A 135,933-nucleotide genomic window follows, 5' to 3' on the forward strand; every position below is an offset into this window, starting at 1 on the left:
ATGTTTTCGCTTGCAAATCAATGTTCACAGTCGTGCAATGATTTTGGCCGTATCTCGGCGAAAGAAACATGTCAAAAGTCTTAGCACGGAAAAATGGAAGTCAGAAGAATACAGATCATGTTTATTTTGCGTTAACATGAAGCTGCAGTTTCACAATACATGAATTACACTTACGAATAACAGTAAAATGCTGCAAATATTTTTTTCTTACACTTGAAAGGCAATTTACACCTTTACAAAACTATCTTGCGCATACAAATTTAATTTACGCTTGCAATCTTATGTACACTTTCACAAATCTTACCCTGCACTTGGGATTCTTTAAGGCATCAATTTACCTTCATAAGAGGAGCTTTTCATTTTCTTTAAAAGACAGAGAAGAAGGTTTTGGGTGCACCCAGTCTTAAAGAACAGAGAGTCTGAAGCTAATCTTGTACAGGAGCTAAAACTTTATCATGGCCGGTTCCACACTTACTTCAAATGTCCGTGTGACAATTTGTGGAGCTCGAGAGAGACAGTAGCAGCGCATCTGACGAGACAAACACACAACCAATCGATCCGGAGCAGCTGTTTCCAGTTGAGTCACAATGTAAACATTTAAGTGCCACAATCATACTGATGGAAACACATTCACTTTCTATAGTCGCGGACACAATTAGGTTAGAAAAAAATCAACAAGTTTTAACTCAAAAGGTGATGTTATTGTTGTCTGGTGCCTTCAGTGGGCAAACAGCTGCAGCTGCACAGCTGTAATGTCATGAGAAATACAATACCTGGCAATGGTTAATGTTGATTGAATACGTTCTCAGTGGAATAAATCATATATTGTTATTGACGATTGTTGTTTTTGCAAACACGACGATTTGAAAACTCATTCAAATTGATTAATTTATTAATTTATTCATATTTGATGAATTAGGTAAATGTCCAATATAATATACAAATGGCATACTTGTAATGCAATTATCTGGAAAGTTATCTGGAGACCAGTGGACGTCGCTACAACGTTCTCCGTGGAATAAACCAAATAAACGCACAACGTCTTTTGAGGACGTGCCAAAAAACGTTTCTGGAACGTTAGCCAAGATTCTAAAAAAATGGAATTTTACCACGACGTCCTCACAACGTTCTCCGTGGAATAAACCGTATAAACGCACAACGTCTTTTGAGGACGTGCCAACAACGTTTCTGGAACGTTAGCCAAGATTCTAAAAAAATTGAACTTTACCACGACGTCCTCACAACGTTCTCCGTGGGATAAACTAGCGACGTCTTTTGAGGACGTGCCCACGACGTTTCTGGAACGTTAGCCAAGATTCTAAAAAATTGAAATTTACCACGACGTCCTCACAAGTTGTCATAAAATAATGTCACGCTGACCAAATGATGACTAAATGACAACGTCGTCACAACGTACTGTGTTTGCTGGGTTATTATTAGTGGATTATTATCAGGACCCAACAAATATTTCCCCATTTCATTATTCAACATTATATTCAACATTATATATAGTTGTTTAAAGGTCCTGTTCTTCGTGATCCCATTTTTCAAACTTTAGTTAGTGTGTAATGTTGCTGTTAGAGCATATATAATACCTGTAAAATTATAAAGCTCAAAGTTCAATGCCAAGCGAGATATTTTATTTGACAGAAGTTCCCTTTCAAAGCCTACAGCGAACAGCCGGTTTAGACTACATCCTGGTATTTCCTGCTTTAATTACGTCAGTAGAGCAGTTTGTCGACTAACCTCCGCCCACAAGAATATGCGAAAAAGGGGGCGTGGTCTTGTTGCTCCCTCGTGGAGAAGAGGAAGCGTTGCGTTCGGTTCGGTTGCATTTGTCGCGTTCAGACGCTGTTATTTTCATCCCGGAGTCAAATCACCTTTGTTTTGCCTTAAGCGGCTGTAGTTTGAGCGCGTTCATCTCCCCGTTATGGTAAGACCTTTCCGGGCAACGTGAGCTAAGCTGCTGTCGAATCACAACACGGGAATCGCTGGCACAATCAGAACTCGTTACGTATTTCTGAAGGAGGGACTTCATAGAACGAGGAAATTCTCAGGCCGTTTTGAGGACAGTGAAAACAGCAGTATACAGATAAGTAAATTGTGTGAAAAATACTGTTTTTTTACACATGAAACATGAACATATGTTATATTGCACACTGTAAACAGAATCAAAGCTTAAAAAAAACACGAAAAACGGGACCTTTAATGTAATAATGTCACTGAAACTCTGTGAACTTTAATTCTTTTCCTCAAGCATTACTTGCGCTCAGAGCCGGCTCTCCCTATAAGCGATCTAAGCGGCTGCTTAGAGCTCCGCCGCCACTAGGGGGCCGCCTAACTACAGATTGTACTCGCCCGGCATCGCCGCAGTCAACCAACCGTCACCGTGTAAAATCGTTGTCTGTCTTCCCTGAACTTGGAAATTTGACCTAAAAAATTTAACGAATCTATCCATCGGGTGCAGAAAAACAGAAAAAGAAGAAGGATGACGATGAGGAGACAAGTGCAAGGTAAATTAATTTTTTAATAACGTAATTTAAGTTAAAGGGTTAGTTCACCCAAAAATGAAAATTCTGTAATTAATTCCTCACCCTCATGTCGTTCGACACCCGTAAGACCTCCGTTCATCAACACAAATGAAGATATTTTAGTTGAAATCTGATGGCTGAGAAAGGCTTCAGATAGGCCTCCATTGGCATTCAGTACATTCACACTTCCAAGACCCATAAAAGGCACTTAAAACGTTGTTACAAAGTCCATCTCACCACAGTGACTCTACAATAATTTTACGATGCGGCGACAATTGATCCCTTTCGTTCAGTCACTACGACGTAACGTTAGTGACTAACGAATGGGGGTTTCGCTTAGAAGCCTATCATCTTAGAGAAAACGCCCAATGGCGTGCCAATGCCATAGGGCATGCGGAATTTGCATACGTAACTCCGCCTCACAGCGTGAGTATATAAGGAAGTACGTGGCAATATCGCATTATGTTTCTGCTTTCGGAGCCAAGAGAACCAACCTCTTCACTCCTACAGCCTTCTGAGACTCTGTCAGCTTCTTCGAGACGAGCAGCTTTCCAGTCGGTGTTGGTGTAACGGCGCGTTCCAGTGATCGCATACTTCCTGCCTGCTGATCTGCGCAGTGGTCCGTTTGACAGCTGGTGTGTGTTTCCCTGGGCGCTTCGGCATCGACTGCGAGGCTTTCCTCTAACAAAAAGAGCTTGCGCGTGGCACGTCTTTTTCAAGACGGCTCGCCCGTGCACTTCCGGGTGCGATCGATTTCCGCTGCTGTCTATGGACGCATTCACTGCTCGAGCGTGTTTGGGCTTCAGCACGTTCGGGCAGTGTTTGCGGATGTGTCACGTTTCCATTGCGGGAACGTGACCATCGCGATGTCGCGGTCGAGACTCAATGATCTCCGTGAGGAGAGAGAGTCCCCTCTACCACACCCCAATCTACCGTCCCCGAGTGAGATGGTACTTTGGCTGGTGGCCAGGGTGACCTGAGGGCGATGCTGTGGTATTAAGAACCCCGACGATCATTCCTCGGGCCACGCCCCCCTCTTGCACATCGCTTCCCGCGAGTGTTGGACTGAATCAACGGCCCGTCTCTGACGCCTCGTTCGTTCAGTTCACGCTCCGGATAGCAGTGAGATGTCGATCGCCACATCCCAAGGTGGGCTGGAGTCCTTTGGGGATGACAATTAGGTTGTGCTCCGCCTCCGGGTGTGTCAGCACTGCCTGATCCGACCTAAAGTTGACAGCCATGTTATCTCGGGCAGCGGCGAGTCTCGCGCTGGTGTGGAACTCCGCCCAGTCGCGGGTGCTCGTGGTTGCGTGATTGGTTTTTGGGGGCGGCACCCGACAGCTGTTGGGCCCCGCCCCCAATGCCTTTCGCTCCCGGGGTGCATGAGGAGGTCACGCGGTCCCGGAAGTCCCCGTGCTTCCCGCGACCGTTTGGTGGCCTCTTCCGCCTTCTCTGCCCTTGATGGGGCCGCGGCCTAGGGTACCCCCCCCCCCCCCCCACTGTTGAACTCTCTGTTGCGCACTACGGTGTCCACAGAGGGCTTTGACATGGCGTGGTGTGGCTGTCCTAAGCACCCTCCCAAAGCCTGTGGGCTCGTCTACTTCGGTGGCGTGGTCCTGCAGAGCTACGGGCAGGCCGCCGCCCCTTTGCACATGCACAAGGGTGGAGCCGACCCAGGGCTCTTCAATGAGCTGCGTGCCGCAACTGATCCCGCCCCCGGGCGGTGAAGGTGGCCACACGCTCCCTGGGTCGGGCGATGTCCACAGCTGTGGTCCGGGAGAACACCTGGCCTTACCTGGTGATGTGGAGGACGTTGAGCGGGCCCGCCTGCTCAACTCACCCATATCCCAGGCTGGCCTCATCGGCGGCGCGGCTGAGAACTGCGCCCAACAGTTCTCGGCCGCCCCAGAGCAGACTGAGGCTGTAACACGTACTTCCCCGGCGGGCGCCCTCCCTCTTCCCGCCCGGCCCCAGCAGCAGCCTTCACCTGGGCCGCGCCGTGGAGGTGGTTGAGGATGTCGCCCAGTCCGCTCCCCAGACTGGTTAAACGCCAAGCTGGAGGTGGACAACTCAGAGATGGGTTCCAGTTCTTCCCAGGGGATAGCAGGTAGCAGGGCCTCTCCTTCCCCCGGTGGAGGGCCGGGGGAAAATCCTTCCGCTGCTGGCCCCCAGGCTAGCAGCGCTTGGGAAGAACTCATGTTCCTGTCTCTGAGGACCCAGAGACCGGTGATGATGGTGTGCGCCACCCACGGGTCCCGCCACTCGCATCCCTCTCTGTCGCCAGCCCCCTGGCAGAGCAGACCCCAGTGGAACGTGCGTCCTTCCCTGGTCTCCTCTGTCAGGACGCAGCCGTTAACCGCACCCCCACACCGGGACGCCCAACAGCCTCCCTTGTCCGGGTCGGTAACGCTGCCCCACCCTGGGTACGTCTGCCGTCCGTGTGACCCCGTTGGTACAGTCGCTGGAAGCCTGGCTTCAGCTTCCGGGGTTGGCCCGCGCGGACCGTCAGGCTCGCCTACGCGATTCAGTTCGTACAGGCTCCTCCCCGCTACAGGGGAGTCCGCCAGACCGTGATCGGGGCCAACGCCCCTGTCATGCGTGCGGAGATTGCCACCCTGCTGGCGAAGGGTGCGATCGAACCTGTCCCTCCGGCCGAAATGAAGTCGGGGTTCTACAGCCCCTACTTCATTGTACCCAATAAGACCGGTGGGTTAAGACCAATCCTGGACCTGCGCATCTTGAACCGTTACCTACACAGGTTTCCGTTCAAGATGTTGACAGCCAACGCCTTTTCGAATGCGTTCGTCCGGTCGATTGGTTGCAGCGATCGACCTGAAGGACGCCTACTTCCATGTCTCCTCCTACCTCGACCCAGACCGTTCCTACGGTTTGCTTTCGAGGGGCGGGCATGTCAGTACGCGGTCCTCCCATTCGGGCTATCTCTGTCCCCTCGCGTCTTTACGAAGATTGTCGAGGCAGCCCTTGCGCCCCTCCGGCAGCACGGGGTTCGCATCCTGAGTTCCTTGACGACTGGCTCTTATTGAGTCACTCTCGAGAGCAGGTTCGCGGACACAGAGATCTGGTTCTCCACCACTTAGCCCGTCTGGGCCTTCGGGTCAACTGGGAAAAGAGCAAACTTTGCCCCGTGCAGAGGATCTCTTTTCTCGGGTTGGAGATCGACTCGGTCGCCATGTGCGCGCAGCTTACGAGCGAGCACGCGCAGTCTCTTGCTGACTTGCCTCCGTCAAATCGAGAGCAAGAGTGCGGTTCCACTGAACTATTCAGAGGCTCCTGGGGCATATGGCATCTGCAGCCGCGGTGACACTGCTCGGATTGCTTAATATGAGACCGCTTCAGCACTGGCTTCGCGATTGAGTCCCGAGATGGGCATGGCAGTCTGGCACGCTCCGGGTCCAAGTGACTCGGGCCTGCTTACAGGCGCTCACCCCGTGGTCGAACCTCAGTTTTCTACGGGCCGGTGTGTCCTTAGAACGAGTTTCCAGGCTTGTTGTTGTATCAACGGATGCCTCTGCCACGGGCTGGGGTGCCATGTGCAATGGATAAGCAGCCGCGGGCTCCTGGACAGGACCCCAGCGCCTCCTGCATGTCAATTGCCTTGAGTTGCTGGCAGTACGGTTCGCCCTGCACCGCTTCCGAGCGTTGCTGATGGGTCAACATGTGCTTGTCCGGACAGACAACACGGCCGTAGTAGCATACATCAACCACCAGGGCGGTCTACGCTCCCGCCGTATGTCTCACCTCGCCCGCCATCTTGTTCTATGGAGTCAAAAGCGCCTTAGGTCCCTTCGTGCTGTCCATATTCCGGGAGTCCTGAACCACGCAGCCGACGAGCTCTCGCGGTTTTCAGCCTCTCCCGGGAGAATGGAGACTCCATCCCCAGACGGTCCAGCTGATTTGGGAACAGTTCGGGGACGCGCAGGTAGATCTGTTTGCCTCCCATGACTCTTCCCACTGCAGCCTGTTCTATTCCCTGACCGAGGGCACGCTCGGCTCGGATGCACTGGCGCACAGCTGGCCCCTGGGCCTACGCAATTATACGTTCCCCCCAGTGAGCCTACTCGCACAGCTCTTGTGCAAGATCAGGGAGGACAAGGAGCAGGTCCTTTTGGTCGCCCAGTACTGGCACGGCCGGACCTGGTTCCCCGAACTCATACTCCTTGCGACAGCCCCTCCCTGGCCTATTCCTCTGAGACCGGACCTCCTCACTCAGAGACGGGTTACCCTATGGCACCCGCGTCCCGACCTGTGGAAGCTCCACGTGAGGCTCCCGGACGGGACGCGGCAGGTTTGAGTGGCCTGCCACCTACGGTAGTCGCCACCATCACTTCCGCTAGGGCAGAGTCCACTCGGCATGCCTATGCGTTGAAGTGGTACCTCTTCGTCACCTGGTGCTCTTCCCGCAAGAAGACCCCTGGAAATGCCCGATCGGGTCCGTGCTCTCGTTCCTCCAAGAGGGGTTGGAGCGAAGGCTGTCTCCCTCCTCCCTCAAAGTTTATGTGGCCGCAATATCTGCCCACCACGATCTCTTGGAGAACAAAAAGGTAAGTCAGCACGACCTGATCATCAGGTTCCTGAGGGGAGCGAGGAGACTGAATCCTCCTCGCTCTCCTCTCGTACCCTCTTGGGACCTCTCAGTAGTCCTAAGTGCTCTGCAGAGGCCTCCCTTGAGCCTTTGCGGTCGGTCGATATTAAGTTCCTGTCGATGAAGACGGCTCTGCTGACCGCATTGGCCTCCCTTAAGAGGGTCGGGGACCTGCAGGCATTTTCGGTTGACGAAGCGTGCCTGGCATTCGGGCCGGCTAACTCTCACGTGATCCTGAGACCCCGGCCTGGATATGTGCCCAAGGTTCCTACCACTCCCTTCAGAGATCAGGTAGTGAACCTGCAAGCGCTGCCTTTGGAGGAGGCAGACCCAGCCTTGGCACTGCCTTGGCACGCCCTCCGCGCCTACGTAGACATGACGCAGTGTTTCAGGACCTCAGACCAGCTCTTTGTCTGTTATGGTGGAGAGCAGAAGGGAAGTGCTCTCTCAAAGCAAAGGCTGTCTCACTGGATAGTGGACACCATTGTTTTGGCTTACCAGCAGCAAGGTCGACCAGGTCGACTCATTTTTACGTTATTTTACCGTTTTGAATTTAAAATATCATTTACACAATTCATGTGTGACGAAACATTTAGCATTATACAAATAAGAGTGAATGTGTGCATATTTAAAAAATATATATTATTTGCAAATAGTTAACTTCATAACTACAATCCCTTTAGTAATTAAATTCCTTTAAGTAAACCAATAATATGAGGATGAGTGAGATGGCCAATCAAATCAAAGAAGGCGGGACTTGTGGTGTGTGCACAGCAAAACGAAGCGATTATTCGCATTGCGTTACTCGTTGACTCATTACGCGTCATGCTAATTTTTCAATTTGCGTGGAAGACACGTTTGAGACGATTATCGCACGTTCGCGGGCAAACAAGTCGCCCACTTTCCGTCCTTCGCGTTGAGTTTGAATGCAATCTACTCGCACAAACAATTAAATTTGCGTTTGGTGTGAACGCATTATTACTGTTAGTGCAACGCTTTAGTTTTAGCAGTGAAAGTGTGTATCGTAAGATAATAATTGACAACCGTTTTACGACGGAAACGTTCAGCGACTGACCGTTATATCCAGTGACGCAAACTACTAATTTTTACGATATTTTACCCTTTTGAATTGAAACTGTCATTATTAACACGATTCATGTAAATCAAAACTGAATTTGATGTGACGAAACATTTAGCATTATACAAATAAGAGTGAATGTGTGCATATTTAAAAAACATATATTATTTGCAACTTCATAACTACAATACTTTACGTCCTTAAATCCCGTTAGTAATTAAATTCCTTTAAATAAACCAATAATACCAACGGGTTTTGCGCTCGACTGTGTGTTTTGAATGTAAATGCGCGCCTCTAGACCGTTACGTCAATAGCTAAAATAACTTTAACCTTATTTTTCCTTCCACTGCCCCGCGCCTCAGAATGATTGGCCGGTCTGCCGTTTACTCGTCTGTGATTGGTCCGCTGTTTATTAGGGTGGAGCCCACGGAGGCGGGAGACTATCAGATCTGCTTCGACAACACCTTCAGCAGGTTCTCAGAGAAGATGGTCTTCTTCGAGGTCATCCTGGACAGCCCGTCCAATGACGTGGGGGCGGACGACGAGTGGGCGGGGCTAGGAGAGCCAGAGAACTTATTAGAGTACAAGCTGGACGGCATAAAAGTGAGTGTCACACGATTATATAGTGTTGATTTATAAAGGATTATTTCGCTCCATGGGCAACATCTAATACCGTTTGTTGAAGTTAAATGTACGCGGAACCCCAGTATTTCTGTTAAAGCACTTTTTCACAAAACGAGAAATGTTTATTTGGCGTTATTAACGCTAAACAGTGTTATTTTAGTATAATTTATATACTACTATAATACTTATTATTTGAGTAATTTTGTAATTTGTATTCTTATTTCTCTTTAGCTTTATTTTATCTTCAGTTTTAATCATTTTAGTAGTTCAATTCATTTTATTTCAAATTTGTTTAAGTTCTAAATGTTTCACCTTTAATATTTATTTCAATTACTGTAAACAAGTTGTTAAGTTTTTGTTTTTGTTAACTAGAAAATCTCGTTAAATTTAGAGAAAAAATTTGAATTAAAATTGAGAATAAAGTTGTTTCGAGAGAAAGATTGAGAATCAAATGTTTTTCAAATTAAGTTTTTTTCCCCCTTTAATATTTATGTTTTATTTAAATTACCATAAACAAATTAACAGTTTTAGTTTAACAAGAATGAGAAGAATCTCGTTAAATTTAGAGGAAAAAGCAGAATTAAAATGTTGAGAATAAACTCATTAAATTGAGAATAATGTTTCAAGAGAAAGAAATGTTTATTTTAAATTTGTTCAAATTCTACTTTTTTTCCTCTTTAATATTTATTAAGTTTTATTTCAATTACCGTGAACTATTTTTAACAGTTTCAGCTTTTGTTAACAATAAGCCTTGACTTTAAGCAAAAAAAAAACAAAACGATAATATGGCCTGGACATGTGTTCATCATCGACAAGATTGTTTTCTTTAATTGTATTTAACTATATAAGCTTGTTTCTGCTACCGAATACACAAATATGAAAGGTAATTGTGACTTTTTCTCAGAATTGCGAGATTTAAACTCTCAATCTATAATAATCAACTTCGAGGAAAGTCAGAATTGTGAGAGTCACAGTATTTATTTTACCCAGAACATGAAATGGTAGAATCCATAGTTGAATAACTTGTTTTTCCTCCCCTTTTCTGTGGCAGGCATTATTAACTTGAACTTTTATTTTAGTATTATTTATATACTAGTGTAATTACTTATTATTTTAATTTAGTTTCAGTAATTTAGTTTTGTGCTTTTGTCATTTTTATTACTTTTTATTTAAGTTTAGCTTTATTTAAATTTTAGTAATTCAGCTCATTTTATTTCTAATTTTTGTTTTAAATTCTATGTTTTTTCCCCTTTAATATTTATTTCAATGACCGTAAACAATTTTTTAATAGTTTTTGTTTTTAACAATAACAGCATTGATTTGAAGTAAAATTGAATTTCTTTTAATGTTTTATTTTGGGTGAAATATGGCTTGGACATTGTTTTCTTTGATATTTCATAGATCTTCTTGAATTTAACCATTCATGCCACCGGATACAAAAATATGAAAGGTAATGCGACTTCTCATCTCATAATTCTGACTTTTTTTCTCAGAGAAATGTTTATTTGATCATCTTTCTGAGGTGTAACTCGATTATTAGTGTTTAATATCACAATGTGAGGCGAGTAAATGATCCCCAGACAGGCGTTATTAACGTTAAACAAGTTATTTTAGTATTGCTTATATACTAGTGTAATACTTAACAAAATTACTAAATTCAAATAACGTTACCTTTTATTTCTGGTTAGCTTTATTTACATTTTTAGTAATTCAGCTAATTTGAATAAATGTACGTTTTTTTTACCCTTTAATATTCATATTTTATTAGTTTTATTTAAATTACCGTAGACAATTTTTAATAGTTTTTGTTAACAATAACAGCCTTCTTGTTAACAACTAAAACTAATAAAATAAAATTTTAACTTTAGAACTTAAATATGAATTACTAAAAATTATTAACTGAAATTAAAATAAAGCTAAAATAAAAAGTAATACAACTTTCTCAGAATTGCGAGTTTATATCAGATTTTGTCGGACTCTCAGAATTTCTCTCACTTCAACTTTTGACTTTTTTCTCACAATTTCTCAGAATTGAAAAGGTATAGTTTTCATAGGTATAGTCAAAATCTGATAAACTCAAACGTTTCGTTTTTCTTAATTGTACTTTTGTCATTTGTATTACTTTTTATTTCTGTTTAGCTTTATTTACATGTTTAGTAATTCAGCTCATTTTATTTAAAGTTTTTTTCAAGTTTCTTTTCCCTCCCTTTAATATTCATATTTTATTAGTTTTAAACAATTTTTAATAGTTTTTGTTAACAATAACTAAGAAACTACAACTGTTAAAAATGGTTTACAGCAATTGAAATAAAACTAATAAAATACATCAAAGGGGCAAAATTTCAACTTTTGAACAAAAAAATTTGAATTACTAAAATTAAGTGAAATTAAAATAAAGCTAAACATAAATACAAAGTAATACAAATGACAAAAGCACAATTACGAAAAACTAAACGTTTGAGTTTATCAGATTTTGTCGGACTCTCAGAATTTCTTTTTTTTCTCACAATTTAAACTATTTCTCAGAATTGAAAAGGTATAGTTTTTATTTAGGTATAGTCAAAATCTGATAAACGCAAACGTTTCGTTTTTCTTAATTGTACTTTTGTCATTTGTATTACTTTTTATTTCTGTTTAGCTTTATTTACATTTTTAGTAATTCAGCTCATTTTATTTAAAGTTTTTTTCAAGTTTCTTTTCCCTCCCTTTAATATTCATATTTTATTAGTTTAAGAAAATTAACAGTTTTTAACTGTTAAAAAAATGGTGTACAGCAATTGAAATAAAACTAATAAAATATATCAAAGGGGCAAAATTTCAACTTTAGAACTTAAAAATTTGAATTACTAAAAATGTACTGAAATTAAAATAAAGCTAAACAGAAATAAAAAGTAATACAACTTTCTCAGAATTGCGAGGTTTATATCAGATTTTGTCGGACTCTCAGAATTTCTCTCACTTTAACTTTAGACGTTTTTCTCACAATTTCTCAGAATTGAAAAGGTAGTTTTCATAGGTATAGTCAAAATCTGATAAACTCAAACGTTTCGTTTTTCTTAATTGTAGCTACTTTTGTCATTTGTATTACTTTTTATTTCTGTTTAGCTTTATTTACATTTTTAGTAATTCAGCTCATTTTATTGAAAGTTTTTTTCAAGTTTCTTTTCCCTCCCTTTTAATATTTTATTAGTTTAAAAAAAAATTACAGTTAAAAATGGTGTACAGCAATTGAAATAAAACTAATAAAATATATCAAAGGGGCAAAATTTCAACTTTTGAACTTAAAAATTTGAATTACTAAAATGAAGTGAAATTATAATAAAGCATTCCATTGAAAATAAAGTCGTGTTGAGAAACTCGTTAAATTTCAAGAAAAGTCGAATTAAGATGTTTTTGTTTTGTTTTGAGAAAAACTTGTTAAATTTAGAGAAATTCTAAATAAAATGTTGAGAAACTTGTTAAATTGAGAAAAAAGTAGAATTAAATTGATAATAAAGTTTTGTTTTGAGAAAAAACTCGCTAAATTTAGGAGAAAAAAGTAAAAATAAAATGCTGAGAATGAACATAAAATTGAGAATAAAAAAAGTCGTATTTCAAGAAAAAACTATTTAGAAACATTCTAAATAAAATGTTAAGAATTAATTCATAAAATTGAGAATAACGATTTGTTTTGAGAAAGTCGGATTAAAATGTTTAGAATAAACTCATTAAATTGAGAATAAAGTCGTGTTGAGAAACTCGTTACATTTCAAGAAAAAAGTTGAATTAAAATTAGAAACATTCTAAATAAAATGTTGAGAATAAATGTATTCAATTTTGAGAATAAAGTCGTTGTGTTTTGAGGAAAAAACTCTAAATTTTGGGAAAAGTCCAATTAAAATGTTGCGAATTAACATTCAATTTGGAGAATACCGTTGTCGAAACAACTTTATCCTCTATTTAGCGATTCTCTAAAAGTAGCTGTTTTTCGTGTCATTATAATGAGTTTACTCTGCAGACGTGTGATCGTTGCTTGACCCTAATCTCCTGCCGTAGGCTGTGATGAATAAATCCAACAGTAGAGTATCAGATGCCCTTTTATTGATAATCATCACTCGTGCTTTTGTTCGCAGTCCATGCGAAACGTCATGAAAGAGAGAGAAAATACATGAAGGAGTGAAGGGTTTCCACTTCCTGTTAGTCACACGGTATAAAAGCCTTGGGTTTCCAGCTCAAGCCGAGTGAGACTCGTGTGGACTGAACCTCAGAGGAGTTCAGAGGATGTGTTAGTGCTAGTCTTCGCCTGTGCTTGAGATGCTCAGAGGAGGCATTAGGGCGGACCCTCAGGAGGAACAGGAAGTGGGTAAAGACGTCTGTAAACGCAGGTGTGACGGCACACATTTAAAGTGTTGCTCGACCTCCCAACACCTTCCCTGAAGTTATAGAAAACTATAAACTAGAGATGCTCCGATCAGCATTTTTGGGGCCGATCACCCATTACCGATCACCAAGATCATGATCTGCCGATTGCCGATCACAGAATGGCAGGGGAATGGCAATCTTTTATCTACAATCTTGCAGAGTTTGCACCATCTGTAGAAATGAAACTAACTCTAAATTAACTGAGTCAAGATCTTGAAGAACCACCAAGTGTTTATTTTAGAAAATGAGATAACTTAAGGCTACTGTAGGCCATCTTTCCCAAATAAATGTATATAATAAATGTATATAATTATCTCACCTAAATATTTGATCATGCAGTACATTTTTGTTTTTAAAAACTAATTTTCAGGTAGATCTAACATTAGTATTGAGGTAAGATATACTAAAGACATTTAATAAGAAATCAAATGTAAATTAATATTGGTCTTCCCTGAATAAATTAAATTAGATTAATCCTTACACTTAAGGTTGCAAAAGTTAGTAATTCAAGAGCAGTGAGTGTAATAAAGGTGCATCAAACAACACAAGACAAAGAGAAACTCAGAGACAGCAGCAGTTTATTCCACAGCTGTCACTTTAAGAGCGAACACGGATACGGTTACAGTTGCACAAACGTTCACTCGCGAGTCACCACGGGGTTTACGTGCATACTCGTCAAGACGGTACTTTAGTACATACATTTGTGTGTATCTGACCATTTCACCGCAATTTGTACTCGCAAGCTTTTTGTGAGATGGCCTGTGTGTGTGTGTGTGTGTGTGTGTGTGTGTGTGTGTGTGTGTGTGTGTGTGTGTGTGTGTGTGTGTGTGTGTGTGTGTGTGTGTGTGTGTGTGTCTCCAGACCATGCGCGCGAGTGCTGAGCGGTTTGAACACTGGCAAGACTTAAAAATAAATGCAAATGATAAACTTTAGTGACGATGCGACACTGCCTCGATTGTGCAAAGTGGCAAATCCTGTGTCAACTGTGCAGCTGGATTTTAGTGCAGATGCGATGATATGAAGCCATTTGAGCATTCTGAAAGGGAGAGAGAGAGCGCGCGCACGCGGTGATTCACGCGCGCTGTTTGTGAACTTAAGTTACGTCCCACAGAAAGTTTTCAAATGACTGCGTAAGTTATTTAATATAGAAATATGAATTGTACCTCACCTTCAGCATTATAATTATTTTACCCGTGCTGGAAAGAGAATGAGACGGTGTCGCTGCATATCATGCCCTAGCTCTCACGGCATTTTATGTGTCGTCAGCATGCGATCGGTTCATGAGATCGGCCTTTTTGGAGACCGCCGATCAATCATCCCAAAGCGATTATCGACCGATCGGAGCACCCCTACTATAAACGTATTACTACAAGTGCTACTATTTGAAGTGTATCAAAAATCATGTGTCACTCAAACTTTGAGTTGACGCCCTTATTTGCACGTTTGTGTGTGTGTGTGTGTGTGTGTGTGTGTGTGTGTGTGAGATGTTGGTTCCTTTGGTTGTTGAAAGTCTCAGTCCAGTAGAGACGGCTCTGATGGTCTGATGATAGTGGGCCGGTTTGGAGGTCTCCTGCTACACACACACACACACACACACACACACACACACACACACCAGGGCATTATAGTACTGTGAAATCGGTTTCGCCTTTTCCAAAAAACACTTACTTTTAATCATTAATTCCATTTTTTCAAATGGAAAAATTAGAATTTCAAATGGTTAATTGTATAAATCAATAAGCATGTCTAATAAACTCAAATTAACATTTTATTAAAACTTGACAGAAAAGACAGAAAATACCCTTTTAATAATAATAATAATGCCCTGTGAAATAAGTTTGATAATTTCCCCCCAAATTCATTTTTTTTTCCATTTTCAGGTTTTATTTTCTTCAGGATTCAGTTTTAATGGTCAAGTGAAGTTTTAGTAATCAATAAGCCTAAAGAATGAAATTATGACATTTAGACAATTTAACAACAATTTATTAGAAGTTTAACAAAAATGACATTTTTAGGGCCCTTATTCATTTTAATTCATTGAAATTTAGACATTTCAAGATTCAACAACAGTTTATGAAATGTTTAATATTTTTTTCCAAATTCTCTTTTTTCCATTTTGTTTTTCCACATTTCTGCTTTAATGATCAAACTAAATTATAGTAAATAAAAAAGCACGTCTGATGAATTGAAATGTACACATTTCATGATATAAGTTTAAGAAACATGACACTTTTAGGCCCTATGACATCAGTTTTATTATAATGGTTTTGTCAAGTAAAATAAATATGAAACATTTTATTTTTTCATAAGTTTCTCTGGATTTATGATTTAATATAAATGTATTATCAGAAACGAAGGCATAAAACATTAACAACTCAATTCATCTTTTAAAATGTAAGCGAATGAAAATCCAGCAACAGACGCATGGATGAATAATGAAGGGATTCCTTGAAACAAATATTTAGAATGATAACATTTTAATAATTTTGTTATTATTATTATTATATACTAAAGCAAATAACTATTAGTCACAACTAATATCAGTAAATCATGAAATATTTGACTGACTTGAAGAATCATGAATATTAATTACCTTCAGCCAGTGGGAATAAATGATTGGTTGAAAGGCAGCCAATTAGAGAATCTTACTACGAATAATCTGTGGCTCATGAATATTTAATTTGTTATGGGACTTGACATGTGATCTAATTAATATTCACGAGGCTGTGTAGGAAGAGTCGTACCTGGGTATGCCGGGTGGCAGAGCGGGCGGCACGCGGGCGGGGCGAGACGGCACCTGAGGGGGCGGAGCCTCCAGAGCGCCACTCCCAAACACATTAGCGCTGACTGGAGGTGGGCCGGGCCTGGATGGCACAGGCGGGACTCCAAACGCAGGGGAGGGGTTCAGAGGAGGCGCGGCCGGCGGGCCGGGGGTGGGGCCTCGCACTGCAGGGGGCCGGCCCGGGGGCGGAGCCGTGCCGGAGGACGGCTTGCGCTGAGATGGAGGACTGACACACACACGTTTGGCTTTAAATGCGCTTCCGTTATCACCAGAGCCGTGATTTATTAGAGGAGCAGTACCTGGGGTCGGTGTGGATCCAGGTGTCGTCCACCGGAGGCGGGACGGGCGCGGATATGGTGCTGGTGCTGATGTCACCGATGATGTGCAGCGCCTCCTTGAGCGCGTGGTACATGCGCAGCATCTCGTCGCGCCGCTGGGCCTGGTCCGCAGACTCCTCCATCAGACTGGTCTGATCGCCGGACGAGTACAGGAACGCCAGCAGCTCCGAGTGGATGAACTCCTTCGCCTGAGACACACACACACACACACACACACACACACACACACACACACACACACACACACACACACACAGACACACACACACACACACACACACACACACACACACACACACACACACACACACACACAGACACACAGACACACACACACACAGACACACACACACACAGACACACACACACACAGACACACACACACACACACACACACACACACACACACACACACACACACACACACACACACACACACACACACACACACACAGACACACAGACACACACAGACACAGAGACACACACACACACACACACACACACACACACACACACACACACACACACACACACACACACACACACACACACACACACACACACACACACACACACACACACACACACACACACACACACACACACACACACACACACACACAGACACACAGACACACACACACACACACACACACACACAGAACAAACCCCGCATGAACTCGCTGACGACACTTCCAGGTGGAGACTAGAGATGTTCCGATACCCTTTTTCCCTTCCCGATACCGATTCCGATACCTGGGTGTGTATCTGTATATACATCTGTATACACAACTAGCCCTGTATGAATTGCTAGAATTATTTTATGGTGTGCTTCAGACTTATCCCTTAATAAAACATGAACAAATACATACAGTGAACTACATTCATTACAGTATTTTCATTATCTGACATGCATTTGACAGTAATATTATTTATTTTATTATATTTTTTTAATTAAATCTAACACTGCAAACTGAAAAAGGTATTTTAGTTGTACAATATAACTGTATAAAAAACAGTGCAAGAAATAAATGTAGGAATATAAAAAAATATATATATATATTTATCAGAAAATAATCTCTTTACAACAAAACAAGTGAAAAATAAGCAACCATCTAGGCATTATTATTAGTAGTAGAGACGTATTATTGTTACATAGAGACGTAGCTAAATCTACTGTACAGCAGTAGCCTAAAATATTCTGTCAATTTAAAATGTTTTAAACCGAACTTTTATTTTGAAGGGTAGCCGTGAAGATATTTCAGTGTCTGTGTTCCTTATATGAAAGTTTTCCCAAAATGAAACGGTAAATTCTCATGAAGTGACAGTTTATGCGTTTGTGTCCTCATATAGAGACCATAGACTGTGAATATGGACGTAGAGAAACTGGTGGAGTTTGCCGCTTGAGTGACACACGGCAGAGATTACAAAGACAGTGGGCGAGTGTCACGCGCGTGTGTGTGTGTGCGCGCTAGGGATGGGCGATATGGACTTAAAAATGTATCCCGATATTTTCTAGTATTTATTGCGATAACGATATCAATGACGATAAATGTAGTATCATTCCCCATGTTTTTGGATACAAGTGAGAGCTCAGAAAAACAAACAATGATCTAAAGTAAAAAGTACATGTCATAAAATAGGCTCCTATAATACATCAAAAAAAAAAAAAAAAAAAAAAAAATTACATACATACATACATACATACATACATACATACATACATACATACATACATACATACATACATACATACATACATACATACATACATACATACATACATACATACATACATACATACATACATACATACATACATACATACATACATACATATATACAGGGAGTGCAGAATTATTAGGCTCGTTGATTTTCTGATCAGATTTTTTTTCCAGGCACATTTGACCAATTCCAAACCACAGTAATCCTAATAACTACTATTGATTTAGTATTTAATAATGTATAAGTGATATATAATTGTTCATGAAGGCTGGAAATGAAAATCACCTTATATTCAGGTGTGCAGAATTATTAGGCATGTTTTCTTTTACAGATAAATTGAGCCAAAAAAGAGATTTAACTCAGACTGAAAAGTCAAAAAGTATTAAATGCCCATGAGAAGGATGCAATACTAATGCAATACTAGACATTGCAGTTAAGGCGTGACCATTGGACAGTGAAATGCTCGTTGGGTCAGCAGGATCTGACAAAAACATGTGGCGGAGAAAAGACACCTGTTAACTGCAAAAGAATGAAGAATTAAGGTGAAGAATTAAGGGTGAAACCATCAGGAACCCTTTAGTCTCCAGCGCCACCATTTTCCAAAGCTGCAACCTACCTGGAGTCTCCAGAAGTGCAAGGTGTCAGGATCTCAGAGACTTCAGTTAGGTAAAGAATCCTAAAAAATGACCCCCACTAGATAAGAATCACAAGCTGAAGTGTTGTAAAATACATGAAGAAGGATTTTTTATAGGCTTTATGGACAGATAGGTTGAGAGTGACTCTTGAAGGACCAGCACCACATCCTCTTGCACCACTGTTTGAAGAATTCATCTTCCAGAATCTGGCAGTACGTTTTGGGAGTTCATTTTTAGTCCATCTCTGCAAAACGGACTTCAGGGTGGACTAAAATGAACTCCCAAAACGTACTGCCAGATTCTGGAAGATGAATTCTTCAAACAGTGGTACTAGAGGATGTGGTGCTGGTCCTTCAAGAGTCACTCTCAACCTATCTGTCCATAAAGCCTATAAAAAAACCTTCTTCATGTATTTTACAACACTTCAGCTTGTAATTCTTATCTAGTGGGGGTCATTTTTTAGGATTCTTTACCTAACTGAAGTCTCTGAGATCCTGACACCTTCACTTCTGGAGACTCCAGGTAGGTTGCAGCTCTGGAAAATGGTGGCGCTGGAGACTAAAGGGTTCCTGATGGTTTCACCCTTAATTCTTCACCTTAATTCTTCATTCTTTTGCAGTTAACAGGTGTCTTTTCTCCGCCACATGTTTTTGTCAGATCCTGCTGACCCAACGAGCATTTCACTGTCCAATGGTCATGCCTTAACTGCAATGTCTAGTATTGCATTAGTATTGCATCCTTCTCATGGGCATTTAATACTTTTTGACTTTTCAGTCTGAGTTAAATCTCTTTTTTGGCTCAATTTATCTGTAAAAGAAAACATGCCTAATAATTCTGCACACCTGAATATAAGGTGATTTTCATTTCCAGCCTTCATGAACAATTATATATCACTTATACATTATTAAATACTAAATCAATAGTAGTTATTAGGATTACTGTGGTTTGGAATTGGTCAAATGTGCCTGGAAAAAAAATATGGTCAGAAAATCAACGTGCCTAATAATTCTGCACACCCTGTATATATATATATATATATATAATTATTTTTTTTATGTGAAATTCCTCACCAGCCTTTTCAGAAATGGAAAAGTTGCAGATATAATTGTCTTCTGTAAAAGTGCAGGTAATGTTTAAATAGTGCAACTGTGCTAAAAAACAATACACAATACAAACAAAAATAATTTTGAAATCAATGACAAGTTTAAAATGTAAACCGATTCTGTATTTATTCATACATGGTGCAAACAGTGGTAAAAATAGCAGAGATAGCAAAAGTAATTATCCCAAAAATGTCTTCAGATTACAAAAAAGTTTACAATAATTATTTAATGATAGAACTTCAGTAATTTGAGTTAGGATAATAATACCACGAATTCTTCTACTAATAAAAATAAACTGCACTAAGGAATAATGAGCTTCTGGGTTCATGAATATTAATCACGTTGTTAGCGCTCATTTAAACTGATTTGTTGAAATCAAAACACATAGGTGCACGCCAGCCAATGAGATTCCCGGTTGTGCATTCGTTTCTTCCTGTTCATGAAAGGCTGAATAATTCCAAATAAACGCCATTATTTTACAGGAAAATACAACAAAGGATATTGTTTACATGTAGCACGTCAATTCTGTGTGGTATAAGACTCTCTCGCTCTCTCTTTGAGTGTGTGTGAAACACTGGGAACTCTCAGTCGCGCGCCTCACACTAGTGTTTACTGCGCGTCAAATACACTGCGCATTCATTGAGATGAACTTAAATAGTTTGCTTTACCGATCGATTGAGACAGAGCGAATCTCTTAAACGCTCAGTCCAAGTGCTCAGCGAGTGAAAATACATCTGTATTTACAGGTTCAGATTGCCCTCAGGTAGCCCCTCATTTAGCTATGAACTCTTCCGCCATAGTTGTTTTCGCTCTGCACGTGAGATGCGGATTCAGTGCCGCCGCTCCCATTGCGCTGCGCTTAGGGCACCGAGTGCTGCGGGGGCACCACAAGAAAATCTCTCTACAACCCCCATTCAGCTATACAAATTGACAGATGCAACCACTGCGGCCATCATAAAGAAATAACGGCCAGCAGCGGCACTATGCGGATGGGTCGCGCTATCAACTAGGCTTTATCGTTATTATCGCGGGAAGACAAATTCTTATCGTGGGGAGAATTTTTACCGGTATATCGCAAACGATAAGATATCGCCCATCCCTAGTGCGCGCGCGCCATCCACACAGAGACGAAATACTGCTAAACAGCCAGTAAACAGCGGACATAGCCTACTGCTAACGCGTTTTCATTTCTTCTTCGCTGCTCTAAACAGTGGTTCCTTGTGGCAAAACAGCACAACATCCTGTGTTTGCAATGCATTCTGAGCACCGAGGAAGAACCGCGCAGTGGTTAGGCAAAGCTCGCGGTCATAACTAGGTCTTGTTTAAGAAAATGGTATCGGATCGGCACATGGGTTCAAGTACTCGCCGATACCGATGCCAGATTTTTTGTGGTATCGGTGATATTTCCGATACTAGTATCGGAATCGGAACAACTCTAGTGGAGACCGCAGAAATCCAATTAAATAAAACCCAACGCAAAATAAATAAAAATAAAAATAAAAATAAATGTAATAAAAAATATTAATAAATAAACCCCAAAAATCCTTTAAAAAAAGTATTAAATAAATAATAATACAAAAAATAAATACACCCTAAAACTCCTTAACAATAATTAAAAAAATCGTATAAATCATCACCATCACAAAAACATAAATAAAATAAAAATGATACATAAAAAAAGGAAAACATAAAATAAACCTCAAAACATAAATAAGAGAATGAATGAATGACAAAAAACTAGGGCTGTCAAAAGATTAATCGCGATTAATCGCATCCAAAATAAAAGTTTGTGTTTACATAATATATGCGTGTGTACTCTGTTAATTATTATTTATATAAAAATACACACACATTCATGTATATATTTAAGAAATATTTGCATGTATATACTGTATATACATTTATATAATCTATAATATATATAAATATAAATGTTTCATATATAAAAATAATATTTTTTTCTTAAATATATACATGCTTGTGTGTGTATTTATATATAAATAATAATTAACAGAGTACACACGCATATATTATGTAAACACAAACTTTTATTTTGGATGCGATTAATCTTTTGACAGCCCTACAAAAAACATAAATAAATAAAGCAACCCAAATAAAATAAATAAAAACAAAAAATCCATAAGAAATTAAAACATAAAAATAAATAAATAAAATTTATTAATTAAATAAAATAAACAATAAATTAACAGATAAATCAACCTAAACACCCCCCCCCCACAAATAAAACATAAATAAATGAAAAAGAAAACCCTGAAACAGCTAAAAATAAAAAAATATTAAATCAAACAAATAAAATAAAATCAAACCCTTAAACTCCAAATGTACAAGCCCCGCCCCCCCTCTGTGATGACACCTGACTAATGCCCCGCCCCCCTGACTAACGCCCCGCCCCCCCTCTGTGATGACACCTGACTAACGCCCCGCCCCCCTGACTAACGCCCCGCCCCCCCTCTGTGATGACACCTGACTAATGCCCCGCCCACACTCACGCTGTTGATCATGAGGTGCATGATGGCCTTGGGCATGATGTTGCGGATGCTCTTGTTGACGATGCCGATGTAGGAGTCCACCAGGTTCCGGATGGTCTCCACCTGCCTCTCCAGCTGAGGGTCCATGGAGAGAGAGTCGGCCGGGCCCCCGTCATCGTTCTCCGGGTGGTCCTTCTCGGGATAGACCCCGGCCCGCAGGAACGAGGCTTTCCAGCTGTCCACGTCCTCCTGAGAGTCGCAGGCCAGCTCGATCTGACGCAGGTCTTTATACACGTTCCTGCATCAGCAAACACAGAGTTATGAGTTATGAGTCTGCAGGAGTTATGGATCTGCACTTCAGATGATGTGAAACATGAACAAAGCTCCAGGTCTGCACAGTTTGGACAAACATTTGATCATTATGAATCAGTATCGCTAGAAAATAATACGTTTCAATTATTGCTGTATTTATTTATATATATATATATATATATATATATATGCAGGTCTGAATGACAGGAAAGGATGCATATTTACAAATGACATGAAGTTGACCAGACAAAACATGAAATATTTTGTGTTCATATTGTCTGCAATGAAATACAAGTCAAAGTAAATTTAGAAATCAAAAAAAGTATTTAGTCAGCCACCAATTGTGCAAGTTCTCCCACTTAACAAGATGAGAGAGGCCTGTAATTTTCATCATAGGTACACTTCAACTATGAGACAGAATGAGAAAAAATCCAGAAAATCACATTGTCTGTTTTTTAAAGAATTTATTTGTAATAAGTATTTGGTCACCTACAAAAAAGCAAGATTTCTGGCTCTCACAGACCTGTAACTTCTTTAAGAGGCTCCTCTGTCCTCCACTCGTTACCTGTATTAATGGCCCCTCTTTGAACTCGTTATCAGTATAAAAGACACCTGTCCACAACCTCGAACAGTCAGACTCCAAACTCCACTATGGCCAAGACCAAAGAGCTTTCAAAGCACACCAGAAACAAAATTGAAGACCTGCACCAGGCTGGGAAGACTGAATCTGCAATAGGTAAGCAGCTCTGCGTGAAGAAATCAACTGTGGGAGCAACTATTAGAAAATGGAAGACATACAAGACCACTGATAATCTCCCTCGATCTGGGGCTCCACGCAAGATCTCACCCCGTGGGGTCAAAATGATCACAAGAACGGCGAGCAAAAATCCCAGAACCACACGGGGGGACCTAGTGAATGACCTGCAGAGAGCTGGGACCACAGTAACAAAGGCTACCATCAGTAACACACTCCGCAGCCAGAGACCCGAATCCTGCAGTGCCAGACGTGTCCCCCTGCTTAAGCCAGTACATGTCCGGCCCGTCTGAAGTTTGCTAGAGAGCATTTGGATGATCCAGAAGAGGATTGGGAGAATGTCATATGGTCAGATGAAACCAAAATAGAACTTTTTGGTAAAAACTCAACTTGTCGTGTTTGGAGGAGAAAGAATGCTGAGTTGCATCCAAAGAACACCACACCTACTGTGAAGCATGGGGGGGGGGGGGGCATCATGCTTTAGGGCTGTTTTTCTGCAAAGGGACCAGGACGACTGATCCGTGTAAAGGAAAGAATGAATGGGGCCTTGAGTAAAAACCTCCTTCCATCAGCAAGGGCATTGAAGATGAAACGTGGCTGGGTCTTTCAGCATGACTATGATCCCAAACACACCGCCCGGGCGATGAAGGAGTGGCTTCCTAAGAAGCATTTCAAGGTCCTGGAGTGGCCTAGCCAGTCTCCAGATCTCAACCCCATAGAACATCTTTGGAGGGAGTTGAAAATCTGTGTTGCCCAGCGACAGGCCCAAAGCATCACTGCTCTAGAGGAGATCTGCATGAGGAATGGGCCAAACTACCAGCAATAGTGTGGAAAAACCTTGTGGAGACTTACAGAAAACATTTGACCTCTTTCATTGCCAACAAAGGGTATATAACACAGTATTGAGATGAACTTTTGTTATTGACCAAATACTTATTTTACACCATAATTCGCAAATACATTTTTAAAAAATCAGACAATGTGATTTTCAGGATTTTTTCTGATTCGGTCTTATAGTTGAAGTGTACCTTTGATGAAAATTACAGGCCTCTCTCATCTATTTAAGTGGGAGAACTTGCACAATTGGTGGCTGACTAATAGGGATGGGCGATATGGACTTAAAAATGTATCCCGATATTTTCTAGTATTTATTGCGATAACGATATCAATGACGATAAATGTAGCATCATTCCCCATGTTTTTGGATACAAGTGAGAGCTCAGAAAAACAAACAATGATCTTAAGTAAAACGTACCTGTCATCAAATAGGCTCCTATAATACATAATATATATACATTTATTTTTTTATGTAAAATTCCACACCAGCCTTTTCAGAAATGGAAAAGTTGCAGATATAATTGTCTTCTGTAAAAGTGCAGGTAATGTTTAAATAGTGCAACTGTGCTGAAAAACATCACACAAAACAAACAATAATAATTCAAATCAATGACAAGTTTTAAATGTAAACTGATTCTGTATTTATTCATTCACTCATGGTGCAAACAGTGGTAAAAATAGCAGAAACAGCTAAAGTAATTATCCCAACCATGTCTTCAGATTACAAAAAAGTTTAAAATAATGATTTAATGATAGAACTTCAGTAATTTGAGTTGATAAAATAATACCACAAATTCTTCTACTAATAAAAATAAACTGCACTAAGGATTAATGAGCTTCTGGGTTCATGAATATTAATCACGTTGTTAGCGCTCATTCAAACTGATTTGCTGATATCAAAACAGTAATAGGTGCGCGCCAGCCAATGAGATTCCCGGTTGTGCATTCGTTTCTTCCTGTTCACGAAAGGCTGAATAATTCCAAATAAACGCCATTATTTTGCAGGAAAACACAAAAAAGGATATTGTTTACATGTAGCACATCAATTCTGTGTGGTATAAGACTCTCTCGCTCTCTCTTTGAGTGTGTGTGAAACACTGAGCGCTCTCAGTCGCGCGCCTCACACTAGTGTTTAATGTGTGTCAAATACACTGCGCGCATTCATTGAGATGAACTGAAATAGTTTGCTTTACCGATCGATTGAGACAAAGCGAATCTCTTAAGCCCTCAGTCCAAGTGCTCAGCGAGTGAAAATACATCTGTGTGTACAGGTTCAGATTACCCTCAGGTGCCCCTCGTTTAGCTGTGAACTCTTCCGCAGCTCTGCACGTGAGATGCGGATTCAGTGCCGCCGCTCCCATCACGCGCTGCGCGTAGGGCACCAAGTGCTGCGGGGGCACCACAAGAAAAGTTCAGCTATACTAAGTGACGAACGCAGCCACCGCGGCCATCATAAAGTAATAACGCTTAGGGCATCAACACGGCCAGCAGCGTCACTGTGCGGATGGGTCGCGCCATCAATTAGGCTTTATCGTTACTACCGCGGGAAGACAAATTCTTATCGTGGGGAGAATTTTTACCGGTATATCGCAAACGATAAGATATCGCCCATCCCTACTGACTAAATACTTTTTTGCCCCACTGTAATTATGATTTATCTTTCAATGAAAAGCATCAATAAAAAGAGTTAAACTAAAATTATAATATTTGTTTCAATTATTGTTATCTTTTATGTATATATACAAAATTACTACATTTATCCAAATGTGTTTATAATAATAAAATACAAGTATATACTTTATTCATATGATATTATACATATTTATTATTTATATCCATTATTTAATTGGTTAATGTATTATTATAAATGTCAAATTCATTAATTTACTTATTTATTAATTTACGTATTTATTCATACAATGTTATAAATGTATAATATATTTATTTACTTATATAATATTTTGAAATATTTGTTCATATAATATCATACAAGTATAATATCTATTAATTTATCATAAGATTAAATAATTAATGTAAAAATATAAATACATAATTGATCAAAAATTTATTTTACAGTACCACTTTAAAAAAAAAAATATAATACTAATATTTATATCCGTCTTAATTTCTTCATTTTCAAGCGTTAAACCATCATCAAACCTTTATTTCGGCTCCTCTTTGGTTGACAACAGCCAGTTTATTATGATTATGATTATGATTATTGATCTTTACCGCTGCTCAGTGTTGAAGATGGCAAAAATGTGTTTGGTGGACATGAACCCTTTCTCCACGTCTCTGAGCTTCAGGTTATCCAGAGGCAGCATGAACTTCTTCTCTTTCTCCTGGAAAACACACACACACACGTTTTATTTCCACAAAAGATGAAGAATACACATCTAAACACACACACACACACACACACACACACACACACACACACACCTCCTCGTCCTTGTACCAGGACAGAGACTCTGTGGTCAGGATGAACCAGTAGTCCTTGGACCCGCCCTTCATGATGCTGATGTTGAGTGTGAGCCAACCGCGCCGGATCACCTGCAGCAGGGGGAGGGGATATGATCATGAGGCGGGGGAGTGGACCAATGGGCCGGCGCGTGAGCTGGTGCTGCTGTACCTGATTGGGCATGGCCCTCTTCTTGCTGACGGTGGCGCTCCACTGCTGCGTGCTGAAACACACTGAGGTTAGACCGCTGCCACTCAAATCACAGGTCAACAGAGGGCAGAGGTCAACAGAGGTCAACAGAGGGCAGAGGTCAACAGAGGGCAGAGGTCAACAGAGGGCAGAGGTCAACAGAGGGCACTCACTTGGCAAAACCGATGAAGTCATCGTGGTTGGTGTTGATGTAGGAGAGCTCGATGTCGATCAGCAGCATCACCTGCGACACACACACACACACACACACACACACACACACACACACAGGTGTGAATGAATAAATGAATGAATGCGATGGGATAACAGGAGGAGGGTTGAGGAACACACACCTGGTCTTTAGTTTTGCTCTCTCTCTCTCTGACGTATGTGGTGACGATTCTCTCCGTCTCTTCTCTCAGCCGAGGATACGAGTTCAGCTAGGACACACACACACACACACACACACACACACACAAACACACACACACACACACACTAACGTGTCATAAACACGCATGAGCAGGACTGCAGTGATGTGTGTTTAAACACTGACGGCCTGTGATTAGTGAAATAATCCCCACAAAGCAAAAACACAAGCGGAGCTCATCCACCACAGACAAACACTGAACTAACAGCAGTTACTGCACTGGATTTGATTGGTTAAGAGATCTGTCAATCAAAGAGGGTTCGGTTACAGGACTGGATTTGATTGGTTAAGAGATCTGTCAATCAAAGAGGGTTTGGTTACAGGACTGGATTTGATTGGTTAAGAGATCTGTCAATCAAAGAGGGTTTGGTTACAGGACTGGATTTGATTGGTTAAGGGATCAGTCAATCAAAGAGGGTTCGGTTACAGGACTGGATTTGATTGGTTAAGGAATCTGTCAATCAAAGAGGGTTCGGTTACAGGACTGGATTTGATTGGTTAAGGGATCTGTCAATCAAAGCGGGTGCGGTTACAGGACTGGATTTGATTGGTTAAGGGATCTGTCAATCAAAGAGGGTTCGGTTACAGGACTGGATTTGATTGGTTAAGAGATCTGTCAATCAAAGAGGGTTTGGTTACAGGACTGGATTTGATTGGTTAAGGAATCTGTCAATCAAAGAGGGTTCGGTTACTGCACTGGATTTGATTGGTTAAGGGATCTGTCAATCAAAGCGGGTGCGGTTACAGGACTGGATTTGATTGGTTAAGGGATCTGTCAATCAAAGAGGGTTCGGTTACAGGACTGGATTTGATTGGTTAAGAGATCAGTCAATCAAAGAGGGTTCGGTTACTGCAATGGATTTGATTGGTTAAGAGATCAGTCAATCAAAGAGGGTTCGGTTACAGGACTGGATTTGATTGGTAAAGGGATCGGTCAATCAAAGGGTTCGGTTACAGGATTGGATTTGATTGGTTAAGGGATCGGTCAATCAAAGAGGGTTCGGTTACAGGACTGGATTTGATTGGTTAAGAAATCTGTCAATCAAAGTGGGTTCGGTTACAGGACTGGATTTGATTGGTTAAGGGACCTGTCAATCAAAGAGGGTTCGGTTACTGCACTGGATTTGATTGGTTAAGAGATCAGTCAATCAAAGAGGGTTCGGTTACAGGACTGGATTTGATTGGTTAAGGGATCTGTCAATCAAAGAGGGTTCGGTTACAGGACTGGATTTGATTGGTAAAGGGATCTGTCAATCAAAGAGGGTTCGGTTACTGCACTGGATTTGATTGGTTAAGTGATCAGTCAATCAAAGAGGGTTCGGTTACTGCACTGGATTTGATTGGTTAAGGGATCTGTCAATCAAAGAGGGTTCGGTTACAGGACTGGATTTGATTGGTAAAGGGATCTGTCAATCAAAGAGGGTTCGGTTACAGGACTGGATTTGATTGGTAAAGGGATCGGTCAATCAAAGAGGGTTCGGTTACAGGACTGGATTTGATTGGTTAAGGGATCGGTCAATCAAAGAGGGTTCGGTTACAGGACTGGATTTGATTGGTTAAGAAATCTGTCAATCAAAGTGGGTTCGGTTACAGGACTGGATTTGATTGGTTAAGGGACCTGTCAATCAAAGAGGGTTCGGTTACTGCACTGGATTTGATTGGTTAAGAGATCAGTCAATCAAAGAGGGTTTGGTTACAGGACTGGATTTGATTGGTTAAGGGATCTGTCAATCAAAGAGGGTTCGGTTACAGGACTGGATTTGATTGGTTAAAGGATCTGTCAATCAAAGAGGGTTCGGTTACAGGACTGGATTTGATTGGTAAAGGGATCTGTCAATCAAAGAGGGTTCGGTTACAGGACTGGATTTGATTGGTTAAGGGATCTGTCAATCAAAGAGGGTTCGTTTACAGGACTGGATTTGATTGGTTAAGGGATCGGTCAATCAAAGTGGGTTCGGTTACAGGACTGGATTTGATTGGTTAAGGGATCTTTCAATCAAAGTGGGTTCGGTTACAGGACTGGATTTGACTGGTTAATAGATCTGTCAATCAAAGTGGGTTCAGTTACAGGACTGGATTTGATTGGTTAAGGGATCTTTCAATCAAAGTGGGTTCGGTTACAGGACTGGATTTGACTGGTTAATAGATCTGTCAATCAAAGTGGGTTCAGTTACAGGACTGGATTTGATTGGTTAAGGGATCTGTCAATCAAAGAGGGTTTGGTTACAGGACTGGATTTGATTGGTTAAGGGATCGGTCAGAAGCGGTCATGTTTTACCTTCTCGGTGCACTTGTGGATGAGCGTGGCGAGTTCAGACACCACCAGGTCTACACACTTGAGACACGGCTCCTTCAGTTTAACAATCTGCTTTTTCACTATGGCCTCAAAGGCCAGGTCAGGGGTGAACAGCCCCGTCCTGGAGGATCATGGGACAGCGGAGGTGTTATTTGGATAATTAGGGGCACAATACTGGGAAAAAGTGGACGGGTGGATGAAAACAGAAACACATAACGGTCCATGCGTTCCTCTTTCCTAAACGGGATGCATGGGATTGCAGCTCTTTGTCCGTGACTGTTTTCTAACAGTATTTGAATGTAAACACAACACTTATGGGGCAGCTTTGGTCATTTCCTGAGGTAGAGGGCAGTTGGTGTTACATGAGTGTTTTTGCTTTGCGGAGCCGTTAGCGGCGTGAGTCGGGCAGGTGTTAGCGTGACATGCTCTCTCTCCGTCTACCTTCAGTGTGCACTGCTTGACCGTATTGATGAGCTCCTGGATGACCAGGTCAATGCATTTGAGGCACGGCTCCTTCAGCTTGATCAGCTGCTTTTTCACGATGGCCTCGAAGGCCATGTCAGGGGTGAAGAGCCCCGCCCTGAGGTCACACACAGAACACACGGTCAGAGTGAAACCCTGTCCGATCACAGAGAGGACGACTCTAGTAATGAGCCCATGTTGAATATGTGTGGTGTATCTATGATTAACATGGGTCAAATGTGAGAGGTTAAGCGATGAAAGCGGACTCAATGATCGGGGATGTTCCTGAAGTGAGTATGGTCGTGTGCAGTGTCAGTGTGCTCTTGCCTGACTCCATGAATGTTCTTGATGGCGTAGCTGATCTCTCTCCTCAACTCCTTCTCATCAAACTCCTTTTAAACACACACAAAACAACACAACACAACACAACACAACACAACACAACACAACACAACACAACACAACACAACACAACACAACACAACACAACACAACACAACACAACACAACACAACACAACACAACACAACACAACACAACACAACACAACACAACACAACACAACACAACACAACACAACACAACACAACACAACACACACACACACACACACACACACACACACACACACACACACACACACACACACACACACACACACACACACACACACACACACACACACACACACACACACACACACACACACACACACGTTTATCCACAGTGTTATATGATTAAAAGCATGTCAAATCAGTTATTATTTACAACATATTAGAGCTGCACCATTCTGGATGAAGTAAGAATCACGATTCTGAACTAAACTAATTCGTTTTTAAATTAATCTCTTGAGTGAATGATTCAATGACTCACTAATAAAGACTCCACTTGTTTCATTACTGGGTGAATCAGTGTTTTTGAACGAATCTCTTGATTTATACCCATCTTTCATCTGAAAGCCACATTTCTGGCATCTGTAAAACGGCATTCTTCCATCTTAAAAATATATCTAAATATATCTTTTTTTTTTTTTTTTTTTCAGAATGGCTATACAGCTGAATAAAATTATGCTGCATTATATTCCTGTTTAACACTGTAAAGCTGCTGAAACGATCTACATTGTTAAAAGTGCTATATAAATAAAGTTGACTTGACTTGACTAAATTACGACATATGCTCTCAATGACAGAACAGTTAGTTCATGCGTTCATGAGCTGTAGATTATTGTAATGCTCTACTGGGTGGTTGCCCTGCTCGCCTAATAAACAAACTCCAGCTGGTCCAAAACGCAGCAGCTCCAGTTCTTACTAGAACCAGGAATTGTGACCATATTAGCCCAGTTCTGTCAACACTGCACTGGCTGCCTATTAAACATCGCATACATTTTAAAATCTTGCTTATTACTTAGTCCAGTACTTGATTGAGCTCTTAACACATTATCCTCCATCACGTCTACTGCGTTTATCCCGAGGTTTACTGCCGGATTCAGATCTGCACCTAGACACAACCACAACTCATCCCTGGAGTGTCAGAGAGACTGTGACTAGACTCTCCCCTGTGACGCCTCCTTCACTTTCCCTCTGTACAGATAAAAACGTTACCGAAATTATCAAAAACCAATAAAACGCTGTATTATGCAGGCCAGACAAGTAATTTGGCGGTCATTTTGAAAGAAAAACGCCACGCCTGCGCACATACAGATTCAAATGCTCTTGCCAATAGACTGAACACATAATGCTTACATGTGTGCCGTCACCTTTCTCACAGAATCTGCGTTTAACAAATCTCTTGAATGAATGATTCAATGACACACTTTTTAACAGTCACTTGTCTTCACCTACTGGTGTAACGATGTAATAATCGTTATTTGAAGCATCAAGTTTCTTTCAAAAGGTGATTTACTCTATTTTACTCTATCAGTGTTTATATCTGAACTATAAACTTTTATCCGGTTCTTCTGTGATATCTGTGAATCTGAATGACTGTAAGACAGAAATAATGATGCTGTGTTGATGAAAAGAAGCGGTTTATTAAGCGGTTTTATAACTATCCAGATCTGAATGTTCACTGTCATCGGACTGGACAAAGGTTTAACAGACATAGAGCCGAATCGCTGACATTTAAGGAATAAGATCAGACCTTATCACAATCTTTTAACGATTACTCATGCAGCTCTACATGCTGCAGGTTTGGCATTATTATTTAAATCAGAATGAAAGCTGATTAGATTGAAAAAGAGATCCATTAACACAGACGTGCTCCTCATCAGCTAGAGAGACTCCAGCGAAACCAAACACAAACCCGGTTGTAACGCTTTGACCAGGATAGCTCTCGTGAAGTCAATTGAAGAAAGAGTTTAGAGGCGGAAAGGCTGTATCGCACACATTTAATGGCAGGTACACAGGCATCGCGATCCTCTCACACATGAGAGATTACTCTTAGCGTCACAAAATAAAACTAACAAAACAAAAGTATATCAAGAGGGTAGAGCACGCTTAGCATCTACAGGGGATCCCACTCTCACTCAACTCAAAAGCGTCATCACGCATAGCGCACGTCATGAATGACGTGATCAGTCTCTTAAAGGGGCACACCGCACAATAATGTGATGCATGTAAATAAACAGTTTCGTTCGTTACAGATTCCCCCCCGGAAAGAAAAAGGCTGTCCCCAGCCGTACACAACATAAGGACAACATATACATCCAGCCCCATACATGGAAACATGGAAAACCCATTAACCAAACTATGTTTCACATACAGAAGCCAATACCTGGCATACATGTCAGTATGAGCTACACATTACACTGTATGCACTACAAAGACATCTAAAAAAAACAAAAGCCTTTGAAAACCAAACCATGTGTTCAAAATACAATTTTCTGTTTTTCTTTTTAACATAACATACGAAAACTTAAGAACCAAAATGAAATGTACAAGTTCTTATTCTCTTATCAGAAAATAATATCTCAGAAGAACATTTAAACACAGATGTTCAAACCAATAAACTCAACATCACTTCAGGTCTAATTTGTCGGTATGATACTCATTAGTCCATCCTCTATCTGACCAACCCAATGTGATTCTAGGGGCCAACCTAGGTCTGAGATTGTAACGAGGGCCCTGAGGGACAAAGTCAAAGTCAGGGAGGTCTGTACTACCTGTAGACACGTCAATGTCAGCGTCAGAGATGCGAGTACAACTTGTGTATTCCCTGGTCATGTCATGAGCATTTTCAGTGAAACCGTCACAATCAACAATAGTCTCATTAGGTAAAGCAGCGCATGTCTCCTGAGATATATATCTCCATTCAACTGTGTTGTTTGCCGACAGTCCTCAAATACACCATAGGGCATTTCAGATGCATCCTGAGGCACACTCATCGTATTGCTGCCGCACGAGTTCCAAGTGTGAAAAGGCTGCATATTGACCACATGAAAGACTCCAGCATCCTCACCAGTGTCCAACTTCGCAAGTCTATAGTTCACACTAGACAAGACTTGAGTGACACGATATGGACCAGAGTACAGGGGAGCTAGTTTAGCAGTAAAGTTGGCTAAAGCATCCAATTTAGGATGAGTTCTCACTCTGACAAGGTCACCAATGTCATAAGTAGCAGATCGGTGTCTTTTATCATAGTGCAGCTTCCTTTTGTCATGACTGGCTTCCAAAGCTGCCTTAGCATGATCATGTGCTTCCTGCAGTGACAACCTCAAACGCTCAGAGTATGGGACTTCAGTTTCCTCCATCCCATCCCAGACAGGCTGAGTGACCAGATCCAGAGAAGTGTCCAACTCCCTCCCATACAACATCATAGACGGTGTTTGACCCGTGCTTTCATGTGGCGCAGTCCGTAGTGCAAAGCAGATTTGTGGGATATATCGGTCCCATGAGGTGTGTTTTTCATCCACGTACGCTCGAATGGCCGTCTTGAGAGTACAGTTTACCCTCTCTGTTGCATTCGTCTGTGGGTGATATGCAGTCGTTAACCGATGTTCAGTTCCCAGGGCAGTAAGCACATGTCCAAATAGCTCGCTCACAAAAGGGGAACCTCTGTCTGAAATTAAGTAAGTGGGGGCCCCATGACGGGAAAAAACTTCACTCAGCAATTTGCCGGCTGCCACATGAGCTGTGGCTTCTCTTACTGCCACAATCTCAACCCACTTAGAAAAGTAGTCGACAAATACTAAAATGTGAGCATTTCCCCTGGAGGTACGAGGTAAAGGGCCCACAAAATCAAAACCAACATACTCCCAAGGTTTCTGAGGCCGAATCGGGACCATTAGACCGGCAGGCTTCCTTTGGCTTGGTTTTGTCAGTTGGCAAACTGTGCAAGAGGTCACATATTTCTTTATCTCAGATGCCATTTTTGGACAGAAAAACCTGAGTTTCAGACGGGCTAAGGTCTTAGTTATTCCCAGGTGACCCGCAGTTGGATGATCGTGATAATACCTCAGCAAGGTACCCTTGAGAGACTCAGGAGCATACAGCTTTAATGCTTTCAAAGGATGGATACCGCAAGCAGGTTTGGGGTCGTTGTAGTACAATAAACCATCTTGAATGCAATACTGAGAGCATCCTTCAACTTCACCCTCCTGTTGGAGCGCGGCCTCCATTTTGCGGAGAAGGTCACCAGTAACTGGATCATCGAGCTGTAGTTGTCTGACATGAGAACGGTCCGTGAGAGTCACAGAAGAAAGCGTACGGAGGTCAAGACCACCAATCACAGCGTACTCAGGAAGTATGTCCATTTGCGCCGACTCGACTGTTAGGGGATTCCTCGACAGCGCGTCAGGCACCGTGTTTCGAGCACCAGGTTTGTAGACAATATCGAAATCGAAGTCTTGAAGGCGGAGAGACCATCGTGCAAGACGGCCAGTGGGATTCGGGCGGGACATCAACCACTTAAGTCCACTGTGGTCAGTGAAGATCGTGACATGGAGACCCTCAACATACGGCCTAAAGTGCTCCAGGGCCCAGATGACAGCAAGACACTCTTTCTCGGGCGTGGAATAAGGTTTCTCAGCTTTATGCAGGGCCCGACTAGCGTATGCCACAGCCACATCTCTACCATTCTGATCTCTCTGCATCAACGCAGCTCCAAGGCCTGCGTCACAGGCATCAGCATGAATGAAAAACAGGAGAGTAAAGTCGGGGAAACTCAACACAGGCGCCGAAGTTAATTTTCCTTTAAGCAGGTCCATAGCTTCCTGGCAAGCCGTGTCCCAGACAAAAGGAACGTCGTTTTTTGTGAGGTTGAAGAGTGGCTCAGCAAGGCGAGCATGGTCTTGCATAAATCGACGATAATAGCCTGTCAAGCCTAGGAACTGCCTCACTTGCTTCACATTGACAGGTGGTTTAAAGTCCGTCACATCCTTCACCTTGTCTTGTTCCGGCAGGATTCCACTTGGACAAACCCGATACCCCAAGAAGGTAAGCTCTCTGCGACAGAACTGGCATTTGGCTAGTTTAATGGTCAAACCGGCGGACTGAAGCCTTGAAAACACTTCCCTGAGATCCTCAAGATGTTGTTTGAAGGTGGGCGAAGCCACAACAATGTCGTCCAGGTAGACCGCACAGGACTTGTATATAAGCCCAGCCAAGACGCTGTTCATAAGTCTTTGAAAGGTCGCCGGTGCATTGCACAGACCAAATGGGAGCACTCGGAACTGAAACAGCCCACAATGTGAAACAAAAGCAGTCATCGGTTTTGAGCCTTCTGCCATGGAGACTTGCCAGTATCCCCGAGCAAGGTCAATTGTAGTCAAAAATTTCCCTCGGGAAAGGAAGTCAAGGGACTCATCGACTCTCGGCAATGGGTAAGAGTCCTTTGTGGTGAGCTGGTTTAACCCACGATAGTCCACGCAAAATCGTGGTTCACCACAAGGTTTCTGCACAATCACAACCGGGGCAGCCCAGGGGTCAGCAGCAGGTTCAATAATTCCCTTGTGCAACATTTTCCCTATTTGGTCCTTGATCAATCGCTTTTTAGCTGGAGAAGTTCGATAAGGGGGAAGGTGAACTGGTTTGGCATTTCCCGTGTCTATGGAGTGCTCAGCTAGAGTAGTACGGCCCAGGTGACCATCGAAGAGGTCCGGAAATCTTACAAGTAGTTCTGTCAATTGTTCCTTTTCGGCAACACTCAGACATGCATCTTCAATTTTTTTCTTGAAGCGCAGAGGATGGAATTTCCATGAACAACAAACTGTTATCCAACTCAAGCCCTGCTCCGTCATCCAATTCCTCCATGAATAAAGGATTTTCACCCATGACGACAGTTCTAGATGGGACATGAATCGTAATGGACGCACGCAACATGAAGTCCATCCCCAAGACTACTGTTGAGGGAAGGCGTGGGACAATAGCAAAACGGTGGTAAAAACGCTGTCCCATAAAGCCAAAAGCCAGCCATGTAAGCCCCACGGGCAGGCATGCTCCACCGTCTGCCAGTTGTATAGGGGAAGAGGTCCATGGTTGAAACTTAGCCTTCAATCTGTCATGATTTTGAACTAGGTCTGCCTGCACTGCAGAAAGTGATGCGCCAGTGTCAAGGGTAGCATCCACCACCTGGCCACGTAGGTTAATTTTAACTCTTAATGGGGTGTTCCAACAGGATGATGATGTGGTATCTTCCACATGACAAAGGACAGGTTGTGCAGGATCAGTCAGTTGAGGCGAGTTCATCTTCTGGAGGGAGGATTGCCTCTGCGAATCATCCTCCCTCCTCTGTAGTTTCCCCTCTGTGTGACAAAAGGAATGTTTTCCCCTCCATTACTGCTTTCGCCGTTGTTTGTATCCTTTGCATCAGGATTCTGTCCTGAATGTACATCAGGTGACTCGCTTCGTTGTGAGCTCCTTCTGGGAATTGGGTTGCAATCTGGGCACGTGCGAGATGTAAAGTCAGGACGTGAGCACTTGTAACAGTAAGTTCCTTTGTCAAGTTTAGCTTTACTCTGCCCCGAAGGTGGGAAACAATTACTTGGTCCAAGAACCACATGGAGCTCATGAGCCCTCAGGAGGAGATCCATGACTGAGGAAACGGAGGTTCCATAGAGTGCAACTCTATATTTCTCAAGAGCATGTTTAGAAATAAGGTCAATTTGTTCTTGCTCGGGTGGGGGGGTTTTCAGCTTTCTGAACTCACTTAGCATGTGGGCCACAAAAGTAGGGAGGGGTTCTTCAGGACTCTGTATACGGTCTAGGATTCCTCTCATTATTTGTTCTTGACTGTTGGAGGGAAGGAAGACTGTCCTGAAGAAATCACAGAACTGGGCCCATGTTACGACATGAGTGTCAAGGACTGTGAACCTTTTTTTTGGTTCTTTTGCCAAAAATCGAGGCAACTCGAGGAGAATTTGGGCATCGGTTAAGTCAAGTGAGGTCCTGTAAACATTGACTGACTGGAGCCAGTCCTCTGGGCTTACACGTCCATCTCCTGCAAATAAAGGTGGCTCAAGCCTTGACTGGTGCAGTTCGGATGCAAGGATTCTACTAGTATTGCTCACATCAGAAGGATTTGCCTGTGGTGAGAATGACACGTTTCTGAGGGAAACATTATCAGTAGTTGTACCTTGTAGTGGCGCTTGGCCTGGTGAAACACGGACGTGTGGAGTAGAACTGGCCATAGGAGGCAGCTGGTCGTGTGGAGCAGCAAGGGTGTCCACCTCAGGAGGTCCAAACCTTCTTAATATGCTCTGCTGCAACTGGAGAGAGTCATTGAGACACTGTTGCAGCACCGATACTTCAGCTTGTAGCAGTTCCACTTGAGTCTCCAGACTCACTGCAGCACGCTGCGCTGACTTTTGTCTCCGCCTGGGAACAGAGTCTGGCAATGAGTAGGTCAAGTCAGTCTTAAAGTCTGGGTAGGAAGCCATCACAGTAACTGCGCATTCACATAAACAGTGGTACACGACTGTAAAATTCACAATGTAACCCAGAAAATATAAATTGACATCAAAATGCACACACCATCAGATGAAACTTAAACAAAATTCAATAATCCTACTGTGAAATAGCAAATGTCACCAAAAACATACAGATTTACTCTTTTATGGTAGTTCAGTTTTTATATTGTCCATCAGTATACCCAGAGCAAAGGAACACGCTGTTTCGAAGTGAATATAATGTTCTCAAAGTCACTTGACCATGTAAATGAGTGCAAAAAGTTAGAAATTGCCCAGTTCGCACAAGCAGTTCAGTTCACAATGGATTAGGAAAGAAAAACTTCCAAGAAAACTGTTCCCAAAAATTTTCGTTTCTCCCGTGCTCCCAAATTCAGATCAGACAAACAAAAAAGGTGGTTGTGCTGTCCGTTTGTGCACAAAGTACATTCAAGCACGCAAAGCAAAAAAAAATTATATCCGTGCTACAATATCAGTGAAAGGTAATGGTCCAAAAGTCAGTCTGCGTTTGAAAACAGTGAGGAAAAAGGAAAGTTGGATCACTTCCAAAAATGAGGGGAGAAAAAATTATAATCCTCTGTTCACAATCGATCTATTTCACTCAGTCTTTTACCCTGGGCAAAAAAAATTCTGACGAAGCACACAGTCTAAATTTATCAAATTAATCAGCTGTCACTTCCAAGAAAAATATCAGGCTGAAGTGGAGAAAAGGAGAGAAAAAATAAATAAAAAATTCCCTCAGCTGTCATTGCACGCGGCCCACGCACACGTGTCACCCAGCGTTTGCAAGCTAATCTCACCAGTCTCTGCCATGCCAGTTGAACACTTCCAAAGATCTCCACCCACGATCGGAGTGTATCAGGTTCCAAGTAGATGACGGATCCAGATTCAAGTTGTTCGGGCGCCAATTGTAACGCTTTGACCAGGATAGCTCTCGTGAAGTCAATTGAAGAAAGAGTTTAGAGGCGGAAAGGCTGTATCGCACACATTTAATGGCAGGTACACAGGCATCGCGATCCTCTCACACATGAGAGATTACTCTTTCTTAGCGTCACAAAATAAAACTAACAAAACAAAAGTATATCAAGAGGGTAGAGCACGCTTAGCATCTACAGGGGATCCCACTCTCACTCAACTCACTAGCGTCATCATGCATAGCGCACGTCATGAATGACGTGTTCAGTCTCTTAAAGGGGCACACCACACAATAATGTGATGCATGTAAATACACAGTTTCGTTCGTTACACGGTGGGGCCCCAAAACAGCTCAGACTCCAGAGGGTTAAGACATTTTAAGACTTTAAGGCCTTATTTAAGGAAAACCTTATTTAAGACATTTTAAGACCTTATTTAAGGAAAACCTTATTTAAGACATTTTAAGGCCTTATTTAAGGAAAACCTTATTTAAAGGTCCCATGGCATGAAATTTTCATTTTATGAGGTATTTCAACATTAATATGAGTTTCCCTAGCCTGAATATTGTCCCCAAGTGGATAGAAATGTTGATCGGTGTAAAACCGAGTTCTGGCTGTCTTTCTCTGCCTTTGAGAAAATGACAGGCCAGACGAGCCAATCCTGAAGTCTCCTGGTTTGACGTCCAAGCAGGAACGGTTTCCTCCCTTTCCCCCGCCCAGAGAATCTGGCACACCCATGCAAACGCTCGAGAGATCATTGCTTGTGAACGAGTGAACGCTGGCAGTTTCTCAGTGTTTGAATGTACAAATGAAAACAGAAGTCTTTTTTTCAGTTCCTTCTGATCTGTGATCAGTGATTTCTTATGTGTAGCTAATTATTTATTATTCGTGCACACGCTGCGGCTTCTCTCTCTCCCGACAGAACGGTGTTTTCGTGTTTTCTATCTTGTGAGTCAGTGTTTTTGTACGTCCTCGTCGCGTCTATCTGTTCTTAAATGTGCATACAGTCGTTTCTGCTCAACATGAGTAACATCTTTAGAGATAAACCTCACACACGCCGAAGCTCGGCCTTCAACATCCCCGACCCCCAGTACTGCATCTGGCCCACAGCGGAGGCACCAAACGCGGCGTGAGATTAAGCAGAAGGGGGGTAAGCGTGATGGTATCCGGCTAGGCTAGCCAGCTATCCCCACAATAAACTGGATTACATTCGATTACTGCTGTTGTGTCTTTGTTTGCGCTGTGTACTCAATGCGCGTCACTGACGCTTTTCATATGATTGGAACATATCTAGAAATACTGCTTTAATCAACACTTACTAACTCGTTCATATCGCTGTAATGGTACATTGCATGTTACAAAGTTGGTAATAATGATGAAGACGGACTCGGCGTGACTGGGACTCGTGTTTATTCAGAACTCTCAGATACAAACACAATAAACTCGCGCTGACTGACAGCGCTCTCACAACTCAGTAGTTACTATAAATAACTTTGTTAGCAATCGCTCCGTCTCCGTGATGTCCGGTTCGCGAACGAATCATTCTTTTGAATCGGTTCTTTTTAGTGAACCGAACCAGTTCACCAAATCGGACTGAATCGTTCTAAACGGTTCGCGTCTCGAGTCAGTGCTGATCCATAATTTACTAAAGTTACTAACTTTCTGACATGAGTGACAGTCCCTCCGACTAGAAATAAACTAATAACCTGAAGTATATTCTAGTAACAACAACAGTTCACCCTGAACTGAGACATGCTGAGAGAACTGATGTGAAGTGAACTCAGGTCCATCCGTCTCTCTGGCAGCAGCTCGTGCGTCGTAGACCTCGTTAAACCACGCCCCCTGCGCTCATTTAAAATACAAAGATGTCAGCCAATCACAACAGTGGGCGTTTTTACTGAAGTCTCACAGCAGACACGCCTCTTGAAGCAGGGCATTCAGCCACAGGGCAAACAGCAGTATAGAAAAAAATGCCTTTTATTTCTAAATTATGACATTTTATGATGTAAAAATCCTACTAACAATATAAGTACACCTCAGGAAACACTATAAAATAATAGAAAAATGCCATGCCATGGGACCTTTAAGACATTTTAAGGCCTTATTTAAGGAAAACCTTATTTAAGACATTTTAAGGCCTTATTTAAGGTAAACCTTATTTAAGACATTTTAAGACTTTTTAAGGCCTTTTTTAAGGAAAACCTTGTTTAAGACATTTTAAGACTATTTAAGGCCTTATTTAAGGAAAACCTTATTTAAAGGACCCCGTTTATGCCACCCTGGTTTTTGAACGAATCTCTTGAATGAATGATTCAAAGACTCACTCATAAAGGCGAATAAACGGGGCTAACCGTACCTTAACCAGCTCAAAAGGGAAGCGCTCGTGGAAGATGCGGTTGATTCTCGCTCCGCCGGAGAGTTCCAGCGTGTCCACCTGATTGCCAGAGCCCTCGATCCGCTTCTCGAAGTCCACGCCGAACTGCTGCACCATCCTACACACACACACACAGTAGTTTAATGTGCATGTGTTCTCTTCACACTCATTTGTGTCGTTAATTGTCAATGGCAGAACATGTGTGTGATGTAGATCTCGATGTGTGATATGTTAATGGAGCCGTGTGTCCGCCGGGTCTCACTGCAGCAGAGCTTTGGTCTTGCGTGCTGGATCGTCGGGTTTGAAGTTCTTGTACTCCTCCACCTCTTTCTCCAGAGACAGCATCTGAGACTGTAGTTTACTGCGCAGCGCCGGCAGAGTGTCGCGGATGTGATTCGTCAGTTGCTGGAAAGAGGCGATGGAAACGTGTCACATCCAAGCGCTGTATCTTAATGGAGCGGCTGAAGCGTCTCCGGTCAGAATGATGTGTGTTTGTACCTGGTTGAGTGTTTTCTGCAGGTAAGGTGTGCCCATCCGCTCCGCTATGTGTCTGTACGACGGATGAGACAGGAAGAACTTCCTCTCGGCAGCCAGAGCGGCTCGGATGTCCTTCCTGCCGTCAATGTCCTTCTGACTGCGGTTCACCACACCAATATAACCTGGAAACACACACACACACACACACACACACAAACACACACACAGATGGCATTCAGACCCTGATCACTGATAAGAGAACAAAATCATCACTTCCTGGGAAACTGGTGCAGAATATAAGGAATAAACTGTATATGTTTCTGCAATGGGACTCTTTTCCCGCCATCATAAATGAGTGTCGTCTCATGGTGCGTTCACACCGGACGCGATTCGCGCGAGTGATTTACATGTTAAGTCAATGCAGAGACGCGAAATGGCATTCTGCGCCGCGATTCGCGCGAATGAGGCAGCGCGAAGGACGCAAATTGAGCATTTTGACCGCGCGAATCGCTCAAGTTGAAAAATCTGAACTTTGGCGGATATTTCGCGCCGCGTTAATCAATCAGGCGCTTGCTCTAGTAGTGACAACAATGAGGAGAAAATCTGTATATTAATTTCTGGTTCAGACAATATGATTATCACGGTGATAACATTAAATGACATGAAACACAACACAGTCTCTTTTTGTTAAATGCAAGTTTATGTATGAAAAATAATACAAAAGTATAAGTAAAAGGTATAATAAGCTACACATGAAATAAAGCAAACAATTCAGACAAACATTCAAAGGCAGCGCTAGGAGGCTAACGTTACAACTGCAATGTACAGTTATAGCCTAAAAATATAAAGTAATGAAACTTCTCTTTGCCCTCAGCCTAAACGATTTGCCAGGGAACAAAATATAGATCCATGAGAGCAAAGATCGGCCGTTACAAGACGAATTATATCTGGAGCCGCCACAGAGACATCAGAGCCAGCGGCAGAAGGACTGGCTGAGGAAAGGCTGCTCTTGCCGGGTTAATGAGCGCCACTGATCCACTGGAGCTCACACACACACACACACACACACCACAGAGACATCAGAGCCAGCGGCAGAAGGACTGGCCGAGGAAAGGCTGATCTCACCGGGTTAATGAGCGCCGCTGATCCACTGGAGCACACAACTCCCAAAACACCAGATCACATGTTCAAATAGGCACTCTTCATATAAATAAACCACAGATTTGAGCTTTAAACAACTACATTATCGACTGAAAAAGTCTTAAAACTACGTTTTGTCACACATTAACAGTAGATTTTAACAAAAAAAGACGTGTAAATGTCACCTAGTGACCAACGTTTAATAATAGAATCAGGTCCCAGCCACAGAAACACAACAGTCAGTCACGGTTGCATACAAAGAAATACACTTTATTAAATGGACAAACAAGCACCAAATAGGAAACACTGATACGTAAGAGAAAAGAGTTCACTGAAATCAAGTCTCTGAAACCCCTTGGAAAGAGGTAAGCTTTAGTGACTGGGTAGCTTCTCAGCTTCTCACAGCTGTCCTCCCTCAAAACCGTCGAACGGACACGTCCAGAGGATTGCGATAGTCGTCAGACCCACAGGAAGAAAAGCACAGTACTCCAAGCAGCAAACGTTGAGAGAGGTTTGAAGATAGCCACAAAGTACAGTACTCCAGGCAGCAAACGTTGAGAGAGGTTCGAAGATAGCCACACCGTCTTCAGGACAACGACAGACGTCAGAACCACAGAATGGATATGGCAGAGGCTAGAAGCAAGTAACCACAATAAACACTACACCACAGATAGCAAGAGAACGCACATTCACACTGTGGAAGTAAAATATAGTTACGGCCCTTCAGGCAACGATAGCGAGCGTTGAGTGAGGTTCGAGGATAGCCACACAATCTTCAGGACAACGCCAAATGTCGGGACCGCAGCATGGATATGGCAGAGGCTAGAAGCAAGTAACCACAATAAACACTACACCACAGATAGCAGGAAAACACACATTCACACTGTGGGAATAAAATATAGTTACGGCCCTTCAGGCAACGATAGCGAGCGTTGAAAGAGATTTCACTGCAATACACCGGTGTTCAAATGGAAGGGCTTGGGAACCTGGGCTTCCTTTACAGAGCAGGAGTGTGAAATGAACACAAAGGCCGATCGACTGCCACCAGCAACAACCTCCTCTCTTCCAAAGGACCAGTTTTTATCTTCCTTCAAGCCCAGCATGGCCAGGTGGTAAACAATTAGTCACTAATTGGAATCAGCAGCAAGGCAGAGGCAATAATAATATTACTCAATAGCAGGAAGTATCACCCAAATATGGATAAAAAGGTGGAGCATTATAACAAGTTCTAATAGACTAATTTCATCACATTAGTAGGGGAGGAAGCACCATCCACATATGGGCATATTAATAAAACAGGAAGCGGGTTTGCAGATTTGTCCATGGGCGGGTGTCTAAAAAGAGTCCAATAGGGCAGATTTAAGTAATTGCAATACAAAACCCACTACAGATTTGATGCACATGCACCATGAATAACCACTACAATTCAGTGCAAATTATGTTCATGCACACAGTAACACCATCACACGATACACCACACACACAATAAGGCCCTAATGTCTCTGCAATTAAAAAAAAAAAAAAGAAGAAAAGATAGTGCCAAGTCAACCTGTGACATAAACACAGCCCATGTCAGCCATTTCTCAACGAGACGAGCCGCTGGCAGAAGCCCCGCCCATGAGGAGAATTCGCGGCTGTTGTGCAGTGAATGTCACGCCCGATTCGCGCGAATTTCATGCACGATTGAAGCGAGTAAACGCCACATCACAGTGTCAGGCGAAACGCACACACACACACTCCATCAATCACATGAGACGCTTCTGGAGGGAATTAAACCAAATAATTCTGATCTCATACTTTGACTCCGGCGTTTCAGAGCCACCAAACCAACATTTGAGATGCTGCGACGCCATTGGTCCGCTGGTCCAGTTATCCAATCACAGCCTCTGCTGAGGCACAGTCACATTAGGTATTAATTCAGTAAATGTGTTTCCATTCAGTTTTTTTTTTAATGTGATTATTTTGCATTTGATTATTTTATTTTTCAGCAGTGCTGGTTCTGGAAGCTGGATCTTGTTTTCCCATAACACTATATATTAAGTATATCGCAACATATGCATACATATTCAAGTATTTTCAGAGCGTAGAGACATCATTTGCAGTGCTTCATAGGAGTCGGTGGGGTTTCGATTGGTGGGCTTTTCCATAGAGCATCATGGGTAATGTAGTTTTTCCACCAGGAGTTCCGCAGTTAAACACTGTGATTTTAAAAGAAAACTGAGCTTCAACACCATCGATTAACAACTCACAGCTCACGGTAGGGCTGAGTTTGAACGGTTTAGGACTTATTGTTGAAAACTCATCTTTCTTTGTAGGTCCTTATTTACTGATAATTCGTCATTAATGTTGTGCAGATGTGTGTGTTGTATAATACTGGTGTGTAATGTATGTTTGTGCATATGTTTAAAATGTGTACAGCACACTGGTCAACTAACAGTTGTTTTTACACTGCATTTTTTTGTATTTTTGTCTCGTTTCCAGTCCAAATATCTAAAAATACTTAAATCATGATAATTTTTTTCTTGTTTTCTGGAAATCAAATCAAATGAAGTTTTTGCTTAAAACAAGCAGAATGATCTGTCAATGGGGTCAGAAGAATAATCTTGTTTCTGATCTGAAATCTTGTTTCTATCCAAATCAAGATTATTTTTCTGACCCCATTGACAGATAATTCTGATTGTTTTAAGCAAAAACCTCATTTTGATTTGATTTCCAGAAAACAAGAAAAAATATGTAATTTTGCTCTTCTAGTAAAAGCCTCTTGATGTAAGTATTGTTATATATTTACAGTAGAAACAAGACACAAACACCGTATAAGAAGAGCATGTTGTGCTTTATGAATAAGTTGCTTTGCTTATTGCTAAAAATCAGTTGAGAGTTCTTACTTCCAGAGCCGACTGTTGCACTTCTGAACATTTGAGTCATTTTTATAGTTTTTATTTCAGTTAAAGTTATTTTAGTACATCAAGTTACACTAAATAAAAACCTTGGCAACTAGCTGAAGTGAAATAAACTTCACATTACATTTTATTTAAATTAAAGCTGCACTATGTAACATTTTTTGCACTAATATATCCAAACACCACTAGGCCAGTGTTATATATTTTGTTGAGTACTTACAATATCCCAAATGTTTCCAACTATTTGTAAATGGTGAGATGCTATTTTACCCGAGGAACCGGGACGTGTGGGGGCGTGGCCTGTCGATGACATCATATCCGCGTTAGTTTGCGGTTTTATTCTGCAGAAACGCTTTCCTCTCACTGCAGTGTGAACAAGTGTCATAGCCATCCCATCATCAACACACTCAGATGTGTGTAATATGATCAACAGAGCTGCGTTTCCTCACACTCATGAGCGGAGGAGAGGAAGTGGCCACTGTGGCATAATAAAAGTCCCGCTGCTCGCGAGGCATGTGTTGCGTTCATCTTATTAACACTAGAACTGCCACGGGGTAAAATTTACCCATGGCTGTTTTTCAAATGTACATAACAGATTTCCAATAAAATATCCAAGTCTCCCAGTCACTGACTTTTACTAAAACTGTGTTCTTTACAATCCCCTGTTGTTAAAAATTGTTTAGATAAAACCAGATTTAAAAACGGGGCATTTATACCTATAAGCGGCAGCTGGTCAAATTTACCCCAATATAATTCCTCTATTTTCGCGCTGTGTTTGAGCAACGCGTCGGCTTACTGTAAACATTCACACAACGCACGGTCAAATAAAGATGCTTTAGCCTATTCATAAATGTTCAGACTTTTGATTAATTATAAATTTTTGTTTTGCAATTGTGTATTGAGTTTGCTACGGTGTTGCTATTTATTCAAGTCTGCCCGTTTCCCTAAAAAAAAAAAAAAAAAATCCAATATGATGGAAATAATAAAACAATTTTCATGATAATCCCAAGTTTATTGGTGTTGTTCTCTTATTCAAATTATAAATGATATAACTATACAATTGAATAATTAATTAGGTCAAACTGTGCGCATGTTATCCTTATCGTAAGTTGTCATTCATCTTATGCAGTGGTGTGTATTATTATTGCTCTTCATTGTCTATTTAGGATATTTTAGTCATTTAAATAACATGGGTTATCTTAATATTAGATTAATGACGTTTTATTATAATATTACACCACCCAAATATGTATATCTAATTCCCGTCTTCATTGCAGGCTGGTTTAGCCTATAGTCACCAAAAAGTGATTAGTGTAGCTGCTTAAAATAGCATAAAACAACAGGACAAAAACACAGTTGATGACTAAAAATATTCATTTCAGGTTCTAGAGTTAACAATGGCTCCAGCGGTTCCTCAGCTCCACAACACTCGCTCCTGCTCTGCTTCACTACAGTAACGTTAATAATCACATCCATCCTATCCCCATTCTGAGGTGAAGACCACATGTCCCGAGATTCTGCGCTCAAATGTGACCTCATCAAACTACGCCTTTGTTTTGAATAGCGGACGGAAAACGTACACAGTGCAGCTTTAAGTGTGTGTGTGTGAGATTAGTGTTGTCCTCACCTCTGCGCAGCGGCAGCAGCTTGTTCTCCAGGATGTCTTTGGCGTCCGTTCCTTCATCCATCAGGTCCAGTTTGGTCATCACGCCGATGGTGCGAAGGCCTGCAGGGCAAAGGGCAAAGGTCAAGATGAAAGCGCTATTTCGGAATGTTCTCTGAACGTTCAAAGCCTCCAGTTTATTAAACGTGTACTTATTGGAACAAACATTACATTTGAATGTGGGAACAGTCTAAAACAAGAGAAATGTCTGACTGAAACATGTCAGAAACACACCACTCCATGAGCAATGTGTAAACAGGGTTCCCACTCTATTCCTGAGATAGTTTTCAATTTCACTACAGCGGGAATAAAAGACAAGGATCACGCCAAATATTGCCTCCAGTTTATTGCCATGACTGAACTATAAAACAGTTTTTAATGAGCTCTTAATCAGACATTATGGACGCTTGTTTACGCCACAAGATAAAATATGAAAAAGGTAATTGCGACTTTTTATCTCGCTATTTTGACTTTCTCACAATTGCGAGTTATAAAGTCAGAATTGTAAGATATAAACTCGCAATTCTGAAAAAAAAAAAAAAGTCTTCTTTTCCCCTCAGAATTGGACTTTATAACTGGCAAATTGTGAGTTTATATCACAATTATGTGAACTCGCAATTGCGGAAAAAAAGTGATTGCGTGATATAAACTCACAATTGTGATATATAGTCAGAATTGCAAGGTATGAACTTTCAAATGTGTGATAAAGGCAGATTTGCGAGTTTATTTCACGCAATTCTGACTTTATAACTCCCAACTGCAAGTTTATAATCAAAATTATGTGCTAGGATGTTTGCTAAGATGTTCTGGTGGTTGCTAGGGTGTTGCTCCGCATTTTGGGTGGTTGCTAGGGTGTTGCTATGTTAACCTTATTAATGTTTGCTTAGCGGTTGCTAGGGTGTTGGCTAGGGAATATCTAGGCGGTTGCTAAGGTACTCTGTGTTTGCTATGGTGTTGTTAGGGTGTTTGCTAGGGTGTTACTAAATGGTTTAGTTGTTTGCTAGGGAGTTCTGGGTGGTTGCTAGTGTGTTGCTATGTTAACCTTATTAATGTTTGCTGAGCGGTTGCTAGGGTGTTGACTAGGGAATATCTAGGCGGTTGCTAAGGTATTCTGTGTTTGCTATGGTGTTGTTAGGGTGTTTGCTAGGGTGCTACTAAATGGTTTAGTTGTTTGCTAGGGAGTTCTGGGTGGTTGCTAGGGTGTTGCTATGGTATCCTGGGTGGTTGCTAGGGTGTTGCTATGTTAACCTTATTAATGTTTTCTGAGCGGTTGCTAGGATGTTGGCTAGGGAATATCAAGGCGGTTGCTAAGGTATTCTGTGTTTGCTATGGTGTTGTTAGGGGGTTTGCTAGGGTGTTACTAAATGGTTTAGTTGGTTGCTAGGAAGTTCTGGGTGGTTGCTAGGGTGTTGCATGTTAACCTTATTAATGTTTGCTAAGCGGTTGCTAGGGTGTTGGCTAGGGAATATCTAGGCGGTTGCTAAGGTATTCTGTGTTTGCTATGGTGTTGTTAGGGTGTTACTAAATGGTTTAGTTGTTTGCTAGGGAGTTTTGTGTGGTTGCTAGGGTGTTGCCATGTTAACCTTATTAATGTTTGCTAAGCGGTTGCTAGGGTGTTGGCAAGGGAATATCTAGGCGATTGCTAAGGTATTCTGTGTTTGCTATGGTGTTGTTAGGTTGTTTGCTAGGGTGTTACTAAATGGTTTAGTTGTTTGCTAAGTAGTTTCTCGGTGGTTGCTAGGGTGTTGCTACCTTAACCTTATTAATGTTTGCTGAACGGTTGCTAGGGTGTTTGCTAGGGAATATCTATGTGGTTGCTAAGGTATTCTGTGTTTGCTATGGTGTTGTTAGGGTGTTACTAAATGGTTTAGTTGTTGGCTAGAGAGTTCTGGGTGGTTGCTAGGGTGTTGCTATGTTAACCTTATTAATGTTTGCTAAGTGGTTGCTAGGGTGTTGGCTAGGGAAAATCTAGGCGGTTGCTAAGGTATTCTGTGTTTTCTATGGTGTTGTTAGGGTGTTACTAAATGGTTTAGTTGTTTGCTAGGGAGTTCTGGGTGGTTGCTAGGGTGTTGCTATGTTAACCTTATTAATGTTTGCTGAGCAGTTGCTAGGGTGTTGGCTAGGGAATATCTAGGGGGTTGCTAAGGTTTTCTGTGTTTGCTATGGTGTTGTTAGGGTGTTTGCTAGGGTGTTCCTAAATGGTTTAGTTGTTTGCTAGGGAGTTCTGGGTGGTTGCTAGGGTGTTGCTATGTTAACCTTATTAATGTTTGCTAAGCGGTTGCTAGGGTGTTGGCTAGGGAATATCTAGGCGGTTGCTAAGGTATTCTGTGTTTGCTATGGTGTTGTTAGGGTGCTTGCTAGGGTGTCACTAAATGGTTTAGTTGGTTGCTAGGGAGTTCTGGGTGGTTGCTAGGGTGTTGCTAGGCGGTTGCTAGGGTGTTAGTTAATAACTAATAACAGTACATTATCAAACTGCTGCAAGTGGCAACACAAGAATAAACATCATTAGCCAAACCCAGCGTTCCCGAGCGACACACTTTCTGCGGTTAAATGTTTTGGGCCGGCGATAAACTCTTATTAAAGAAAACGTACTCGGTTACTCAAGTAACCTCGGTTCCCTGAGAGAGGGAACGAGTATTTTACGCAATACTCGTTCCCTCTCTCAGGGAACCGAGGTTACGTGAGTAACCGAGTACGTTCCCTTTCGAGAGGTCTCTCGTATTGCGTATGGGAACCCAATTTAAAACGCTGTGCGTGCTAACTGACCCAATGGCCTGAGGCACGTAAGATGGGTAACAGTGAGTCACAGGAGACCTACAAAGTGGGTCTCTTGAGAGGACATAAAGAGTATATAGGCCGGATAGAATCGGGCCATATGATATAGAATTATGACCGGATATAGCCGGCCTTATAGATATATAGTGTAATACATGCTATGAAAGTTCCAACATGCTTGTGAGAACTTATCATGTATGAATAACAGGGAGACCAGACGCATCGGGTCTAGTTAATAACGATAGGCAATACCTATTAAACGGAGATAATCCCAGCTTGTAAAGCGGGGACTTCCAGATTATAAAATCTGATAAAAGTGGACGGAGAGGCCCAGCCTGCCGCCGCACAGATATCTTCTAGCGGTATGCCACGTGTCCATGCCCATGACGAGGCCATGCCTCTGGTAGAATGGGCTTTAATGCCTATAGGGCAAGTTAGATCTTTAGACTTATAAGCCATAGAGATGGCGTCCACTATCCAGTGTGACAGTCTCTGCTTCGTGACAGCACAGCCTTTAGTGCGGCCACCGAAGCACACAAAGAGCTGTTCCGATTGCCTGAAAGGGGCGGAGACGCTCTAGATACAGTCTCAGCGCTCTAACTGGGCAGAGCAAATTCGCGTCCTTTTCGTCTTGTGACGCGGGCAGGGCCAAAAGAGAAATGACCTGTGCCCTAAAGGGAGTAGAAAGCACTTTAGGAACATAACCATGTCTAGGTTTGAGGACGACCCTGGAGTCGTTAGGCCCAAACTCGAGACAGGAAGCACTCGCGGAGAGTGCATGTAAATCGCCCACTCGCTTGACTGAGGCAAGTGCCAGCAGAAAAGCGGTTTTCAGTGAGAGGTGCTTTATGCTCACAGACTGAAGCGGTTCAAAGGTAGAGCCCTTCATAGCTTCCAACACTGTGGCAAGGTCCCATATAGGGACTGAGGGGTGGCGAGGCGGGTTCAGCCTTCTGGCCCCTTTAAGAAAGCGTACAATAAGTTCGCTTTTCCCCAGTGATTGTCCCGTGACCTGAGCGTGATAAGCTGCTATGGCGGCAACGTACACTTTGAGCGTGGAGGGGGAACGACCCGCGTCCATTAGCTCTTGAAGGAAGGCTAGCACTTCTGCCACCTTCGTGCTGTACACCAGTTAGAGAATACCGACCATTTCAGTGCATAGAGCCGCCTGGTTGTGGGTGCTCTAGCTTCAGAAATAGTATTTAGAACTCTTTCAGAAAGGTTCGTGGGTATTGGTTGATGGGCCAAACGTGGAGAGCCCACAGTTCGGGGTGGGGATGCCAAATTTTCCCCTTCGCCTGAAGGAGGTCTTCCCTCAGCGGAATCGGCCATGGGGCTGTGTCTGACATGAGAGTCAGTTCAGAGACCCATATTTGATTCTTCCACAACGGGGCTATTAAGAGCACTGTGGAATTGGTTTCCCTGATCTTTTTGATGGCCTATGGCAACATCGCGAATGGAGGAAAAGCATACAGAGGGAGACTGGGCCAGACATGGGCCAGCGCATCTCTGCGTTTGGAGAAAATATTGGGCAGTGAGCATTGTCTTCTGAGGCGAAAAGGTCTACTTTCGCTTCGCCGAAGGTGCTCCATATCAACTGAATCGTTTGCGGGTAAAGAGACCACTCCCCGGGGGGAATACCGCCTCTGGATAACATATCCGGACCCTGATTCAGGATACCTGGCACGTGAGCCGCCCTCAGGGAGCTCAGGAAGTGCTCTGCCCATAAAAGGAGGTGATTCGCCATGGAATGTAGGGAGCGTGATTTCAGCCCGCCCTGGCGATTTATAAAGGATACCACTGACATGTTGTCCGTTCGGACCAAGACATGGTGACCCTTTATCTACGGAAGGAAAGCTTTCAGCGATAGGATGACCGCTTTCATCTCTAGACAGTTTATGTGTAGCCTTTTCTCTGTATCTGCCCACTGGCCAGAGACTGGCTTGCCCTCGTGTGGGGCGCCCCAACCTAGGTTGGACGCGTCTGTCGAGACCAATTTCCGTTTCGTAACTGTACCCATCATAACACCTGTTTGATACCAGGTGGTCGCCTTCCAAGGAGCCAGAGCTTTGACACAGCTGTGGTTCACTTTGATGCGAAACTGGCCTGATCGCCATGCGTGAGCCGGAACGCGGGAGTTTAGCCAGCGTTGGAGGGGGCGCATGTGTAATAGACCTAGTTTGAGTACTGCTGATGCAGAGGCCATAAGACCTAGCATCCTCTGAAAACGTTTGAGAGGAACGCAAGCGCCAGCTTTGAATGACTTCGCCATGTTCTGAATAGAGAGGGCGCGCTGCGACGTAAGCCGCGCCCTCATCTGTATTGAGTCTATGACTGTACCCAGAAAATATATATTCTGGCTGGGAGACATTGAACTCTTGGCGATATTGATCCTGAGGCCCAAACATTCTAGATGGTTGAGCCAGGACTTGTGTATCATCAACTGTGCCTCTGATTGGGCTATGACGAGCCAATCGTCGAGGTAGTTGAGTATCAGCATGCCTTTCAGCCTCAGCGGGGCTATGGCTGCGTTCATGCACTTCGCAAAAGTGCGGGGTGCCAGGGATAAACCGAATGGTAGGACTGTGTATTGATAAGCCTGACCCTCGAAGGCGAATCTCAAGAATGGCCTGTGACGGGGCGCTATCTGAACGTGAAAGTATGCATCTTTCAGGTCGACCGTGAAAAACCAATCCCTCGGGCGAATGTGCGCGAGGATTTGTTTCACTGGGGCGAATGTGCGCGAGGATTTGTTTTACTGTCAGCATCTTGAACGAGCACGTCATAAGCGCTTTGTTCAGATGTCTGAGGTCTAGGATGGGCCGGAGGCCGCCATCCTTTTTTTTTTTTTGGAACGAGAAAGTAACGCTTCACCGGCGAGAGCGAGGCACGTGGAGAGGTACTCGGCGTGCAGTCGCTCGGACGCTCAGGTGGCCTCTGGTCGCGACGTTTCTTTTAGCGCGGTCAGAGGAGCGCGGTTGGAGACACTGAAGCTGGCGAGGCGAGCCCGAAGGGTCTGCAGAGCCATCTCGTCGCACTCGGGGCAGCCGCCCTCGTTGAGTGTAGTCTCAGCGTGGTCGCGTCCGAGGCATGCCACACAGATGATGTGGCGGTCCCCGCCGAGGAGAGGTGCTCAGCACGCAGGAAAAGCGAGGCATTTGCAACAACGCTCGCGCTCTTTTTGAGGTGGGTTGCAGCGGCAACACACACACACAAATAACACAGACAGAATAAAGGATATATCGCCGGATGGCGCAGCTGGAACGGCAGGCGGCTGAAGGCGGAGACCAAGCGGGAATCCGACGTCCTCAGGGCTGCAGAGAAGTTCCGCTGAGTGCTGTGCGACGGCGGGGCTTCTATTCCGGAGGTCAACGAAGGTATCGCTGAAGGAGATTAAATCTGATTTCCTATGGCAAAACACGGTCTTGTATAGCCTTAGATATGCTAATTCTAGAGACCTTGTTCGGCGGGAATTCTAGCGACCCCTATTGGTTCGCTCTCTCTGCCGCCTCGCCATAGGTTCATGCAGTTCCCACTGCACAGCCAATCAGCGCGTAGCTCACGCTGGTCTATCGGCTGTGCAGCGGCACTGCGTTTTACATAGACACTTTATAGAATAAAGTTTTTGCTTCATATTCTCGAGAAAATTAGTTTTTCCCATACGCAATACGAGAGACCTCTCGAAAGGGAACCCTAATTGTCGATGTGTTTGTCCCAGGGCGAGTGGGACCCCTGAAGACGTGAATAAAGAGCAGATGAGTCTGATGGAGCCTCACCCTGAGGATCCACCTCTTTGCTGATCTTCAGCGCGTCAGAGTTGGCCAGGTCGGTGTTGGCGGGCGTGACTGCCAGGATCAGGCAGTTCTCCCTGGAGATGAACTGCAGCAGCATGTCTCTGATCACAAACACACACACACACACAGCCGTCAGTGTTTCCATCAGGTCCTGTAGGCCATCAAAGACGCGGCTCGTACCTGATCTGGAACTCGATGTCCGTCGGCTGGTCTCCCACCGCCACCTTCGTCATGCCGGGGAGATCGATCAGCGTCAGGTTTAAGACTGAGAGAGAGGAGGAGAGGGGGTCAGATCAATAACTCAAGATGGAGGAGAGGGGGTCAGATCAATAACTGAAGATGGAGGAGAGGGAGTCAGATCAATAACTGAAGATGGAGGAGAGGGGGTCAGATCAATAACTCAAGATGGAGGAGAGGGGGTCAGATCAATAACTGAAGATGGAGGAGAGGGGGTCAGATCCAGAACTCAAGATGGAGGAGAGGGGTCAGATCAATAACTGAAGATGGAGGAGAGGGGGTCAGATCAATAACTGAAGATGGAGGAGAAGGGGTCAGATCAATAACTGAAGATGGAGGAGAAGGGGTCAGATCAATAACTGAAGATGGAGGAGAAGGGGTCAGATCAATAACTGAAGATGGAGGAGAGGGGGTCAGATAAATAACTGAAGATGGAGGAGAAGGGGTCAGATCAATAACTGAAGATGGAGGAGAAGGGGTCAGATCAATAACTGAAGATGGAGGAGAGGGGGTCAGATAAATAACTGAAGATGGAGGAGAGGGGGTCAGATCAATAACTGAAGATGGAGGAGAGGGGGTCAGATCAATAACTGAAGATGGAGGAGAGGGGGTCAGATCAATAACTGAAGATGGAGGAGAGGGGGTCAGATCAATAACTGAAGATGGAGGAGAGGGGGTCATATCAATAACTGAAGATGGAGGAGAGGGGGTCATATCAATAACTGAAGATGGAGGAGAGGGGGTCAGATCAATAACTCAAGATGGAGGAGAGGGGGTCAGATCAATAACTGAAGATGGAGGAGAGGGGGTCAGATCAAGAACTGAAGATGGAGGAGAGGGGGTCAGATCAATAACTGAAGATGGAGGAGAGGGGGTGAGATCAATAACTGAAGATGGAGGAGAGGGGGTGAGATCAATAACTGAAGATGGAGGAGAGGGGGTCAGATCAATAACTGAAGATGGAGGAGAGGGGGTCAGATCAATAACTGAAGATGGAGGAGAGGGGGTCAGATCAATAACTGAAGATGGAGGAGAGGGGGTCAGATCAATAACTGAAGATGGAGGAGAGGGAGTCAGATCAATAACTGAAGATGGAGGAGAGGGGGTCAGATCAATAACTGAAGATGGAGGAGAGGGGGTCAGATCAATAACTGAAGATGGAGGAGCTACAGCCCCAGAGGAGCTCACCATTGGGCGAGGAGAGGGAGTCAGATCCAGAACTGAAGATGGAGGAGAGGGGTCAGATCAATAACTGATGTCCCCTTCTATTGAATGACACTGGTTTGATGTCTCTATCTCCCTGACAAAAAAAGCTATTACAAAAATAAAGTTATTTTTAGACATGCAGTACCCTTTTCCACCAGTAGGTCAAAAAAGGTTGTGAAAGTGGGCCCCTGATGGAGGAGAGGGGGTGAGATCAATAACTGAAGATGGAGGAGCTACAGCCCCAGAGGAGCTCACCAAAGGGCGAGTACACCCTCAGGTTAATGGGCACTGGAGAGATCCCCTTATTGGACCCTGTGATCCGCTCCGTCTCCGCCTCGATCTCCAGCCGAACCTCGTCAAAGTCCACGAACTTGCGGCCCTTGCAGTGCAGGAACTCGGCATACTCTACAGAAACACACATTAATACACCATAATCACATTATTAATATCATATTCCCTGTTCATTTTAGTGTGCGTTTGAGTTATTTAGTCGTGTTTTTGGAATAAATCGACTTCTTAATGCTCTGATTAAATATGCCAAACTCATCTTCTGAACACAAATGAAGGGATTTGTAATGAAATGAGAGATTTCTGTCCTCCATTGACAGGCTAAGCAACTTCAGAAAGTTCATAAAGAGAAACTGATCCATACGGATCATTGAGCGGATGATTCCAGATGTTCTGGAGAGACTCCATGGCTTTATATGATGAAGGAAAGTCTAACGTTAGGGTGAGGAAATGACCACAGGATTCTCATTAATGGGTGAACTGGCCCTTTAAGAGATGGACCGACTGTTCATTTATTCATACATTTGATCTGCATTATACAGTAAATTACAGTTTTTATGACCGGATTCTTCCATTCCCGCAACGCAGAAATCATATTTAAAGCCATGATATTGAATTTTAGACTTTCTGATGAAATGTAAGACATTTTATAAGGCCTTAAACTGTGGAGGGTCTAATTAAAGGTGCAGTGTGTAATATTTATGAGGATCTATTGACAGAAATGCAATATAATGGAGATTTTTAAAACAGAAAATGTGTTAAAAATGTTGAAATACTTCATACTAATAAGATAAATTAGACTGTTTATGTAATAATAATCACACATCACATTCAGTTAACATTGTTTTAAAGGTTCAATGTAGTATTTATGAGGATCTATTGACAGAAATGCAATATAATTTAACATTAACACATTTTCTCTTTTAAAAATCTCAAATACTTCCTACTAATAAGATAAATTAGACTGTTTTTGTGATAATAATCACACATCACATTCAGTTTACATTGTTTTAAAGGTGCAGTGTGTAATATTTATGAGGATCTATTGACAGAAATGCAATATAATACACATAACTCTGTTTTCAGACCTCACATAATGAGCCGTTATGTTTTTATTACTTTAGAATGAGCCGTTTCTATCTACACACACCGCGGGTCCCTTACAGTGAGGACGGCATTTTGTGCAGCCATGTTTCTACGGTAGCCCTAAAGGGACAAACTTCTCTACAGAGCACTAGTCACTCTCTGCTCCCTCTTTCGACATGTTTGTCCTGTGTGGGCCACCATAGCTTCTCTATGTGCTCTGAAAGGGAGGGGCGAGCAACACCACCAGATGCTGCTAAAACTTACACACTGCACCTTTAAGACCCGCAGAAACCCAGTCAAAATAAAGGTTTTCTTTGTGAGCAAACTGTAATTCAAAGATGATTTTTAGCGCCATCATAATGTATTATTGTGATATAATTTCGAGGATGTGATGTGTGTAAGAAGGTGTGATGTGTGTTTTACCCGCTTTACTGTAGACCAGCTGGAGAATCAGAGGCCTGCGCGTCACGATGCCGGACCCTCGGGGCAGAAAGTCTCTGAGAAACAGAGAGAGTGTGTGTAAACTTCATCACTACACACTGAAAACTGAGAAAAGAGCAATAACTCACACACACACACACACACACACACACCCTTAGAGACGAGAAATCATGTTTCACTTCCCAGAGCAAAGTGCACTGACATGAGATTATATATATATGTGTGTGTGTGTGTGTATATGTGTGTGTGTGTGTGTGTGTGTGTGTGTGTGTGTGTGTGTGTGTGTGTGTGTGTGTGTGTGTGTGTGTGTGTGTGTGTGTGTGTGTGTGTCTTCCTGTTGCCCAAGCAGGAATCCTGAAGATGTCAAGTCAGCACACGCTGAAATCTGTCTCAAACACACAGTTATTATCTTCATTTCCAGCCCGTATGCCGTCATTCTTCCCATAAACTGAGTCACATTATGGACGACTGTGATGGTGCTTTCGGAGAGAGACACGCGTGCGGTCACAATGAATTGCTGTATTGTTGAACAGATCTGCAGAAATCGCTCATAAAAACGGGTTTGTGTCAACATAAAGGTCAGTAAATGGTGCATTTCCATACTATGGACGTCAACTGTTTGATTATATTCATCAGAATATCTTTTGTGTGTCCAGCAGAAGAAATAAAGTCATTCAGGTTTAGAACTTGAACTATCCCTTTAAGGCCGGTTTACACCAACAACAATATCTATGCCTTTAAAGGGATAGTTCACCCAAATATTTAAACAACCCCATGATTTACTGCCCCTTAAGTCATCCTAGGTGTGTATGACATTCACAAGCAGAGTTATTAATAAATATCCTATTAATAAATATCCTATTAATAAATATCCAGAATGGCTGTTTCTGTTTTGAAGTCCATAAAAGCGTCCATCATAAAAGTGCATCTGTCCATCATAAAAGTGCATCTATCCATCATAAAAGTGCATCTATCCGTCATAAAAGTGCATCTATCCATCATAAAAGTGCATCTGTCCATCATAAAAGTGCATCTGTCCATCATAAAAGTGCATCTATCCGTCATAAAAGTGCATCTATCCATCATAAAAGTGCATCCATCCATCATAAAAGAGCATCTATCCATCATAAAAGTGCATCCATCAATCATAAAAGTGCATCCATCAATCATAAAAGTGCATCTATCCATCATAATAGTGCATCTATCCATCATAAAAGTGCATCTATCCATCATAAAAGTGCATCTATCCATCATAATAGTGCATCTATCCATCATAAAAGTGCATCTATCCATCATAAAAGTGCATCTGTCCATCATAAAAGTGCATCTATCCATCATAAAAGTGCATCTGTCCATCATAAAAGTGCATCTATCCATCATAAAAGTGCATCTGTCAATCATAAAAGTGCATCTATCCATCATAAAAGTGCATCTGTCCATCATAAAAGTGCATCTATCCATCATAAAAGTGCATCTATCCATCATAAAAGTGCATCCATCCATCATAAAACAGCATCTATCCATCATAAAAGTGCATCAATCCATCATAAAAGTGCATCTATCCATCATAAAAGAGCATCTGTCCATCATAAAAGAGCATTTATCCATCATAAAAGTGCATCTATCCATCATAAAAGAGCATCTATTCATCATAAAAGAGCATTTATCCATCATAAAAGTGCATCTATCCATCATAAAAGAGCATCTATCCATCATAAAAGAGCATTTATCCATCATAAAAGTGCATCTATCCATCATAAAAGTGCATCTGTCCATCATAAAAGAGCATCTATCCATCATAAAAGTTAGGGATGCACCGATATGAACATTTTGGCCGATACCGATAACCGATAATTCTTAATATTTGAAAGCCGATAACCGATATATTGGCCGATAAATCTAAATACAAATTTTAATTAAAGCTGCAAGCAGCATTCATCGGGGTTCAAGCAGTTAAGGCCTTTAAGGCCTTTAAACACACAAGCATCAAAAGACATTAAGTTTTATTTAGCAAGCATTTAACAACTGCCATCATAGATGAAAAAGTCGATTTACAGCCTATACAGGCAGTTTACCATAGGAAATATATGGTTTTAAAGCGTTTTTACAGTTATAGCACCTTTTGCCTGAGTCTTCTTATAGTCTTGCCTGATCTCCACCACTTTTATTAGTAGTACTCAAAGTGTGCCCATACTGTATATATGTGTCAGATTTGTTGTAAATATGTAATTTTAATAAGGAGTTTAGACAATTATATTCAGTGGCGTAACGAACGAGCCAACACCGGACCCTTAAGTAGGATTATCAAGGCAGGCCCCTTGATGACGCAATTGATGACGCAATGTCCGCGAGTAGGCTACCATGAATAGGGCAGGATATGATCATACACAGCATATAAGACATTAGATGACTAACAAAATCAGGAGTAGCCTACGCTCACCAAAAACAAAACAAAAAAAACAACAAAAAAACAATGGGGACAGCGCACTATAAAACATTGTTAGGCCTAGGTCCAAATACATAAAAAAAGATGCTCTCTTACATTATAGTGGGATTTTCCGGGCTTTCCTATGTGTTGATTAGATCAGGATTGTGCGCACAGGCAATAGGCTTGTTTGAGATGCGCCTTGCCTCGCCTGAAATGTATGCGAGAGTAGGCGGCTGCAGTGAGGGGAGGAGTGAAAAAAGCACAGGCAAGCCGGACAGTTCTCTCTACTCACAGTGGATCTGACACCTGCGAAATCAAAGATGGATATCGCGGGATTCACGCGATTCATGCTCGTGCACAGTTTTGCTAATAAACTGGATGTAATTCAAGTTATGTTGCTTTTATATGAAAATAAATAAAATGAACAAGACACCCAAAGTACTTGTTATTTAATTCCATTCCAAATACATGTTTATCAATATTTCTTTCTTTAATACATACATGTTTTTTTTATTTTTTTTATTTTTTTATAAAAAATAAATTGCATTACCCAAAGAGATCGCACTGTCAGATAGTTTGGGAATATTCACAAACAACATTTACACATAAAACATGATATTAGAGTTTTAAAATCAAACATTTTAAAAGAGAACAATACATCACAGTTGTTTAAACCAATGAGCATTAAGCTGTCGTCAGCAAGTCGTTTCCCATCATGCTTTTGATCAGCGCAGTCGGTGGAGAGCAACTGCGCGCGACTGCAGAATCTGACACGTGCGCCTTGCGCTCGCAAGATATTTTTGACATACATCAGCATGACATCAGAGCAAGGCAGACCGCACTCTGACACATTTGTAACCAGCATGCATCTCGCGCTGATCACCGGTGATCGGTTCTGCACAGATTTTGCTCATCTCAAACAAGCCTATTCTCAATTGACACTTCGCAGGGAGTTTGATTGACAGGCGATCTGACTAATCATAATCCGCCATTTTGTCCAACAAAGCAGTCAGGAAAGTTAGTAGATTAACATAGGAGGATTTAAATTTGAAAAACAAAGTGTACTGACGTCTTAGCACTTTAAAACAACATTTGTTTTATGTTCATTCATGTTTATTTTAATGATATAAATTAACTAGAAGGAAGAGATGATCGGTTCACAAGCAGCTTTAACTGAGTCTCGAGTCTACAGCGATCTATCAGACACATTAAAGAGTCACAAAATGGTATTTATTGTTTAAATGTCTCTAAAAAATGACTACATTTGATAGGTGAGACTTTGTTTCATATCAAAAGTACTTGTCTGTCAGCGCGCAGCCTTTTCTCTGATCCGCTATTTATTTTTCACTGCGTGAGAACTTGGTGTGGTGTGAGAGTGGCGTCGCTTGTCAGACATAGCAACAGTAACTAAAGTGGGCGGGTCTTTGCGAACGGTCATTGACAGTATGGACGGGGATTCGCCAGTCCCATCATTGTTCGTTTCAAACATGTGAGAGCATCAAAATGATCCATGGGTGAAATTGATTGGATTTAATAAATTTTTTTGTCAGTTCCTATCATAATTTTAACATTTTGGCGTTATTGTTTAGCTATTTACCTATGTTTTCAAATTTACTTAGTTTTTTTGTTGTTGTCTCGAACAGACTAACGGCTTTGAAGATAACCAACATTTTTTAAAGCTCTAAATGACACTTACAAAAACCATAAAGCGAAACCTGGCATGTTTGGTATTGTTGGACTCGGCAAGGATTCTTAGGAGAACACTCCTGTGAAAAAAACACGGGCTTGAAACTTCTAAGGCTCCTTCAAGGCATTGTGCCATTGACGTATTCTCAGTTTTTTTAGATACACCGATGTTCTCATAGACTATCATGGCACCCTGGACAAAGACACTGCATGCCAATTTTCAGTAGACTAACAGTTGGGTGCGCTTGTATCTATTTTCATGATTTTTTGCAGTTATAGCGTCACCAAGTGGCTATTTGTCACAATATTTTTCATGTCACTCAGATTGAGTTTATAAACATGTGTCCCAAGTTTAGCGAAAATATCTCTTTCCGTTCACAATTTATAACCATTTTATAGCGCCACCAAGTGGCCAATTGTCATGATTTTTTTCACGTGACCACAAAATGAGCTCATGAACATGTGTCCCAAGTTTTGCGAAAATATCTCTTTCCGTTCACAAGTTATAACCGTTTTAAAGTGCCACCTAGTGGCCAATTGTTGCGATTTTTTTCACGTGACCACAAAATGAGCTCATGAACATGTATCCCAAGTGTAGCAAAAAAATCTCTTTCCGTTCACAATTTATAACCATTTTAGTAAAAATGGCCCTAGTGCCATCAAAGATTTTGGTTCCCCTTATCGACCGTTAATTGAAATTTTAAATTTTTTGGATGATTATTGATTGACAGACCCCAGAGAATAGTCTTGCTGTGGTTTGGTTCCAATCGGGCCAAAAATCTAGGAGAAGACAGCAAAAATAGGTTTTTCAAATAAATGCAATTTACTCGAAATTGGCGCCTGAAGGACGAGCAAATCGGAGATAGCCATTTTGTCCGCCCTGAGCCAAGGATTCCTAGGATATAAGACACTTGATCCTGGGACAAACAGTCTAAGACTTATGAGCAATTTTGAACTTTTGGTTGCTGTAGCGCCACCTATGGGCCATTCGGGGTCATACTCTGATAGGTTGTCCCCAAACTGAGGCCTACCATCTGGCCAGGTTTCATGTCTCTAGGCCTTACGGTTTGGCCTGCACGATGCGTTTTACGAATCCTTACAATTACAATAGGGTTTCAGCATTTCATGCTTGAACCCCTAATAAGAATGAAGGCTTTTTGCCAGTTATAGCGCCACCTACGGTCCGATCTCCATGAAACTCTGCATGCTTCCTCACCATGTTCGGACACATATGCTCATCAATTTTGGTGAAGTTCTGCGTTTTCATTTGGGATTTATAGGCTTTTTAGTGTATTTTGCCACGCCCCTTTTCTAAATGACCCTGTTATAGCCACCTAAATGCAAAAGTTGAACTTTTTTTCAATAATTATTGATCTAGAGAGTCCAGAGAATTGTCCTAGACTGGTTTGGTTCCGATCGGGCAAAAAACCAGGGACTAGTTCGCATAAGTAGGTTTTGGACAAAATTCGACATAGCAGAAAATGTTCCCTGCCTACATCCAAATCGGAGATAGCCATTTTGTCTGCCTTGAGCCAAGGATTCCAACGATATAAAACACTTGATCCTGAGACAAACAGTCTAAGACTTATGAGCAATTTTGAACTTTTGGTTGCTGTAGCGCCACCTATGGGCCATTCGGGGTCATACTCTGATAGGTTGTCCCCAAACTGAGGCCTACCATCTGGCCAGGTTTCATGTCTCTAGGCCTTACGGTTTGGCCTGCACGATGCGTTTTACGAATCCTTACAATTACAATAGGGTTTCAGCATTTCATGCTTGAACCCCTAATAAGAATGAAGGCTTTTTGCCAGTTATAGCGCCACCTACGGTCCGATCTCCATGAAACTCTGCATGCTTCCTCACCATGTTCGGACACATATGCTCATCAATTTTGGTGAAGTTCTGCGTTTTCATTTGGGATTTATAGGCTTTTTAGTGTATTTTGCCACGCCCCTTTTCTAAATGACCCTGTTATAGCCACCTAAATGCAAAAGTTGAACTTTTTTTCAATAATTATTGATCTAGAGAGTCCAGAGAATTGTCCTAGACTGGTTTGGTTCCGATCGGGCAAAAAACCAGGGACTAGTTCGCATAAGTAGGTTTTGGACAAAATTCGACATAGCAGAAAATGTTCCCTGCCTACATCCAAATCGGAGATAGCCATTTTGTCTGCCTTGAGCCAAGGATTCCAACGATATAAAACACTTGATCCTGGGACAAACGGTCTAAGACTTATGAGCAATTTTGAACTTTTGGTTGCTGTAGCGCCACCTATGGGCCATTCGGGGTCATACTCTGATAGGTTGTCCCCAAACTGAGGCCTACCATCTGGCCAGGTTTCATGTCTCTAGGCCTTACGGTTTGGCCTGCACGATGCGTTTTACGAATCCTTACAATTACAATAGGGTTTCAGCATTTCATGCTTGAACCCCTAATAAACTCTGAGAGCCTGATTACAAAAACAAAAGGCTCACCATTAAAAGCCATGTCCCAAACACTTCAACATAAATCAAACCTATACACTACAGTAGCCTATTTGAACCAGTGTGAGATTCCTTAACTTTTCAAATTAATTTTACACTCCTATGGCCAAATTTTTTTTTTTTACACTTTACAATAAGGTTTAATTTTTGTTAGTATTAGTTAACCAACAATGAATGAACAATACTTCAACAGGATTTATTAATTTTAGTTCATGTTAATCTCAACATATTCAGACCCAAAGTTGTGTCTTTTAACATTAGGTATGAACTGTGAATGGACTGTTACAAAACACAAACATTTTATTACTAAAAGAAACAAAGGTTATTGCTCTCTGTTTGTTCATGATAGTTAATGCATTAATAAAATGAGACCTTATTTGTAAAATGTTACCAAAAATTATATTGTCTAAAAAATAAAAATAATATACCTAAATAATGCAAACAAGTAATTGAACAGCATTACTTAGGCTGCATAATAAAGAATCAGAATGCAAGTGCATGAAATAACCTCCGCACAGACGATAAAGAAATGGTTTTAATCAAACCATATTGTTGATGGAAATGATACGAGAACAATAAAAGTGCTAATTATAAAAAATAATGCTTCTGTGTTTTTGAAAAAAAAAAAAAGTTTAATATTACAGTAATAGTAAACATCTGTAATATTAGTCTAGTCTGTTAGGAATAATGTTGCTGTTTGAGAGCGCGCTGAAGCTGGAGAGAATGAACGAACAACCATAAACTGAAGCGCTTAGAAGTTTAATTAACAACTAAACGCATCATATATGAGAACAATCAGATATTTATACAAAATAAATATAATATTACAACTTATATTAGCACAAAATCACGCATAGGTGAAGGGTTTTAACTCCTGTGGATGCTCTTCCCCTGTTTAAGAGCGTGCTGAAACTTAAGATGATCACCGGTACAGTGAAGCGCTGCGGGTTATTGACTTAACCAAACACATCCTATATGACTTTAATCAGATGTTTATACTACAAAAACGTAATATTACGACTTACATATGCTTAAAATGACGCGAATGCACAAGCGAACTTGACTGCTCGTCATGAAGGTGTAACTCCGTGGGCGCGCTCTTCCCTCAACAAACGCGCTGAAACACAACGCTCTTTTACAGCCTATTCTATTCTCATTATCATTTTATGTAGATTATAGAAGACTTGCGCTGCACATGTTGCACATAACTGTATTTTCCTTTTCGAAGTGATTCCAAACATATTTAGAGCAATTCAAACCCATCATGGTGGACAGCGCGTCCGTCTCAGCTGAAGGAAATAATACATTATCTATCGGCTTGACTATATCGGTCAAATTTTCTTATTGGACCGATAACGATAACATCAAAAATAATCATTTATCGGCCGATAACGATATGTTGCCGATATATCGTGCATCCCTAATAAAAGTGCATCTGTCCATCATAAAAGTGCATCCATCCATAATAAAAGTGCATACATCCATCATAAAACAGCATCTATCCATCAAAAAAGTGCATCTGTCCATCATAAAAGTGCATCTGTTCATCATAAAAGTGCATCTGTTCATCATAAAAGTGCATCTGTTCATCATAAAAGTGCATCTGTTCATCATAAAAGTGCATCTGTTCATCATAAAAGTGCATCTGTTCATCATAAAAGTGCATCTGTTCATCATAAAAGAGCATCCGTCCATCATAAAAGAGCATCTATCCATCATAAAAGTGTATCTGTCCATCATATAAGTGCATCTGTCCATCATAAAAGAGCATCTATCCATCATAAAAGTGCATCTATCCATCATAAAAGAGCATCCGTCCATCATAAAAGTGCCTCCATCCATCATAAAAGAGCATCTATCCATCATAAAAGTGCATCCGTCCATCATAAAAGTGCCTCCATCCATCATAAAAGAGCATCTATCCATCATAAAAGTGCCTCCATCCATCATAAAAGTGCATCTGTCCATCATAAAAGTGCATCTGTCCATCATAAAAGTGCCTCCATCCATCATAAAAGAGCATCTATCCATCATAAAAGTGTATCTGTCCATCATAAAAGTGCATCTGTCCATCATAAAAGAGCATCTATCCATCATAAAAGTGCATCCGTCCATCATAAAAGTGCCTCCATCCATCATAAAAGAGCATCTATCCATCATAAAAGTGCCTCCATCCATCATAAAAGTGCATCTGTCCATCATAAAAGTGCATCTGTCCATCATAAAAGAGCATCTATCCATCATAAAAGAGCATCTATCCATCATAAAAGAGCATCTATCCATCATAAAACAGCATCTATTCATCATAAAAGTGCATCTGTCCTTCATAAAAGAGCATCTATCCATCATAAAAGAGCATCTATCCATCATAAAAGTGTATCTGTCCATCATAAAAGTGCATCTGTCCATCATAAAAGAGCATCCGTCCATCATAAAAGAGCATCTATCCATCATAAAAGTGTATCTGTCCATCATAAAAGTGCATCTGTCCATCATAAAAGAGCATCTATCCATCATAAAAGTGCATCCGTCCATCATAAAAGTGCCTCCATCCATCATAAAAGAGCATCTATCCATCATAAAAGTGCCTCCATCCATCATAAAAGTGCATCTGTCCATCATAAAAGTGCATCTGTCCATCATAAAAGAGCATCTATCCATCATAAAAGAGCATCTATCCATCATAAAAGAGCATCTATCCATCATAAAAGTGCATCTATCCATCATAAAAGTGCATCTATCCATCATAAAAGTGCCTCCATCCATCATAAAAGTGTATCTGTCCATCATAAAAGTGCATCTGTCCATCATAAAAGTGCATCTGTCCATCATAAAAGTGCATCTATCCATCATAAAAGTGCCTCCATCCATTATAAAACAGCATCTATCCATCATAAAAGTGCATCTGTCCATCATAAAAGTGCATCTGTTCATCATAAAAGTGCATCTGTCCATCATAAAAGTGCATCCATCCATCATAAAAGTGCATCTGTCCATCATAAAAGAGCATCTATCCATCATAAAAGTGCATCCATCCATCATAAAAATGCATCTATCCATCATAAAAGTGCATCCGTCCATCATAAAAGTGCCTCCATCCATCATAAAAGAGCATCTATCCATCGTAAAAGAGCATCTATCCATCATAAAAGTGTATCTGTCCATCATTAAAGTGCATCTGTCCATCATAAAAGTGCATCTATCCATCATTAAAGTGCATCTGTCCACCATAAAAGTGCATCCGTCAATCATAAAAGTGCCTCCATCCATCATAAAAGAGCATCTATCCATCATAAAAGTGCCTCCATCCATCATAAAAGTGCATCTGTCCATCATAAAAGAGCATCCGTCCACCATAAAAGTGCATCCGTCCATCATAAAAGAGCATCTATCCATCATAAAAGTGCCTCCATCCATCATAAAAGAGCATCTATCCATCATAAAAGAGCATCTATCCATCATAAAAGAGCATCTATCCATCATAAAAGTGCATCTGTTCATCATAAAAGTGCATCCGTCCATCATAAAAGTGCATCCATCCATCATAAAAGTGCATCTGTCAATCATAAAAGAGCATCTATCCATCATAAAAGTGCATCCATCCATCATAAAAATGCATCTATCCATCATAAAAGAGCATCTATCCATCATAAAAGAGCATCCGTCCATCATAAAAGTGCCTCCATCCATCATAAAAGTGCATCCGTCCATCATAAAAGAGCATCTATTCATCATAAAAGTGCATCCATCCATCATAAAAGAGCATCTATCCATCATAAACATGTATCTGTCCATCATAAAAGTGCATCCTTCCATCATAAAAGTGCATCTGTCCATCATAAAAGTGCATCTGTCCATCATAAAAGTGCATCTATCCATCAAAAAAGTGCCTCCATCCATCATAAAAGTGCATCTGTCCATCATAAAAGAGCATCTATCCATCATAAAAGTGCATCTGTCCATCATAAAAGTGCATCTGTCCATCATAAAAGTGCATCTGTCCATCATAAAAGTGCCTCTGTCCATCATAAAAGAGCATCTGTCCATCGTAAAAGTGCCTCTGTCCATCATAAAAGAGCATCTATCCACCATAAAAGTGCATCTGTCCATCATAAAAGTGCATCCTTCCATCATAAAAGTGCATCTGTCCATCATAAAAGTGCATCTATCCATCAAAAAAGTGCCTCCATCCATCATAAAAGTGCATCTGTCCATCATAAAAGTGCATCTGTCCATCATAAAAGAGCATCTATCCATCATAAAAGAGCATCTATCCATCATAAAAGTGCATCTATCCATCATAAAAGAGCATCTATCCATCATAAAAGTGCATTTGTCCATCATAAAAGTGCATCTGTCCATCATAAAAGTGCATCTGTCCATCATAAAAGTGCATCTATCCATCATAAAAGTGCATCTATCCATCATAAAAGTGCATCTATCCATCATAAAAGTGCATCCATCCATCATAAAAGTGCATCTATCCATCATAAAAGTACATCCATCCATCATAAAACAGCATCTGTCCACCATAAAAGTGCATCTGTCCACCATAAAAATGCATCCGTCCATCATAAAAGTGCCTCCATCCATCATAAAAGAGCATCTATCCATCATAAAAGTGCATCTATCCATCATAAAAGTGTATCTGTCCATCATAAAAGTGCATCTGTCCATCATAAAAGTGCATCTGTCCATCATAAAAGTGCATCTATCCATCATAAAAGTGCCTCCATCCATCATAAAACAGCATCTATCCATCATAAAAGTGCATCTGTCCATCATAAAAGTGCATCTGTTCATCATAAAAGTGCATCCGTCCATCATAAAAGTGCATCCATCCATCATAAAAGTGCATCTGTCCATCATAAAAGAGCATCTATCCATCATAAAAGTGCATCTGTCCATCATAAAAGTGCATCCATACATCATAAAAATGCATCTATCCATCATAAAAGAGCATCTATCCATCATAAAAGAGCATCCGTCCATCATAAAAGTGCATCCGTCCATCATAAAAGTGCCTCCATCCATCATAAAAGAGCATCTATCCATCATAAAACTGCATCCATCCATCATAAAAGAGCATCTATCCATCATAAAAGTGTATCTGTCCATCATAAAAGTGCATCTGTCCATCATAAAAGTGCATCTGTCCATCATAAAAGTGCATCCATCCATCATAAAAGAGCATCTATCCATCATAAAAGTGCATCCATCCATCATAAAAGAGCATCTATCCATCATAAAAGTGCATCCATCCATCATAAAAGAGCATCTATCCATCATAAAAGTGTATCTGTCCATCATAAAAGTGCATCTGTCCATCATAAAAGTGCATCTGTCCATCATAAAAGTGCATCCATCCATCATAAAAGTGAATCTGTCCATCATAAAAGTGCATCCATCCATCATAAAAGTGTATCTGTCCATCATAAGAGCATCCGTCCATCATAAAAGAGCATCCATCCATCATAAAAGTGCATCTGTCCATCATAAAAGAGCATCCGTCCATCATAAAAGTGCATCCATCCATCATAAAAGTGCATCCATCAATCATAAAAGTGCTTCTATCCATCATAAAAGTGCATCCATCCATCATAAAAGTGCATCTGTCCATCATAAAGTGCTTCTATCCATCATAAAAGTGCATCCATCAATCATAAAAGTGCATCCATCAATCATAAAAGTGCATCCATCCATCATAAAAGTGCATCCATCAATCATAAAAGTGCATCTGTTCATCATAAAAGTGCATCCGTCCATCATAAAAGTGCATCCATCCATCATAAAAGTGCATCTATCCATCATAAAAGTGCATCTATCCATCATAAAAGTGCATCTATCCATCATAAAAGTGCATCCATCCATCATAAAAGTGCATCTATCCATCATAAAAGTACATCCATCCATCATAAAACAGCATCTATCTGTCATAAAAGTACATCCATCCATCATAAAACAGCATCTATCCGTCATAAAAGTGCTTCTCTCCATCATAAAACAGCATCTATCCGTCATAAAAGTGCATCTATCCAACATAAAAGAGCATCTATCCATCATAAAACAGCATCTATCCGTCATAAAAGTGCATCTATCCAACATAAAAGTGCATCCATCCATCATAAAAGTGCATCTATCCATCATAAAAGTGCATCCATCCATCATAAAAATGCATCTATCCATCATAAAACAGCATCTATCCATCATAAAAGAGCATCTATCCATCATAAAAGTGCATCCATCCATCATAAAAGTGCATCTATCCATCATAAAAGTGCATCCATCCATCATAAAAAAGCATCTATCCATCATAAAACAGCATCTATCCATCATAAAAGTGCATCTATCCATCATAAAAGAGCATCCGTCCATCATGAAAGAGCATCCATCCATCATAAAAAAGCATCTATCCATCATAAAAGTGCATCCATCCATCATAAAAGTGCATCTATCCATCATAAAAGTGCATCCATCCATCATAAAAAAGCATCTATCCATCATAAAACAGCATCTATCCATCATAAAAGTGCATCTATCCATCATAAAAGAGCATCCGTCCATCATAAAAGTGCATCCATCCATCATAAAAAAGCATCTATCCATCATAAAAGTGCATCTATCCATCATAAAAGTGCATCTATCCATCATAAAAGTGCATCTATCCATCATAAAAGAGCATCCGTCCATCATGAAAGAGCATCCATCCATCATAAAAGAGCATCTATCCATCATAAAAGTGCATCTGTCCATCATAAAAGTACATCCATCTCCAAATAAAGGCCTTCTGAAGCGAATCAATGGGTTTGTGTAAGACAAATATCCATATTTAACACGTCATAAAGTCAAATATCTAGCTGCCGCAGGACTGCCTTCCGTATTCAACTTACGAATAAAGCGTAACTGGAGACGTCGTAAGTGTTTTTAACTGCAAGAGGCATTTTTTAATATAACTCCGAAAACTAGCGTAATTTTCATTTTATTGCGTAAACTATCCCTTTAACTACAAATATAACGAATCGTCGATGACGTTTTGTTTATTATAAGGGCGCGTTGCCGCTTTAAATGCTCCTGACAGCAGGGTGGAATCTGATTGGCTGTCGGTGTTTATTATAGTTTAGTCATCAGCTGGGGGGAAAAGTCGTCAAGTAGGTATGTCTGCAGCTTGGAGAACTCCAAAAGGGGGCGTGGCTTCCCACTGACAGGAAAATACGACACTCAAAGCGCGCTAAAGAATGACACTGAAGGTAAGTCGAGATTGTTTGAAATAACGTTATTTTTAACGTAATATTTGTTTATTTAATGACAAATGTAAGTGTAATGTTGTTTTCTTGTGTGTAGTTGACATTGATATTAAAGGAAATATAGAATGCTAGCGACTATTCTTGGACAGCATGATTCATGATTACACGACACTCAAAGCACGCTAAAGAAAATGACACCGAAGGTAAGTCGATCATGCGATACGAGATCGTTTGATATAACGTTAGTTTGAAAGTTTATGTATTTTTTTCGTTTTAATGACAAATGTAAGCGTAATGTTGTTTTCTGGTGTGTAGTTGACATTGATATTAAGGGAAAGATAGAATCCTAATGACGATTCTTAGACAGCATGATTCATGGAGTTTCTATCATGTTTTTTCCTCAACTTTTAACGCTTAAGAAATGTACAGTATGCAGTTTGTGTTGTTAATAATGAGTGATAAATTAGTGTGATAATTTAGTGTGTGTTAATGTTGATTTTTATATTAGGTACATGGATCAATAATTTCATCTGGGCAGACACTTTCCGTACAGTATAAGCATGGATCCTTCCACTGTCCTGTCTGTCGTTTCCAGACAGGACTTGAGTCTGAGGGAAAAGCACATATTATTGTGCATTTAAATACATTTTTGGACTATACAGGTAAGAGCTCATTTGACAATTGAACAAATTCAACAGTATATCAAAACTCTTATGTTTTAGTTGACAATTAAACTTAACCTTAAACATCATTACCACCACAAGTACTACTAATTATGTTATTTTATTATGTAAAAATACTTTTTAGGTTTCAGAATATACAAATGCCACCAACACTGCAGGGTATCGCCCCATTTCCATTGCCCAGGCTGTATAGACACAAGGATAAGGAGAAAAGATTTCTGAAGTCATTTACCAAACTGCTCTGGCATTGCCTCCACACTGAGCCCCAGCAACGTCTTCACGACGAGCCAAAGCAATGTCTCCACGTCATGCCCCAGCAGCCTCTCTGTGTTGAGCCCCAGCAGCCTCTCCACGTCATGCCCCAGCAGCCTCTCCACGTCATGCCCCAGCAGCCTCTCTGTGTTGAGCCCCAGCAGCCTCTCCACGTCATGCCCCAGCAGCCTCTCTGTGTTGAGCCCCAGCAGCCTCTCCACGTCATGCCCCAGCAGCCTCTCCACGTCATGCCCCAGCAGCCTCTCTGTGTTGAGCCCCAGCAGCCTCTCCACGTCATGCCCCAGCAGCCTCTCTGTGTTGAGCCCCAGCAGCCTCTCCACGTCATGCCCCAGCAGCCTCTCTGTGTTGAGCCCCAGCAGTGTCTCCACGTCATGCCCCAGCAGCCTCTCCACGTCATGCCCCAGCAGCCTCTCCACGTCATGCCCCAGCAGCCTCTCCACGTCATGCCCCAGCAGCCTCTCTACGTCATGCCCCAGCAGCCTCTCCACGTCATGCCCCAGCAGCCTCTCTGTGTTGAGCCCCAGCAGCCTCTCCACGTCATGCCCCAGCAGCCTCTCCACGTCATGCCCCAGCAGCCTCTCCACGTCATGCCCCAGCAGCCTCTCCACGTCATGCCCCAGCAGCCTCTTCACGTCATGCCCCAGCAGCCTCTCTGTGTTGAGCCCCAGCAGCCTCTCCACGTCATGCCCCAGCAGCCTCTCTGTGTTGAGCCCCAGCAGCCTTTCTGTGTTGAGCCCCAGCAGCCTCTCTGTGTTGAGCCCCAGCAGCCTCTCTGTGTTGAGCCCCAGCAGTGTCTCCACGTCATGCCCCAGCAGCCTCTCTGTGTTGAGCCCCAGCAGCCTCTCTGTGTTGAGCCCCAGCAGTGTCTCCACGTCATGCCCCAGCAGCCTCTCTGTGTTGAGCCCCAGCAGCCTCTCTGTTTTGAGCCCCAGCAGCCTCTCCACGTCATGCCCCAGCAGCCTCTCCGTGTTGAGCCCCAGCAGCCTCTCCACGTCATGCCCCAGCAGCCTCTCCACGTCATGCCCCAGCAGCCTCTCTGTGTTGAACCCCAGCAGCCTCTCTGTGTTGAGCCTCAGCAGCCTCTCCACGTCATGCCCCAGCAGCCTCTCCGTGTTGAGCCCCAGCAGCCTCTCCGTGTTGAGCCCCAGCAGCCTCTCCGTGTTGAGCCCCAGCAGCCTCTCTGTGTTGAGCCCCAGCAGCCTCTCTGTGTTGAGCCCCAGCAGCCTCTCTGTGTTGAGCCCCAGCAGCCTCTGTGTTGAGCCCCAGCAGCCTCTCTGTGTTGAGCCCCAGCAGTGTCTCCACGTCATGCCCCAGCAGCCTCTCTGTGTTGAGCCCCAGCAGCCTCTCTGTGTTGAGCCCCAGCAGCCTCTCTGTGTTGAGCCCCAGCAGCCTCTGTGTTGAGCCCCAGCAGCCTCTCTGTGTTGAGCCCCAGCAGCCTCTCCACGTCATGCCCCAGCAGCCTCTCCACGTCATGCCCCAGCAGCCTCTTCACGTCATGCCCCAGCAGCCTCTCTGTGTTGAGCCCCAGCAGCCTCTCCACGTCATGCCCCAGCAGCCTCTCTGTGTTGAGCCCCAGCAGCCTCTCCACGTCATGCCCCAGCAGCCTCTCCACGTCATGCCCCAGCAGCCTCTTCACGTCATGCCCCAGCAGCCTCTCTGTGTTGAGCCCCAGCAGCCTCTCCACGTCATGCCCCAGCAGCCTCTCCGTGTTGAGCCCCAGCAGCCTCTCCACGTCATGCCCCAGCAGCCTCTCTGTGTTGAGCCCCAGCAGCCTCTCTGTGTTGAGCCCCAGCAGCCTCTCCACGTCATGCCCCAGCAGCCTCTCCACGTCATGCCCCAGCAGCCTCTCTGTGTTGAGCCCCAGCAGCCTCTCTGTGTTGAGCCCCAGCAGCCTCTCTGTGTTGAGCCCCAGCAGCCTCTCCACGTCATGCCCCAGCAGCCTCTCCACGTCATGCCCCAGCAGCCTCTTCACGTCATGCCCCAGCAGCCTCTTCATGTCATGCCCCAGCAGCCTCTCTGTGTTGAGCCCCAGCAGCCTCTCCACGTCATGCCCCAGCAGCCTCTCCACGTCATGCCCCAGCAGCCTCTCTGTGTTGAGCCCCAGCAGCCTCTCCACGTCATGCCCCAGCAGCCTCTCTGTGTTGAGCCCCAGCAGCCTCTCCACGTCATGCCCCAGCAGCCTCTCTGTGTTGAGCCCCAGCAGCCTCTCTGTGTTGAGCCCCAGCAGCCTCTCCACGTCGTGCCCCAGCAGCCTCTCCACGTCATGCCCCAGCAGCCTCTCCACGTCATGCCCCAGCAGCCTCTCTGTGTTGAGCCCCAGCAGCCTCTCTGTGTTGAGCCCCAGCAGCCTCTCCACGTCATGCCCCAGCAGCCTCTCCACGTCATGCCCCAGCAGCCTCTCCACGTCATGCCCCAGCAGCCTCTCTGTGTTGAGCCCCAGCAGCCTCTCTGTGTTGAGCCCCAGCAGTGTCTCCACGTCATGCCAAAGCAGCGTCTCCGCATTGAGCCATCACTTTGTAAAGGACCAGCCTGGTAATATTAATTGTGAATATGTGACCCGGCGGCCTGTTAGAGCTATTAAATCAAGTCCAACAATTGTGGACTGTCCTCACTGCAATATGTCATTGCATTTAAAAAATCTGAAGCGCCATATGCAAAGAAGGCATTCATCAAAGTTCCCAGATATCACAAAAGAACACCACTTACTGAGTCAGCCTATAGACCCACAATTAGGCATTTATGCAGTGGCAAAGGCATTTCGTGGACCTCCTGTTCCTGTTCATGTCCAGCATAGTATTCAGGGGCCAAAACAGCACATCGAGTGTGAGCTTGAAGAGTGTTGCCTCTACTCTGAAGTTGCTGGCAGAAGTGGACACCAGACATTTCGATGTTGCCACCTGCGCTCACTAGATTACTGTTCTGTGCCTTCTAGTTATTGCACTCTGGAAGAAAACGCATTGAACGAAATGGTAGCTGCACATTGGTTTGGTGTAGAAAAAAAGCTATGTGTTTTGAACGGCTTAAGAATGCTGGCTCTGCTCCACTTGCTGTGTCTGTCAACATTGGACCTGACACAATCCACTATATTTCTGTTTTGGAGCGAAAACTGTCGTACTATAGTCGTGTAGGGCGAGTGATGGTGGTCTACAACTAAAAAAAAAACAGCTGGCATTGTACTTGTGCTAAACCACGGGCATCCTGTATACATAAGTTCATTGCCAAATGGTTTTTGTTCCAAAACAAACGGCATCTGTTCAAATCTGTGAAATCTACAGAACAAGCAGAGGAAACCACAGGCAATCATCTGGAAGAGGGTGAGATTTCATGTGATAGCCAACAGTATCCACTTGGAAAAGAGCTGTTAAGGACTCTCACATACATCCAGAAACGCAAGAAGTTGCCAGCCAAGCTTCCCAAGGATGTATTGACACCATCATTTGAGCAACACCCCCCAAAAGAATTCATACCATCTGAAATGTTTTGCACTGAATGCAGTGGACAAAGAGTCCTTAGTGACCCCATTCTCTTATCAAAATGTGCAAAACTTGTAACACTAACGCGTATCTTTGAAGGTAAGTGGAAAAAGCTGCACAGAACAAATTCCTTGTTATAATATTCATGCATTAAAAACACATTTTAACTATAATCCTTTTTTCTTATAATGTATTTGTATCAAATATCCAGGCATATCAACATACTATAAAAAGTGCTTCTATTGTGGAATGATATACCGATATCAAGAGTGGGCTGATGGTGTACACAACTATGATGACCATGTCATTCTTAGCCTTCACTTCTGTCTGTATTTACGGGCGTCTCTCCAGGTTAGGTTGTAGGACTATGTAGTCCTTGCTTGTAATAAAATTTTAAGTATTTCTGAATTTTGCAATTCATGTGATATAACTTGTTTCATAAATCATCTTTATGTCCATTTTAATTAAATATTGTTAAAAAAATTAATTCATAAATAGAACAATGTTATTAATATAACAATTATCTTTAATGTTTTACTTTTATAGACTCACACAGCAGCAGGAAGGGTTTTTGAGACCATGGAACTGGCATTAGATGTGAAGTTACCGCCGCACAGCCGTATACTGCGGGGATACATGCATTTCGAAGCTTTGACAGAACACGAATACACATACTCGTGTGTAAAATGTGGCTCCAATCCAGCCATTGTTGTAATGGATCTGCATAAGAAGGGAGTTTTCAACCTGCCAGGTGAGGATTATTTTTTTACATACTAATTTTAGGTGTTACTGAAAGAATTATCATCATAGTATATTTATACACTTGCTGCAACTGTCTTTCACAGTAAGTGAAATCCCTGCTCCATCAGAGTACACTGGTATGGTAGATATGGAAGAATTTTGGACTTCAGTCTCTTCAGAAATCATTTCTGATGGACTTAGAGAAACCTTCAGTAAGGCATAAATTACTTAACATGATTTCATACAATATTAATGTATACTTTGATTTAATGTTATTTTCTTTTACCTACGTACTTACAGATCAGGAAACAAACTTGTTTAGTGTACAGCCTGACTACAATAAATGGGCACCCTGGATTGGGCCACAAACCAGGAACTCGAATGTGGTCTACAACACCGAGTGGGAGAAGGTACACAAATCACTAACATCATCTGAGAAGGCCAATGTGGAAATTCCTGAAGATAGACTTCTGGAACAAGTGATGGCAATGAAGGTTAACCATTCTTTTCACATTTGTTTTCACCATAATGAATGTATTCTTAGCAGGGCTCGACATTAAGCCTATTCACGTGCTTGTCATTCACTTGTCTGAGTAAAAAATAGTTTTTTTGTGTGTTGTAAATTTATTCTGAAGCAATATTCTCAACAGTGTTCAATCAGCTTTGACATATTTAAATCTGCATATCTTTCACTGTTGCTGTGAGATGCGCTATGGTTCTGCTGTGATCTTTGTTTGGAACTATTTTTCGCTGCTAAAACAGAACAAAAACAGTCAATATTACATCTAAAATGTAAGAGACTTAATGTTCATTAATTGTTTATGGAACTGTCAAATTAATCAGTGTCATTTTCAGTCGTGATGGTATTCAGGAAAACAGCACTCTTGGTCATGTGATGTTGCTTAACTGTATCATATAAATATAAAACTCTATAAAAATGTTAATTCTCTTTCACTTGCCCCTTAAAAAAATCCACTTGTCCCAGACAAGCGTTAATGTTTAGCCCTGCTTAGTCTTTAAATAAAATATAATGCTTAATATTTGTGTTTTTGCTGTTTGACAGGTGGAAGAGGTGAAAAAACTATGCAAGTCTTGTGGCATGAACTCATCAGGGTCTAAAATTGATCTCATTCTGCGTCTTCGCACTGAAATAATGAATCGTAGTGACTATGACAAAATATTTGCCAAAGTGTGGGGTGCCTCAGGTAAATATTACTATTATTACTAATTATATTAGTTATACTTATTTGTGGAATGAGTATTGTGCGTTGCTAAAGGTTTTTTTATTTGTTTTATATTTATATTCTTAGGTGGTTGGGCTACAATAATGTGTCCATGTGGAATAGTGTACAGTTTGAAGTTCAACTTGAGAGCAGAAAGTCCAAGGGACTATATGGACTTGTTGATGTCATGGCAGCACATTCCAAACATAGTAATTTATGACTTTGCCAGAGGACTTGCTACTCATGGAAATATACGATTTCCCACAGTATTGCCCTTTTCACCTCATGAGGGAAGATTACTAAACCCAACTGCTGAACACATCCAGCATGCTAAAGAAGGGAGGGTTACAGTTAGACTTCCGTGGTTAATAAAGGCAAAGGAAACTCCTGATGTAAATGGGCATCCCTTAACAGGATCATCTGAGCATTATGTGCTCTATGATAAATTGCATGAGGGAAATACCAAGGATGAGAAAGATGTGCTAAGGAAGATTGAGCTGGTTCCTGAACTTGCTGGCCGTATCAACAGTCAAGTGGTTGAACAGTTTTTCTCACAAATGGAAAAGAATAACTACTTCTCTCAGCCAAATCGCAAACCTCAGGCCCTGCAGGGTTTCATGGACACTAAAGGGGCATCACATTCAAGACCAACTGGTATGTTAGAAAGTGTATGTATGCATGTATGTATGTGCCATGAGTTTACATAACATTGATTTTTAATGTTCAGATCAACTATGTCTTGGATGCAAGTAAACCAGCCAAGGAGCTGATAGTTAAGGAGGGATCAGTCTGCCTTACCCGGGAGAATTGGTTGTCTCTTGGTCTGCAAAGGAACATGGATTCATTTGTGAGTACCATTCTAGTGGAGTTGTTACCCCTGTTGCATGTTATGATGAGAATGTTATAAGTATATATGCATTATTATATATATATATATATATATATATATAAAAAATATATATATATATTATATATATATATATATATATATATATATATATATATATATATATATATATATATATATATATCATTTTTTTTTTCTTTTTGAAATTATCTTTTAAACAGGTAGGAGATGCATGTTTGGATGTTGTGCGCAGTATGGCACAAAATCAGGTATAATACTTCCAACATTTAACAGTGCAGTCGAGTCTATTCATAGTTTAAAAAGTTAAGACTTTTGGATTGTTTTTTATTGTTTTGCAGGGGAAGGACATATTTATTTCTTCATTGCACATTCCACCAACTTGGCTCTCACCTACACACTGTGATCCTCTAATATCTCTCCCAGTAAGTTGGGCTAGATAGAACTTACATCAAGTTTTGCAAATTTGCATAGAAGAGATATTTACTTAGCTTTTAGTCTATGTAACCGTAATCAATGTATATTCAGTAGCTCAGTGACATCACTGTCATACACTAGAAATAGGACTTTGAACCTTACAATTTGGATGAGAGCATGTTTCAAATGCTTTACCTCATGAGATGCTGTGTCTTAGATATTGACCGGCTCTTTTGCCTATATAGAGTACTGTACACAGTTCAGTTAAGTACTTGGTTGAATTTTTTGTAAAAATAACGTTACAAATTTTCTTTCTTTTTCTTTTTTTTTAATCAGGCAGATGCGTCTATGAAAGAAGCTCTGTTTTTCCCACTGTGGGTTCCAGGACACTACATGCTATGTGTAAGTAGTTTATATATTCACGCCTCTCCTCTTTAGCAATCAAGTGGGGATTGTATGTCTGTCAACCTGTATTGTATTGTATTTTATTGTATTGTGTAATGTTTTCAAAGTGTTTCGGCAATAATAACTTCAAAGGCCTATTCTGTGAAGCGTGGCATTTGTTTCTGGTTTAGATTGCATATTTCCTGCATGTAGGTGATGAAGCCTCAGCAGAGAGAGTTTGTCTTTCTGGACTCTTTGTACCACAAGACACAAGGAGAATTTGGAGACATGTCCTACCAAACTGTCCTAAGGTTACTTAAGGAAGAAATGCATTTTGGCAGCCACGTTCTCCTGGCCTCCCTGTTATGTTTCATTTGGCGGTCATGTTCTCTGGCCTGCAGTTAACAGGGAACACTTTATGTGTGACTTTAGAGTATGTACTATTCTTGCATCAGTTTGTGTTTAAAAGTGTTGGTTGATTAATTCAGTGTTCCAAGCTAATAGAACCTTCACCATCCTTTTTTTATAGGAAACTTGCACATAATCTTGTACCTGGAAAGTGGTCAGAAAAAAATGGATGTGATTTAAAGGTAACCATACACAAAATGTGATTATGAACCATTCTTCTTGCATTATCACAGTGAATAAATAACTGTAAAGTTGTCTGTTCAAACAGGGAGTTCCGGCACAGGATTATGGAAATGATTGTGGAATCTTCATGATCATGGCAAGTTAATATTTGGACCTTAAACAAATTAAATTGACATTTTGTAGAACTACAATTAACTGATACTGTTATGACAGTCAAACCTAATTTTAACACTGTTCAACTATAGTGCATGACAACCATGTTGTTAAAATTTTATTTTTATATGCAGTACATCTGGTACATGGCAATGGATGTCTGTTTTGACTTCACCGTTGTAAGTTTTGAATTGTAGTCTCTTTAAGCAGTCGTGATAAACTGAGTAATTTGAGTGTTCCCCCTGTGTCTACATGACTTAATATTAAATTGAAATTATTTAAAAGAAACGTTTCCCTTTTAGAAGGACATGCCAGATCTTAGGAGGTGGTGGTGGTGTGTAATTCTGATGGAGAACTTTCATCTAGAGAGGTACAAACTGAATCAAATGAAATCAACCATTTAATACAACTGTTAAAATAAAACTATATAGTTTTGTTTTTTTAAATGTGCATTTGTAGTTATGGGCGAAGATTTGCACATTGGACAGAGGAGGGCAGACAAACTCTGAAGGGAAATTTCACACCTGTCTTCCGGATACCAAAGAAGAGGACGTGTCCAGTCCCCACAGTAAGAGTTTTGACCAGAAACAAGTTTGCCAGTCTTTGTTTTTCTCTTTTACAGACATACCCTGCTATGAAGTCATAACAGACCACATTCATTCGTGTCTTGCACATTTCCACAGAAGCATCACGAGTCAAGAGATTTGCAAGAGCTAAGGAGCATGATGAAATGGGCGCAGCTGTTACAACCTCGTACTGATGTATTTACCATCATGTCATCACTGATGTGCATGAATTTTTTAGATGGCAATTTAAGCTTTATGAGGACTGCTTTGTCATTATTTATATTGAAAACAGAGTATTTCCATCTGTTCTCATGAAAAGTTAGTTGGATCACATTGATTAATGGAATTATATGAACTGGAATTATATGAATTATTTTTATTGTTCATATTACACGTTTAAGCTTTTATGATCATCACGTGATCAGTTAAACGTGCATTTCTACAGGGTTTTAAATAACATAAGCTGAACAATAAAACATGTTGAAAAGTTGAAATGCATTCTTGTCTTTTTTATCTTTATTAACTTTTTACATTACAGCCATTAAAAAAGAAATTAAGAATTGCAAAAATATATGTATATTTGATTATTACTGTAAAAGTATATTGAAGTGTGCATACATGGTATCACATGGTATAAACTATTACATTTCTCCAATGTATTGTTTGGATTAAAGCAATATTTTTTGTATTTATTAGTGTTCTTTTTCCAATTAAATTGTGCAGTCTAACACAAGAGATGCCGTAATGATTTGAAAAATAATGGTAATTTTTTAAAAAGGCACGGATATATTGGTGTAGCACATTTTAAAACTATAATATATTATAACATTTAAAATGTATTATACCATTTTATATATTAAATATAATATTTAACATATAAATTATGATTTAAAATGTATTACTTATATTATAATATTTAAATAAATAATTGTATATATAAGATCAATTGAATTTTGTTAAGGAAGTTTTATTTTAAAATGCTGTTTAATTTGCGCCCTTTTATTTTGAAATGTAATTCATTGACAATTCGCGGAATCCACAGCCAATGGCAAAAGTTGTTGCTCGTGGAGATCCCGCCCTATATTGGAGTTCCCGCCCCCATTTGGAGTTCTCCGAGCTGCAGACATACCCCCCCACCCAGCACCAGACGTCTTTTGGACGTTGTTTTTTGGGCTAAATCAAGTCGGCCCGTCATAGCCTTCATTTAGCCCAAAAAAAGACGTTGAAAACTGGGCTCTGTTTGGTCCGTCAGATTTGGTCCAAATTTAGCCCAAAAAAGACGTCTAAAACTGGGCTCAATTTGGTCCGTCAGATTTTGTCTAAATTTAGCCCAAAAAAGACGTCGAAAACTGGGCTCTGTTTGGTCCGTCTGTCACATGTCTGTCCTGTCTTGTGGAGCACATGTGGTGTGTTGTTATTTTGGGCTGTGCTCATGTCTTTGTCTGATCCCTCCCCCTTGTTATCTGATTAGTGTTTGATTTCTTCCACCTGTTCCCTCCTGATTTCTTCCCCTTTATATAGTTCCCTTGTGTTCTCAGTCCTTGTGCTTACGTTGTTATGTCTACGTCTCCCTTACCTGTGTTCCACTCCCTGACCCGTTTTGGTATGTTGTTTGGTTAATTTATGTTGTTTGATATTTGTTATGTTTTCCCCCTTGTGGGTTTTTGTTTGTGTTTATGTTTCTTTTTATAATAAATTCATTTCACTTCCTGCATTTGAGTCCTCACCTCAGTTTCCGTCAGCGCAACGTGACAGAACGTAAGCACCATGCCGAGGACTCAGCAGAGGAAGATTTCGCCTCACCCGCCAGCCTCCACTATCTCTTGCCCCCACTATGAGAGAATCGTTCAGTTTCAGGCCTTGGTGTCTCTCCGTCAACGGGGGGCTGATCTGAGGAGGTTTGCGGATGATTTCATTGGAGCGGCGGAGGGTCTAAGACTCAACAATGAGGCTCTTAAGGACCTTTTTAATCATGCACTAGATGAGCCCATGGATTGGCTGCTCAGAAGTGCCTATGAGAGGGTTACTTTTGAGGCGATGGTGGAGGGTCTCGCTCGCCAGCAGGAGCGAGCTACCGGGGAGGTGGTCACAGTGCCAGTGGTCCCAGTTCCGGGTGATCCGGTTCTGGTGGACTCTGTTCCGGTGGTCCGTGTTCCGGTGGATCGTGTTCCGGTGGTTCCAGTTCCTGTGGTTCCGAGCTCTGTGGTTCCGAAACGAAGGAGGAGGAGAAAGGTTCCCTCCATCCCGGTGCCGGTGGTCCGTGTTCCGGTGGTCACTGTTCCGGTGGTCCCTGTTCCTGAGCCGGAGCCAGTGTCGTCTGTTCCTGAGCCGGAGCCAGAGTCGTCTATTCCTGAGCCGGAGCCAGAGTCAGAGTCGTCGGTTCCTGAGCCGGAGCCAGAGTCAGAGTCGTCGGTTCCTGAGCCGGAGCCAGAGTCAGAGTCGTCGGTTCCTGAGCCGGAGCCAGAGTCAGAGTCGTCGGTTCCTGAGCCGGAGCCAGAGTCAGAGTCGTCGGTTCCTGAGCCGGAGCCAGAGTCGGTTCCTGAGCCGGAGCCAGAGTCGGTTCCTGAGCCGGAGCCAGAGTCGGTTCCTGAGCCGGAGCCAGAGTCGGTTCCTGAGCCGGAGCCAGAGTCGGTTCCTGAGCCGGAGCCAGAGTCGGTTCCTGAGCCGGAGCCAGAGTCGGTTCTTGAGCCAGAGCCAGTGTCGGTTCCTGAGTCTGGGCCTATACTTGTGTCTATTTCAGTGTCTGTTCCTGAGCCGGTGGTGCCAGTTCCAGTGCCCGAGCCGGTGGTGCCAGTTCCAGTGCCCGAGCCGGTGGTGCCAGTTCCAGTGCCCGAGCCGGTGGTGCCAGTTCCAGTGCCCGAGCCGGTGGTGTCTGTTCCCGAGCCGGTGATGCCAGTTCCAGTGCCCGAGCCGGTGGTGCCAGTTCCAGTTCCCGAGCCGGTGGTGCCTGTTCCTGAGCCGGTGGTGTCTGTTCCTGAACCGGTGGTGCCAGTGCCCGAGCCGGTGGTGCCAGTTCCAGTGCCCGAGCCGGTGGTGCCAGTTCCAGTGCCCGAGCCGGTGGTGCCAGTTCCAGTGCCCGAGCCGGTGGTGCCAGTTCCAGTGCCCGAGCCGGTGGTGCCAGTTCCAGTGCCCGAGCCGGTGGTGTCTGTTCCAGTGCCCGAGCCGGTGGTGTCTGTTCCAGTGCCCGAGCCTGTGGTGTCTGTTCCAGTGCCCGAGCCGGTGGTGTCTGTTCCAGTGCCCGAGCCGGTGGTGTCTGTTCCAGTGCCCGAGCCGGTGGTGTCTGTTCCAGTGCCCGAGCCGGTGGTGTCTGTTCCTGAGCCGGAGACGTCTGTTCTTGAGCCCTCAGTGACACCGACACTGGCCATTATGGCCACAGCCATGTGGTGCGTGTGGGCTTCGCACACACTTGGACCGGTGGTGCCAGTTCCAGTGCCCGAGCCGGTGGTGCCAGTTCCAGTTCCTGAGCCGGTGGTGCCTGTTCCTGAGCCTGAGCCGGTGGTGTCTGTTCCAGTGCCTGAGCAGGTGGTGTCTGTTCCAGTGCCTGAGCCGGTGTCGGTTCCAGTGCCCTGGCCGTCTGAACTCCGCGGGCCGCCCTGGCCGCCTGAACTCCGCGGGCCGCCCTGGCCGCCTGAACTCTGCGGGTCGCCTGAACTCTGCGGGCCGCCCTGGCCGCCTGAACTCCACGGGCCGCCCTGGCCGCCTGAACTCTGCGGGCCGTCCCGGCCGCCTGAACTCTGCGGGTCGCCTGAACTCTGCGGGCCGCCCTGGCCGCCTGAACTCCGCGGGCCGCCCTGGCCGCCTGAACTCCGCGGGCCGCCCCGGTCGCCTGAACTCTGCGGGTCGCCTGAACTCTGCGGGCCGCCCTGGCCGCCTGATCTCCGCGGGCCGCCCCGGTCGCCTGAACTCTGCGGGTCGCCTGAACTCCGCGGGCCGTCCCGGCCGCCTGAACTCCGCGGGCCGCCCCGGCCGCCTGAACTTTGTTTCCCCCTTCCCTCTCTGGTCTGTCTTCCCCGTCCCTCTCTGGTCTGTCCCTCCCGCCCCGCCCTGGTCTGTCCCTCCCGCCCCGCCCTGGTCTGTCCCTCCCGCCCCGCCCTGGTCTGTCCCTCCCGCCCCGCCCTGGTCTGTCCCTCCCGCCCCGCCCCGCCCTGGTCTGTCCCTCCCGCCCCGCCCCGCCCTGGTCTGTCCCTCCCGCCCCGCCCCGCCCTGGTCTGTCCCTCCCGCCCCGCCCCGCCCTGGTCTGTCCCTCCCGCCCCGCCCCGCCCTGGTCTGTCCCTCCCGCCCCGCCCCGCCCTGGTCTGTCCCTCCCGCCCCGCCCCGCCCTGGTCTGTCCCTCCCGCCCCGCCCTGCCCTGGTCTGTCCCTCCCGCCCCGCCCTGCCCTGGTCTGTTCCTTCCTGGTTTGTCCTCCCGGTCCCGCCCTGTTCTTGTGGAGCGTCTGGTAGCCGCTCCTTAAGGAGGGGGTAATGTCACATGTCTGTCCTGTCTTGTGGAGCACATGTGGTGTGTTGTTATTTTGGGCTGTGCTCATGTCTTTGTCTGATCCCTCCCCCTTGTTATCTGATTAGTGTTTGATTTCTTCCACCTGTTCCCTCCTGATTTCTTCCCCTTTATATAGTTCCCTTGTGTTCTCAGTCCTTGTGCTTACGTTGTTATGTCTACGTCTCCCTTACCTGTGTTCCACTCCCTGACCCGTTTTGGTATGTTGTTTGGTTAATTTATGTTGTTTGATATTTGTTATGTTTTCCCCCTTGTGGGTTTTTGTTTGTGTTTATGTTTCTTTTTATAATAAATTCATTTCACTTCCTGCATTTGAGTCCTCACCTCAGTTTCCGTCAGCGCAACGTGACACCGTCAGATTTGGTCCAAATTTAGCCCAAAAAAGACGTCGAAAACTGGGCTCAATTTGGTCCGTCAGATTTTGTCTAAATTTAGCCCAAAAAAAGACGTTGAAAACTGGGCTCTGTTTGGTCCGTCAGATTTTGTCTAAATTTAGCCCAAAAAAGACGTTGAAAACTGGGCTCTGTTTGGTCCGTCAGATTTGGTCCAAATTTAGCCCAAAAAAGACGTCGAAAACTGGGCTCAATTTGGTCCGTCAGATTTTGTCTAAATTTAGTCAAAAAAAAGACGTCGAAAACTGGGCTCTGTTTAGTCCGTCAGATTTGGTCCAAATTTAGCCCAAGATGCGCGTCTGTTTTGGACCACATAATATAGGCTAGTCCTACTATAGCCATTAACATAAGTCCGTCTATTAAAGCAAGTGAAGAAATAGATTGTTGTAGAAATGGTTTCAAGTTACGTGCGTGTCATCGAACAACCAGCAGATAAATGATTTGTGTATAAGCAGTACATTCGCAAACCATATATAAACATAGCCTACTGTATGATTTGGCATGGCAATAATCCAGAAAGAATCGCCCCTAGTGGGCCATATCTCTTTGAAAACGCTTGTGCTGTGTATTAGTACATCTATTTCTGAACATTTAACAATCACTACATTCAGTATGCCCATAAAATATCACAGTATTTTAAACACCATTAGACCATAATAAACTGGAGCACTTATATAGCATATTAATAAATTCATTTTAATTGCACCCATATGTAATATATTCACATTTAGCTATATGTGAAGTGCACTGTTAAATATATTGAAATGCTTTTAAAAATATATGTAAAAAAATACATAGAAAATGCTTCATGTTACATCTGTAATTGTACATATACAGTATGAGAAAAAATATATTCATGCCTTATGTAGCCTATAGCCTATTATAACCTATATAATCTGACTTAAAAATAGTTTTACATTCTTACTACTGCTTTATTCTCATTCAATTTACAGTTTGATGTAGGCTAGGTTCATAGGCCTGCTATCCACTTAATGTATCAAGTTTCAGGACATTTGATCTGATTATCAAATAATTCACTCCCTCAATTTGACATTTATGTAAATTCTACGTGACTTCTACGTGTTTTAATGGGCGCGCGCGCTGAACATTCACGTCACATTTGAACTGGCGCAGAGGGCGTTACCATGGAAACGTCTCAGGTTACGAATGTAACCATTGTTCCCTGAGAACAGGGAACGAGACGCTGCGTCAGCTTCGACGCTACGGGGAACGCCTCCGGCGTGACAGGTGCCTGAAGTCACATTGAATCACGTCAATCCTATTGACCGGCGGCAGCCTATGATGTCATCAAGGTGCGACCAGGAAGTATATAAGGGCGCCTTGCCAACATGACAGTATCTAATCGTCTGAAGGGACTGTTTTCGGCAGGCAGGCCCTGCGGCATGGCACAGCGACGCAGCGTCTCGTTCCCTGTTCTCAGGGAACAATGGTTACATTCGTAACCTGAGACGTTCCCTTTCGAAAGGGAACTCGCGCTGCGTCAGCTTCGACGCTACGGGGAACGATATACCAACGCCGCCATGCCGACGGGAGTGCATGCCCACTGGCAGTGACAACTGTCAAGACAAGCAAATTCTACTGAGATGCCTGAACCACTCCCCTTCTGGTCACATTTAGGCTGTCAGTGACAGCGCTCCCTACGGTCATAGCCCAAGCTATCGCCCAAGAAGGAACCTTCACACACATGAGGTCCTTCCCAGGCCCTGCTCGAAGGCCTGGAACCGGCCCATTCGACTTAGAAGGGGTTCCTTTAAGGGAACGTGGCAAGGGAACTACGAGGGAACCCTATGCCAGTCACTATTCGGGAGGTTCTCACCGAATGCCACCAGGGAGACCTGACCAGGTGACCCAGACTAATGTGGAACACGTAATACGGTCAACCCTGTCTGTACAGTACAGAGCCTCTGGTACTCGCCTCCGAAGAGGCATCCCGCTAGGGTGCTGCAAGAAAGGCAGTAACATCCACTAGCCGGATCTCAGAGACGGGTTATCCCGGAGAGCAGCTCTCAGCGAAGTGCTATATAACCCTTGCCAGCGAGGGGAGTTTAGCCGCTCGATCCTCGGATCTACCAAGCACCTACTTTAAAACGTGCTTAGGAGGCCAGAGGCCTTACAGGCTGATTATGCCAGGGAGGCCCCGAGGGGCCCACAACCCTTAACCAGCGCCAAGCGGCTGTAAGCTCATAGTAGACCCTCATTCGAGAGGAGCTCATAAGCCTGCCTGGTAGGTAGCCATGCAGTAGGTAGACTATGAAGGTCCCCTCCCGTGGGGACCGCATAGCAGCAGTAACGTCTCGTCGTGCTAGGGTAAAAACACCGCCTCCAGGTCTCGCAAACGGCCAGAGACCGGCGCCTGATAGCGGGTGACCATTAGCTGTCAGAGTAAAGCCAGTTGTGTGTTCCCGCCAGGGGAACATGTTCCCCATGGAGGCCGAGAGGAGCCTCCACCTGGTAACCCTTGCCGACTGCTCGCGTGTCCAACAGCGGAGCTCGTCCTCAGGAAGGCCAAACGGGCCTGAAACCTGATCGCAGTCGTGCTAGCCCTCGAGGTAGCTGGGAAGATAGGGACTCGCATCATCAGGGAGGCCTAGCGGGCCTACCACCTGCAAAAATGCCGGGCATTTCTCCATCACAGCCCTCTGCTCAGTGACTGGACCTATCCAGAGACCATGAGACAGGAGCTCGCCCTCAGGAAGGCCATACGGGCCTGAAACCTGATTGCAGTCGCATTAGCCCTCAAGGTAGCTGGGAAGACCAGGGACTCGCTTCCTCCGGGAGGCCAGGCGGGCCTCCAACTGCAAAGATATCGGGCACTCACAGCCTAGCTGAACGTGCTACTCATAGCACTTCATGGTCACCGCCTCAGCGGCACTCAGGGAGGCCGGTTGAGGCCTACTACCTACTAGCACTCGTGCTAGCCATCCAGCGCCTACTAGCAGCTTATACCAGCCATCGAGGGACTCAATGCCAGTGGTGCCCCCTCGGGGGAGACCAGGCAGCGCCTGCTGACCACAGCAGACCCTCAGGGAGGCCAATCGGGCCTACCACCTGAGCGAAGGTAACCAAAACCGGGAGCCTACCCCTCAGGGCGGCCTTAAAGAAGGCTGGCTGCTGCGCCTGGGCTGGCAGCAGCTGTCTGCTACTGACAAAGTCTGGAAATCCAGTTCACACCTGGGAACTCATCCCCAAGGAGACTAATTGACGAAGTTACTGCTGACGTCGACACCAGTGGAGAAGATCCTCTGAGGCCCACTCGTGGGCCATGGCGTCGAGACTTCCTTGCAGGGAGGCCGGTTGACGCCTACTACCTGTCCTGAAGTCCAGCTGCCCAGACTGCCCAAGCTGGCTACTAACAACCGGCTGGCTCCTACGCCCGCACCTGGGGCTGGCTCCATCCCAGAGGCAGCTAGGGACAACTGCTTCGCCGTGTCCTAGGGCCCCCAGGACGGCGCAGTCTCTCTGGCAGCGCCTACAAACATGGACCTAATCACATTGCCAACAGCAGTGTACTCAGCGAAAGTGCTTAAACAAAGACCCTCTAAAGCGAGGGGAGTACAACTTACGTCACCTGCCTCGGGGCGGCTGTCTACTTTCCATGCAGCGGCCAACCGTAAAGCGAGGGCGTCAGCCAATGGCAATGCTCGGGCTTCAGGGAAGTATGCGACCAGAACATCCACAGTTTAGGTTTATCCGATGTTCAGTTCAACCCGAGCCCTAAAGGAGGTGGAGCAGAGACATAGAGCAAGGGTGAAACAAAACCTTTTCTTTTAGAAAATAGAACCCAGAATGGCGGCCACCAAGCTCTGAAAGGCGGAAACGGCAGATAAAGTCTGATCGCAAACCAGCGAAAGACGCTTCACTCCGCCCCACGACCACTGGCAAAGTCGCTGTCTCCTGCAACACCTCGTCTGCATTACACGTGACCCCAGAACACAGAGAAGGGGGCGGGCCTTGGCCGGACGACTCTGTAACAGAGGAGGCTGAAACAAGGATGCATAAACAACGCCATGTTCTTAAATAAAAAGACAGGCCAGGGGCGAACATCTTCATTAAAAGGGAACGCCCCCATCCTTGACAAAGCCTAGGCCAAGTGGTGCGACGTAAGACCGCACTAGATCCACTCAGGGCTCGGGAAAGAAATATTATCACCTCTAATATTACTGAGGCCCCAAAAACCCCTTTTTCCCAAAGCCCCGCAGAGCTGGGCGCAGATCTTACTACAGCTCGCGCATTAGCGCGTACCCGGTCTTCAGCTACTTCCCACTTTTACGCTAGGAAAAACACAGCTCGCCTCCTCCACCACAAGCCTTCGGGCAAGAGCGCGAATCAGTTACCCACATAGTGGGGAAACATAACACAGAGAGGCAGCAAGACTCTACTAGCAAAAGCGAGGCATACATACACAACCACATAATGTTTGCAAAGAAGATCGTTCTTAGCTTACTCACGGGGAGCTGCAGGCCCTGCGGAATCCCACGATGATCCAAAAATTTCCCCAGCACCCTCTCAGGGGAGCGATGGTTCAAAAAGTCCTGAAAAACATAGTTTTGAAAATGTTTCGCCCTCATAGAGGGGACTCACCAATCGCTCCTCGCGGCGCGTCAAACCAGCCGTCGAGCTAGTATCCGCCCGCCGCCCTGAGGGGGGCGCTTCAACAAACAAACCAGACGGGCCGTCAGAATCTTACATTTCCTGCTCATCATAGGCCCACCGGCCTGATGTAAGAGCGCCCGGGGAAAAGTCAGAGGAAGGGAAAGAACAGCATTCATCTCCGCGCCCTCGGGGGCGGAGTCTGCTGCCTGCGCTGGTTCCGATTGCCAGCCCCGGCTTCCCTCCTCTTCCGGTTGCGGGTGTCCCGCCTCCTCAGCGTCCCGCTCCTTCGCGGCGGGGGCGCTCGAGAGGCAACGCTGGCTCGCTGTTCCTGTCTCCAGCCTTCAGACTGAGACGGGAGAGGGACACCCGACCGCCTGGGCGCTGTCCCGGACATCCGCGGTATACATGTCCTAAATGCCGCCGAGCGCGCCCTCGCCTCTCTGAACTTTCCCACCACCGCCTCTACGGAGGTGCCGAAAAGTTCAGAGGGCGATACTGGGGCATCAAGGAAAAAAGTTCTTTCTTTCCCCCCGATGTCCGCCAAGTTGAGCCACAGATGTCTCTCCGTGGCCACCATCGCCGCCATCGAGCGACCGATGGCGAAAGCAGTTTGTTTGGTGGCCCGGAGAGACAGATCTGTGGACCGGCGCAGCTCGGCTACCGCCTCAGGGGTTAGACCCACCCCCTGATCGAGGTCCCCCAGCAGGTCTGCTTGGTAAGCCTGTAATACTGCCATCGTGTGTAAGGCTGCCCCGGCATGACCCGCCGACATGTATGCCGTGCCGTTCAGGCGCGCGGTCGTCCTGAGAGGTTCAGACGGCAGGGTGGGAGCCCTTAGTGTCGATAGCCGCCCGGAGGCGAGGTAGTTCGCAAACGCCTTGTCTAAGGGCGGCAACGCCACATATCCAGCCTCGGGCAATCCCTCGACATCAGCGAAATTAGCCCGCTGATGTCGATGGATACGGGCTGAATAAGGTTTCTTCCATCCTCTCGCGATCTCTTGGTGGAGATCGGGAAAGAATGGAAGACTCCCGGGAGCTGGTTGGTCATGGGCGGAGAGATAACGGTCGTCCATCCTACTTGGACGCACGTCATCTCTCCTAACGCGCTGCCAGGGCAGCTGCAGTCTACCTGCAGCACGCTCCATGACCTCCAACAGCTCCCCATACATGGGACAGGATGGTTGAGAAGCCTCAGCCTCAGGCGCTTCATTCGCCTCCTCAACCATCCTCTGCTCAAACGGAAAAGCAGCAGACGAGGGGGAGGAACCCAAATCCTGCTCCTCCTCCGAGGTCTGCCCCTCGCGATCTGGCTCGTCGTCTGCCAGCACTACACCGGTCTCCAGACGACGAGCCAGATCCAGCTGAGAACCCCAGGTCTGAAGCCGCCGCTCAGCCTCAGCACGAGCGGGGCCATTCCCAGCTGCTGAGCTTTCTCCCCTCGAGGAGAAAGCCAGACGAGAGCGGAGCGTTCTCATGGGAAATCGCTCGCAGTTCGCACAGGATGTTCCCTTTGAGAACATCCCGTGCGTGCTCTTCCCCCAGGCAGTATACGCAGAGTGTGTGCGTGTCATCAGGTGTAAGGTACCTGGTACACGGATCCACGCACCTGCGGAAGTGGCGCTGCTTCTTAGCACACTTCATTCTTGTTGACGCTTCCAAATGCGATAACAGGCAAAAAACAGTCACTGAAGACGAAGAGATACTGTCATGTTGGCAAGGCGCCCTTATATACTTCCTGGTCGCACCTTGATGACATCATAGGCTGCCGCCGGTCAATAGGATTGACGTGATTCAATGTGATTTCAGGCACCTGTCACGCCGGAGGCGTTCCCCGTAGCGTCGAAGCTGACGCAGCGCGAGTTCCCTTTCGAAAGGGAACGGAGCGTCAACTCAACTCAACTGACAAGAGACAAGCTGCAAAACTCCGTCTCTCATTGTTGTTTTCATAATTTCAGGTAAGTTTAGTGCCTAAAATTACACAAATAGTACATACAAATGTTACTGACACGTTCTTTCATGTAAATGACACGCTTGCGTTGAATATTACTTTATAGAAATGGTTTAGTGTCTTCGGAAAAAGTCCTTTAGCATCTACTGTTGCAACCGTTATGCTAACATTAACTAAGTTATAGACTTGAGCTCTTGTTTATGGAAGTTGGGGCTTTTAAAATCACATCTTATGTGTAACGTTAGATGAGATATTTTGATAGTTTTGTTTGGAAGTAAGCTAATTAATGTTAACCTAAATGTATATCACCATGCATTTGTAATTTTCTTTTGCAAAATTATATATATATATATATATATATATATATATATATATATATATATACACACACATTTTTTGTTCTTTTAAAAAGGCTTTTATTGTTTACACTGTATTAGTATTACTAAATAAGTAAACCTAAAAATGTAAATTCTGTTATTTTAGGATAATTTTTTTGCATATCTGTATATTACTCTTTTTCTATTCTGCATTTTACCTCTGCTATAGTTTATTTCTAATAAACCTGGTATTGTATAGGCTACTAAATATTTTTCACTAATGTGCGTAGATTCTTCCTGGCTGATGGCCATAGATGGAGCATACTCCTGTCGAAGAACATCTCTAGACATTATGAACCATATGACTGGTAAGTAATACCAAAGTCCCTTTATGAAAACATACATTAGCCTAACTCTGTCTGTTTTACGTGTTGTTATTTTCAAAAAACCATATTATAGATGCGAATGCGGCATCAGATTTGAGATGAACCACGTGCTGAACATGCCAAACCATGGGTGGAAAGTGGTACAGTTAGCTTTCTTTTGCTGAGAACTTTTACACCTTTACACTTAATTTTAACACCTTTACAGTTAAAATCATTGTTATTCTGTTAACAAAGACTTTCTGACAAGATTCTGCCATTTACTCACCCTCATGTTGCTCCAATATGACTTTCTTCTGGGTAATACAGACAAAGCCATTTGAGATTTGAAGAACTGTTTTGCCCATACAATGAAAACAATGTTGTGTTCCGTTGACTTTCATTGTATTGACAGAAAACCCATACATTTTAAAATCATAACATTTTTGGTGATGACATGAGGGTCAGTACAAGATGACCGTATATCCAGTGTACTGTCCTTTTAACATTTCAGCAGTTTACTTTTTTGTAGTACTTGCATAGTCATTTTAATTGTGCAACATTTGCAATGTATAGGAAGTAACAAAACTGTTGAAAATGTTAGTAAATTGTTCTCATGCTATTAGTCAGTTTCCAGTCTTTTGTGCCCTGAGGTGGAAATGCCCTAACAGTGATGGTGTACACTTTACATTTTGGACAACCATTGTTTTTTTTGTTGTTTTTCATTTACATTTCTGTTATTGTTTTCTTTCTTACGTTAGATGCTGGAGAAAAACAGCCAGGCTAAAGCATTCAAAGTGGAAGCTTCTGTCGTGATTGGGATGGTGGAAGGAGCAGAAGAACAAGAAGTTAATTGATGTTGTCTGATTTACCTAATGTATCAAATTTAACTAAAGTTTCATCACTCACCTTCATGTTGTTCCAAACCTGTAAGACTTTTGTTCATCTTTGAAACACAAATGATCTTTTTAATGAAATCTGAGAGATTTATGTCCCCTCATTTCACAGTTTACCCCAGAAAGGTAGTAAAGACATCATTAAAGTAATCCATATGACTCCAGTGGTTTAACCTCGATTTTATGAAGCAACATGAATGCTTTGTGTGCGCAAAAAAACAGCATCTTTATTCACAAAATGTATATCTGACACATGTTCAGCACCATGCATCCGTGTTGTGTTGCTGTGAGAGCTGGTGCACTTGTGAATATGCGTCAAAGATACATCATTTGTGAATAAGACGCTTTTTTTGTGCACACAAGGCATTTGCTAAAAATATCTTCATTTGTTTTTTGCACAAAAGTCTTATGGGTTTGGAGCTACACGAGGGTAAGTAATTAATGACAATTCATTTTTGGGTGAACACCGCTTTATTGAATTCTAATGTTTTTATAATTGGCCATTGTGCTGTTTTATAAAAAAAAAAAATATTTGAAAAAAAATATATATATATATCTTTATACAGAAAAGATGGATTCATTTTATCAAAAGTCACAGTAAAGACTTAAATTGTTAAAAAAAAAAACTTCCACAAAAATGTGCGGCAGCACAACTGTGTTCAACATTGATAATAATTACAAAATATAGCTGCGAGCAGCCATTAACGGGGCCAAGCGCAAAGAAGACGACAAGACATACCAACATGGCTGGGAGGGTGAGACCAACTGCAACAATGAGCAATTAAAGGCATTTTAAGATGATTTTAGGCAATAATGGCTGAAAAATCATATATACAGTCACTAATAATATGATTTAATGGTTTATCACTTTTGACCAATAGGTGGCACAGTAACGAAATTGATGTGGTGTGGTCAGAGTGAGATGACAATGACAAAGGCAAAGTTTGGTGTCAGTATGTCAAAGCATTGCAGAGATACAGCCTCACGAGTCATTTTGGCATAATGGCTCAAATTTGTCACTGCAGTATATGAAAAAGGTTTTGTCTGTTGACACAAAATTAATAACTTTTTGCTGTCATGGTCTGAAGATGTTACGATTCGATTTTAGTGAAAATCAGGTAAATAGTCTAGGAGGAGTTCGAAAAAGTAGGTTTCTGAAGGAAATCAAAATGGCGAACAGAATGTTTGGCCAAATATGGTAAAATTGGAATCTATGTTTTTGGCATGACCCAAGGAATCTATTAAAACCAGTTTTATGACTATAGTCAAATTTAATCAAAAGTTATTAGCATTATTGGAAAATTCATTATAACTTTTGTCCACAAAGTGGCGCTGCCTTGAAACTTTTTGAGTACTTTCAGGGCTTGGTGACAAAGACACATGCCAAGTTTCGTAATGATACGCCAATGCGTTTGTAATACATAGCACTTTCTGACAAAATTCTAAATGGCCGACGCCCAAAATGGTTGATATGGGAAAATTGGGTATGGTATGGCTCGGCGTGATGCCCCGACTCTAAAGAGACCAGTTTTGTGATATTTGGCTAAAGCGTTCTTAAGTTATAATCAAAAATATAAATTTTTTGTATCTCTGGACCACTAGGTGGCACTGCGCCGAAACGCTGCAGGCAGCCTCAGGTCATGGGTGGCATAACACACACCAAGTTTGGTTAGAATATGCTAAAGCGTTGCGGAGATAGAGCCTGACTTTCATTTTTGTGGGCACTTTGTCGATTTCGTTCGAGAGTTATTCAATAATAGTTTGACTAATCATCTTGAGTCTAATACGGTTCGGTCAACATAGTCTGAAGATGATCTGGTTCAATTTTCGTGCAAATTGGAGCAACGGCCTAGGAGGAGTTCGCAAAAGTAGTTTTTTCTGTTAATTAAAAATGGCGGGAAAATTATTATGACGGAAAATGACGTCATAGGGACGTCATTCGAATGCATTCGAATTGGCTTGAGCCAAGGAATCAGAGGAAAAAAGAATTGTGTTTCTAGCCCTTATGGTTCAAAAGTTATTAGCAAAAATACGAGTCAAACTTTGGACAGGTGGTGGCGCTAGAGGGATTGTTTTAGAGATTCCAAAATTGGTGTGGTTAATGCTGGGCCTGTCCTCTATCTGTGTGCCAAAATTCACAACTTTCCCGCAAGCGGTTCTATGGGCTACCATAGACTTCAATGGCGGAATAATAATAATAAGAAATCTAACGATTTCAATAGGTGCCCGCACCTTCGGTGCTTGGCCCCTAATGATTCTTGAGCATCAACTCTAGAATGATTTCTGAAGGATCATGCGATTCTGAAGAGTTCAGCTTTGATCACAGGAATAAATTACATTTTACAATGTAGGGGAGAGCGGCTCAACCTAACGCTTTTTGACTTTCTCAGTTTGTGTAAATCCGCTTGGGGTTCAGAGTATTTATTTTTTCCCACATTAATTGCACACATGTCTAGAACAATTATGTGGTTTTGTTTCAGTAATACAGTGTATACTTTTTTTCTTGATTTACCCCGAAAGAATGGAAGTGAAATGTGACAACATGCCCCATAGCTGGGGTACATTATAACATGTGGTGGGCCACAACATGACCAAATGACAGCTTAAAATGTTACCTGTTATAATAAAAAAATATACAAGACAAACTATAATATTTTGTCAACAAAATACAATTATTAACTTTTTAAAATAAAATAATGGGATTTTTGAATCATTAAAGATATAAGCATTTTTGAGTTTGACTACAAACACATCGCTAAATACAGCTATTGCAGCATAGTTCAAAACATAATAATAATTAATAATTTCTGAACATTAACTCTCAGTCATTATTCACCCTTTTCTCATGGTTTCTCAAAAGAATTCATAAAAGTATAGAATATAATGGCATATTTCTAATAGGGGCTCATTGTAACCTCATCTGCACAACTGGGATTTAAACCCGGCTCGTGTCTTCTGCTGTTAGATCAGCATTAAAGAACATCTCAACTGTTAAATAACAGATATAAGATTAAGATATTATCGGATTTGTCTTATTTTAAATAAACACAAAAAACAGAGATGAAAACTAAACTTAGGTAAGAAATGTACTTTTGCTATGGTTAAATACATGTTCAGTAATATCTTCCAGAGATGTTTAGGGCTGGACCAGAATATTCGAATATTCGTTCGATGGGTTGGTATTCGATTTTCAAATTTGTGATTCGAATATTCGTTGTTGTTGTTTTTTTTCGTGAACACCTGGCATCCCGCTCAAAACGGCTCTCATTTCCGCTTGCATATGTTTACACTATAAAATCACTAAATACAATACTTTTTTCAATTATCTTATAGCCAAGCCATTTTTAGCCTCATTATATTTTCTTTTTCTTAGTGTTCCCTGCAGCAGAGCGCACAACTGCACAATAGCTTATATGGCAGAAGCCATGTCTGAGCTTGCATTTTGGGTTAAACTGCGTTCGTTTGACATTGTGGAAAATAGAATAATATAATCAAAATGTATTATCCTTTTTATACGTTAGGGATGTGACGGTGAAAAAATATTCCCTCAGCGTTTCCCTCAATGCTGTGCTTGTGCGCTGAGCGGCTGAACGCATGCAGCTCTGCGCCGCGTTTACTTTCGGTTTGCCAATTCAGGGGCGGGTTCATTAGCTATTATTCTATAATGAAAAACATAGCAACAAAACAGTACAATGACAAACTCCCTTAAGTAGGCGCTTTTACATCGCTTTAAAACCAAATATTCCGCGATCATCTTGTAATTTAGCTCCTCGCTCTTGTGTAGAATATGATCTGACTGCTGCTGCTGATGTGCTGAGACGGCCGTTAGTTTGGCTCGAGTGGCACGTTCAGTTGTTTAATTGTAGTTAGTCTTAGACCCTAGCCCGGCCGTGTCCTACAGATTACCAAAACTATCGGCCCGAGTCCCGTGATTTTTTTCTTTTATTTTTTATCCTCCCTATTAGGCCTACACATCGTTGCAGCTATTACAATAGTTCAGTTTTGTTTTTAATGTCAAAGTAGTTATATTTTGTTTTGTTTCTTTATTAAGTTAATTTAGAAACATTTTTAAAGCATTTTTTTGTTTGTTAAATTAAAGTTTTAGTTGTTTTAAAGTAATGACCAAGCGGACAGCAGCTGACAGTGAGTTAACCGCATGTTGGATCAATTTAGCCTCTCAAATCAACACTGGACTTGTCTTACTTGTAATGAAATCCATAGATATAAAACACTTCAAGCATCACAATGTTGGTTTAAACATTTAGCCTACTATCACCACCACAACAGTAAAAAGGCATTTTTGACAAGCTGAGGCTGATGCTGCTCGCAATGGCGCAAAAGAAACAAATAAAATGAAGTGACGTGACGTGTTTTTTTTATTTATTTATTTATTTTTTATTTAATTCGTTTTTTTTATTTTAATGCCATATAGAACCTTTTTTTTGAGTAAACATTCCTCCCTATTACACATTGTTGCAGCCATTAAAATAGTTATATTTCGTTTCGTTTCTTTATTAAGTTAATTTAGAAAAATGTTTAAAGCATTTTTTTGATTGTTAAATTAAAGTTTTCTTTTTTTTTAAGTAACGACCAAGCGGACTGAGTGAGTTAACAACACATGTTTGATCCATTTATCCTCTTAAATCAACACTTAACTTGTCTTGCTTATAATAAGTTTTTTTTTTTGAGGAAAAGTGTTCAAAAATAAATAAATAAAAATTAGGCAGGTTGTCTTAACTTACACCTCTCCGCAAAATTAATATAAATCCGATCTTCAATTCTTGCACTATATGCACATTTAACGGAGTTCATGTCAACGAAAGCAACAGATAGCCTATGAGCTGCATTATAGGCTATTCATCAGCTCATTTCAAGATCAAAGACCGCAATATCAGAACGAGTGATCTAAGCACTGTAAGAGCATTTAGTCTCATTCATTTTAATGAAGATGATTGTGTTTTTGAGCATCTAAGAGGTTCGGCAGTTTGCGTGTTGGCTTGCTTTACTCATTTGCGGCGATACTCTAAACACTGTGAGCCATCTTGACAGTCGTGTTGTCATAGTCTCATGTTGTTTCCACCAGCGCTGCACACCTCATTGTTTCTTTTAATTAATGAATGTCTAAAATATAAAATGAAGGAAAAAGCCCGCGTTTGAGGTATGACGTGAAAATTGGCCCGAAGCCCGGCCCCAGGGGCAGAAATAGGGGCTCTTAGTCTGTTCTATATGGTAGAAAATTAGGCTATTTATTAATTTTTTATGCTACTTTTTAATAATGATATGATTATACCAAAACAATTATCATTAAATAGTGTAAAAATGAGGATCAAAAGAAACAAACATCAAGGTAGAGATCATACATAGGGTTGGGTACCGAAATCCGGTTCCAATATGGCACCGGTACTTATATAACCGGTATGTACCGGACCGAATCAGAACGCAGATTTCGGTTCCTCATTTCGGTGCCAAAATTCAAACGTGCTTTCGCGCTTTGGCTGAACCAGAGACAGACGCTCAGCGCTGGTCACATCACAACTCATGACAACTATTCAGTGTTTTCAACCACATCATGTTTATTTCAGGTTTCAGACCATGGGCGTCGGAAGCAAAAAAAATGTGGGTGGGTCCTCAGAATTTTTTACTGGAGTTAGATGCCAACTACATTAAGTACAAATATACCACTTTACTTGGTAAACGTATAGGTGGGAAAGACAAATTTACGTAAATCGCCATACCATTGAAAGCGACAGTAGTGTAGGGGTAAGACGCACGTCATCTAGTTGACACAAACCGACCCGCGGTTCGAGTCCCGCATTCGCCGAAATCTATCTTCTCCGTTTTCCCATCACATATCAAATCGGAAAGGCATTTATTTTCAATACAAATTAAGAAAATATTAGAAAAGTGGAAATAAAGCGTCTATTATGTGTTTAATATCGATTATGTGTATCGATTAGGGGTAGGTAAACAGACGTGCTAAATGTTAGAGACGATAAAAGTGAGTGGGTCCAATATCATTGATCGTAAAAAGTGGGTGGGTCTTGTCCCACCCACATACAATGGTTCCGACGCCCATGTTTCAGACATTTAAATGCTCATAAGTAGGCTACTAGCAAAAAACACACACTGATGTCTATGAAAGCGGCAATGACAATCCTTTCAGACGGTTATAATTTGACTAACGTTACGTGTTTTATTCACATCAGATACATGCACATTATATAGTAACTGTCTATTCTTCTTCCAGTTCACTGGTCACTTACTTTCATGTATTTCGTGAGACGAGAATGAACTCAAGTGTTGTAAATCCGACAGATCCGATTCTGAGGCGCAAACTAACATGGCGCCGCCCATTGCGCTTTATAGATCAACTAACACACATTCACTCACACATTTGAACATCAGATAGTTCGTGACACAGTTAAGAAGTTTGTGAATATTTTGAATAAAAAGAAAAAACGAAATAAACCCGATACAGCTGAGCTGTCAGCGCTATTGCGGCTGCTGTGTGTCATGTGAGAAACATGACGCGTCACCATGGAAACATTAAGGCGATGTGTTCTAAAATATTTAGCCAGAGAATATGATCATATTTCAAAATAAAGCTGAAGCTCGAAGCTGTTTTGTAGCAGAGCAAGAATACAGACGACTGCTGTTATTACTGTAACTGTTTAGAGTTATATTAGGCTTGTTGTAGTTGGGTGGCTTACACAGTAAAATCCCCAGAGTTAAATTAACACTGCTCAGAGAACATTTGGTCCCACTCTACAGAGTGTTAAAGTAACACTGAATCAGTGTTAAAGTTAATGAGATAATTGAGAGATTAATTAAGTGATGATTGGCCATTAGTGATGAAAACCTGATGATAATGAGTAGAATCACTGAAGGAAAGAGAAAAAGAAAAACACAAGAACTACGACTGACTATAAAAAAGACATTAAATCTCTGAAGATCTCAGCAGAGGAGGATTAAACAACTCCACAAACAGCATTACCAGCTTCACACATTACTAACCAGACTGACTTTATTTCTGTCAGACGTCTCTTATTGAGAATTAACAAATGTTTTGTTTGATTTTGTTGTGAAAATTGTTAGTTTTTAATGTGACCATCATGGTGATCAGTGTTTTCTTTAGTTGGGCAGTTTGATGACTTTTTAACATTAGTGTTTCTCTGGCTGCTGTAACTGAGTTTGCTATAGCAAGAGTAAACACAATCAGATGCTGTCGGCTGCTCGATGATGAGAATATGATCATTGTATAATGATTTAATTCATTGATTTTATGACTGAGTATGAGCAATATACTATTCACTTTTTTTATTGTGATTTTAGAAAAGATCCAACACTGTTTTAATCAGAAAAGCTGAATAAGTTTTGCAACCGATTGTACACTAATCGTTTCTAACTCCTGCGAGATGAACTCACACACAGACATCAAGAATCTGCCTATGAATCTCAACAATGGTGACATGCTTCATGCCACAATGCATTCTGGGAGCCATAGATGAGTTTTGCGTGATGCACCCAGAATGCATTGTGGCATGAAGCATGTCACCATTGTTGAGATTCATAGGCAGATTCTTGATATGTGTGTGTGAGTAAAACTCGCAGGAGATAGAAGTGCTTATTGTGTGATGTGTTATTAAACCGCAGTATAAAATCTTACGTAAAAAAATTTCGATAATTGTTTAGTTTCTCTGATGATAACATTGCTGGATCTTCTGCCCTAGAATCACAATGCTCCTATAATCAATGACTTTCAGGGGATCAGCAAATTAGGCACTATATGATGATAACAACTGTATCATAAACAACAAGCGTCAAGATTTTCTTGCCATTTTCACCGTAACGAACAGTTACAGCAGCCAGAGAAAAACTTATGTTGGCAAGTCAAGGGTCAAGAGCCCAATTAAAGCAAACACTAATCACAATAATGGTAACTTCAAACAACTTTAATTTTCAATAAAACATCAACATCTAAACCTCAATAAGAGCTTCTGTAGTCATCTGATAGAAATAAAGTCTGTCTGGTTAGTAATGTGTGAAGCTGGTAATGCTGTTTGTGGAGTTGTTTAATCCTCCTCTGCTGAGATCTTCAGAGATTGAATGTCTTTTTAATAGTCAGTCGTAGTTCTTGTGTTTTTCTTTTTCTCTTTCCTTCAGTGATTCTACTCATTATCATCAGGTGTTCACCACTAATGGTCAATTATCACTTAATTAATCTCTTAATTATCTCATTAACTTTAACACTGATTCAGTGTTACTTTAACACTCTGTAGAGTGGGACCAAATGTTCTCTGAGCAGTGTTAATTTAACTCTGGGGATTTTACTGTGTAGGTTTTACTGTGAATTTGTAAATATGTCAATTATAATTTGTAAATAAGTAAATTGTGTTTTGTATTTATTTATATTCATACATTTAAGTATACATTAAACTTTTAATAAATGGTTCAATTTAAATAATAAATAAATAAATAAACAAAAAGCCATTTAATGTCATCCACCTCGTTTGGTGGCCTTTAAAAAAAAAAAAAAGTATCGGTTCAGGCACCGTTTAGGCACCGGAACCGTTTTAAAAGTATCGGTTTGGCACCGGAATCGAAAAAAACCCAAAGGATACCCAACCCTAATCATACATAATATCAGATGTCAAAATAAGATAAGCAAAAATTACAAAAGTTTCTTTGCATTTATTTTACATGTATTGTCAGTATTGCGCTCACAGATCACGTAGGTAGAGTTCTTTACTGTGTGTGTGGATGACCATGTCTGTCAGAAACCACCGAAGACCATTTTTGACCCAGGAAAAACCCTGCTATAGGATGATCATTTTTATTTGGTAACACTTTAGAATAATGGTCATTAGTTAATATTGGTTAACTAAATTAGTTAACATTAACTAATAATGAACTGCACTTATAAAGCGTTTATTAGTTTTGTTAATGTTAATTTCAACATTTACTAATGCATTATTAAAATCTTGTTAACATTAGTTAATGCAGTGTGAACTAACATGAACAAACCATGAACAGCTGTATTTATATTAACTAATGCTAACAAAGATGAACAAATACAGTAACAAATGTACTGCTCATGGTTAGTTCATGTTAGTTAATACATTAACTAATGTTAACTAATGACCATTATTCTAAAGTGTTACCTTTTATTTTACCTTAATTACATTGACTTAATTTGATTTAAAAAGCACCTTCTTAGTTTTTTTTCGTTGCACTAAACATTATTTGATTTAACATTTTGGAACAATTATATACTTTGGTTTTATTTAAATTCACTGGTAAAGACTTTTTTTCTGTACACTGAATTTAAAAACAAATGCTGATTTAAGTAACATCTTTGTTTGGATTGCAGAATATGCAGTTGTTGCCTTTAATTTCACCTCAGTCTTTTAATTTCCAATTAAATTTCTTGTTAATTTCAAATTGCGGACTTGTTTTCATTAGCCAAAAGCCAATTTAGCCTGTTAAATACCAAATAAACATCTAGTTCATGTTTACTTTCATTCTTTTATTGTGTTAAAAAAAAAATTAAAAAATCGGAAATCGGTATCGGAATCGGCCAGTTTTCTTGAAAAAAATCGGTATCGGAATCGGCCATGTAAAATCATGATCGGTGCATCACTAAAATTTAGACGTCTTTTCACCTTTCACTTTTCAACCAAATTTGAACGTTGTTTAAACGTCTGGCAATGTCGTCTTTTCGACGTCTTTTCAACGTTTTGCTGGGTGGGCCTTGTCAAAGTCGTTGAGAAAGCGACATTGAACGGGCCTTTAAATGTTAATGTTTGAGTTAACTATCCCTTTTAGAGTCTGGAATTGTTAATTTTTGACTAGTAGTGATCACTGAACGTTTTGTGAGACACATTTACGAACATTTTTGTTAATCTGAAGTTGTGATATTATGAGCATTCCCAGCAAACATTATGACGTTTAATGACCGTTGAAAAGACGTCCCTCCGACACGTCCCGTCATGGTTGAAAAATAGTTCCAAAATGAAAGTTGAACGGACGTCTTCGACGTCATCTGGCCGTGAATACCACGTCTTTTCTGCACGTCCCTGGACGTCTAAATGCGTCGTCTTCTGGATGTTTAAATGTGTTGCTGCATAATTTAAGTGTGTATATATAAGCCTGCATATAAAATAATCACACACCCATTGTGTAACATCGTGAAATGCAATCAATTATGTCTTGGTTTACACATTTTGACAGGTTCTAAAAAGGTTAAAAATCGGTCCAGTCAGACCTGAACGTCCATGAAACGTTTTAATCACGTGTACATCACAAACAAGAACACATTTGTGGACATAAGCAAAAAGAAGCATGTTCTGATTTAGCAAAACATTTTATTGTTTTTAAACAGCCACAGATTTTCTTTCATTAATGTTTAACATCCATTAACCAAACTAAAATAACAAATACAAAATACTGAATTATCATTATTTAAAGGGATAGTTCACCCAAAAATTAAAATTAATTTACTCACCCTCACATTTCAAATCTATGAATTCCACATTTCTATGTTCTGCTGAACACAAAGATGTTTTAAAATGTTTTTGTAACCAAGCAGGTCTCGCCTCCCATTAACTACCATTGTAGGGAAAAATGATTATGGTAGTTAATGGGAGGTGAGAACTACTTGGTTACAAACATTCTTCTAGGGACGTTTGCTCAAATAAAATAAAAAAAGTTCCCTTTGTGCAAATGGCATGAGACTTTGTACGGTTGTCAACACTCTCTAAATCTACAAATAAAGACAATTAATTGGATTGATATCTGTTTTTATGTTCGTGTGACAAAAAAAAGTCACACTCAGGCCGCTTAGAAAATGGACAAAATTCATCCTAAAAAAACAACAGAACACGCATACAGAAATGAAGTGGCACACTTCTAACAATGCATAAAACATCCACAATGCAAAATGATCATGCTCAAACACACACATACAGGAATATTTGTTCAATTTGTTATTGCTGTTCAGTTCATAGCATTTTGATGTTCATGTTGTGTATTTTTTACTCAATATGTAATATAACTGTTAATTTCTGTTAATTTTTGTTCTGTTACAGTTAGTAACTGAAGTGTACATTCAATTTGTAGAATTATAAGAAAATCAGATGTTTGAAATAAAATGATAAATTCTAAAGACTCTGGTTTGATTCTAATCATAATGTAACATTGAAAAAAAATATTTTCAGTACAAAAAAAATACTAAACTTTGACAAAATTAATTAATTTTAATTGTTATAATTGTGATTTCATAACATTTAGATATGAATCCAACTGAAAAATGTCTTTCAGTCAGTCAAATAGTGGAGCTTTGCAGCCATTTACTGGTAGAAGTCTTTTTTTTAATTATTATAAAACTGTATTTTCCAAAGGATGGGCAAAAATCTTACACTAAACAATGTCAAATTATCCATGTTATCCCCACGAATGAAAGTTAGAAATTTGGGTCTTTTATAAAGTGAATTTTACATAAACTGATTTTGTGTTTTAATTTATTTATATAAATTTAACAATTATTATAAATTCTCCAAAAACTGCACAGATGTTGAGTAAAAACATTAATAAACAGAGTAAAATTACAATTTTGTTACAAAATTACATTTTGTTGCCTGGGGTGTAGACCCTGAGTGTAAATCCCAAATGAAGAGGGTTAAAGGGTTAGTTCACCCAAAAATGAAAATTGTGTCATTAATGACTGAGCCTCATGTGGTTGGACACCCGTCAGACCTCCGTTCATCTTCAGACACAAATGAAGATATTTTAGTGTAAATCTGATGCTCTGAAAGGCCTCCATTGGCTCAACTTTACACTCTCAAGACCCTTAAAAGGCACTAAAGACGTCGTTACAAAGTCCATCTCACTACAGTGGTTCTACAATAACTTTATGAATCGGCGAGAATAGTTTTTTTGCGCAAAAAAACCCTAAATAACGACTTACATAGTGATGACGATTTAAAAACACGGCATCATGAAGCTTCGAAGCGTTATGAATCAGTGAGTCGATTCATGATTCGGATCTCGTGTCAAACTGCTGAAATTTGGCGATCCAAACTGCTGATTCGACTCACGATTTGTTTTGAAATCGTCATCACTATGCAAGTCATTATTTAGGGTTTTTTTGCGCACAAAAACTATTCTCGCCGATTCATAAAGTTATTGTAGAGCCGCTGTAGTGAGATGGACTTTGTAACTTTAGTCTTTAGTGTCTTTTAAGGGTCTTGAGAGTGTAAAGTTGAGCCAATGGAGGCCTTTCAGAGCATCAGATTTACACTAAAATATCTTCATTTGTGTTACGAAGAACAACGGAGGTCTTACGGGTGTCGAACGACATGAGGGTAAGTAATTAATGACAGAATTTTCATTGTTGGGTGAACTAACCCTTTAAACATCTTTATGTTCAGCAGAACATAGAAAGGTATACAGGTTTGAAACACGAGGGTGAGTAAATGACGACAGTTTTCATTTTTGGGAGAACTATCCCTTAAACACATTAAAGTAGTTATTTTGTTTGTAATTTTTTTGTAACCATCACCAACAGCTCTTCCTGGAGAGTGATTCAGGTGTTCTGCCATTACTGCATCAATCTCAGAGTCCACCTATTCACAGCATCTGAGGAAAGAGAATAGATTTATTTTTAAAATAACAGGAAAAATTTGAGGTAAATGACATGCACTTATTTTCAAAATGTATTGAAAAAATGATCTCACAGCTCAATAAAAGAAAAAAAAACATGGAACAAGATGAATGAATAATGAGTTAAACAATAGAAAAATGTAATCAACATGCATTACATTTTATTTTACTCTATAAAAGATGTTCTGCTCTAAATGGGTGTTATTGGGGGATGGAAGCATTACTTTCTGAAAGAAACTCTCAAAAGGCTACATTAATAGGTTACAGTAATAACTTGTACTGTATAATTAAACGTGTTTAAGTTGAAAGTAACGTTTAGCCTACTAGCTAATTCTAGCCAAAACTCAAAGTAATTCTCTGTTGACAACGTGGGCATCATTTCTTTCGGTTCCTTCATGTTAAACAAGTAAAACTCAAGTAAATTTATCAAATACTACAAAATGTACTCACCCAACAGTAGATTTTTATCAAACTCTCTCCTCAAGTCCTCTTCTCCTCGTGTTTGTAAAAAGGAACAGGAGAACGCATGGACGCTATCTCGCGAGATAATCTATAATATCGCGGGATTTTGAAATATCGCTAGATTTATTAATATCTTTTGTTACTACATCTTGGCAGCACAGTTCAAGTCAGACTTAATGGTTATAGGATATATTACTTTTTTACATATGTATATGCATACATTCCATAAAAATAATAACAACGAATACATAAAAAATGACTCAAATGCAGTGGGTTCACATTCACAATCACTTAAACACACAGAGCACTTTGTGATTTTAAATATATTTTAGCCTATATTAAAAGTAAATTAAATATAGGCTAAATCTTGTATTTCATAAAGGTTTTTTTTTTTATGGGTCTTGACTGGACGTGTACTGGACGTCAGTGGACGTCTATTCACAACCTTAAAAACTACTTGGGGCACTTAAATTAATTATTGCAGTATTAACCATGCAAGGTGTAAGCAGCTTCTGCATATTTCACAATGATTCAGAGGGTCATCATGGACCAGTGGCGTGCACAAGGGGGGGGGGGGGGGGGGGCGGGGGGGCTCAAGCCCCTGCCCCTTTTGTCTCAAAATGTAATGTGCCCCTCCCTGGTAATAGTAAATAATATTTATTACTATTATTATAAATATTTTAATGAATAACAATACGCTTATATACCATTTTACCACTAACAATATTACAAAAAGTATTTTTTTTTTTTTATTTTTTTTTTTGGCGGAGGTGGATCGGTAGGCGGAGTTACATTTTCATCTCTATACAAGCAGCCTGCGCACAGCACAGCAATTAGCCGCGCGAGTTTTCAAACTATACGATCAGCAGGTAAGCTAATAGCCTACAGAAAATGTATATTTATCCTACCACCACGCTACTGTAAAGGTTGCGGGAGCGTGCAAGTTATGCTTAATTATAATAAAAGCATAACTCCAGTCTTGAGTTCAGCAGCAGCATTCTGAGTCTGACAACAATGTCATTCAATTTGTTTTTATGCAAGACCATAGCATAGCACATCCTCTTGTTATTAGTTCGGGAAAATAAATCTAGTCAAATGAAATGAAAAAGTCCATGTCAAACTCTAAATTGTATGGAATTTATATATTTGATATCATGGTAACACTTGCATGAAGGTCTCATTTGTAAAGTCAATGTATTAACCAACATGAACTAACGTTAACCATGAGCAATACATTTGTTATTGTATATTATTTTAATCTTTGTCAATGTTAGTTAATAAAAATACAGCTGCATTGTTTGTTCATGTTACTTGACACAACAGTGCATTAACTAATATAACATATACAACTTTTAATTTTAATAATGTATTAGTAAATGCTGAAATTAATATCAACTAAGATTAATAAATGCTGTAGAAGGGCAGTTTATTATTAGTTCATGTTAACAAATGTAGTTAACTAATGAAATCTTATTGTAAAATGTTACCTATTTCATGATAGCAAATACTTTCATACTTATAATACAGGTTTACAACATCAACAAAACTGAACATGAATTCTTCATAATTACCTGCTTGATTCTCACTGTTTTGTAGCAAAGTATATATATATATATATATATATATATATATATATATATATATATATATATATATATATATATATATATATATATATATATAGTAATATTCTCATAATTTCCCTGTTTTTGTTTGATGTGTTAAGCATTGTATTTGTATCAATGTCTTTTCATAGAATGCCAAGGAAATATGGAATATTTTTAAGAATGGTTTTAACCATAAGCCAGTGGAGAACAAAATTGACCCCCCCCCCCCCTTTTTTTTTGGTTAAAATATTTACAAACACAACAGACAGACGCATACTGCTTTAAATACAGGTGATGTATGTCATAAATAAATGAATTTAAATTATATAAAAAATACATTTTATTCTTGTTATTTTTTTTGTGCCCTTTTTGGTCCTTCTGCCCCTGAGGAGGTCTGTGCACGCCACTGTCATTGACTATAAATGCACGTGTAAAAGACGTCACCATAGTGACGTCCTCTCACGACGGATTCACAACAGGGTATATATTGAACTACACGTAGCTAAAAGTCAAAGTAACTATTATATATGCAACCGGAGAGAACTGTAGACATGTACAAATGTATCTGAGTGCATTTTTAAGAAATGTTCTGTGTTACATACTTTTACCGATTTATGCCGTCCTACCGCGACTATTTTTGGCCAGGGACACGACGTTGCCGTCGGACCAATGTTTGCTGGGTTCCGTCGAGTGTAGTAAACAGATGTTGCTCACCTGCCCACGAAGTTCTCCAGCACCGAGCTCTTCCCGTCGCTCTGGCCGCCCACCACCGCGATCTGCGGCAGCTCCAGACTGCAGCTCTGGCCGATGGAGCTGAAGGCGTCCTGCAGTTTTTTGATGAGGGGGATCAGATCCTCCATCCCGCGGTTCCCCATGACGAGCTTTAGTCAAACACCACGGAGAAACTCCACCGATCACTTTATAACTCGCGTGACTGCCGTGACTCAAAATAACCCGTTTTAACACGAATAAAACCGACTCGAGATGTCAAACTCCACTTGTCAGACAGTGAGAGAAAAGTGACGGCGGAAAGTTTTCCCATCCGGTCAGCAGACCACCATAAACTTCTGAAGGACAGCCCTGGTTCAAACCGCGCGTTCCTATTGGCCACCGCGGATGTCCGTCAAGAGATGGGGCGTTAGAACAGAGACAATGTTAGTGTAGTTTAACCCTTCTTTCATTACATACATAAAATACTTTTAGCAATACATAAAATCCTTTAGTAATACATAAAAAAATACTTTTGCATTAGTGAAATACAATTGTACAGCTGTGTCTGAGATAATTTACGCGAGTGTTGACAGTCAAGCACTTGTCACGAAAATGTCAAGGTAATAGTTCGCCCAAAATCTAAAGAAAAACATATATAAAGCACACTTTAAGAGTATCTAAATGCCCACATGAAAAAATACTATAGTATATATAGTAAAATTACTCTAGTGTTTTTGAACCGTAGTAAATACTACAGTTAATTAACAAAGTAAATACTATAATATACTACAATTTACTGTAGTATCTTTACTATAGTATGTATTTACTAGGGTAATTTTACTATAATATACTATAGTATTTTTTCATGTGGGTGTTTTGCATCTTGATCCTCTGAACTGGCCCATCCTTAAGCCTCGCCTTAAAATCGTTATGACCGTTATTTTATCGGACGATCTTTCGCTATATGTAAGCCTGTTTACAGTTAAAGGTGTAGTGTTATCCCACATGAAAAAATACTATGGTAAAATTACTCTAGTAAATAGTGTTTTTGAACCGTAAATATACTACAGTAAATTAACAAAGTGTAGTAAATACTATAATATACTACAATATACTGTAGTATCTTTACTATATGGTTCAAAAACACTATAGTATTTACTAGAGTAATTTTGCTGTAATTTTACTATAATATACTATAGTATTTTTTCATGTGGGATGAATAGTCTCACACGAAAATGTCACGGTAATAGTTCGCCCAAAATCAAAAGAAAAACATATATAGTGCTAAATAAAGCACAATTTAAGACTATCTAAATGTTTTTGCATCGTGATAATATTTTCCTCAGAGCCCATCCTGAGCCACGCCTTAAAATATTTATGACCGTTATTTTATCGGACGATCTTTGTAAGCCTGTTTAGTGTTTACAGGGAATGGTATTATACGAATTATAAGTATAATGTATAGTGAAATGTCACAATGTAAAATTTGTTAATGGTCCTAAAGATTTAGGCTAACTGAAGAAATAAGACAATTCGTGAGAATCTCCCCATGTGAAAAAATACTAGTAAAATCACTCTAGTAAATACTATAGTGTTTTTGAACCACACTATAGTAATACTACAGTAAATTGTAGTATACCTCAGTATTTACTATAGTTTAGCAATTGACTAATACTACCGTATGATGTAGTACCTTTACTATATAGAGTAATTTTACTATAATATAATATAATATAATATACTAGGCTATAGTATTTTTTCATGTGGGCTCAAGTAAAGATCAGACACACATCTTTCTTCTGTGATATTTATGCAGATTTCCACACAACAGCACAACTGTTAGTACAATATACAATAGTTATACTTACTCAATAGCTCTATTAACGGTTAATCTTGAGCAAAGTCCCACTTTTAACCAGTTCATTCACATACATGTACTCTGTTAATGAAAATATATGAGTTATATGTCATAAATGTAGGCTAAATCATGTGTATGCCGTTAGTATGGAAGTCCATTTCCACCACATAAGAAAAAAAATCATACCTTTGTAAATCATAAGGCGAATGTTTTTTTGTTTTTTTAAATGAAACCCATTCAATGAAGCTCTACACACTGTTCTTGAGCTCATCTGAAGGCCACAGTGGTGAAAGTGTTCTAAGACTTAAAATGTAATAACAATGGGGTTCAAATAAAGTATCAAAAGCAAGTATTCATATGGTTTTATTGAACAACACTGCTAAAATACATAAAGCAACAAACATAATCAACTTGTGTGCATTATGTATTATAACAAATGCCTGCAGAGGGCGCCAGTCAAGGCATGAGAAGACAATGGCCCTCATTTATCAATCTTGCGTAGAAACGGGCGTATATCCTCCTGGGACCCAAGAATAGACTTTTGTCCACTGTAGTGAACATTATATTTTAGGGAATTTCTATGACATCATACATGTCACATGTCACAGTCTGGATGTCCAGTAAAGAGCACATTCGGGGCTTTGCAGGGATACCAAATGTTTGGAGGTTTCACCAGGACAACAACTTCTTCTTGGTCTTTAAAAATGGCTGACATTAATGTTGAGCACTCTTATGGAAATATGATCATATTTTTTAATTATAATTTAAATCTGATTAATTTTCAAATGGTTTGTTATAAATCAACATCTCAGGAAAATGTTATGGGGTTTCTAATCAAAATATGACTTTCTGTTACAGAACAGGGCATTGATTTCATAAATGACCACTATAGTGGACACCAGGATTTAAATCTTGTTTATCAGGCATTTTGGAGACATAACAAGTGAACAGGGAAAGAAATTACATATCAATATTCCTATGAAATATTAGATATTATTTTGAAAATGTTTCCAATTTTTCCTCCCATTATTACACTTCTTTTTTCATTACATGTTGCACCAAGAACACATTAATATGCAAATTAGATGCAGTGAATAGATACATTGTATTGAATGGGAAAATCCAAGTATTGTCATTTTACCCACATATTTCATAAAGTAAAATGGTATATGAATGCATTTCATTATATCTCTCATAACATTGTTCAGAATCATCTTTAAATAAAGTTTGTTTAAAAAAAAACCTGAAACCTAAAAATTGATTGATGAATTAAAAATAAATCCCATTGTTTTTGCAATTTCATGTCATTTAATTTTTTTAACAACTCAGTCCTGGTGTCAACTACAGAGGACATATCATAACATATGTGTAATGTCTGTATATATCCTTTACAGGCATCTGTTAATACTTTAAAGACACCGACTCGTGAGTTCTTTCTGTGTTCGGTTTATTAGCTTCACCGCATGTACAACATAACCAAAACATCCGGTCTATCACTTCTTCTCTGGCTTCCCCGCCCTAGACTAGAACAACGACCCCTCTAGGTTACTACCTGTCATTACAATATGAATAAAATATCATTTTTCAAAAAAAAAATTTTTTTCCATTTGTTTCTTATGCTCTAAACAATGTAATGACATAAAAAAATACTAAATTCAAAAAACTTTTTTTTCTGGGTCCCAGGAGGATAAATTGGCGTAAGATTATGCTTACACTCCTCTCATCGTCTGATTTATAAAGCTGTGCGCACCTCTGAAATCCAGGCGTACGCAAAACCTGCCCTTGATAAATGCAGCGGCTGAAAACGATCGTCATTAGAATAACACGCCCCTATATATTCAAGTCTCCGCCTCCCCCACGCCCTCATTTTACGCCATGGACACTCGTAAGACGGCAAAGAAGAGGAGATCGAGACCATCACCAGGGAAGTGGAAAAAAAACTAAATTGTTTTATTTGGGAGTTTAAAGAGTGGGATTAAAGGCGCCCACAAAAAGGTGTACGGTGGAAATCCAGTTTAAATAGCTGTTTGGATGAGAAATTACCTATCACAATTCATTATTTTACAGCATGTGTTTTGAAATAATTAGCATTTAATTTCGTATCAAGTCACATGTATTGGGGTGTACAATAGTGATGATGATGTGACCATTCATTCACATTAATATAATTGCATGACAATTTGTTAGATTCTTATTATTATTATGATTTGTATTATTAATGACGCTTATTGTTATTTAGAAGAAGAATTTCGTTATTATTATTATTATTTATTTTATTATTATTTAAAAGAAGAAGAATGTCATTTTTATTATTTTGTCAGTCTGAATTATGTTCAGTCCCAGTCCGTGCGCAGCTGCCAGGCCTAACCAACGTCAGGTAAAGCGCACAGGTTCGCAACTGGAGGAATACATATCAAATGCTTTGGTAAAGTCACACAAATTAAACATTGAAGTCCATGTTGCACAAAAATAAACACTGAAGTTTATAATTACTTCCCTATTCGCACGGGATTAGTATATGTGGGGAGCTCTGGTGATTTGTAATAATCGCAGAGAATGTCTGTGATCTTAATGCTGCCTTCACGTGCTATCGGTGTAATGGCCTTCCCCTTTAATTTGCTTCGCTTTGCGCTACCACTAGAGGGAGCACTAACGTGTATAAGTAAACAGGAAACTAAGCAATGGCAGTGCACGTTTGTTCCCGAGCTAACATCAACTCGGGGAAAAATGGTTCAAACTTTTGTGTCCCTTTGGCAAGCAGAGCGAGGTATGTTAAGTTTGTTTCATGTATTTCTTTGGTAAGATTTGATTAATTTGAACAAAGTTAAATGTGTAGTGAATGTTTGTTTGTTTGTTTATGAATTTTTACTTTAAATATGTTTGTTTCTTTTGTTATTTTGTTTTCTTGTAGTTTTACGGTGCCATGTGCTGTGATGCTATTGTTATGGTGCAAAGAGAGAGAATTTGCAACAAAGAATTGAGACCATGAACACTTCAGCCATGAAGTTTATTGCATCTGAGTAAAAATAAAACAAGAGCACCCGTCAGAAACTCTCTGCCTCATTCTTCGACGCCAAAGGGCCGCTACAATCGGAAATGTGATAATTCCCACTTCTGAAGTCGAGATTACGAGCTCATCCCATTAAAATTTCGAAAGTGGAGTGCGTTCATGTGCAATTTTTACCTAGGAAACTCGAATTTACAATAATTCCGAGAGCACGTGAAGGCAGCATTAATCCCGTGCAAATCGGCCATGTCTGTAATATGTAAAGTAAAAATCCCCCCGCAAATGACCTACCATATTTCGCCGAACACCGAGGTCCTGTGATAATATTAGTCCCTTGCGAATCGGCATCTATTTGGCCGGGATTAGGCAGATCGTATATAATTTTTGCAAGGTTTTTGTGTCCTGTGCGCATTTCTATCTTTATCTTTCACGAAGAATGGAGCTAGGCTGCATATAATGCACACCGTTATGACTTCCCGTGCGGCCGCGCGGATTATAGGCTACTACTTTCACTTTAGAATGAGCACAATTTGGGAGTAATTGCTTGAATGGTGTGTTTAATATTATTCTTAATGAAAAACACAAAAACAGAAAAGTAGCCTACAATGACAACTCGCTTAAATGGGCACTTTTACATTAGCTTTGAAACTGAATCTTCCGTCGTATATTGTTATTATACGAAATTATTTGTATTAGGCCTACTATAAAACAATCAAAATGATATCGATACGACTGTTTATCATTTCATACAGCTATATAACGAAAAAAAAAATTCAAGTAACATCATATCCGGGAGATAAGTCAGTAAATTCGAGTAAAATCACAGCTTATCCCGTGCGAATGCGCCACGCAAAATTCAGATGTGGGGGGGTAATTTCTAAATCACACGAGGTCCCCAGATAATACTTATCCCGTGCGAATAGGGCTTTATTTGTTGTTGTTGTTTTTTTTACAGTGGGTCATAATATAGCATATCTTTGTCAGTGCGTTTTGTGGTGTTAGGAATTTTTTTTCTGCGCATTTTCGCACTAACTCAAAACGTGCGTACACCACCTCCTGAGCTGGCGTAGGATTTGAGCGTGCCGTACGCCAATGTCCATATTGATAAATCTCAGTCACCGTGGTTTTGGGTGTATGCCAGGTGTATGCTGGAAAATTGGTGTACGCAAGATTGATAAATGAGGGCCATTATGATGATTCTGGATCGGTTTGTTCTTTACTTTAAATGACTACAGCCCCATTGACTCTCTATGTTAATGCATTGATGAAGTTAACAGTTGGATGTGCCAAAACTTTCTTCAGTTAAACAAAGACAAAACTGAAATCACTACATTAGGAAACAAAGATGAAATTCTCAAGGTGAACGCATATCTTGAGGCTAAAGGTCTGAAATCAAAAAATCAAGTCAGGAATCTTGGTGTGATTTTGGAGTCAGACCTGAGTTTCAGTAGTCATGTCAAAGCAATAACTAAATCAGCTTACTATCTGAAAAATATTGCAAGAATTAGAAGCTTTATTTCCAGGCAAAACTTAGAGAAACTCGTTCATGCTTTTATTACCAGTAGGGTGGACTATTGTAATGGTCTCCTCACCGGCCTTCCCAAAAAGACCATTAGACAGAACGCTGAGCAGAACCAGAACATATGACCATATCACACCAGTCCTCAGATCTTTACACTGGCTTCCAGTTACATTTAGAATAGATTTTAAAGTACTATTACTTGTATATAAATCACTCAATGACCTAGGACCTCAATACATTGCAGATATGCTAATTAAATACAAACCCAACAGATCACTCAGATCATCAGGATCAAGTCAGTTAGAAATACCAAAGGTTCACTCAAAGCAAGGAGAGTCTGCTTTTAGCTATTATGCCAGCCGTAGCTGGAACCAGCTTCCTGAACAGATCAGATGTGCCCCATCAGTAGCCACTTTCAAATCCAGACTCAAAACACATCTGTTCAGCTGTGCATTTACTGAATGAGCTATGCCACTGTACGTCCGACTGATTGCACCTTATCTTATGCATTTACTCAATGAGCTCTGTGCTTTGTCCGAACTGCTTGCACTTTAATTATGTGTTTCAATTTAACCCTGTTTTATTTTTAGTTTTTAATTATACTTTTTATTTTTATTATTTTTTATTTTGTTAAGGCTTTCTCGGTGGAAGAGGTTGAGAGACGGGGGAGCGATAAATCGAAATCCCTCCGGTGCGAGGAGGATCCGTGTAGATCTGCTCTGACGGATAGATCTGTATAGCCTTGGTGGTGAGAGGAAGTTAGGCCAAGAAGATTTGAGGAAGGACTGTGTAGATCCGCTCTGATGGTCGAACAAAGTAGAGATAGCCCTGGTGTTCCTGTCCAGGAAGATTTGTCTGTAAGGGTACTGTCTAAACGCACAGTTACCTGACAAATATTTTTTAAGTAAACCTGACTCCACACCAGATTTTCACCTTTATTTTTATTTCCTTTTAATTCCTATTATAACTGTTATACTATATATATTTTTATTTTATTCACTTATGACTATTTTAACTTAATTTCTGTGTAAAGCACTTTGAATTGCCACTGTGTATGAAATGTGCTATACAAATAAACTTGCCTTGCCTTGCCTTGCCTTGCCTTGAGCGTGTTTCTTCTTGTGGGTCTGAAAACTACCAAAATAAGTGAATCTTTCGCCGCAGATGGAGCAGTGGTAAGGTTTCTCTCCTGTATGAATTCGTACATGAGTCTTCAGGACGTCTGATTGAGCAAATGTCTTGTCACAGTGTGAACACTTGTATGGTCTTTCTCCTGTATGAATCCTCTTGTGTTTTTGTAAATTATAATGTTTACTGAAACTCTTCCCACAAACGCTACAGTGATACGGTCTTTCTCCAGTGTGAACTCTCTGATGAAATAAAAATTCAGTTGAATTATAAAAGCCCTTCCAGCAGACGGAGCACAAGTACGGTTTCTCTCCAGTGTGAATCCTCTCATGACAAACCCAACAAGATTTGTGACGAAATCGTTTATCACAGTGTTTGCACTGATATGGTTTCTCATCAGAGTGTATTCTTTGGTGTGACTTTAGAGAACTTGAGTATGTAAAGGTTTTCCCACATTCGCTGCACTGGTACGGCCTCTCATTGGTGTGAACACGCACATGTACCGTCAGATGGGATGAGTATATGAATCTTTTCTCACAGTGAGGGCACTTGAACGGCCTTTCGCCCGTGTGGAGTCGCTTATGAACATCACAATATTGTTTGGTGCTGAAATACTTCCCGCACTGTTCGCAGTGAAACTGCTTCTTCACGCTGTGCTCTTTTGAATGGCGTCTCCTTATTTTTAAGATAGGAAAGCTAAGGTCACAGGTGAAGTCTTTCTGTTCTGTGTGTCTTCGCTCATGTCTCTCTAAACGTCCCTGTGAGCTCAATGTTTTCCCGCAGGTGATGCAGGAAAATCTCTCGGCCGTCGGCTGATCTTTTGATCTTGAGGCCGTTTCATCATCTCCATCAGAAGATGAACCGCTGTTGTCATCTGAAAGGAACAAAACATTATTAAAAAGTTAAAACATTAAACTGTACTCGGATGGAGTTAAGCTACGTCCACATTAATCCGGAAGTTCTCATGCTAATCTTCTCGCACAATCATTTGTTAGCAAAATATGCGAAAAATCAACATTCAACAACATTGGTCTACTGTCATCTTGACTGTTCTTCAAATTAGAGCCCGACCGATAAAGGATTTTTAAGGCCGATACTGATACAAATATTTGATGATTTAAAAATCCGATATTCCGATATATCGGCCCGATATATATAAATAAAAAAAAAAATATATATATAACAGAAACGTGTAAAAAAAGCTTTCCCTTACATTAGTTATTTGTAGTTATTCATGAATCTCTAAAATAATATGATAATGCAGTTTAAAAATAAACTTGTTTGTTTTATTGTCACAACTGAACAGAGGAACATAAAAATATATAAAAAAAATTCTGATAAATAAAATGTATTAAAAACAAAAACAAAACAAAAAAATCTAAGTTTCCAGTATTATTAATAGATGTGGTAAGCTTCATAAATATAACTTATTATTATGAGCAAGATTGGAAGTTCAGTTAAGTTCTGATAAATAACAACAGCAAAATATAATATATAAGCCGCCTGCCTTCTAAAATGCAGTAAATCCATTATGTGCTGGAACGACTTTCGTTCACTCCCCAAGTGCCTAACTTATGATTTACAATGTAGGGGACTGGAACTACAAATATACTAGTTATAAATATAGTGATTATTACTTTATTTAGGCAGAATAAGTTTGTTTCCCAAGCGCATTAATGTTAGCGGTCTTCCACTGATACCCATGGCATTAGCTAGTCAAGTTTATGATAAGCCATAATTTAGAAATGGACAATGTCATACTGCAAATTAAATTCATAATTTTTTCCTCAATTCTACAAACAATACCCCATAATGGCAACGTGAAAGAAGTTGTTTGAAATCTTTGCAAATTTATTAAAAATGAAAAATATACGTATATTTTTTCCCTCAAATCGTTCAGCCCTACTATCAGATATTTATACAAGCCCTACTATGGCCATCAATTCCCCTATTATTTGACATGATCTGAGGTCAAACCTGATCAGGAGCATCAGAGACCAACAGCCAATATGAACCTGATCCTACAGAGTCTCTGCCGAATGACCAAAGAATGACGTTCAAGAGTCATGAGAAACAACAAAACATCATGAGAGAAACACACCTGCAGGAATGAAGACCTCATCATTCCCATCCTCCTCCTCCTTAAAGCGGTGTTGTTGTTTGTCTGCTGTGGTTTCGTCTCCTCTGCTCTCTATCAGGTTCCTGCAGTCCTCCAGTTTGACGGAGCACATCTTCAGTGGCGTCTGCTGTTCTCCAGCGTTACAGTCAGAGGTTTGATCAGCGGATCCATGATCCTGAGCTTCTGTCCCATCGTTCCCATCCTCCTCCTCCTTAAAGCGGTGTTGTTGTTCGTCTACTGTGGTTTCGTCTCCTCTGCTATCTATAAAGTTGCTGCAGTCCTCTAGTTTGACGGAGCACATCTTCAGTGGCATCTGCAGCATCTGCTGTTCTCCAGCGTATACAATCAGAGGTTTGATCAGCGGATCCATGATCCTGAGCTTCTGTCCCATCGTTCCCATCCTCCTCCTCCTCATGGAAGCTTGAACTCCTCACAGCATCTCGTGACTTTTCTAATCAGATCATACATAAACAAAAGGGCCTTTGTGTTGATGTGACTATCTCCACTAATTAGATAAGAGCGTTGAATTTTATAGCCCGAGACATTCACGTGACTTCACATCCACACACACACACCCTTTGTGCGAATGGGCGCACATACTTAGACAAGACACAGGACTGTTTGCGTGACTCACACACACATCTGCCTTATATGAACCATGTGGACCAAAACTTCCTCCCTTATGTTTAAATATATATATTGTGTTGATTTAATGTCTTTATACGATGTATTAACCTCCTGGGACCCAGAAAAAAAAGTGTTTTGAATTAAGTATTTTTTAATGTCATTAACGTTGTTTAGAGCATAAGAAACAAATGGGGAAAAAAACATTTTTGAAAAATTACATTTTATTCATATGTTATGATATGTCCTCTGTAGTTGACACCAGGACTGAGTTGTTTAAAAAATAAAATGACATGAAATTGCATGTATAGGCAAAAACAATGGGATTTATTTTTAATTCACCAATCAATTTTTAGGTTTCAGGATTTTTTTAAAACAAACTTTGTTTAAGGATGATTCTGAACTATGTTATGAAAGATATAACGGAATGCATTGATATACCATTTTACTTTATGAAATATGAGGGTAAAATGACCATACTTGGATTTTCCCATTTAATACAATATATCTATTCACCGCATCTAATTTGCATATTAATGTGTTCTTGGTGCAACATGTAATGAAAATACAAATTGTAATAATGGGAGTAATAATTGGCAACATTTTCATAATAATATCTAATATTTCATAGGAATATTGATATGTAGTTTCATTCCCTGTTCACTTATGTCTCCAGAATGCCTGATAAACAAGATTCGAGTCCCGGCGTCCTCTACAGTGGTCATTTATGAAATCAATGCCCTGTTTTGTAACAGAAAGTCGTATTTTGATCAGAAACCCCATAACATTTTCCTGAGATGTTGATTTATAACAAACAATCTGAAAATTAATCAGATTTAAATTTTAATTAAAAAATATTATCATATTTCCATAAGAGTGCTAAACATTAATGTCAGCCGTTTTTAAAGACCAAGAAGTTGTTGTTGTCCTGGTGAAACCTCCAAACCTTTATTATCTCTGTAAAGTCCCGAATATGCTCTTTAAAAGGACATCCAGACTGTGACATGTGACATGTATGATGTCAGAGAAATCCCCTAAAATATAATGTCCACTACAGTGGACAAAAGTCTATTCGTGGGTCCCACACACACACCCTTTGTGCGAATGGGTGCACATACTTAGACAAGACACTGGACTGTTTGTGTGACTCACACACACACATCTGCCTTATATGAACCATGTGGACCAAAACTGCCTCCCTAATGCTGCGTTCACACCAAACGCGAATTGAGCGTCAAAATTGCGTCTACCGCGTCTAGTTTCACGCGCGAACATTTTGAATGCATTCGCACGTCCGCAGAGAATTGGACGCGCGTAGAAATCGAGCGTTTGAAGCGAAATTGACGCGCGTTCAAGGCACTCCAGGAGAAATATGTCATAAAACACCACTGCCTCTTTTCATTTTCATTAAACATATATATTAAGCATTAATAGCCACACAAATGTGGTCCAGGCAACTCCTACATCATCTTCAGTACATGTATATTTAAATATCCTTAAAATATAAAGTTATTAAACTTCTCTTTGCCCTCAGTCAAAACGATTTGGCAGACAACAAATTATAGATTCATGAGAGCAAAGCTTGGCTGTTAGATCTACACAAGACGAACCACTACAGGACATCAGAGCCAGCGGCAGAAGCCAGAAGGACTGGCCGAGGAAAGGCTGCCTTCGCCGGGGTTATGAGCAGTGATTGCCCGGTGATCGCCTGGATCTCACAATTCCAAAAACACAAGATTATTGTTTTAAATAGGCGCTCTCTTTATAAATAAACCACAGATTTGAGCTTTAAACAACTACATTCCCACCGGAAAACGTCTTAAAACTACATTTTGTGACACAATAGTACTGTTTTTAATTTATGCAGGGTTTCTCATACACGTCACTTTACCACGTGACAGCAGCGAGCAGGCTCCTGATTGGTTAACGCGGCGCGAATTGACGCCAAAGTTCAAATTTTTCAACTCGGGCGTCAGACGCGAATTCGCTTCAAACGCGTGAATGCACCAAAGCACCATTCGCGTGTAACGCGCGTATCGCGTAAGACGCTCAATTCGCGTCCAATTCGCGCCATTCGCGCGAACTGGACGCGCGAATGAGGCGGATTCGCGTCCTTCGCGCCGCGGGACCTCCAGACGCGCGTCAACGCGCCTTTCCATTGACTTAACATTGAAATCACTCGCGCCTGACGCTCAATTCGCGTTTGGTGTGAACGCAGCATAATAATGTCTTTATACGATGTATTTGTCACGAGCCGGGCTCGAACTCGGGTCTCTGGTGTGGTGAGTGAGAGATCTACCACTTAGCCACAGAGGCGGGAATGTTGGACCCAAACGAAACACTCCAGGCAACACTTCAGGTAAGGAAGGTTTATTAATTAAAAAAAAGGAACTTTGCAAGTCACAAAAAATCCAACAAAAGTTCTTCTCAGGACACGCTTAGCCAAGACTCAAAAACTGAGTGAGGAACAAGTGAAAAAACACAGCTAAATACTCTAGGGGAAACAAGGCACAGCTGACCTGGATAACGTTAACAAGGACACACAAGGAAGAACTAAGGCAGAGGGGAACACAGGGGACCTCTAGAGGCCCGGAGACAAACAACAAGGAGGCAGGATGCTGACAGGACCCCCTCCTCTAGGAACGGCTCCTGACGTTCCTTCCCGAACACCCCGGCCTCCGGGTGCGAAACTCTCGGATCAAACTTGGGTCCAGGATGTCCTTGGCTGGAACCCAGGAGCGTTCCTCCGGCCCGTAGCCCTCCCAGTCCACCAGATACTGCAAGGAGTTCTGGACCCTCCGGGAGTCCAGTATCCAGTGCACTGTGTAGGCTGGCTGGCCGTCTATGATCCTGGGAGGTGGAGGGGGTCTGCGAGGGGGGGCAAAGGGAGAAGACAAGACAGGTTTTAGTAATGAGACCTGAAACGTGGGGTTAATTCTAAGGGAGCGAGGGAGAAACAAACGATAAGAAACAGGGTTAACTTTCCTCGCTATGTGAAAAGGGCCAATGTATTTCTGGGAAAGCTTCTTGGATTCAACCCGGAGGGGCAGGTTCTTAGTGGATAACCAAACTCTTTGACCAGCTCGGAAGTTAGGGGCTCTCCGGCGGCGGCGATTAGCCTGGCTTTGGTATCTCTGGGAGGTCCGAAGGAGGTTACGCCTGGCCTTCCTCCAGGTCTGCCTACAGCGTAGGACAAAGCGCTGGGCAGAGGGAACACCAACTGGCACCTCTTCCTCTGGGAATAATGGGGGTATATAACCAAACTGGCATTCGAAGGGGGATAATCCAGTGGCCGAGGACTGGAGGGTGTTGTGGGCATATTCAGCCCAAACGATATAGGTGGCCCAAGATGTGGGATTATTGGCCACCATACATCGCAATGTGGTCTCCAGATCCTGATTAACACGTTCCGTCTGGCCATTAGACTCTGGATGGAACCCAGAAGATAGGCTGGCTGTGGCCCCAATAAGCCTGCAGAAGGCTCCCCAGAACCGGGAGGAGAATTGGGGACCTCGGTCAGAGACAATGTCCAGAGGAATTCCAAAAACCCGGAAGACATGGTTCATGAGGAGCTCAGCAGTCTCCTTGGCCGAGGGCAGCTTAGGCAGGGGAATAAAGCGGGCAGCCTTAGAGAACCGGTCTACAACCACCAGGATGACTGTGTTGCCCTGGGACGGAGGAAGTCCTGTTACAAAGTCCAGAGAAAGGTGCGACCATGGCCTGCGGGGAATAGGTAAGGGATGGAGCAGTCCCTGGGGCCGCTGGCGTATAGACTTCCCCTGGTTACACACGGGGCAGGCCTCCACATAGACCTGAACATCCTTTTTGATGGACGGCTACCAAAACCGCCGCTGGAGGAAGTTGAAGGTGCGAGCAATACCTGGATGGCACGTCAAGGGCGACTCATGACCCCACTGCAAGACCCGGGCCCGGGCAGATAGAGGAACGTGCAGGCGTCCAGCGGGACCACCGCCTGGATCGGGCTCATGGGCAAGGGCCTCTCGTACCACTTTTTCTAGTTCCCACTGAAGAGGTGCGACGATCCTAGAACTCGGAATAACTGATGCCAAGGGCTTCTCTTGTGTTTCAGGAGAATAGGCTCGAGACAGGGCATCCGGCTTAACATTCTTGGTGCCAGGTCTGTAAGATAGGAGAAACTGGAATCGATTAAAAAACAGAGACTATCGCACTTGCCGTGGGTTCAACCGTTTAGCCTGCTGGAGGTATTCCAGGTTCTTGTGGTCTGTGAGAACCTGGAAAGGATGCGGAGCCCCCTCAAGCCAATGGCGCCACTCCTCCAAGGCAAGTTTCACTGCAAGTAACTCTCGATCCCCCACATGCTAGTTGCGCTCGGCATCAGACAGGCGGCGAGACATGAAGGCACAAGGGTGTAATTTTTCATCATCACCCCTCTGTGACAGGACAGCCCCCACCCCCACCTCTGAGGCATCCACCTCCACTACAAAAGGTCTTTCTGGGTCAGGGATCGAAAGAATAGGAGCAGAAGTGAAGCGCCGCTTGAGATCATCGAAGACCCCTGCAGCCTCTGGGCCCCAGTGAATCTTGGTTCCTCCTCCCTTGGTAAGTTCCGTCAAGGGAGCCACCACAGAGCTGAAATTCTTAATGAACCTCCTATAGAAATTTGCAAAGCCAATGAAACGTTGAACTTCCTTGACTGTGGCAGGTGTGGGCCAGTTGTGGACTGCCCTGACCTTCTTAGGGTCCATCTCCAGGTGGCCAGGAGTAACGATGAACCCAAGAAATTGAGTCCGGGAAACATGAAATTCACACTTCTCTGGTTTTACGTAGAGATGATTATCAAGGAGTCTCTGGAGAACTCTGCTAACATGCCCCTCATGCTCCTTCAGTGACTTTGAGAAGATGAGGTTATCATCCAGGTATACGAAGACGAATAGATTGAGCATGTCCCGGAGAATGTCATTGATAAGGGTTTGGAATTCTGCGGGGGCATTGGTGAGCCCGAACGGCATCACCAGATATTCATAGTGGCCAGTGGGGGTATTGAAGGCTGTCTTCAATTCATCCCCTTGCCGGATCCGCACGAGATGGTAAGCATTGCGGAGATCCAGTTTAGTAAAAATGGAAGCCCCTTGAAGCAGCTCAAAAGCAGTGGGGAAGTAGAGGCACAGATGATGCCGGCTGCCAAGGACTCCTTAATGTAGGTATCCATAGCGGATCGCTCAGGGGAAGATAAGGAGAAGATTCGACCCCTGGGAGGGCAGGAACCAGGGAGTAGATCAATGGCACAGTCGTAAGTGCGGTGAGGTGGTAAGGAGGTAGCCCGGGACTTGCTGAATACTGGCTTGAATCGATGGTAAACACTGGGGACTCTGGACAGGTCAACAGACTCATAAAACTCGGAACTAGGGGCTGAGGGAGTCTGTAGCAGGCAGGTAAGTTGGCAAGTGGAACCCCATTTCAGAATGGTGCCAGTAGGCCAGTCGATCTGGGGATTATGTATGCACAGCCAAGGGTGACCCAGGATAATAGGATACTCGGGGGAGTCAATGAGATAGAAGGTCTCCTCCTGCTGGTGTTGAAAGATGGTAAGTCGCAGGGACTGAGTCGCCTCTGTGACTTTGCCTGGTTCCAGAGGTCTGCCATCCAAGGCTGTTACTGCCTGTGGTTGAGGCAGTAGTTGGGTTGGGATCTTAAGTTTCTTAGCCAAGGTTAGATCAAGGAAGTCACCTGCGGCGCCAGAATCGATTATAGCCTGGACCCGGTGTTGGTGGCCCTCCCAGGACAGAGTGGCTGGAACAGCTAGGACAGCATTAGTAGGAGGAGCTCTAATTTTCCCCATCACAGCCCCCCTGTAGCTGGGCGGGGACAGGCGTTTCCCAAAAGCTCGGGGCAAGTGGAGCGGAAGTGGCCAGAAGCACCGCAGTAGAGGCACAGACGTTCTCTCATGCGCCGTTCCCTCTCGTTAGGAGAAAGCCTGGAACGGCCCAACTGCATGTCCTCCGGGGAATCCTGGAGCTGTTCAGGGGCCTGGGAAGCTCTGGATGAAGGAACACTAACAGGAGAAACAAACCTGCTCAGAGGAACTTGGGACTGAGACCCCTGGCGGCGAACTGTTCTCCGCTCTCTCAGGCGATTGTCCAGGCGGATGGCCATTGCTATGAGGGACTCAAGATCCTTAGGTGGTTCCCAGGTGGCTAACTCATCTTGAAGGGGTTCAGACAACCCTCCCTGGAAACAGACCCTCAGCGCTTCATCATTCCATCCACTCCTTGCTGCTATGGTCCGAGACTCAATGGCAAAATCTGCCGTGCTACGGGAACCCTGGCGGAGAGTAAGTAGACGCCTGGAAGCTTCCCCACCACTGACAGGATGATCAAATACCCTCTTAAACTCTTCCACAAACGCTGTATAGAAATCACAGCAGGGCTCCTTTGACTGCCACACTGCGGAGGCCCATGAGAGTGCCTTATCTGAAAGAAGGGTAATGATGTAAGCAATCTTGGAACGGTCTGTGGGAAAACTAGAGGGTTGGAGCTCGAATGTGAGGGAACACTGGGTGAGGAAACCCTGGCAGGAACTAGGATCTCCAGCAAAAGGCTTGGGAGGTGGTAGTCGGGGCTCCACCACTGGAGAAGGCCTGTCACCACTAGGGGGTGATAAAGAGGGAGGTGCAGGACCAGGAAGGCGATCAAAGAGCTGGCGGATGGAACTCATCATATCGGCCAGGAGTTGAGAATGTTTAGCCATCAGCTCTTCTTGTCGGCTGAGAACAGCTTCATGACGCTGGAAGGATGACTCATGTTGAATGATAACCGCCAACAGATCCTTGGTACTGAGTGTCTCTGGGTCCATGACAATGACTCAGTTTTTCTGTCACGAGCCGGGCTCGAACTCGGGTCTCTGGTGTGATGAGTGAGAGATCTACCACTTAGCCACAGAGGCGGGAATGTTGGACCCAAACGAAACACTCCACGCAACACTTCAGGTAAGGAAGGTTTATTAATTAAAAAAAAGGAACTTTGCAAGTCACAAAAAATCCAACAAAAGTTCTTCTCAGACTGAGGTAAAAATAGTGATACTGCAAAGAATCACATGAGAAAATAAAAACTCCACGAGGGGAGAAAAACAAAAACAGAGAACACCAATAACTAAGAACACCTTACTTGAGACAGCTTGGAAGGACTCAGTGGGGACACAGCAGGACACGCTTAGCCAAGACTCAAAAACTGAGTGAGGAACAAGTGAAAAAACACAGCTAAATACTCTAGGGGAAACAAGGCACAGCTGACCTGGATAACGTTAACAAGGACACACAAGGAAGAACTAAGGAAGAGGGGAACACAGGGGACCTCTAGAGGCCCGGAGACAAACAACAAGGAGGCAGGATGCTGACAGTATTAAAATAGCTAGGATGTTTACTCTATGTAAATCAAACTTTGTACGCCAGTAACTGTGGAAATCCTGTATCTCTGCACTCTCAATTCGCAGAATGATAGTGTGCGGTATCTTTCAAACCGCAGAAACCCGACTGTACAGAATCTCGTTCACAAATTACAACAAGATGCATTATTACAAAAGTACCAGCTTTCTAAGAATAGAGGTTTAAAATGAGCACCCCTTTTGATTAGCCAAGAGGAGGGGGGGTGTCCAGGAACAAAGGAAAACTCGCGCCTTTTATCTCCCGGACGTGATTGGATCCCTCCAACTGTTTGGGCGTCAGTGATCTCATCTATAAGAACGAGAACTGACCATTAACTCTTTGCATTTTCGCCACGGAGAGGAAGACCCCTTGGCCTTCGCCACAACGAGAGAGACCCTTGGCATCCCCGCCACGGAGAGAAAGAACGGCAGCTTCCTCTAACGACTTTCCTAAGCTTCAGAGAAATTCTCCTGCACCCGAAGACCCGTACCGAACTCCCCTGACGATTCGAACTCAGACACTTACACACGAGAAGCCATAGTAATGCAAGTATTTTATTTCACAATCAAACTGCGTGTAAAAGGTTGTCTGAATTATTCCTGTTTATGGGATTGTTAATTTCTTGAGGTCTCTTGCGAAAGGGCTGTGAAGCTGTCTCTCTCTCTCTCCCTCTCTCTCTCTCTCTGTCTCTCTCTCTCCCTCGTTAATTCTCTCTTTCCATCATTCTCTCCCCCTTTATATTATTCGTTAAGTTTGATTTTTCCCTGTTTTATACCATGTTGTTTGTTTTCTCCTACATATATATATGAATATTTACCCTGTGTGAATCGTAGTTTCTGTATACGTTAGTTGTTTTATTAAAACTCAATAATTTATTTTAATTGAATCCGTATTGTTTTGCTCACAAAGATCGAAGTCAATGAGACGTAGGATCTTAGCTACCAATCAAGCTTGATTTTCTTGTTACAATTCAGTAATACAAATTGTACAAACATGGGAAATATTATTTGTCCTGATCAAGCAGATTAATGTTTCTTAAGGTTTGTAAGATTGATAATTGATGAAGAAATCAATTTGGATAAAGGTTACTTTTACATGATTAAAGGTTCCGTTATAAGTTAATATTGTCTGTACAACAAGCTAATTATATTCATAGACTCATGAATATTTATACCATTTGAATTAATTATTCCCCGAAACTCAATGTTGTTACATCTCTATCAAGTTCCTGCAGTCCTCTAGTTTGACAGAGCACATCTTCAGTGGCGTCTGCAGCATCTGCTGTTCTCCAGCATTACAGTCAGAGGTTTGATCAGCGGATTCATGATCCTGAGCGTCAGTATAACACAGTAAAGTGAGGCTGAGCTCTGAGTCCTGTGTGTCTCTGGATCTCCAGACTGAATCCTGAGCTTCTGGCCCATCAGTCACATACACTGAAACCTTCTCCAGATCCTGACAAACACATCACAGACAAACACAAATAAAGATCAACCTGTTGATATTAGCCTCATTACTCAGCTGTTATCTCTAGAGGTAATATTGGGGATTTGATGGCATATTTTGCTGCTGGCTTAATTTGAGATGTGCATATGAAGTGAGAAGCTAACAAAACTTTGGTTTGATTGAGCTGAAGGATGAATTGATGAGCCGCTCAAACCTCTCTGTTGGGTTTGTCTCCTCTTTCTCTCAGCTTTGCCTCCAGTGACGCCACCTCTTTCTTCAGCTGACAGATTTCACTGATGAAATCCTCAATATCCAGCATGGACAGATCAGTTCCTACTGATTTACAGCAGATCACATCCATCTGCGCTTTCATGGTCAACATCTGAAGATGAAACAAATGGATTTACCATAATTATACTCTATTTTCTTCAAATACCTCCTTTCATCTCAAGGACAGTTTTTCTTTATCACTTTCACACAATAAATACTTAATTTAAAGTGAATGGTCAAATATTTTATGATAATGACGTGACATAAAACGTTTAAATCTAGTTTTTAAAACAAAATAAGCTCAGAGGCGAAGAAAAGTGCTCAAAACAACAAAATATGTTATAAACAAGACTTGCTTTCTAACAGGAGTACTACAATTCCAGAGCTGCCAACTGAGATACACGCATTTGATTGGTTTCACCCGATTTCTCACGCTGAAGTGTCCACCCAGTCGGTCAAATGCCTGAAGGATGAGTTTATAGATCTACCAGTTACCAGCTACTCGTTATCGACTACGGTAGGCCTAGTTATGCTTTCAGTGAGGGGGTTCAAGATAAATGTGCAAATAAATACGGCATAGTGCGACCAAAAGCTACATTCCGTTTGGGTTCTGACGAGAACGAGCCTGTAATGAGCGAAGCGGTGCGGTGTGACGCTCAGCTCAATCTCACGGCCCAAGAGAATGCTCCACTCCTGAACTGCGTGCTCACCAGTAAAACAACGTTCGCTCAAATCCAGTTTTGACATGAAATTTGCCTGTACTTGTTGTAGCTATTTTGTTAATAATAATAATAATAATAATAATAATAATAATAGGCTATTATGAAAAGTGCATAGACAAAGTCAAAGACATAGGGTCAGAAATTATTTTGAATTTCGTTTAGTATAAATTGTAGCCCATCTTAATTTTAATCAGTGTTTCAATTGCCTGGATTTAATAAATAAGCAAATAGGCAATAGCAGACAATAATCGTGACATGGAGGCGCTGGAGCGATCACACACATGAACTGGAGCGTCTCAAATAAACCCAAACTCAGCCTCACAGACACGAGAAATATGTGTATAGAAAGCTTTAAATTTTCATTTTAAAACTAAACAATTCGAAACAAGAAATAGTCAAGCAAAGTCACGCAAGCATTCTCGAGTAGATTGATACGAACGCAGGGCCGGCCCAAGCCCTTATGGGGCCCTAAGCAGAATTTTATCAGTGCCACCAATACGATTGGCTATTGTAAATTCTTGATCATTCGCACACCCAGTATCAATGTTAGTATTTGTAGCTGTGTTGCTTACATCATGTCTGCCTGTCATGTTTTTACCCTTACACAGTTTTTAATTGTGACAGTAGCAAACCCACAAGAGTGGTTAGATGTTAATATTCAAAGCCTTACAGTACTACAGTTCAGACTGGGATATACTTTAAAAAATTTTTTTTTTTTTTTAAGTCGCCTAGTCTCTTATGCTGAATATGCTCACTTTTTGTCTGATTCTTTGATGAATAGAAGGTTCAAAAGGACAGCATTTCTCTTAAATAGAAAGCTTTCAAAGAATCCTAAAAATATTGTAATATAAAAACTCATAATCATAAATGTGTTTTGAGCATCAAATCCTCAGATAAGAATGATTAGTGAAGGGTCATGTGACACTGAAGACTGGAGTAATGATGATAAATTCAGCTTTGTAAATAACGGTCCAGCGACGTAACTTTGTGATTCCCATAATCATCGTGGCGACGTTATTGTGGTACGTCGCTGGAACGTGGCAGGTAGCCTACGTCCTAACGACCAAAATACCACGTCCACCTTTATTTAAATATACTTCTCACCTTTAGTCCGGGGAATAAAGTTGTGCTTGGTCCATAAACTTGAAATCCACATAGAACTGATAAACTCAAACATTTCATTCTCTGCTGTAAAACCGTATAAATAAATTTGTTTAGTTTAGTTAATACATTTATGGATCAATATATGTCTAAATGACTTGTTGTGAACGTAGGGCAAAAAAAGTTCCCGAAAGAAACCGATTTGTACAGTTCCGTCTTTCTTTTAGCTGCGCTTAAAGTTTTGGCGCGATTCTCTCACTCGCTCAGTTTTGCGAGCTCGAGGAGGAAGGCGGGTCCACCTTCTTCTGTAGCCAATCAAATGAGCTGCTCGCTGACTCTGGATTTATCCTCATCTGATTGGTTCAATAAAGACCCCAGACGCCAGAACACATCTTAATCTTCATTTGGCTAAGAATCGTTCTCACTGCCGAAATTGTACTTTTAATGCACACATACATGTTAATAAATAAATAAATAAATAAAACACATGTAGCGTATTAGGGTTACATATATATTTAAATTAAAAATTAGCTCAATAGGGAATTGTGGGTATTAATATTTAGGGATTTATGATTAATCATAACGGGTTATAATCTAATCACCAATCTCCAAAATCACCCAAAATGGGAATACCTCACCTCGGTATTTATGCAATATAATATATATATATATATATATGGTTAACAACAATTTATTGTAATTAACTACAGATATATCTATATTAAATAATCACAGAATAACCTCAAGGGAGTTGATTCAAAATTCCTCTCCGTTCCGTTTAAAGGACGAGCGGAGATTCCTTATCCACTCACCAGGTCTATTCTTCCTACCCAATTTTCGGGAAGTTTATCCCTCTGGCCACAAAGGACAAACTTTCCGAGTTATGGTATTAATTAAAGCATTCAACGATGCTTATAAGAGCTCGTAGCTTAGATCTGACATTAAAGGGACTCGTGTTCCGTGAGCAAACAATGACAATCAAAACGTGAATATCATGGTTTTAATAAAGATTAATACTACGATTACATATGACTACATAAAGAATACATGTATTTACAGAATAGTGGAAAGTAAAGAGGAGGATGAGGGGAAGGGAAAGGAAAGGAAGGAGGGTATGATCGTGTCCGATCCGACACCTTCCCAGACATGACCATTGGAGCCAGCAAGAAATATCACCTTAAACAGGGGTACAATCTTTAAAACGCATCTAAATTTCGGTAGAATTGATACTTGCATGGTTTCTTGGTGTTGTGTAAAGCAAGATGCGTGCGTTGGCGTTTCCCAGAGAGTTTGCGCGCTGAAGCGCTCTCTCCGTTTGGTTCTTCCAGAGCTTCGTTGGTCCGCGGGACTTTTAAAGGTGTCGTCTTGGAAGGGAAAGTTCATCTCGTCCAGCTAAGTGCGTCCGCTGACTGCGTCGCGGAGCGCGTCGATCTTCAAAGGAAACATCAGCTTGGCTGGACCGCGCCGGCTCGCAGGTCGAAAACCCGCGAGCCGCGCTGATGAGATGGGAGGAAAAGGGAATTTGTCTCGTCCGGGGTTCTGGCAAGATGACTGAGCACCGATATGCTCGTGTTACCGTCTTTTGAGATCCATTAAACTACGCCCACTTTCCCTGAGACGACCAATCTTTGTTCGGACTTTATTACTCAATGGAATGTTCTTGCTGGGAGCCAGAACTTAGTAAAGTTTCACTCCAAAGACCTAACCATACTAGTGGTACATCTCATAATCATATACTTTGTACCATTGACTGAGACAGAGAAAGAGGAGCATTTAGACATCAGACATGCCTGGGTTTACAGACATGAAGGCAGTGCATCTTCTATACAGAGCAATTTGGAGCGTTTAAGATGGCTCTTACATCACGCAAGCATAAGAAATATAGGGAGCATGCATACACTTAAGAAATCATCATATATGTAATTTCTGGGATAGTTTAATTAAAGGCTAAATAGAGGGGAATGCTTGTGTGTGTGTGTGTGTGTGGGTGTGTGTGTGTGTGTATTAGAGTCACACGACCCCCCGGCCGCTTCAGACTGAAGGGTGAGGGAACTGTCCTGGCTGATTAGGATCTGATTGAAGTTCAGAACGGGCCATCAGGTCTCTCCTGGTCATCTTCTAGCTGGCCATTAAACAGTTGGAGGCGCAATTTGGCTCAGACGAGCCGGAGCCAGTGGGCCAGAAATGTAATTTATATGCAGAGCTGTTTGGAGGAAAGCATCTCTGATCACTTTGATCCTAGCTGGGAGACGCTCCAGACGCTACACACGGTTGCTTAATAAAATGTGCACCGTTCAAGACTGATATGTGTTCATCCTGAATTTTGAGCTGGTGTGTCGTTATTGGATTGGTTTGGAATTGCATTGAAATTTTATATATTATATAATCTGCTTACACCACTGAGCTGATGTTATACTTTACAATCAAAACATTTAATACCCATTCTTTAATAACCAATAATACCATTCTGATTAAGACTTTTTCAGACCACATTTCATGGTATTTAACACTCAATTATATATTTTGAAATATTGTCCTGGTCGCACTGTATTGATTCTGATTACTATAGTGTGACTGATCAAACTATTATATGTAGCTAGTATGAATAACAAAATGCTTTCTCTGTGTCCAGATTTGACTGTAGGCTAATACAAAACTGATACTTCAAATCAATATAAAAACTTAAATTTGACAAAGAGTAGTCTTTCATCATAAATAAATATATATATATATATATATCTATATCTCCAAATCAAATGAAAACTAACTAATTATGTCTGAATTAAAACCCAGCAAACAGGGAATACACAGCCATGTTTATGTTTATATATAGGGATATACAGCCATCTAGAGGTTAAACGATTGTATTACAGATGACAAATGCTGCATAATTTAGAGATGCCCTTAAAATACATGTTAAAGGAAAAATAATAATTTAATACTAACACTACTACTAATAAATAATAATAATAATAATAATAATAATAATAATAATAATAATAATAATAATGATAATAATAATTCTGGAATCACCCCTGATCAGTAGACATTATGAAATTATGCATGCAGTAGTGCAGATACTATACTTTTAGCATCATCAAGATAAACTATTATCATGTCATGATGATGATGATGATGATGATGCACTGAATATACATTTTCTTTCTTAACACACTAGCTTGGAATGCTGAGCCAAATGAAGATAAAGATGTGTTGATAAAGATGCACCTTGAACGGTGTACAGCTTATTAAGCAACCGTACTTTATTTATTTATTTATTAACATGTATGTGTGCATTAAAAGTACAATTTCGGCAGTGAGAACAATTCTTAGCCAAATGAAGATTAAGATGTGTTCTGGCGTCTGGGGTCTTTATTGAACCAATCAGATGAGGATAAATCCAGAGTCAGCGAGCAGCTCATTTGATTGGCTACAGAAGAAGGTGGACCCGCCTTCCTCCTCGAGCTCGCAAAACTGAGCGAGTGAGAGAATCGCGCCAAAACTTTAAGCGCAGCTAAAAGAAAGACGGAACTGTACAAATCGGTTTCTTTCGGGAACTTTTTTTGCCCTACGTTCACAACAAGTCATTTAGACATTTGCAGCAGTTTATATTTTTTCCACAAAGTCTGGTTTTACACGGTCAATCTGGTTTGCAGTTCCTGACTCTGATGTTTTCGCTTGCAAATCAATGTTCACAGTCGTGCAATGATTTTGGCCGTATCTTGGCGAAAGAAACATGTCAAAAGTCTTAGCACGGAAAAATGGAAGTCAGAAGAATACAGATCATGTTTATTTTGCGTTAACATGAAGCTGCAGTTTCACAATACATGAATTACACTTACGAATAACAGTAAAATGCTGCAAATATTTTTTTCTTACACTTGAAAGGCAATTTACACCTTTACAAAACTATCTTGCGCATACAAATTTAATTTACGCTTGCAATCTTATGTACACTTTCACAAATCTTACCCTGCACTTGCGATTCTTTAAGGCATCAATTTACCTTCATAAGAGGAGCTTTTCATTTTCTTTAAAAGACAGAGAAGAAGGTTTTGGGTGCACCCAGTCTTAAAGAACAGAGAGTCTGAAGCTAATCTTGTACAGGAGCTAAAACTTTATCATGGCCGGTTCCACACTTACTTCAAATGTCCGTGTGACAATTTGTGGAGCTCGAGAGAGACAGTAGCAGCGCATCTGACGAGACAAACACACAACCAATCGATCCGGAGCAGCTGTTTCCAGTTGAGTCACAATGTAAACATTTAAGTGCCACAGTCATACTGATGGAAACACATTCACTTTCTATAGTCGCGGACACAATTAGGTTAGAAAAAAATCAACAAGTTTTAACTCAAAAGGTGATGTTATTGTTGTCTGGTGCCTTCAGTGGGCAAACAGCTGCAGCTGCACAGCTGTAATGTCATGAGAAATACAATACCTGGCAATGGTTAATGTTGATTGAATACGTTCTCAGTGGAATAAATCATATATTGTTATTGACGATTGTTGTTTTTGCAAACACGACGATTTGAAAACTCATTCAAATTGATTCATTTATTAATTTATTCATATTTGATGAATTAGGTAAATGTCCAATATAATATACAAATGGCATACTTGTAATGCAATTATCTGGAAAGTTATCTGGAGACCAGTGGACGTCGCTACAACGTTCTCCGTGGAATAAACCAAATAAACGCACAACGTCTTTTGAGGACGTGCCAACAACGTTTCTGGAACGTTAGCCAAGATTCTAAAAAAATTGAACTTTACCACGACGTCCTCACAACGTTCTCCGTGGGATAAACTAGCGACGTCTTTTGAGGACGTGCCCACGACGAAGATTCTAAAAAATGGAAATTTACCACGACGTCCTCACAAGTTGTCATAAAATAATGTCACGCTGACCAAATGATGACTAAATGACAACGTCGTCACAACGTACTGTGTTTGCTGGGTTATTATTAGTGGATTATTATCAGGACCCAACAAATATTTCCCCATTTCATTATTCAACATTATATTCAACATTATATATAATTGTTTAAAGGTCCTGTTCTTCGTGATCCCATTTTTCAAACTTTAGTTAGTGTGTAATGTTGCTGTTAGAGCATATATAATACCTGTAAAATTATAAAGCTCAAAGTTCAATGCCAAGCGAGATATTTTATTTGACAGAAGTTCCCTTTCAAAGCCTACAGCGAACAGCCGGTTTGGACTACATCCACGTACATCCTGCTTTAATTACGTCAGTAGAACAGTTTGTCGACTAACCTCCGCCCACAAGAATATGCGAAAAAGGGGGCGTGGTCTTGTTGCTCCCTCGTGGAGAAGAGGAAGCGTTGCGTTCGGTTCGGTTGCGTTTGTCGCGTTCAGGCGCTGTTATTTTCATCCCGGAGTCAAATCACCTTTGTTTTGCCTTAAGCGGCTGTAGTTTGAGTGCGTTCATCTCCCCGTTATGGTAAGAGGCGTGACCTTTCCGGGCAACGTGAGCTAAGCTGCTGTCGAATCACAACACGGGAACCGCTGGCACAATCAGAACTCGTTACGTATTTCTGAAGGAGGGACTTCATAGAACGAGGAAATTCTCAGGCCGTTTTGAGGACAGTGAAAACAGCAGTATACAGATAAGTAAATTGTGTGAAAAATACTGTTTTTTTACACATGAAACATGAACACATGTTATATTGCACACTGTAAACACAATCAAAGCTTCAAAAAAACACGAAAAATGGGACCTTTAATGTAATAATGTCACTGAAACTCTGTGAACTTTAATTCTTTTCCTCAAGCATTACTTGCGCTCAGAG

General features: G+C 41.7%; 2 protein-coding genes across 4 annotated transcripts; both read right to left on the reverse strand.

The window, feature by feature from the left end:
• Positions 1-13,799: 13,799 nt before the first annotated feature.
• Positions 13,800-109,289, reverse strand: LOC307123823 (dynamin-2-like). Of its 3 annotated transcripts, none has more exons than XR_013816213.1 (20): positions 108,928-109,289; positions 57,231-57,304; positions 55,689-55,838; positions 54,171-54,255; positions 53,973-54,091; positions 47,386-47,484; positions 41,740-41,900; positions 41,504-41,646; positions 41,224-41,359; positions 30,381-30,445; positions 30,033-30,171; positions 27,219-27,305; positions 27,039-27,109; positions 26,848-26,909; positions 26,658-26,768; positions 26,448-26,557; positions 22,334-22,610; positions 16,319-16,545; positions 15,982-16,245; positions 13,800-14,810 (listed from the first exon to the last, which is right to left on the reverse strand). XR_013816213.1 is itself a non-coding variant. In XM_079812546.1 (20 exons), exons 1-20 carry the CDS (start codon positions 109,086-109,088, stop codon positions 14,750-14,752), a joined length of 2,589 nt encoding a protein of 862 aa, XP_079668672.1. In that variant the 5' UTR covers positions 109,089-109,289; the 3' UTR covers positions 13,800-14,749. The 3 variants fall into 3 exon arrangements, 2 of the variants coding, with proteins under 2 accessions (XP_079668672.1, XP_079668671.1); XM_079812546.1 differs by having other exon boundaries at positions 13,800-14,807; positions 26,848-26,899; XM_079812545.1 differs by having other exon boundaries at positions 26,848-26,899.
• A 6,654-nt stretch (positions 109,290-115,943) lies between these two features.
• Positions 115,944-118,949, reverse strand: LOC307124253 (uncharacterized protein; the record flags this gene model as incomplete). Its single annotated transcript, XM_079813299.1, has 2 exons — positions 115,944-117,313; positions 118,541-118,949. The coding sequence occupies 2 exons, from the start codon at positions 118,947-118,949 to the stop codon at positions 116,376-116,378; spliced, it is 1,347 nt and encodes a 448-aa protein (XP_079669425.1). The 3' UTR covers positions 115,944-116,375.
• Between the last annotated feature and the right edge of the window lie 16,984 nt (positions 118,950-135,933).

The sequence above is a fragment of the Gobio gobio genome, assembly GCF_949357685.1.
Source record: "Gobio gobio genome assembly, chromosome: 3".
Taxonomy (NCBI): Eukaryota; Metazoa; Chordata; class Actinopteri; order Cypriniformes; family Gobionidae; genus Gobio; species Gobio gobio.

Excerpts from the sequence above, each read along its gene's own strand:
- LOC307123823 (XM_079812545.1), bottom strand. The coding sequence starts at position 109,088 with ATGGGGAACCGCGGGATGGAGGATCTGATCCCCCTCATCAAAAAACTG. Across the intron at positions 47,485-53,972 it reads CAAAGAGGTGGATCCTCAGG|GCCTTCGCACCATCGGCGTG; the intron begins GTGAGGCTCCAT and ends TTTGCCCTGCAG. Across the intron at positions 22,611-26,447 it reads ATCTTCAACACTGAGCAGCG|GAACGTGTATAAAGACCTGC; the intron begins GTAAAGATCAAT and ends TTGCTGATGCAG.